This window comes from Dipteris shenzhenensis, chromosome 14, assembly GCF_047967505.1.
Source record: "Dipteris shenzhenensis isolate YYH24624 ecotype China chromosome 14, Dip_SZ_1.0, whole genome shotgun sequence".
Taxonomy (NCBI): Eukaryota; Viridiplantae; Streptophyta; class Polypodiopsida; order Gleicheniales; family Dipteridaceae; genus Dipteris; species Dipteris shenzhenensis.
Window position 1 is genome coordinate 29,851,712 of NC_141609.1, and position 144,179 is coordinate 29,995,890.

At 42.3% G+C, this 144,179-nt stretch overlaps 2 protein-coding genes and 1 pseudogene across 2 annotated transcripts; all 3 read left to right on the plus strand.

Annotated features, from left to right (window-relative positions):
- The first annotated feature begins 18,651 nt into the window (after nt 1–18,651).
- On the plus strand, nt 18,652–19,793 carry LOC147894449 (uncharacterized). The gene has a single exon (XM_087384950.1). The coding sequence runs from the start codon at nt 18,652–18,654 to the stop codon at nt 19,630–19,632; it is 981 nt and encodes a 326-aa protein (XP_087241076.1). The 3' UTR covers nt 19,633–19,793.
- Nucleotides 19,794–25,368: 5,575 nt separating this feature from the next.
- Nucleotides 25,369–35,299, plus strand: LOC147894450 (uncharacterized; annotated as a pseudogene).
- Nucleotides 35,300–47,976: 12,677 nt separating this feature from the next.
- Nucleotides 47,977–112,281, plus strand: NFXL2 (NF-X1-type zinc finger protein NFXL2). Its single transcript, XM_087384539.1, has 13 exons — nt 47,977–49,307; nt 76,222–76,335; nt 82,745–82,800; nt 104,488–104,554; nt 104,788–104,880; nt 104,968–105,053; nt 107,117–107,282; nt 107,398–107,595; nt 107,709–107,899; nt 108,137–108,218; nt 108,428–108,640; nt 108,800–108,880; nt 111,961–112,281. The coding sequence occupies exons 1-13, from the start codon at nt 48,114–48,116 to the stop codon at nt 112,126–112,128; spliced, it is 2,709 nt and encodes a 902-aa protein (XP_087240665.1). The 5' UTR covers nt 47,977–48,113; the 3' UTR covers nt 112,129–112,281.
- The last annotated feature ends 31,898 nt before the right edge of the window (nt 112,282–144,179 follow it).

The following is a 144,179-nucleotide window of genomic DNA, read 5'->3' on the forward strand; positions in this document are numbered from 1 at the left end:
TAGCTGGGCAGACAAAGTTAATTGGAAGTTTTTCAAGAAGCAGGGACCATCCCGAACTGTTCAAGGGTCAAAGGAGGGCTACAAAGAGAGGAGCAAAAAGAGGTGGAAGAGGTGTGTATCTCTGTGTGGTGGATGGACCAATAAAATAAAAGTGGGGACATGGCCTAGATTCACCCTAAAATGGAAGAAGTTGGAAAAGTGCAATTTGTGCATGTGCAAAGATATTTTAATAAATCCAATACTATTCACAATTTTGAATTATTTCTTTTTCCATGCAATTGCTTGCTATATGGCTCATTAGCATGCCAAAGGTCATTGCATTTAATAATACACAGCATCAAACCCGCTAGCATGCCCTTTGGCCTATTTGTGTTTTGAAGCATTTTAGGCCACATTGCACTTGTTTGGGATATCCAATTCTGCTGATGTGTATCGTCGGAGGGTGAAAAACTGACAGTTAAAATTTTCCTAGTCCCACGAATTTTGAATTTTCACACCTCCCGCCCATCAAATCTTGAAAGATTAAGTACCTGCAACTTGCCTGCACCCTGCAAATGCCCTTTAACCCACATGCACCTCGACATGACCTTGCGCAAATTTTGGCTTGCCATTGTCTTCTTTTGGGTAAGTTGTCTTCTATTCTTTGCTTGCCTCACTAGCTAGCTTCTCTGGGTGTATTCTAGACTGATCGTGGCCATGGTGTCAATGGAAACATGTAGCTCGCCATGGCTTGCAAGAGAAGTAGATAGAGGCTGCGAGATAGGAAAGCTAAAACCTAGGTCAAGGCACAAGGAACAGAGTGCGGTTAAGGAAAACGCTGGTGCGGTATCAAATCAGCAACGAAAGACACTTTTGTAACATCTGCGAAGGGAGAAACAACGAGAAGAAAGAAGACTCCTAGCAGAGCAACAGTAAGAAGCAGTTGCAAATGCACACATTCGATCACTACCATCAGAGCAAAGAACACGAGCTGTGGTATCACGACTGGTGGGAGCATTCGAGGCAACCACATCAAGCCATTTAGGAGATTACTAGTCTCAAGTCTTCACAAGCTTTAGCCTGCACCCTAAAGTTCGTAGAGTAACAACCCTACCAACACCTCAAGAGATGCATGCCCAAGAGGCAATGCTCTCTAACCTAAGAAATGACCTACATAAAGTGAAAGGGGTGTATAGCTTAGATTAACTAGTTGTAAAGAGGGCGACATTAGCTATGTTGGTGTCCCCTGAAACAAAGGAGAAATGGCTTGGGTGGACAATGTTGAAGATGTTGTCAATCAGAAGGGCCAATGTGGCTCTAGTGGTTGAACATAGAGCAGAAGCAATGTACAATCATCCCGATCTGAGAAGTCTGTGGGCTTCAATAAAACACAAGAAAAGGAGAGACAGCCTAAGTGTGGAAGTCATTGCTATAGTGACAATGTTTTGGCACGAAAATACGAGAGTTTCTTCAAATAGAAAGGACATCTGTAAGAAGCGGATGGGATCAAAGGTGTTTGAGGAGCACATCATACACATGCTAGATACAATGCAGGTTAGTGGTGCCTAAACCATCCCGGTGTTTGTTTGTGATTGAGCTTTGGGATAGTTACTTGTTTCTTTTCTTAAACTAGGCTTGGGCTAAATGTGATTGTCCTAAACCATCCCGATGGTTGGAACATCATTCAACCATATGCTGGTTCAGCTCAATCACCAGTGATGTGATTGTCCTAAACCAACATGGTTGAACAAACATTAGTTGTCCAACCCGATGGCATGGTTGAGCAGAAATTAACAGCAATATATTTCACAATATATTGTTATTTTACTAAACTAGCCTAGTGGTTGGAACATCATGCAACCGTGGCTGCTTCAGCTCAATCACCAGTTATGCGATTGTCCTGAACTAGCATGGTTGAACAAAAATGAGTTATTGACTAGCCCGGTGGTTGAAATTATTGTGTTTCTTAGTACTTAAATTCGTTAATTTTAATTTTCTGCTATTCGGGTCATATACCATTGTTAAATTAGGGAATTCAGAAATGAAAAGCAATATATTTTTATTTTCTAATGGTGAAATTCAGAAATGAAAAGCAATATACTTGTTATTGTCTAATATGTGAAGTTGAGACTATCAGGCTAGACCATCCCGATGGTTGAAATTTTGACTATCCTAAATGTGTCCTAAACCAGCTCGGTGATTGAAATTGTGATTGTCCTAAACCAGCACAGTGGTTGAAATTTTTTTTGCTTCATTATATACTTTAATTAAACTATGTTTTGTATTCTTTTAGTAGTAGCAAAAAGGGGGCTCATTGTTCTGTTGTTCCCGCATGGTGGGTCAATAGATGGAGTTGTATCTCAAGTTTGTGGATCAGAATTCGGGCATTTCAATTGGGCAAAGGAGCTTTGAGCATTGTAAGCCCTTATACATCAAGAAACTCAAAGACATGAATGTTTCTTGTTGCAAAACACACATAGTTTGGCCCAGCAAGCTATGAATGACTTGAGATCTGGTTGTGTTGGAGCATTGGGGATCGATGCCCATGCCTCCCCAATGAATGCACAGTCTATAGGCCACGTGGATCATGTTGCAAGGGAGGGTAGATTTCGTGGCTGAGGTGTCTATGGGAGCCAATGGTTTGTCCAAAGGGAGACCGTGAGTAGCATAGGATTGAATGCATTCATGGCACATGCAAGCATTATACTTTGAAGCTGAAGAAGAAAACATTCAATGTTTGTCCAAATGAGATGAGGAAAGACAACCGCGTTGCTCTAAAATGGAGGGGATTTGAAAATGTCAATGTTGAAGGATCGGATAAAAAGAGATGGCTACTATCATATAAGAGCACCCAGCCAAGGGAGCTTGTAGGTCATGTGGTTCAATCCATCCCAAAATATGTGCTTCACAATTTCACGGCCAGCTGGTAGGATAAGCAGTTCAGGATGTGCCTTGCCAATTTCCCTCGTGGCACTATTATATCTGTCATAGATTTTGCAAAAAATTATTCTTTTCAAGAACAAGATGAGATACAAAGTGCTCACTGGTACAACAAGCACATAACAATTCTTGTGCATATCATGTACAGTCATTTGCTTAATTCTTCCATGCCTGATGCCAATCTGCTTGTTGACTCACACGAGTCCAGGTCAGGGAACATGACACCCTATTTGTGTAGGATGCTTTTCTACTGCATTGGGAATGGCTAAAAAAGGAAAATCCCCATGCATTTTAAAAAAAACATTGGGTGTGGTCAGATAGTGTTGCCTCTCAATTTAAATCATCCCGGGGATTCTACTTTGTCTCAAGGTTCAAATCCGTAAACGGTCTAGACATGATATGAAATTTCTTTGGGTCTAGCCATAGCAAGGGTGAACATGATGGATGCAGTGTTGTTATTAAGCAAGCTCTATTTAACACCAATTAGCATGCCCTCAAGAAAAACTCAATGATGCCCATGACGTTGTAACATGGCTTATAGCCAGCCTCTCTACAAGTGTGCATTCAACATACAGTAAACAAAGCCTTAAGAATACTGGAGTATGCAGTGTTCCATGAAGTGAAAGTGGATGAAGTGCAAAGGAGAAGCCATCACGATTGCGAGAAAATTAAAGGAGTTTGTGGTCTGCATAGCATATGGGGCTTTTCAAACAACCAACTGATAAATCGAGAAAACTTTCTTGTTTCTGGAGTGCATGCATCATAGGGGATCATGATGATAGTGAGAACATTGCAACTATGAAGACATGGAAGCGAGTTCAAGATTTTCCTCTACATTCAGATGGAGTCACAAACAATGGAGAGACAAATGACTCGCCATAGTTTGGGGAGAGTTTCAATGACCTCACTGACTGACTAGAAGAGGGGGATAACTTTGCAATTGTCGCAGATTCTGCAGAGAACGAGGAAGATGACCCATACTTTCTGTTGCAGTGCACAAAACCTAAGTACAAGGTTGAGGAAACATTTAAGGATAATTGGGGAACAACCTGTGATGTAGTAGTCGGAGCTTTTTCGTACAAAAAAACATCCAAGAGAGGCTACAATTATGAACTGCTACATAAGAGTCCACAAACATGTGTGTACTCTCATCTAGTAAGAGCTATTAAGTTCCAAATGCAACCTGTGCCACAACGAAAGCAGGGCAAGAGTGTCTTTAAATTGGATCTAGACACGCATGAGCACATCTTGGGGTGTCTTGGAGCGGTGGACGAGGATGACTGAGATAGTACTAAGAAAATGTATGTAGTCTCATTACAAGGAAATATTATGTCCACTTGTCCTACAAAATGAAATTTGTAATGAGACTACTTTTTAGTATATCCCAAACAACCACCATGTTGGTTTTATTAAATTGTTTTTGTAAATCCCAAACGGTAAAACCCATGCTTGTTTTTAGTATATCCCAACAACCACCGCGCTGGTTTCCCATAACAAATCCACACATCCTACAACGAATTCATCTTGTAATAATAGAACCAAACCACCGCGTTGATGGCTGTTCATATCCTAGTGCAAACCAGCCACCGCACTGGTGATAACTTATCCTGCATTACTACCGTGCTATCCCTACACTACTGCCATGCTATCCTAAAATTTATTGCACAGTGCTATACTTAAACAGTGCCCTTTAGACTGTTTATTGTTTTGTCAACCGCTGTCAGATTTCATCCCATGCTTGCTTTTAGTATATCTCAACAACCGTGCTATCGCTACACTACTACCATGCTATCCCTACACTACTGCTATGCTATCCTAAAATTTGTTGCATAGTGCTATACTAAAACAGTGCCCTTTAGACTGTTTATTGTTTTGTTAACTGTCAGATTTCATCCCATGCTTTCTTTTAGTATATCCCAACAACCACCGTGCTAGTTTCCCATAATGAATCCATTCATCTTGTAATAATAGAAGCAAACCACCACGCTAGTGGCTGTCCATATTCTAGTGCAACTAACCACCATGTTGGAGATAACTTATCCTGCACTAATCCTGCACTACTACCATGCCATCCCTACACTATTGCCGTGCTATCCTAAAATTTGTTACACAGTGCTAGTGCCCTTTAGATTGGGTATAGTTAAGTGTCAAATTTCAACCACCAGGCTACTTAAAACATTTAAGTACTAACATGGAAGCCAGTCGATACAAAATCAAGTATCACAAGCACAATGAGTATATCCACAAGTTCAAGAAATGTCTGCAAGATTTTTATTATTTCAAGGAAATTTTAGACTCCCAATTATCTTATCAACCTCTCTATAGTAAGCATCTCCTAGCTCTGGAGGCCAGTTTGTTGCACTATGATAGACCTCTTCACATACTCAGATCACACATTGCTTGCTTGACTCTATCGACTTATACACCCATAGTAACTCCTCCTTTCTCTTGGGGTCCTCTTCATCCTACTCTTTGCACTCTATACATCTTTGAGCCTCTATTATGTCCCGCTAAAAGAAACCTACATCATGAGCTTGATAAGTACCTTAAAGGAGCAAAAAAAACAATAGCCAGGGAAATTAATCATCACCGTTTGTGCCAACTCCAAGTAATACACCCACCACCAAAGTATGTTCTCCTTGTAGCTATTTTCCTCCTTCTCCGGGTCTGTTTCTGTGAGGATGCCATCCAACATCGTTTTTAGATAAAACAAAAGCATTCCAAAGTCTTTTGGGTATGCCATAGATTCACAGTAGATGGATCGGTGTACAGAGTTTGAATCGGTGTACAGAGTTTTGGGGCTAGATTTCATAATGGGCTCTTAGTTGTGTCTACATTACACTTAAATAGGGAGAGAGTTCATTGAGCCTGACCTTCTCATTCTTCAGTCTCATGTTAGTTGTATAATCTAAATCTTTCATCTCACATTAGTTGTCTAATCAAAATCTTTCGTGGTATAATAGTTCACTAATCAAAATCTTTCAATCTCACATTAGTGATCTAAACAAAATCTTTTGTCTCACATTATGTGTTAGATCAAAATCTTTCATCTCATTAATATCACCGCGCTAGCATGGATTAAAGGACACTATCTAGTCACTTAGCTGAGAAAACATTGCCCAAGTAAACTCTGGAGAAGATTAACAATTCAATAGATTACACACAGATTACAATCTCAAATACTCCTTTTCTTCAGATTACATCTCAAGGACTCCTTGTTGAGCTCCCTAATTATAGGCTCGGCCCTCCTTGCCCTTCCCTTCATATTTTGGCTTGGCCCTTCCCTTCATGCCGCTTCCTCTTTCCTTGATTTGAGTTTCCTGGTTGCAGGCTCGGCCCTTCTCGCTCCTTTGTTGAAGGGTGTTGGTTTCTCCCTTCAGGCTCCTTTTCCTCGCAGTTAGGTTCGGTCTTGGCCTTCTTCAATTTGAGCTTCTTGTCTTTAAGATCTTTTACCCAAATGCCGAATTGAGTTGCAGCATCTACTTTCTTGTTGTAGATAGCTGTAGCAGGCAGGCACATTTGATCTATCCATGATTTGGGCAATGGCAAATGGCATTCTCTACATAACGATTAATTAGCCTACCATTGAGCAAGTAGATACAAACTTCTATAACTTTAATTCAAAGAATGCAAGAGTCAGTAAATGCTTGCTTAATGTCAGGCTATAGGATTCTAAGATTTCTCAATGTCCTATAGGTATTCTAAGCTGTGGGATTAGTATATCGATAATTGTGATGCATTAGTGTAACTATGATAATGTTATATTATTGACATGACTTCTTTGTTGCTTTGAAAGAGGGGAAAAGAGAAAGAAAAGGGGAAAAGAAAGAATCATCATGTATGTTTGAGAATCATCATTATTCGAAGCCTATGTATGTTTGAATTGTGATAGGTTGCTCCAGAAGATGTTGCCTGCACCAAATACCATGCCCGCATCAAGAGATGAAGCAAAGAAGATGCTAATAATGGTGGGTATGGATTATGATACCATCCATGCTTGTCGTAATGACTATATTCTCTTTCATCATGAGCATGGAGATTTGGCTAGTTGTTCGAAGTGTGGGGAACAATGATATAGAGATGACTTGCAAGGTGAGCAGATACTGGTAAAGATCTTGAGACACTTTTCCATCATTGCAAGAAAATAGCACATGTTCCGATGCAAATCCATAGCTAAGTTGATGACTTGGTATGCATCTCATCAGTCAACTGATGACACACTGAGGATTCCCGCAGATTGTGCAGCTTGGAAGCAGATAGACAATTAGTGGTCGAACTTTGCGAGGGAGCCACGCAACTTACATCTCGGGCTCGCCATCGACGGTGTGAATCCTCTCGGCTTATGCTTGACATCTTGGTCGACATGGCCCATAGTCTTGGTGAATTACAATGTCCAACCATGGCTAACAATAAAGAAGGGACACCTCATGCTTGCACTACTTGTGCCAGGGAAGTACAAGGCCAAAAATATGGATGTGTACATGGCACCTTTGATAGAGGAGTTACATATCTTATGGAGAGGAGTGTGGGTCTTTGATATTTTTAGAGCTCCTAGACATACCAATGATATTTTGGTCAGGGGTATCTTGATATCGACCATGCATGACTACCCAGGATATGGAGAGTGTGCATGTATGTGGTTGTGTCTTTACATGTATAATATAGAATTATGCTTTTATGACTCTCTTTTGCACGCATGTCTTATACTAACACATTCATGCGTGCGTGCAGGACTTGTTACAAGTGGGTACCATGCTTGTCCTATTTGTGGACCGGGTTTGAAATTGCTTGCACAATACTCCAAACATATGGGGAAAAATGTTTATGAAGGTAATGCTTCATACCTTTTGCTAGACCATCTCGCGCGTGGAGGTCAACTTGATCCACCACCACCATATTTGAAGGCAAGTGACTGGATTCAGGCTTGGAGTGTGAATGGAGAGGAACCTCCTCGTGGTATGAAGAGATTATCGATCTTTCACAAGCTTCCTTATTGGGGTCAGTTACAAATCAATCATCTCTTGGACCCCATGCATATCTTCAAGAATGTGGGGGCTACTATTTGGGCACACTTGGTTGGTTCCAAAGACTTGAGAGGAGTGTGAGAAGACTTGTGTACTATGGATAGGATGTCTCATTTGTGGCCCCAAGTGCGTGCTTCGGGAAAAGTTGTCCTCCCGAAAGCAACATGGATCCTCTCCACGAGAGAGGAGGCAGCGGTCAAGGCAGACATTACCTCTTTTCAAACACCCACAGGGTATATGCATTGCTTGAAAGGAGCATTTTCAAAGGACAATAAGCTTAGTGGGCTCAAGTCCCATGATTGGCACAAGGTCTTACAGGTATTCTAAGTTGTAGCATTAGTGTACCGATAATCGTGATGCGTTAGTGTAATTATGATTATGTTATATTATTGACATGACTTCTTTGTTGCTTTGATAGTTCATCCTCCCAATTACAATAAAAGGGTGCTTACAAGAAGATGTTAGAAATGCTATATTCAAGATCAGTGGTATTGTGAGGTATGCTTACTATCAAATCGCATTGCTTGCATTTTCTTCAAATTAAGCTGAATAATCTGTAGACTGATTGTGAATATATCTTACATGGGCATGTGAAATAGGTGGATATCTCAAAAAGAGATCTCCATATTGAGCATCGAGAAGGCTAGGGTGGAATCCATCAAAGCCATATGCTTGCTTGAGAAGCACTTTCCCTCGAGCATTATGGCAACTCAAGTGCACTTGCTTGTGCACATACTTGATGAGGTGGCCATTGCAGGTACCGTTCATAGTCGGTGGATGTTTTTTCTTGAGCGGTTTATGAAAACTTTAAAGGGATTTGTAGGACAAATAGCAAGACTAGAAGCAAGCATGGCAGAGGGATGGCTTGTGCAAGAGTCATTAGTATATATCACGGAGTTTCTTGCATCCACGGATCCCGATATGCTGCAAACTTGGCATAACAAGGATGATGATCGCATCATTGGCGAGGTTCCCCAAGGAAAATGGATTGAAAGAAAGATGAGCGAAGAGCAAATGGAGAAATTCAATAAGTTTTGTATCCTCAATAGCAAGGAGATGCAGAAGTGGATTGAGAGATATGAAGCGGCCAAAGAAGAAACAATAAATGCAAGGACGAGATTCAGAGTAATGTACAGGCGATCGCAACCATATTTATGGGATCTCACCCTTCTCCCCACTCACATGTCACTTGATTGGCTACAATTGGCTCTACGTAAAGCCGAATGCGATCGAGAGAAAATAAACGAGTGCAAGCGAGAGTTATCATCTAGATGTATAATGCATGTAAGTTTCTTACCTCTTGACATAATTAAGTAATTATTTGTGGCAATATATGCTATAAAATAGATGCATCTTCATTGTTTTAATGATGCTCTTTTGCAATACAAAAAGTACAGTGCATTATGGTCATATGGACATCATTTTCACATGGAACGCATCAATTCAAAGAGAGTCATGTATGATTGTGAAGTCATGGCTAACTCCACACAAGATAGCCAAGCAAGTGCTTCGAATACCAATCTTCTCTCCTCACAGTTAAATTATTGTGGAACCATATGCAAAATCTATGAAATTGATTTCAAATGATTTAAAATTTTCATTCTTGATGTAAAATGGTTTAGAACTATGCAACAATGGTCCCCATGCAACAATGAGAAAAGACAGTAGTGGTTTCTTTGCAATAGACTCCACCAAACTTTAGACCAATGAAAGTGATACTTTTGTTCTTCTCAAGCATTGTGAGCAGGTGCATACTAATGATTTAATTAATTGAAGCTTTTGTTTTTAAAGATCCATTGATACATGTACTTAAGCATAATTCATATATATAATTGATGGCATTTGGCACCCACCTTCAATATAGGTGGTTTTTCATCCGAATTGTTCTGATCCGTCATATGCCAAGGTGACCGTTGTGCATTTATGTCACCAACTTGTTAGCTGCAGATGCGATTGGTACACCGCCCATGAACAATAGCTGGATGACAGAGCTATCTTTATGTACTCTAGTGAGTGGCTCAGTTAGTATGCCACCTTAGTTAGCTGAGTTTGGTTTGAGACCCACATATAGGGTTCACCTATTCTTTTGTACTTAGAGTTCTTTTGGCTTTCACAACTAAGAAGAAGAAAACTATTTTCAGCCTCCACCTTTGTGTATATTCCCCCATTGTGTATGTGAGAAAGCTACAATTGAGACTTCTTCCTTCTCTCCCACTCTCTTCACATGATATTAGAGCTCGGTTCATGATAAGGAGCTCAAGAAAGCAAACCTAGCTCATGGTGTCCTAGTAAGAGGATCAGTGTTGCTTTCCTTTTTTTTTGAGTTGGGGAGCAAATCTCTACAGGGGTAGCACAGCCGGAAAGTGCAAGAGTGCACTATCTCAGATTGGGATGCCCTTCATGGTGTGGCGAGAGGGCAATATATGCTATGGGCATAGGCAAAGCCCTAGTGAAATTATTTTTTTTATTCGAGGCCATTTCGGGGCCTGTTTTAGTGGCGGAAGTTTTTCGCAGGCACTCAAGAAAGTGCGTTGTTTTTGCTATGCGACCACTGTTCTGTAGGCCGATGAAAAGTTATCATAGAAATTAAATCGTATGCCTGTGCATAGAGATATTGGGAGTGAAAAATCATTCTTATTGCCTATTGATGCATAATCGTCACTAGGAAGTGACTGGGTGGTCAAATACCACTCTCGTCAATTTTACAGATTTGCCCTTGTGAGGCAAAAGTTGTGTTTTTTTGCAATGACATAATATTTTTGCAGTGTTCTGTAATGGCGTCTAATGCTCTTTCACAGATTGTCATTGAAAAGCTTGACAAGAACAACTTCCAAGCATGGAAGTTTAGAATGATGAATTTCCTTAAGGGAAAAGGCTATTGGGAGTTCATTACTATAGTTGAATAAGAACCAGTTATTCCTAATGTTCCCAATCAACAGGAGTTACAGGAATTGAAAGGCTAGCATGAGAGAGTCATAAAAGTTATGTACTGGCTATCTATCAGTATTATAGATTCTATGATTGTGCATATTCAGGATGTAAGCACGCCGAAGAATGCATCGGATACTTTGACAAAAATGTAAAGCACAAATATGCAAGCCAGGAAAATGTAGCTCAAGCAGGAGTTGCATAATGTGCAGAGAGAAAATATGAGCATCAATGACTACCACATGAAGGTGAAGAAGATTGCAAATGCACTTGCTTCTATTGGGTCACCAGTGGAAGATGATGATTTAGTTTCTGTGCCAAAATGCAAACAATAATGTTGAATGCTACTACTATGGTAAAATGGGTCATATGGTTAAAGACTGCTATAAAAAGCAGAATGACATCATGACTGGAAAATTGCAGCAAGGCATCTATGCATCCTTTAGTAGACAAGGTGATGACAGAAATGAGCATCTGTTTATGGTGCAGCACATGACCAATGCTGTGACAAGTGTAAAAGAAAGCAATGATGTGTGGTATGTTGACTCAGGTGCATCAAACCACATGACAGGTCATGCAGAATGGATGCAGGATGCAAGGAAAATGAAAAGACCAGGATTTGTGGAGACTGGTGATGATACTGCACATCCTATTGTGCAGATTGGTAAAATTCCTTTGTCTATGCAGGTTGGAAAAAAGAAATACATGTCTGATGTATTTCATGTCCCGAATATCACCAAGAACCTGGTTTTTGTTGGTCAAATGATTGAGCAAGGCTTGCAGGTCAGATTTAATTCTCATGAATGCTTTGTTGAGGATATGAAAAATAAAGATTGCTTGATAGCAAAAGGGAAGAAGAAGGGCAGGATGTTTATGTTGGATGTGGACATGCCTGAATTGAGTGTAACAATGTTTGCACATGGGACTCGTGTAGTTGCAGATATTGATATCTGGCATAAACGCATTGGTCATGTTAATGTACAACGACTTAAATTAATGCAGGCCTAAAATATTGTTGTAGGATTGCCTAAGTTCAAGGTTGCAGAAATGCATAAGGTATGTGAAGCCTGTCAATTTGGAAAACAGGCAAGGAAACCATTTCCTAGACATGTTCAAGAGAGTAAGATGCCATTGGAATTAATCCACTCTGATGTGTGGACTACTAAAGCCGCATCTATTGGAGGTTGTCATTATTTTGTCACTTTTATTGATGACTACAGAAGAAAAGTTTGGGTGTATTTTATGAAAAAGAAAAGTGAAGTGTTTGGACATTTCAAAGCTTTTAAAGCTATTGTTGAAAAAGAAACAGGCCTGCAAATAAAATGCCTAAGGTTAGATGGAGGGGGAGAGTACCTCTCAAATGAGTTTGCAAGTTTCCTGCAGGAGCATGGCATAAAGCAGCAATATTCATGCAGTCATACCCCATAGCAAAATGGACTTGCAGAAAAGGAAAAACAGGCATATTGGAGAGGTATCTCGTGCCATGCTTAATGAAAAAGACCTGCCAGATTATTATTGGGCTGAAGCAATTGCTACAGTAGTCTACATAATGAGTAGGACTCCCACTGCAGCAATACATGGCATGATGCCAGAGGAGAGGTATATTGGTAGGAAACCAGATATTTCTCATTTGAAAGTTTTTGGTTGCATTGCCTATGTTCATTTGCCAAATGAGTTGAGATCCAAGTTGGATCCAAAATCTGAGAAGTGCATCTTTATTGGTTATTCTCTATAGCAGAAAGCGTATAGATGCTATAACCCTTCTACTCGTAAGTTTACAATGAGCAGAGATGTTTTTTTATGAGATGAGCAGCTGGTATAAACCAATAAATGTGATTAATGATGTAGATGCACAAAATGGTAATGCTACATAGAATTCACAGCCGCAATCACAAAATATTAGTGGACCTGTAGTGTCCTCTAGCAATGGTTCACATACTTTGCCATGGATAGGCAGATTGAGATCAGGAGGATCTCCTCAAAGCAATGCAGATAGTGGTATGCAAGTATCACGAAAAGAAAAAGAGAAAGTAGATCAGCCCATGGTTGATGTGAATGCAGGTCACTCTTATGTGGATGGCAAATCCAGTGGCTCAGAACAGAGCCTTGATGATGAGTTGGGTATTCCTTCTGTTGTTACACCTAGAGTAAGGAAGACAAGGGATGTTTTGAGAGCACCTAGTAGTGAGGCTATTTTGCGCAGGTCTACCAGAGCTAGGTATCCTGTGGATAGGCTGAAATATGATGGATTACAGCCATTCACTATGTCTATATGGTCAAAGTGATACATGAACCAGAACCCACTTCTTTTGAGCAAGCCATGGGAAAAGAAAAATGGGAGAAAGCCATGGATGAAGAAATGGATGCCTTGGAAGCAAATGCTACATGGGAATTGGTGCCTTTACCTAAAGACAAGAATGCAATTGGCTGCAAGTGGGTTTATAAGGTGAAAGACAATGCAAATGGTTCTGTGAACAGATATCTACAAGGCAAGATTAGTTGTCAAGGGCTATGCACAGACATATGGCATTGATTATGAAGAAACATTCAGCTCGGTTGCAAGGATGGCAACCGTAAGAGAAATCATTGCTATGGCTACATCAAAGGGATGGTCTTTACATCAGATGGATGTAAAGAATGCTTTCTTGCATGATGATTTGCAAGAAGAGGTCTATATGGAGCAGCCACCAGGTTATGTTCATGCTGTTCATCCTGAGTTTGTTTGCAGGTTGAAGAAAGCCTTGTATGGCTTGAAGCAAGCACCCAGAGCATGGTCTGACAAGATAGGACAGTATCTTGTCACTATTGGCTTTCAGATTTCCAAAGCAAATTTCTCACTTTATGTGAGAAAAACAGAGAAAGGCATTATGCTACTTGTCATTTATGTTGATGATTTGATCATCACAGGTGATAGTGATGAAGATATCTTTCATGTGAAAATGCTATTAAAGCAAAAGTTTGAGATGAAGGATTTAGGAGAGCTACATTACTTCTTGGGCATTGATGTGATTAGATCCACAAGTGGGATATGGCTCTTGCAAAGGCAGTATGGATTGGACATGCTGTCCAAATATGGGATGAGAGGCTGTAAGCCTAATTCAGTTCCCTTGGAGTAGAATGTGAAGTTGAGCACAGATGCAGGTGAGCTTCTGAAAGACCCTACTATATACAGACGCATAGTAGGAAGTTTGATTTATACAACTATTACCAGGCCAGATTTGAGCTATGATGTTGTGTTGGTAAGTCAGTTTATGCAGGCTCCAAGGAAACCGCATTTGGATGCGGCTAGATGCATACTGAGGTATGTGAAGTCCACATTATAGTATGGACTATTTTATGAGACTGGGGTTCAGATACAGTTGCTCACGTTGAAGCCGTTGATGTAAATGCTCTTTATTGATTTTTTTCATCTCAAACTTGGACATGAATATATGAGCTTCAAAGGTTGATGTACATGCTCTTATACTTTTATCCTCTCAAAGGATCAAACATGTATGAAAAGGAAAAAAAATTATCATTGGAAAAAACTATCTTTTAAAGTCGGTATGGGAAAAAACTCTCTATAAAACATCGCTATAGGAAACTGTCTCAATGTCGCTATATAGCGACCATTCACAAGTCTAAGTGTCGCTATATAGTGACGCTCTTTAAACCTCGCAATATAGCAACACTTAACAAATCTGGTTACCGACGATTAGCGCCCCGCACATGCTAAACATCGGTGCTTAAGCATCGAAGTAGGGCCCGTGTGTAGTAGTGTCCATCTCTAGAGAGAAATATCCAATAAAAGAAAAGCATTTAAAACTCCACAAGAGGGCAAAAACTGGAGCCTAACAACACATTGGGAGCAGATTATTGGGAGCAGATTAGAAAGCCTTAAACAACCACTAAACCAAAATTTAAAGTAGTTAACTTGACCAAATGAATTGAAAGAAGTGGGATGGTCTTAATTAGCGAAAAACTAATCTGTCCATCCCTTAGGACCCTTGTAGGGCCAAAAAATGAGAAACAAACTGAGAGAACAGGAACAAAGGATGAGACAGAGAGAGCGTGCACAAATACTACTCTAATCGAGGGTCTTTTTGAGAAGAAGGGGTGGGTAGAAGAAAGAGTTTTCTATCAAGTTGGCCTCCTTAGAAAAGGATAAGAGTTGGTCATCGAGTGGCGGTGAGGGATTCTGTGTGTGTGTGTGTGTGTGTGTGTGTGTGTGTGTGTGTGTGTGTGTGTGTGTGTGTGTGTGTGTGAGAGAGAGAGAGAGAGAGAGAGAGAGATGCATAGTTGCCTGAACAGATAGGGATGAAGTAGACTACATCAGAGGTTTGCTATTGAACTAGCATCTTTCTTAGCAAGAATCTAGCCCTCCCCAAACTAACCAACCACCAATCAAAAGATACCAAGTTCCTTAGAAAGAATGTGGCCCTCCTCAAATTAAGCAATAGCCAATCGAAAGATGTCATGGATTTGATCAATTTACTTATACATTGTGAAAAGTCCATGCTTGTAGCCTTCCATCATTATCATAATTTAATCATCTATTGTGGAAAGTCAGCAATCCTATGGGCAAAGACTTTTTCCACAATTTCTTTGCGAGAGAGAACATGTGTGGAGCCTTGGTCTAAGTTTCTTTTGTCACGGAGTGCGTGAAGAGTGAATCTAGGCCAACCGAGTGTAGTAGGATTTCTTTAAGACTTCATTGTCTTAGAGGTTATACGCGTGTGTGGAAGGGATAAGGAGGATGAGATCAACGAGAAAAAAAGCGAGAGAGGAGGAACTCGCTCTTGTCAAAGATGACCTCCAAATTTAATCCATTACTATTTAGTAGAATCTTGTCAAAAAGGGTAGATAGCTCGCAAAAGAATGCTTCACCTACCATAGATGCTTTCAATCATCACTAAAAATCACTTGATCATTGATTTGTTTCCTTGTTTTAACTTTGAACATAAACAGTCACCCTATTACTTAAGCATGGTCTATGCAATTTTGTTTTTGTTGGTAAATGTTCCCATTATTATACTTGATCCTATATTCAAACATCAATATGGGATTCCACTTGATTACTTATTATATTTTAGATGCTACCTAGATGCTAAAAGTGTCTAAGAGATGAGACTATCCACCTTTTCTAAGTGGGTAAAATCGTGTATCTATAAATTATGTATAGAAGTATACATTTACATACACGTGTATGTTTCATGAATGTGTGCATTTATGTAAGGACCAAGGATTTGAAAAGTCAACATTTAATGTTTCTAGATGCAAAGATTCCACCTTGCCTCTTTTTAAAGCCAATACTCGAGACGCAACATGTCTATTTTGATTTATTTGTGATGATAGAAAACATGTTTTTTGTAGCATGGTGGGAACATAATACTACCATGTTGGACTAGCTCAAGTTATCTTGATTCTTATCTCCAAAAGTCCTTGTGATGAGTTTCTTGATTGACTACCTTTGCTTATCTCACAATATACAAAAATAAGTATATGTGTCTTGAGTTTGGAACTTGTTATACATGTCAAAGAATTTGCAAAAGATCAAATTTTGCCTCGCTGTCAACATTCTCTAAAATTACAATTGAGGCCATAAATCATCATAAGCATGATTATCTAGCTCCAAAGCAATCTAAACATATGTGTTATACTTATCCTTAAACTCTAGAACTTACAAAATCTAAAGAAACTCATTCTAATGAAGAAGTATGACCATTTTATCTTAAACCTAAGAAAACAGCTTGAGATTCTGGTGTTAGGTTCACCTTAAGACTTTCGGTAGAGTTCAAAGGAATAGGTGCAAGCTCCACTCCATAATAATTCCAAGTTTTTTTCAGCATATAAGCTATTATGGTAGATAATAAAATCCCTAAAATAGCTTATGGATGGTTTTGAATAATTGTAGGAAGTGGCTAAATTAACAGGATATAAAAGTGTCCTCATACTTTTTTATGTCCTTCTACTAAACTAGTGTTAAGCAAGAAGATCTTGTAGCTTATGCTCTCAAATACAACAAGTCGATTGACCTTAGAAATTTGTCTTTTCACAAGATGATTAAGAAATAGAAATCTAACTTCTTGAAATGTATAAATAATACTTACAAACTCGCGTAAGTTTAGGAAAATATATTTAATGCATAGATAAAAATTTAGTGGAAAATATAAGAGAAAATATATATTTAGAAGGAAATATAAGAGAGATTTGAGAATTGAAGTTTGCAAGGTGTGTGACCCACCAAGCATATATGAAAGGTGGCCCACTATACATACATCTCTAGAATGAAAAATTCACAAATGATTTTGCTCTTTTTTAATATGACGAATTTTAAAAATTCCCTCTTAAAAAAATAGCAATCCAACTACTTGAAGTATATTACAATACTACATGGGTTTAGGCAATGTCTTAGGTTCTGCATAATTATTTTTCATTAAGAATATTACCCATAGCACACATGGCAATATCTGACCCACTTGCATGCATGAAAGTATGTGACTTATGGAATGTGAAATCGACAAAGGAAGTCCTGTGAGGCGACAAAAATTCAAATGGTTGGCTTTGATGTATAGGATTAATGCATTCATGGCATAAAAGCAAAAGGGTGCATAAGGTGCCCCTAAGGTGCCTCGGTGTCTTGTTTTCTTGTCTTTTTCTCTTTAAGTGGGATAGGAAGCCAAAGGCAATGTAACAACCAATTAAAATTACCAACTTGCAACAACAACCAAGGCGCTAATGTGACATTTAGTACATCATCACTTTAAACTTAACTATGGAGTAAATGGAACTCCATCCCTAAGGATGACCTGAAGGGAAGTAAAAACGTTTCTAAAGGACTCTCCTCTATGGCAGTGCAAGCAATAAACGATTGCTAAAAAAGTGCAGTGCCCTTTCATATTCTTATTTGCCATGTCAAGGGAAGTTATTTTTTCACCTTGGGTAAGACGTATATTTGATGTAGAACTCTCACATAAGGGATACATAAAAGTATAAGGTCAATTGAGAGTAATCCTAACCATTCGATCAAGCATCTTTCTTAGAAAGAATCTGGCCCTCCCCCAACTAACCAACCACCAATGAAAAGATACCAAGTTCCTTAGAAAGAATGTGGCCCTCCTCAAATTAACCAATAGCCAATCGAAAGATGTCGTGGATTTCATCAATTTACTTATATATTGTGGAAAATCCATGCTTGTGGAAAATCCATGCTTGTAGCCTTAAGTCGTTAGCATAATTTAATCATCTATTGTGGAAAGTCAAGTAGTCCTCCCTATGGGCGAAGACTTTTTCCACAATTTCTTTGGGAGAGAGAACATGAAGTTTCTTTTGACACGGAGTTCGTGAAGAGTGCATCTAGGCCGGCCGAATGTAGTGTGTGTGGAAGGGATAAAGGAGGATGAGATCAACGATAAAAAAAGCGAGAGAGGTGGAACTCGCTCGTGTGTGAGAGAGTGTGTACGAGTTGAAAAAAATGAGAAACAAACGGAGAGAAGAGAGACAAAGGATGAGACAGAGAGAGCGCGCACAAATACAACTCTAATCGAGGGTTCTTCTGAGAAGAAGGGGTGAGTAGAAGAAAGAGTTTTCAATCGAGTTGGCCTCCTTAGAAAAGGATAAGAGACATAGTGTGTGTGTGTGCGCGCGCGGCTGTGTGAGAGAGAGAGAGAGAGAGAGATGCGTAGTTGCCCGAACACATAGTATCCAATGCGTTGTGGATTTTGAGACACAGCTTGAGAGAGAGAGAGAGAGAGATTTGCCAGCATACCACGCTTGCAGGTGCGCCATAGCTGCAACATCCATGGAGCCCCTTGGCTTCTTCGGCATCTTCAAAGTCACCACGCGAGCCTTCCTCAACAACTTGAAGCACTACCTCTACCTCTCAGCAATTGTGCTTCTCCCCATCATCACACTTTTCTTCGCCGTCGCCCCCAAGCCCGACCATGCCCAAGATTTCAGCGCCCTCTACTCACAGATCTCTGGCCTCTTCAACTCCACCGTAAACCACACTCAAACGGTACCATTTGATCCTGGATTACAACCCCAGCAGCCTGCCTCAGCCCGTCTCCTCACAGTAGTGAGCCTCATCTATGCGCTCTTTCTCACTTTCGTATCTTTTCCTCCGTTGACCGTCAGCCTGTGCAGAAGCTACCTCAACCACCAGCTCAACCTCCGAGACTCGCTGAACGCGATGCTCAAATCATTCAGAGGTCTCGTCCTCACTTCTGTTTGTATCTTTGGCGCCATCGTCGCTGTGATCGTGGTAATCCTCATCTTGTGTGTCGTTATCGGTCTTCTGCTCGCCGTTCTCAACGTCAACGTGATCATTCCATTGATACTTGTTGTGGTCACGGGAGTTGCGGGAATCGTCTACTTGGATATTGTATGGAGCCTGGCTTTGACGGTGACAATCCTGGAGGAGAAGTGGGGCTGGGACGCTATGCAGAGAAGCGCTTATCTACTGAAGGGGCGCAAGGGATTGGCGTTCTTTCTCAACCTTTTCTTCTCTCTCAGCGTAAGTTTTGCTCAGATCTATGTCTCCAAAGGGACTTCGCTACCTGGGAGGCTGGGCATCGCTGCGGTCGATGGAGTGTTGGGCACATTTTTGCATATGTACAGCTTCGCCACGACCGTTGTTTTGTATATGTCGTGCAAGAAATATCACAAGGAGCCCGTGGACTATCTACCAGGAGCGATGCAAAGCGGGAATGAGCACGGTGCTTCCAAGTACGTGGGTCTCGAAGCCATCAGCGAGGATGCTGCGAGCTTGAGCTTCGTCTGAAAGCAGATCTATGGGCCTCGTGTGTTGTTGGTTAGTGTTAGATTACGTTTGAAAGGTTGCCTTTCTTAGTACTACCTCAAGCACTCTAAATGGGTTTTGCCACCTTGTTTTCCTAGTAAAACACTACAATCTTGTTATTGATAAAATACACACAAAGATCTAAATAAGCTCTCTCTTCTTTTTGCACTCACTCATCCAAATGCACACACACAAGGAAAGGGTAGACATAGCCCTATACACAGTGATCCCAACACTATCAATAATTCAAAATTGTTGTTATGGAGTAAGATGATTCACTTCATTATGCCCTTGAAGTTATTCTCGTCCGCTTGTTGTGGTTTAGCCACCTCCTTAGATCTCTTCATCTATACATTGAGTTGTTTTTTACTCCACATGTTGCAAATATATGCATAATAGTACAACCAGCTTATCTTTCACATACACATATGCCTAATCTAAATTGTAATAAATAACCTACAAGGTTGTAAGGTCGTTGTAAGTTGTGGAGAAACAAACTCCACACATAGTATTCATTGGTAATTTATAGACTCCACACATAGTATTCATTGGTAATTTAAGAGAGCAGATTACATACAACATCCCCACACTACAAAGTGGCAAACCCAATTGTTTCACGCTTGCCTAGGTAAGCACAAGATAGAATCATGGTAGTCCTTCTTTGATCCAATGACATTCTCTCTTGCATTCTTCTTTCATAAGTGTATATTTTATTTGTATCACCCTTATAATTGTTCTTTATTTTAGCACATTGCCTCTAAGGTTGCTATTTTGATGTGCATTAGTTACCATTTTGTATAGACTTCGTTAAATGGTGTAGTTATTGTAGTCCTTCTTTGATCTAGTGACATTCTCTCTTGCATTCTTCTTTCATAAGTGTTAATTGTATTACCCCTATTGTTCTTTAGTACCATTAATGTATCTATGATTATTAACGACTATGTTTCTATTCTAGATGCACATTCTGTGCAACACTACACCCTATACTCATACATTTCTCTCACACATCCTCTCAACGACTTCCTTACTCTCACTCCCTGACCCTCAACTTCCTACCCTCTCCCTATCTCAAGCCGTCTCCACCTCTCTCTCTCTCTCTCTCTCTCTCTCTCTCTCTCTCTCTCGTGCGCGCACACTCTCATTGCCTACCACTATAAATCACCGAGAAATCACCCCATTTTTTTGTTGAGAGAGAAGAAGAAGAGACGATAGACACACCAAATAGACTCCCAAAGACTGATTCATATTGAGCACTAGTTACACATATATAGGTGAGACCTAGTTCAAGTTAGGGCAAGCTATATATATAGCTCTAACACCCCCACTCAAACAAAGGTCTCTAGCTACGGATGAAAAAACCCTTGGGGAGCACAAGGGAAAAACCCGAGCTCCTATATACAAGTATACAAGTTGATCATTTGTACAATTATTTACAAGTATGTAATGCAGATGTGCATTTATATACAAAAGGTCACCCATAGGTGTGTTAATATTGGAAGAGAGAAGCTATAAGAACTCCAAGTTCTGATCGTAGCACTGTGAAGCATGCCTCAGTAAGTCCTTTAGTGAGAATATCTACAATCATCTGAGAAGTGAGACAATGTTCAATCATTATCATCCCTTTCTTCACTTCATGTCTTACGTAATGGTAATGAACAACAATATTCTTGGATTTGTTATGATGAACATAGTCTTTAGCCAGACTTATGGCACTTTGATTATCGAATCTGAGAGGAGTACTGGATAATGGAGGATGACCAATAGCTGCAAGAAATTATTGCATCCAAACCAATTCTCGAGCTTCTAGAGAAGCCGCTACATACTCAAATTCTGTGGTAGAAACAGCAACACAACATTGCTTCTTAATTGCCCAAGAGACTAAGCAACCATTGATAAAGAAGCAATTACCGCTTGTAGACTGCATAGAGAAGTGAGAGCTTGCCTAATCTACATCTGTATATCCCAAAAGATCAAGAGACATCACAGAAGATGATTCTGTATGACATTGATAAACTAATCCAAAATCAAAAGTGCCTTTCAAATACTTTAGAACACGTTTTACTACAAACCAACGTAACATTGAGGGAGCAGCCAGATATTAACCTAAAAATTTGGCAGTAAAAAGAATGTCTGGTCGAGTGTTCAAACCAACAAACTGTAGGCAACCAAAAAGATTGGCATAGGGTTGATGTGAAACCTCAACATCATGAGTCAATCGAGTCTTTTTGACAGAGCTCATAAGACAAGGAGTGGTCGCAGAGTGAGCATTCGTCAAGCCAAACTTTTGAACTGCATCTTGAATGAATTTTGTTTGTCGAAGTAGCAGAATTCCCTTGTGACGAAATCGCTGAACTTGAATACCAAGACATGAATGAATGTCACCAAGATCAACCATATCAAATGCTGAGGATAAGATTTTCTTGACGTGTTGCAAGAAATCGAGATTGTTGGAAAAAGGTATGGGGTCATCCACATAAAGGGCAAGAATGACAAAAAGAGCACCATCACGTTTGGCATATAAGTTGGGGTTAGAGAAATAAGAGTTGAAACCTTGAGATGTTAGAAACTGATCAATTTTCATGTACCAAGAACGGGAAGCTTGTTTTAGACCATAAAGAGCACGATGAAGGCGACAAACAAGATGGTCCTGACTGAGAAGTATGAACCCTTTTGGTTGCTCCATATAAATCTCCTCTTTAAGATCTCCATTAAGAAAAGTAGTTTTCACATCCATTTGATGAATCTCCAAATCAAATTGAGTAGCAAAAGCCAAGAGTACCCGAATACTTGTGCTACGAACAACGGGTGAAAAATATCATGATAATTAACTACTACAATTTGTGAGTATCCTTTTGCAACCAGACGAGCTTTAAATTTGTCAAAAGAACCATCAGCTTTGGTTTTGATTTTATAAACCCACTTAGATTTGATAGGAGTGCGACCAGGAGGTAGTTCAGTAAGAACCCATGTACCTTTAGAGATCAAAGATTCATATTCAGCTTCCATTGCCTCTTGCCATTGACTCTTTGTGCAGAAGAGATAGCTTCTACAGGTATAAGTAGTAGGGTCTTCATGAGCAATCATTGCATGATCAATGATTTCAAAGTCATCAACACAATCATGAGTAGAACCATGTTCAAAATCAATAGGCAGATCAACATAAATATCAATACTATCATCGGAGGCCTGTGTATGTGCAAGATGCAGATCAAGATTGTCAACACATTGCTCTGTAGATGGAGTAGCAGTGATGCCATCAGATGAACGAGTAGTAATGACATCAGAAATGGAATCATTATCAAATAGAAAAGGAAAGGCAGAAAGTAAGGACTCAATGTCCTCTACATCCTTGGTAGACCATGTCCCTCCCATTAACTGCTCATTGAATATGGCATCACGATTGATTATCACCTTCTTAGAAGAGGGATCATAGAATTTATAACCTTTAGAATTCGGAGAATATCCAATGAATATGACCTTTTTGCTAGGAAGATCTAGCTTTTTCTGTGTCTCTTTTGGTACATGAATATAAGTAATGCAACCAAAAGTTTGAAAATGTGATACAAAAGGAGTCTCCCCCGTCCAAGCTGTGATTGGTATCTGACCAAAAGGTGCAGTTGATTTTGCACAAAGATGGCTGTCAGAAGTGCTTCTCCCCAAAAGCTTCAAGATAATCTAGAATGAAGGAGCATACATCGCATAGCATCAAGAGAAGTGCAGTTCTTACGCTCTCCATGAGCATTTTGTTGAGGAGAGTATGGAACAGTATATTCACGATGAATGCCACACTCAATGCAATAATCATTAAAAAGATTAGAAATATATTCTCCACCGTTGTCACTACGAAGGGTCTTGATCCAAAAACCAGTATGAAGTTCTGCAGCAGCTTTATATTGCTTGAATACTGATAAGGCCTCTGACTTATGTCGCAAGAGAAATGCACTTGTATATCTTGACCAATCGTCAATGAAAGTGATGAAATACCTGTAGAAAGACTTGGATGGAGGAAAAGGTCCACATATATCAGTGTGAACAAGATCTAATAAAGCATATGAATGAGTTGAAGTAGATGCATGAAAGGGTTTTTGATGATGCTTGCCAAGAGTGCAATATTCACAGAGGCCCATGTGAGGACGAGCTGGGAGATTCATACCATCCACAAGATCATGACGATTTATAGCAAGTAGCTTGGCAAAATCCGAATATGAACAAAACAATAATGCCATAGCTTGCAGTCTAGATCATCAGGGGCTGTAACCACATTAGCAATATCATCATTCAAGGAAAGTTGAAATAGGTTACCATTCCGTGGAGCAACTGCTATGGTATGTCCATCTTTTTCAATTTGACACTGTGTGTGGTCAAAGCCAATAAAGAGACCAAGATCAACAAGTTGTGCAATAGAAAGAAGATTTCTCTGAAGATCTGGAACATGGAGAACGCCTCGCAAGACTCTTGTTGAAGAAAAAGTGCCAAGATATAAATCACCAACACCCATGACTTGACAAGTATTATCATCAGCAAGATAAACCAATTTCTTGTGAGGAAGAACATGATAATTATGTAACCATTGAGATTGATATGTCATATTACTAGTAGCACCAGAATCAACAATAAAAGTGGAACCATCTCAAACATGAAGTATCCTTTCTGGAGAGACATCAGAACATATATGATTTGCCTCTTGATGAGTATGCGCATCTTGTTGTTGAGCAGCATATGCTTGAGTACGTTCGCGATCATAACGCCTCTTGTAACACCGAAAGGATGGATAATTTCTGCCACAATATTCGCAAGGAGAATTATTTCAAAAAACAAAAAAAACATGCTTTTGGGAAAACCTAAACCCCCCCCCCCCCCCCCCCCCCGCGGCCTATATAAACCCCTACCTCCCCCCCCTTGTTACTCACTTTGTGAGTGAGCTAACAAGGTACCTCTCTCTCTCTCTCTCTCTCTCTCTCTCTCTCTCTCTCTCTCTCTCTCTCTCTCTCTCTCTCTCACTCCCTCCCTCCCTCCCTCCCCCCTCTCTCTCTCTCTCTCTCTCTCTCTCTCTCTCTCTCTCTCTCTCTCTCTCTCTCTCTCTCTCTCTCTCTCTCTCCGTGCCTCAGAAAGGCCTCTATCTTCCCCCCCTATCTTTCTCTTTTTTGTCTTGTAAAGAGGGTTTTTGTGCTATGAATGTATGTCTTGCAAACCCTAACTTTGTACCGTATCCTCAATCCACATCCTAGCAAGAATGGCATCACTTGTATTCAAGTGACATGTCATCATCATCTTGTATGATGACAAATATGATCTCGTGGCTTAGGCATGCATCCATCAGACACATGAGTCGAAAGGCATTCGATATAGCGACATTGGTGTCATCATTTCGTGCATGTATGATAAGGCCCCATTGAAAGGAATCAACAAGGATGGGGCTTAAGTGGACCTCAAAGAGAACGCACTACTCGTGTGGCCCGTTAAACAAGTGGTGAGCTCTTCTATCATGTCCTTCTTCCTTTGCATCAACTTAGAGTCGGCTTTGTTGGATTTTCCTGAACCCATTTTACCAATTTTTGTGAGTAGAGACTTGATGATATAGCCCAGCCCGATGATGAGGACATGCCTCTGACGAGGGGTGCAACTTCTGCAAGAGGAAGTTTGCGTGGTCCCACGGGTGCTACTTCAATGCAAGGGGGAGGTAGATGAAGAAGGACAATTCGGCTTGATACCTTGGACATGCAGACTCTTATTGGTGCATCATCGATGGGAGGCTTGTCCTCGAAACTCCATGGAGCCTTGGCAACATCTGCTGGGGCTACCGCCGGCACTTCTAAGTGGGATTCCAAAGGAAAGAGGAAACTTGTGATGCGAGAGAGTTCAATCGAAGAAGAGGAGAAGGAGGAAAATGAGGATAGTTCATCCAGCGAGCGTAGTGAAAGTGTGAGCACACCCTCTTCTCGGGGGCGACGGGGCACAGGCAGAGGTCGACGTGCACCAAAGCGACTAGCCAGAGAGGAGTTCGAGGACGATGACGAGGAGCGTGTCTTTGGAGAGACAGAATTGAGCACCTCCTGTGACAAGACAATCGTGTAGGAGTGCATCAAGGACCAGTTATAATCATTCACTATGAGTAGTTCGGCCTTTTGAAGGTGTATAATCTCAAGGCACAGAGTGAGAACGAATGTTTGGGCTAAATTTTAAAAAATCCTTTGTAGGTGGAAAAAAATATCCCTCTGCCCCCAATCCCCTTGTGTCGATTGCTCCCAATGCCCACTATCCGCCAGATCACATCTCGCACCCAAGAGATGTAGGAAGCATTCTTCTCAAGTGGGTACTTGCTAGGTTTGGGTGTCTTCATCATGTCCACTACCACACCAAAGATGCAAAAGAGAGACGTGGACGAGGATGTGAAAAGGGAGTGGAATGCACACTGGTGGCTCCGAAAGCACGAAGAATTTGAGGAAGAAATTAGGAACACAAAGTGGGCATTCTTGTCGAATTCCTTATTTTATATTTGGGATGGGAATCATTGCCACACAGGGTGGATGATCGGGATAAGGACATGTAAGTATTGTAGTCCATTGATTTGGGTGATTTAACATTAGTAGCCACATTTCATTTGTTTTCAACTCATGAATTATTTTTTTTCTTTTGAGTGCCAGCCTTTCCTAATGACGAGCGCCGGCATATACGCATCTAATGCCGTTTAGTGGAGGTGCCCTCAGAAGATGAAGGAGAGTTGTTGTCTATGTTATCAAGGACAAACAAGTGAGTTCAATGATTTCTTGATAAACACACTATGTCTTTATTTGCCTCGCCCTTACTGAAGGAACATTTAATATGTTGCTTTCAACTCCGGGATAGCACAGAAGAGGCACAGAAGGGGATTGTCACCACCACTTTTTTGGACCTCCTTTGCGAGGCCAGAGCATTGGGTGCTATATCAAATGTGGCAATCCACCGAAGATTGTCAAACACAACTGAACAGAAATAGTGGCTGGACGCCCATAGGAAGAAGGTAGGTACGAAAGTGCATTGGTACAAAAACCCTCTTCCAATCATCGCACAGGTGATGTGGAAGGTAAGGATCAATAATGGGACACTTTTCCCTTTCCTTCTCTAGTTTTCGTAATATGTTTGATGACAAGGCAATGAATGCATGTGCACGACACGTATGACAAACACTTGCATCCAATCATGCACAGCCATAGCGAGTTGTCGGATGCTGACTTTTGAAACAAATGGAGCGAATCGTACTACAGTGTCAACGACAAGATCTTGAAGCATACGCGTGGACTCTTGAAGTTGACTAACCCTATACTAGGGGCAAGATGGTACAAGTAAGTAAATTGTGGGGATTACATGTGGAATGACAACGATTAGATGTCAATCTTATGTATGAAGTGATTGTTTCTTGAAACCACTTTCGGTTTGTAGGACTATCACCACTCTGGACTGGGGGATGAATCCCCCAGGGACAATCAATGAGGAGAGGTTGTATAGCCTCACAACATCGGGGTTGATCGAGGACGATAAAGTAAGGTCTATGGAAGCTCTCCAAGCAACGACAAGGAAATGCATGTCATGATGGGCATTCCTGAGCGTATGCTCCAGCACACCCTAAACCCACGATGAATAGGCTACTTTGCTTTTGAATCGTGCTATCATTGCTCAATTGATGAACACTTGTTTTGGGTGCTTTTTTGCAAATGGAAGTGTGGTTTTCAGGACCTAGCTAAGATGGGAGACACTGTGGTCCAAAATGCATGAAGCTGGACTCTGATGAGAATAGGTTCTTCAGACACACACAAGAAACCAAGCGCAAAAACACGGAGTGCCTCTTCATGCACGCCCATAAAAATTTCAAGCCCGGTACTACCTTGATAGCCCAGGAAGTCGCAAAGCTCGCAAGCTGGAGGCATGTGTATTGGTATGCTTTCATGACACACGTTTTTTTGTGAGATGTATTTGTGTTTCATAGCAGAGAGACTAACCTAGTGGGCTCGCCCTTTTGGATGTGCCAGTTTCATGTCTACAGAAGTGGCAAACCTAGCCGTGAGCCATTTGCCAGGCGAGTGTGAGGATGGGGCCCTGATACATGATCTACATGCATCAATGTATAAGGAGTTCCAGTTGGATCAGAAGTGGCTAGAGGAAGTGTACAAGAAGTGCCCGCCATTCTTAGATTACCCTGAAGGGGAGCACCTCTTCCAGGTTATTTTATGTACTTACAAAGGACTCTACGCTACAGGAAAGTGAAGCAAGCAAGGCGGGGGCACCTCCATCTACTAGAGCGGGCAAGAAAGCGGCTGAAAGAACAAGGGGGCAAAAAAAAAGATTGAAAGGCCAGATAAACCCGATAGACTTGGACAATCCCACACCTAAAGGTACGAGACAAGATTGTGACAAAAATTGAGTTGGATTAAGAGTCGTGTGGACATTGTTTTTTATTTTTTTAGAGGGCCTCAAATAATTGGCAATGTATTAGCTTCTGCAAAAATGGAGCCACTGGCTGCACAAGTTGGAAGCACCCAAATAGGAGCTGCAGGGGAAAAATCTCAATGCAGATATCAAGGTGAGGAGGAGCTTCATGTGGCAGAATTCCTAGATGCAGCAAGGCAGGCACTTGATGAATTACCGACACAAAGTAGTCAAGTGGGACCACTGCCAGTTGGGCCTCAATCCACTAGTGCAGGTGGGGGTACAACTTCGTCCAGACACCAACCCAAACACAGAAGTAGATGTGCTCCTTTGTTTTTTAATTATTGTCCTAAATAGGATTCTAAAACATAATTTTCATTAGCTGCTATAGCCATAATTGATGTGGCCACAACTGCAAACATACAAGCATCAAGTGGATGCAAAGAGAATGAGAAGGACCTGCCAAGAGAGCACGAACAATGAGCGAACAATCCACTTGTAAGTAGGGTCTAGAAGCAAGAAGATCCTATTGAGGCACTTGTAACTGTGAGTTTCTTGAACACAACTAGGAGCGACGAAGTCCGAGAGAGGCATCTTGATGTTGCGTGTGAGATTTCTATGCATAGGGAGACATCCATCAAGCACATTCCACCAAAATGGCAGGTTATTATATGCAATCCATTCCAGGCAGGAAGTTCGCTACAGAACAAGTTGAATTACGAGAACTTCAACTAGTTATTGGAGTCTCTAGAGGAGCTGAACCACAAGAAGTGTTTAGAGGTAGATGATCAAGGCACAGATAGCTCATGCAAAATCATGGTGGTTTGCCTCCCTAATGCATCACCAATATTTGGACTAGGGGATGTCATTCAGTGGTGGAACAGTTTTGGACAGAATGCTTGCAGCGCATTTGATCTTGCAGATTGAGTGCTTGTAGACAATGGCATCCTTATATTCAAGGGGTTTCCATTTTCTGAGCAAAAACCCCCGAGCGACGAGCGAACAAAAAGTGGGAGGGGTCAAAATATATAGGCTCAAGTCATTTTTTGGGGAGCACAAAATTCTAAATTATTTCAAGGAATATGTAAGTAAATATGAAATATTGATGAGCAAAGATAGATATAAATATACCTTTATATAATATACATATATAATGTCCAAATGGTGACTTATTTTATGACTTTCAAATATCCTTTCTTTTCCTTTCACCATTGGTTGGATCATGAAATTTTGAGCAAATATCCTCTTTACAAATCCTCAGGATGAGCTAAGAAAAATATATAGCATCTTTTTAATAGACCCTCTGAGTGTATTCTACTAGAGGAATATGGTCTTAAGAGCTTGCCCTAACACTATTTTGCCAGCGGAATACCCTTGGAGAGCCTACAAAGAATGGGTCATAACTTTTGCTCCTTAGCTCAGATTGAGGAGCTGTAAAAAGGAAAAATATTCAAATTTTCATGATTTATGCAATGGTAGGCTTAAAATTATAATTCTTATAAATATAAAATATATAAATTGTAAATTCCAAGATGTATATGAGAGTTACAACTTTTTCCTAATTCATATTATGTAGGAAGGAGTTCAGTAGGGACCACATTTCCTTAAAAGTACTTAGGTTTGGAGAATTGGGAATAATTTGAAAATTCCTCCCTTGCCTTCCCATATTTGATAATGTATTAGAGATTAATTTATCATCAATAATAATGGCTTCAATTATGAGATTTTCAATATCCTTTTCCTACTCATCCAAGGAATATAGTATACATTGTTACATGAGAGCTTCTCAATACTTCAAATACGAGATTGCTAAAGCTAAGGGAAACCCTTTTAAATCAATTGAATTACCATAGTCCTCAAAAGAGGGTATGGTAGGGAGGGATTTATAGGATTTTCTAAAGTATTCACTATTTGTTCATATATAGATGATGTTCTCTAAAATGAAGGTTATAATTATAAATAATGATGTTCACATCCCTTATATTCATAGGGACAATAAAAGGATTGGAGGTCCTTCTCGTAAAGATCGGGGAGGATAGGCATCTGTGTGAAGAAATAGGATGCCAGAAGTGGATTTTTTTTTGCTTGCAAGTGGTGCACTCAGAAACCACAATATGTGTGTAGGGAAAGAGAGGTATGTGATGTAATCATGAAAGGGTTTTTCAAGACATGATCACATGATGCATATGTTACACATATTTTGATTTATTCATGTATGTTTATATGTAGATCCACATGATGTAAGTAATGGTGTATGTGTGCCAAGGTAAGGAGCATAGGGCCACCCCATTGGATGACTTCATGGAGGATGATATCAACACCGTGGAATGGGTGTGCGATACGAATGATATCCCCGTGCGAGGTACTGCTTAGTAATTGTGTAATAGCTTTGGCAAAGTTCGAAACACAAGTTGGGCTTGCCTTGACTTTTAGTGTTATGGTAGGTGGCATGCAATGCAGACGATTGTTTGGGATGAGGTTGTTGTAGGCCTTCTCAAAACATGGAGATACACTCCTCGATTGCAATGTCGGTGCAGAGATTTGGTAGAACCCGCAGTGCAAGAGGGGCAGAGAGTCTTGTGCCTCACCACAAAGGGAAGGCAAGCACAATTTCTAAGAGGCAGAGTATGGATTCAAGTTTGACATCTGCATGAATGTTTGTTGTTTCTCATGGTATCAGAGCGTAGGTTTAAGCGCCTAGGTTCATGAGAGGTCCATTCCTTATGAGAAAGTTTCCCATCCATTCATTTCTATTGTGAGAGGTTATTCTCCAGTGAGAGATCTTCAAGAGAGAAAGAGAGAGCTTAATGCTCTTAGTGGTGGCTAAAACCACCAACTAAGTCTTGTGATCATCAACTTTAAGTAAAGACCTTCAGCAGCCAAGCAGCTTCCTAGTCTTCAACAACCAACTCAGAGGCGCAATCAACAACATGGAAGGCAGAGACTCTGTTGGGAATAAGTTTGCTATGACTCCATTGAGAGTCCGAACAAGAAGATGCTTCCCAAGCCACGAGACTACTTTTATCCCTGAAACTAGCGAGGTTCAAGTAATTTCGGCCCCCCCCTTGCTGGGTAAAAGCTAAGCTGGTCCCAAAATATGAAACTACTACTTTGAAGACCGTTGTGAATCAGTGTAAGGCATTTCAAGATCACAGCCCCTTGTTTAATCTATCCATAAGCAGACGGATCAATACAACATGTGCAGTCGGGAGCTTGTGCTTGCTCTCAATACAGATTGCACATACTTTGGCTCGACGGGGCCTCTTCATGGCTCCTTGCGCAAATCAAGGCCACATGCAAGTTAGTGAAGCGGCTCCTTGCTTGAGCCCCCCCCAATGACCTTGACTCTCCACTGCAATAAGCACCGAGCAATGGAGCAACCTCACACAGCATGCTTTGAGTGCTCACCGGCATCTTTAATAGCCTACTCTATCTATAGCTAGCCCATCAACATCCTCTGTACCTCGAACCCATCTGCAGGTCCTAATTGCACCAACGCCTTCTTACGGGACAGTGCAGCCCCACACAACACCAAGGTCTGATGCTATTCTGCCCCTCCAACTACAGCAATAGCCTTCCACTCCAATGGCTGACAACCCTCCTGCTAGCCACGAGCTTCTACACCTAAAGCCTCACATCTCCAATGAGCTTCTAACACAGCTAGCGCCATATGTGACTTCAATAGAGCAATGCTTCAAGCAAGCCTCAAAGCTCCATCTGCATACTGCCAACCAGCATAGTCAATCAGCCAGCAACTCCAGTTACTCCACTCGATTGTTGGAACTTGGCCATCGTTTCGCAACACATCTACAACAAGGTCACCTCCAACTGAGATAGAGTGCAGTGCCTTCACGGCAGATTATTAACTTGCCTCCACAACAAAGCTCAAGTAGGCTCCTACGTGATTCCAAATGACGTCTCAATAGACCCTTCGCATCAGCTCCATAGCCGTTGCCTCCATCACCATGGCCGAGTCCTCAGAGGCTTTGTCTTGCTAAGGTTTGCTCTGCATGACACATGGTAATATTGACGCCAAACCTAAGAGATAGGGTTGGTTCAGCTACCTTGGTCAAGTTAAGCTACTTTAAGCCAACATTAGTTAGACAAGGTTTAGTCAGTGGTTAATATTAAACAATGGTTAATAGTGCCTAGAGTTAGGCAAGTTTGGTCATTTTTAACTCGAGTGGAGTTTACTCTAGGTTAGCCTTCAAGACAAGGCTGGTTAACTAAGCTGGGTTAAAAGAACACCACAGTGCCACCCAAGCACAGACCCTTTCTAAGCACAATCCTGCAAGCAGCATATAAACCCCTATGCCACATCATCAAAAGCCCTCTTCTTTAAAAAAACTTCGACAAGGCGTAACTTGTAATCCAGGAAGAATTTGGACACGCTCCAAAAAAGAAAAGTGATCGCCTTTTTGAGCTCTACACGCCTATCAAATCAAAATCATTGTTAGCAATTAGACACTGCCATTGAAGCAAAAACGCTCATGGTAAGATCTTTGCAACAAATGGAAAAGCGACACATGAATGAAATAAGCATGCCAAAAGCGCAAGTGCATGAGATGACCATAGCACAGAGCATGGCATCCACACATAAAGAATTAAGGCACATGGAAGAACAAAGTGTCATGCATCAAGCTACATCGAGTAAAGATACAAATGCCATCAACATCAAGCATTGAGAAGTAAAAACCTTGCCACCTTCAGCCCATACGTTTGTAAATCAAACTTGACCACCTGAGAGTAGCTATGAAAGCACCCAGGGGAGGTATTGACATATAGAAACCACACTTGACCACCTTAAGTAGCAATGCATGCACTAAGGGGAGGTGATGGAATGTAACTCACATCTAACCACCTTGCAGTAGCCAAAGGATCATGGCACCAAGGGGAGGTGTTGAGAGTTGTGGTGCCATGAGCACATGAATTAGAGGCTAAGGTATGGTATAGGAAAGAATTAAAGTAGCCACCCTAGGATGTGGACTACATGATGTGGAGATGTGGATTGAGGATATCCACAAGGAGAGATGTAGATAAGAGGATCCCACATGTGTTAACTATTCAAAGGGCACTCTCTATATAAGAGGTCTATCATGTATTGTTGAGTACAAGAGAGGAATGCACATTCACTCAAGATTTTGTTTATGAGTCCAAGCTAATCTATCTTGGAACCTAATTGACTTGAGGTACATGTCATGAGCATTCTCTTCATCATGTTTCCACACCGGTTCCATCCACCTTAGAGTGCTCCATAGATCCTAAGGCACACGTGTTTTCTCAGTGCACACCTGACTGTGTATCATTCACTACGCCCTTCAAGCATCAATAGAAACAAGTTCGCTTCATATTGTATTCAATGGTAGGTCTCCTTCCCTTTACTGTTTGTGAGAGCCGCATCCGATCCATAGCTCCCTTGCCTTTCTTAGGATCTCGAAAAGAGTTGAGTTTTTCCTCCTAGTCAATGGAACTAGATTCAACCTTTTAGATTCAAGAATATATTTTGAGTCATCATTAAATAAGCATATGTAATAGATGACCCATTGAAACTTTTGTAGATACTTAGTGTGATTCAAGTTTCCTTTTCAACCCTCTTCAAGAGAGGTTCTACAAAAGCTTCACAAAAGTGTTGCCCATCAATAGGCTCAAACCTGCATCTATCAAGGAACCTGTTCTTTGCAAGCATATATCTCTTCTCGATGTCATTCCCATATCTACTCTGCTAGAGATCAACTTCACGAGCAAAGTCACTATCTTTAGACTCTTCGAAGGCTTTGAGAATATCTCCATCTTTTGAAATGTGACTTCCTTCAACTGAGGATCATCTTCTGAAAGTCTCACAAGCTTCATTGGACGGAGAGTGACATTGCATGCAAATGGTGTTTTAGCATTCATGGTATCTTCATACAACTGCAAAATGCACATCCAGATTCTGTTGATTTGTGAATAAGGAAGCTCGATCAATGAGTGGTGTGATGATGAGAAATTGTACCAATCCCCAAATATATCCCTCGTCTTCAGGAAGGTGTAAATTTTCCACACTTACAGAAAAATAAGCAAATGCATCTTCTTCCTCTTGAACTCTATAGCCTCACTGTCACTATCCAACTGCTCATCTGGTGCTAAATAACTTGCACTCACTCGGTCTGCTCGTGGAGCTGTTCTTTTTTCTCTCTTTCTTGGAATAGCTCTGGTTGGAACTTGATCCTATCCCAGGGGCCGGGACGACTCACTCACTCTCTTGTAATTTTAGCTGGAGATGGAGTACCAGTACTTAACACCATGGTGCTTGCAGTGTGTACAACCTCAGAATGAGATGCTACTAGTGGCGCACTTGCTATTGGTGGCACACTTACTATAGATATTACTGTTGCCACACTTACTATAAGTACTACTACTAGCACACTAACTGTAGGTACTACTACTGGCACACTCTGCAGACCATCCCAATTTTCCTAAATAATCTCAAGGCATCAAGTAGTTATGCAGATTCTTCCACTGAATCTGGTACCGCCTTCATGTACTTCTTGTCCATTTCCCATAACTTATATACCACATCTTTAGTCCTACTTCTGTATGCAACCTCAACCGAACCATTGTCTTTAATACTTATCATTGAAACTACTCCACCATTTCTTATTGCCTCATGACTGTAATTGGAGCTTCGTTAGTGATCACTAAGAAACACTTTGAAATACGCTCCATGAAATACCAACCATGTTCAAGGTATTTCTCAATCATCTTGGGAGCCTTGGAAGCAAATTTGGGAGCCATGATTCTCTGCAATTAAACAAATAAAATTTTTTAAGTACCCAAATAATTTAATTAGATATTTAAAAATTATTTAGTTTAAAATAAAATTAAGTAACTTTAGCTAAATTTTAATTCAAGAATTAAATAATAAGAACATAAAATTTCAATTATTTAATTAATTATAAATTTTAATTAGAGCCTATCTGCCACGTGGCCTAATGCTAGAACCTTAGGAGAAATTGAAGGTTTGCTGTGCAAGAACGTCGACGACGGAGATGCGTTGGCAACAGACGAGGCACGAGAGGTTGTCGTGAAGGCAATGCAGATTGCTCTGGATCCGGAAGCCCGTTGGCTTATTGCTGTTTGTGCGTGGCTCAGCAGTTGTCGCTGCTCTTCGTTGGAGACGTTCGGTGTTGGCCCAAGAGAGTCGACGAGCTGCTGGGTCTCATTGGAGCATGGGCACTTGTTGACGCTGCTGGAGATCGCTTGTTGAAGGTGTGCCGTGTGCAAGGCCTATCGTCCTCGTTGTCAGTGCAGAAGATGTTGGAGCATTGGCTTTGTATCCATACTTATCTGCTGTTGATACGAAGAGATAGATGGGCTGCCGTGAGCTTTAGAGCCCGTGAAACGTGGAGTTTCAAGGTCATTGGAGTGTCGTTCATTGGTGGTCGTCAGACTGTAGAAGCTAGGATTCACAACTGAGCCCTCTGTTGCGTAGCTTCAAGCAGGTGGATTCCAAATTGTAGCTCAGGCACTGAGTCTCCTATCAATTGCAGGAGCCCGTGAGCATTGCTGTAGTTGTTAATGTTGAGGCTATGGAGGATAGGCGTAGAAGGAGATGGTTGGCTAAGGTCATAGAAGGCAAGGGGCCATTGAAGTCCATTAGCCCGTTCAATGGAGCTGCGTCAAGCAACTCCTACTCGCCGAACACTACAGCAAAAGTTACTAGCAGGCTCAGGCTAGCCAAGCCATTCAGCGCTCCAAGACTAGACTGTGTGTTCGAGAAACAAAACTCAAGACAGCAGAGCATGCAACTACCTTAGTAAATGGCATCTTCACCTTGCATTGTGCAAAGTAGAACTGTCTTTAGATGGAAACTCTCCAAGAAGAACTCTCAAATCTCTCAGCAAGAAACACTCAAACTCACAATGAACTCAACTCTCTAAATGAAGAACTCTCAAGATCTAAAACTAATCTTACATTCTAAAACTAATCTAGGAATGGAAGCAATCCTAGTGAACTACTAATGAGCTAAACTAGGAGAGCTAAACCTATGCTCTGATACCATGACAAAACATGTGTGCCTCAGGATCTATGGAGCACTCTAAGGTGGATGAAACCTATCTGAAGACATGATGAAGAGAGTGCTCATGACATGTACCTCAAGTCAATTAGGTTCCAAGATAGATTAGCTTGGACTCATAAAGAGAATCTTGAGATAGTGCAAAAGTGCTTGATTGATATTACTTCAAATGAACCTCCCTTTTATAGGTGAGGGTACTTACATCCATTTGCTTGCTCACATGTGGGATATCTCCTCCATGCCATGTGGCAGCTTACCCTTTACTCATACCTTTGCTCTACATGTGCTCATGGCACCACAACTCTCAACACCCACTGCCATTGGAGGGTAAACGTGGACTAAAAACACATTTGTGTGGAGTATTAGCGCATGGATTTTGACTCTTTAGTGATGTATGGATTGATTTCTTGCATGAACATGATAGTAACCAAGTAGCAACATCCATGTGAAAGCAATATGGAAGGTCAGAGATGCACGTGGATGTTTACCTTGAACCTTGCATGTACAGGTTGATAACTGCCAGAGAGAAAACAAGAATAGATATATATTTTGTTTATGCTCTATGCTGGTTGGTTTGAAAATATTTGAAGAAGTGGAAGTTGGTTTTCTTCTTGTCAATCATACACAGGAATAGATAGATCAAATATTTAGTGTTATCTCTGGTGAGTTAAAGTCAAGGGATGTTTTGACATTGGAGGATATGATGTCTCCAATTGGGAAAAATTTTGGAGGCTCTCAAAAGGAGGAATCAGAAGTGGCTATCTTGGAGAGAATGGTAGATTGGAGGGCATTCATAGAGCCACATTTAAAAGGGGGAGACGATGCATTAATAGGGCACACAAATCCACACTATTTTCAATTTAGCATGCATAAGGATATTCCATTGATGCAATGGAAGCACTACTCAGTGAGAATAGAATAACTTCATTGGAGGAAACTAGATTTGTTCTTGCAAAGAACAAAGCACTTGACATAGATGAAATGAAAGGCTTGGATGCCTTTGTTAAACATCTTCAAAGTATGACACAAAAATATCCTAAGCAGGAAATAGAGAATGGGGAGATAATCAAGTCAATTGAGGCACTTGTCAAATCTTTATAGAAACAAGACATTGAATACTCTGAATACTTTTTGCCAAAAGAAGCTATGGCACCGAGATCCACATTGGATACAAATACGGCAATAGATGAGGAAGAAGTTGAGCAATGCCTTTTACCTAAGAAATATTGTGGTAGGAAGGGGGATAAACCCTTACCAAAGTTTGTACCATCTGATGAGATTGAAGAGGGTATGTTTGCTACAATTTGGGCATATGATGCAAATTCAGAGTTGGATGAACAAGGTGGCCCAATTTGGGTGGCAAAGGTTGCTCATATAGCAAGGGATCAGAAGGAAATGCCTACAAAATTCACAGCTTTATGGTATGAACCAAAGCCTTTGAAAAGTCTCCCCAAAAAATACACACTGAAACAACCATATGAGGGTTGCTTGCAAAAGAAATGTGAATGGATTCCAAATAAAGAGGGCTTGATAGAGGTGGAAGTGAGTAGCATTATTCATTGTTGGAAATCAAGGACTCAAAGTTACAAAAAGAAGCATGGCTATGATGTTGAAAAATGTATCACAATTTCTGATCCTAGCCTTGCACATATTAAACATCACTTGGCTAGGTTTAACCCATCAAGTGAAAATGCAATACCAGAATCTGATGACTCTGAATGAGATTCAGAAGCATAGGATAATATATTGTATGCCTTGTTCTTGAAAAATGGTATATCTATACAAATGGTATTCAATCAAATGGTGTATCTATACAACCCCTATATATTGAATTTGACAAACTCTTTTCCATACAATCAAATGGTGTATCTGACACCCCCTATATATTTAATTCAACCAACTCTTTCCATATATTGCATATTAAGTGGAGGTGCTCAACATTTTAAGCTTTATCAGACCATATTTGTGAGGGGGTGATCCATTTTTATGCAAATTTGGTCATGATGTATCGAGTAGAGGTCACCACTTACAACCTTGGGGAATTTTTAGGTTTATTATGTGGAACTTACACATCTAGTGTTCTTTATATGAGAATGTGATCACCCGATTCAAATGCGCCATTGAAATTGTGTCGGATAGAGGCACGCATTTTGTCAATGAGGTAATCAGATGAAAGTGTACATGAACAAGTGAAGTTGTTTTTAGCATTGAAGTGGGGGGCACAATGGGGAGGTTCAACACCTCTCCTACAAGCACTAGCTATGAAACTTTTAGCTCAAACTAATTCTAATTCTTCAAGTGAGAAGAATTTGAGTCATTATAAATATGTGTAGAGTGTGACTCACAATAGGCTCCTATCAGCACATGCATAAAATCTAGTATATATTTATGCCAATAGTAGTTGCTTGATCAAATAATTGGAGAACTACAAAGAGGCTATCCCAAAATGGACAAATCAAGAAGATTCAGACTCTGAGAAACTAACAAGAGGAAAAAAAGAAGAAGAGGAAGATGATGGTGATGAAGAAGTATAGAATGTAGTTTAAGTAGTTGAAGAAGTGGAAGAAAATTCAGATGATGAAATTAGTTCACTGCTGGGAAATGCTGTTTAAATTTTGTAATGCTTTTTTAAAAAAATATTAAGATGTAATTTTATATATTGGAGTGAATTTAAATTTCTATTTTTTAACTAAGAGAATAAACTTAGTGATGTTGTATATGATTGGCTCTTTCTATGTGATTGTGTGCTTGTAGTATAGGATGTCATCATTTATTTGGTTCTTAAACCATGAGTTATTTCTTACTTCTTATGCAGATTTAGTTTGAAGAATCGCTCCACCTTATTTAACATTGTAAGAGTCAGAGTACCCCAAGGTATGTTGAATTGAACATGCGAGTCTTTGATGACATGATACTTTCACGCATCTCATTTGCACCCACCTTAAGGCCTCTACAAAGTATCATGCCCATCTGATATAGTCTACATGGTCAAGGATGTATTATACCATGTTTTTCATGAGCCGTCATGCACAAGAGTAAAAAACATGCTTTGATGTGGCTTATTTAAATGTGTGACTCTTTGATGGACCTGATACTTTGCAGGTGCCTCCATGTCACCTACCTTGATGCACATAAAAATTATCATGCCCATCCAATGTGGTTGCATGGTAGGGGAAATAACATGTTTTTAACCAAGTATCATGCACAAGGGTCAAAATACATGCTTTGAGGTCACTTATTCGAAGATGAAAGTATTTGATGGACATGATACTCTACACGACTCCATGTCATCTACCATAAGGCCCTTGCATAATATCATGTACATCATATATGGTTTACATGGTTCGTGATGCATGATACCATGTTTTTCAGCACCCGTCTGCACAACAGTCAAAAAACACGTGTCAGGGTGCCTTATTTAAACATGCGAGTCACTAGTGGATAAAATACTTTGAAAATGTCTCAATTTCACCCACATTAGGACACTTTAAAAGTATTGTTTCCCACTATATATGGTTTGCATGGTTGTGGATACATTATACCATGTTTTTCACCACCCGTCATGCACAAGGGTTAGAAAACATGCTTCGAGGTGTCTTATTAGAACATGCAATTCTGTGATGGGCATGATACTTTGTATTAACCTCCATGCCATTGAACTTGAGTGCTGTACACAATTTCACGCCCATCAAATATGTTTTGCATGGTCGAGGGACACATTATACCATGTTTCCCACCACCCATCATGCACAAGGATTAAAAAACACACTTCGGGGTGCAATATTCGAACATATGATTCATTGATGGACATGATCACTTTAAGTCCATTGCAACGTATCATGCCCATCAAATATCATTTGCACGGTCAAGGCTGCATTAAACCATGTTTTTCCCTCTCGTCATGCACAAGAGTCAAAAAACACGCTTTAGAGTGCCTTATTCAAATGTGAAAATATTTGATAAGCGTGAGTTGATGTCATAGAACTTAAGGCCCATGAAAGCATCATGCCCATCAAAAATGGTTTACATGGCCGGGGATGTATTAGACCATGCTTTTCACCACCCGTCATGCACAATAGTAAAAAAACACGGTTCAGGGTTTCTTATTTTAATTTGAAAGTCTTTGATGAGAAATATAATTTGCACACATCTCCATGTCACCTATCCTAAGATTCATGCAAAGTATGGAGACCATCAGATATGGTTTGCATGGTCGGTAACGCATTATGTGATGTTTTCCACCACCCATCATGCACAAGGGCAAAAAATATGCTTTTGGGTGCATTATTCAAATGTGTGAGTCTTTGATGGGAATTATACTTTGCACACACCTCCATGTCACATAATTTAATATGTGTGCAAAGTATCATGCCCATTGGATATGGTTTGCATGGTCGGGGATGCAATATACTATGTTTTTTACCACCCATCATGCACAAGGGTCGAAAAACATACTTTGGGGTGCCTTATTTGAAGAACTGAGTCTCCAATGGGCAAGATCTTTTCATAAAACTTATGGTATCAAAAAGATCCCATTGTGGTACCCTAAAAGATCTCGTTGGTAACCCAAAATGCTCCTTGTGGGATACCAAAAGTCTCCTATGATATCCCAAAAAGTCCCTTGTAGTACCCCCAAAAGTTCCTTATGGTACCTCAATAATTCCTTATGGTATCTCAAAAATTCCCTTGTGGTACCCTAGAGACTCCCTTACGGTACCCCAAAAAGTCCCTTGTGGTACCCAAAAGTTCCCTTCTGGTAGCCCAAAAAGTCCCTTGTGGTAATCTGCAAATAGCCTCTTGGTACCTCTTCAAGGTACTAGATTGTACCTTTTGAAGTACCTTATAGAATCAAAGTACTCCAACATAACATCTAAATTACATTGCAAAATTCAAAGTACCCCAAGGCATGTTTAACTGAAAGTGCCATATTGTACCTTTTGAAGTTCCCGATGAAACTCAAAGAACCCCAAGGTACTATCCAAACTACCCTCGGATATAGCATTAATCGGTCCGAATTCTCAAATTTTAGAGAGGATTTTATTCAAAAATAGTTTTTAATTCTTGAATTAATTTCCTCCGATTTAATTCCATGGCCAATCCCTGCCTACAGATGATGAGGACTCCTGAGTAAAATTACCCTCTTTTTGTCGATGGCATGTCTTGCAGGGAGTGCAACCATTGCAAGTGCGCCTACATGTGCAATGTTACAAAGGAGAAAAAGGAGCCATAAAAGTGGACTCTCAGTTCCAAAGGGATGGGAGTGAGAATTTCGGCTCTCTTCATTGAAGTGTTGTACTTTGAACGTTAAACTACTAAGAGTGAGCATTCTGGCTCTCTTTCAACACTTAGCATATCTTCCAACAAGAAGGAGATGCCTATGTGGGTCCAGGTCTCTTCACCAAATGCATGGCTTTCAAGTCCACTTTGAGAAATGAAGATTCCACACCACTGTGGCGCTGTTCATTTTACGTCTCATATCACTAGTGCTTTTGGCTAGTACTGGAGGATCAAGGCCGACAAGTTAGGACATAGAACCTGCCACCCCACCAGTTGCATCACCTTTCTCCATCACTACTATACATCTCGGGTGCCTTTGCATCCATCCAAATGATGAACCATCCTTTTCATTTTTAATTTAGTACTAATATAACCTTACCATTTTCATGATTAATTTAGTACTAATTTAGTACTGATATATGATTCAGTAAGAATATATTTGTACTAAATTAGTACTTATTTAATACTAAATGAACACTGATATATCAATATTAAATTAGTATATGCATTAGTACTAATCAGCATATTAGTGTTGATTTAGCACTTCAGTAGTTTTACAATTAGTATTGAGCTAGTACTAAATTAATACTGATATATTAGAACTAAATTAGTACTAAATCAACATATCAACATAAGTACTAATCAACATCTCAGCATTAGTACTAATTAACATTTTAGTGTTGATTTAGCACTTTGTTAGTCTTACAATAGTACTAAATTAGTACTAAGTCAGCATATCAACATTAGTACTAGTTTACATATCAGCATTAGTACTAAATCAACATATCAGCATTAGTACTAATCAACATATCAACAATCAATACTATGTCAGTATCAATACTATATCAACATATTGTGTTTGTCAATATGGTACTTGAGGGGTCCCCTTTAAGGGTAAGGGTCATATTGATAAATGCATGATAAATGTTTGTCAAAGTGTTTATCAATATGGCCCTTGTCCCTAAAGGGGACCCCTCAAGGGCCGGCCATATTGACAAACACATTGACAATCATTGCAGAGTTTTTATCTTTGTTTTTTGTGAAAATGGCTTTGTGTAAGACAAAAAGGCTTTGTGCCTCAGTTAAGTTGAAGGCTTTGACAAGTTCTTGGGTGCTTGCATTTTTGCTTGGATTGTTAACTTATGAGAAGCACTGTATTAATTTTTTTTAGACTTTCTCGCTTCGTTTGGACTTTTTTTTTGAACTGGTTACCTCCACTCAAGATCACTTGGTAGACTCATAAATTGGGTAAGGCATCTGTCTTTCTGACTGCTTTAGCTTCAACCCATTTGGTAAAGTAATCAGTCGCCACAATGATGTAGCATGCCTATTTTTCCTTTGCTGCTAGATGGATGGGACCTACATAATCAATCCCCCATTTTTCAAATGGTTTTTGTGCAACAACTGTTGTTAGGGAATTGAAGTCTTTGTGTTGGGGTTTAGTGGTCCGTCGGCATACATCACAACCTTTGACATATTCATAGGCATCTTCCCAAAGTGTTGGCCACCAATAGCCTGCGAGGAGGAGTTTTCTTGATGTGGCTTCCCCTTGGAAGTGTCGTCCTGCAATGCCTTCATGGACTTCACTCAGGATTGGTATGATCTCATGAGGCATTACACGTCTTCTTAAAACCTGGTCCTTTCCCATCTTATATAGTTGTCCAACAGCAATGAGTTGATAGGGTGCAACTTTAAAAATTAGTTTTCTGGCATCCGCTGCTTTCATTTTAGGGGGTGGTATTCCTGCCATTAAGTACCCAATGATATCTCCACACCAATCTGGAACAACATCTATTTGAAATAGTGGTGCATCTGGCAGTCATCTTCTACTCCAGTGGCTTCTTCTCCCGACTTGACACGAGACATGTGATCGACAATGTAGTGTTGGGTACCTTTGTGGACCACTATTTTGAAGTTGAATTCTTGAAGCAAGAGGAGCCATCTGGTTATTCTTCCTATTGTACACGGACGGTTCACAAGATAAAGCAATGCTTGATGGTCAGTGTAGAAGACAAAATCATTTGCCAATAGATAGTGCCAAAATTTCTTAACACTATACACTATTGTTAGGGCTTCTCTTTCTGTGGTGGTATAGTTGATCTCCGCATCATTGAGTTGTCGACTAGAAAAGTAGAATGGGTAGTCTTTCTTATGTTTACCAAGTTGACAAAGCACACTCCCAATTTCATACTTGGATCCATCAGTATGAACATGAAAATCGATATCCCAATCGAGAGATATAAGGATGGGTGTTGTGATTAGGTGCCACTTTAAAAGCTCAAAGGCTTGGTCGCACTCTTCTGTCCATAAGAGTTCCACTAATAATTTGTAAAGTGGTCTGGCTATCATGGCATACCACAAGATAAATCTTTAATAATAGCCGACATGTCCCATAAAGACCTGTACGCCTTTGGAATTTGTAGGAGGAGGCAATTCCATGATGATTTTGATTTTATCCATGTCAGTTGCAATCCCATGTTGAGAAACAATGTGTCCCAAAACAACTCCATGGGTGACCATGAACTGGCATTCTGTTGGATTTAGGGAGATCCCATACTCCCTACATTTGATTAGTACTGCTTCAAGACATTTGAAGTGGTCTTTTTTGTTCGAGTGGATGCACAAATCATCCAAGAACACTTGCAAAAACTTATTCAAAAATGACTTGAAAGCTATGAACATGACTCGCTAGAATGTGGCCGGGGCATTACAAAGGCCGAATGGCATGACTCTATAGGCAAAAATACCCCATTCTATAGCAAATGATGTTTTTGATTGGTCTACAGGAGCAATTTGCACTCAGTTATAGCCACTGAAGCTATACAAGAAGCTATATATCTCGAAACCTGCCACCTTTTCCAACATTGTTTTTGTTAAGGGTAGGGGATAGTGATCCCTAATTGTGGCGACATCCACATTCTTTAAGTTTACGCATATTCTGAGCTTCTTGTTGCATTTACGCACGATGATGATGGGTGAAACCCAATCAGTGTGCTCTATTTCATAGATGAATCCGGCATCTAAGAGTTTTTCTAGTTCGTCATAAACCATGGCGCCATACTTTGGATTTGTTCGATAAGGTCCACATACCTTAGGGTGGGCACCTTCCCTTATAGGTATCATGTGTACTGCCATGTCTGATGAAATTTCTTTCATCTCCTTGTATGACCATGCTAGGCAGTCTTGGTATTCCATTAGGAGCGCTTTGAGCTTTGTTTCATCTTCCTGTCGATGTTGTTTCCCAATGAAACCTAATTTTTCTTCCTCCCCTTTAAGGGTGAGGTTTATTGTTCGAGTCTTTACCGGTCCCTCATAGATTGGAGTCTCTCCAATGCTATCAATTTGTTGAACTTCAGATTCTCTTAGTGGTCTTGGCATTGCTATGGGGACACTTCCACTTGTGTAGTTCTTGAAGTACTCGACACTTCTCGAAGATTAGCCTCTGATGGTGTTGAACTAGTCTAACATGTGCTATGTGTACTAGGTGGCATAGTATCATTAACCAATTTGTTAGGCTATTGGTGACTTTCTTTTTTTGAAGTCTCTTGATCGAGCTTCATCCGCACATGTGGCTTGTACTTTCAAAACTTCTTACGTTGGGAACTGTGGGGTATCTTTTCCACTGGTAAGGTGTTCCCAATTAAGGGTTCATTTGCTGTGCATAGTCCTTCCAGTCCCTCAGGGGACCATTCAAGAGGAGGTGGCTCAGATTTTGAGGGAGCTGGCTTTGCAAGATACAATTGGATGATCCTTGTTTGGACTTGTTCGAATTCATTGAAGTGTTCGGACTTGGCTTTTTGACGATTTCATCCTTCAGTTTTCTTGCGGGATCTTCTGCTGTGATTCAACTTTGGAGGTTCAACTTTGGGAATCTCAACCGCCATTAGGGCATGCAGAATGGCTAATTCATTGTCAAAGACTTGATCTTCAATTTGAGCATTCACAGCCCCAATTTCAAGGTCCCAAGGAAAATCTCATTCATTATGGGTATCTTCTTCATGTTCATTATTCCATCGAGGTCAACCATAAAGAATGGCACCTCTGGATCGATTAGTTCTTCATGTGTGAGTGGAGGATCTACCTGCATGATTCTAGCATCTATCTGTGAGAAGATGGGGTCTAATGAATGGCAGTTGTCAATGGTTGCCAATGTTTGTATCCAATTATTGACATTGCTTTGTGTATCGCCTGCTATGGCATGCTGTTGCAGGGGAGCTGATTTGCTTGAGATCGTCATTGAAGAGGTTTCATCCAATGCTCTAGGCACAATTCATTTTATTGCTCTTGTCCCCACATTCACCCTGACTGTGGTGTCGCGATTTTGGATTGTCAATCTATCAGTTCCCCAATCATGGAGGACTAATGCTTCACGCAACCAAGGATGTCCCAACAAGATTTGATAGGATATCTTGGGGAGATCCAAGATTGTGAATTGAAAAGCAGATTCCTGCGACTTTTGTTGACGTGCCATTCACTATTCCCAAGGGTTTCGCCTGTGAATCATCGGCAATGTGTATGTTAAAATTAGCCTTTTGCATTGGTGGGAGACCCCATTCATCGTAGAGCTCCTTGGATAGGACATTTACACCTGCTCCACCATTCACTATGGCTTGGACTTCATCATATGCCTTGTGGATCAAAGGCACAGTGATGTTACGTATGTCATCTCTCTCACCCATCCGCACAGAGATATCTTCTATCTTTTCGATAGGTGGAGGGAGATTTGCAAGTTCAATCCAGCCTTTGAAACTCTCCCAGAGATTGGGACAATTCCATAATAGGATTCCAATGGGAATTGACACAGGACAACTTAGAATGTTAGAAAGCGTGGCTCCTTCAAGTTGGCGGGACAATACATTATGTTGCGGATTTTGTTGTTGGAACAGAGGCTCAAGTACAATATCAATACTCGGTGGGGCTAAGTCAAGGATTGGATCTTGTGCTTGCTTCTCAGCCTCAAATTGAGCTTGTTCCTTGTGTACCCATTGTTGAAGTGCCTGAAATTGAGCCTTCTCCACTTTTGCATTTGGGTATGGATCTTTTTTTATTTGAGGCTCGGGTGTTGATGTGGATGAGCTTGGTTGCTCATTGCTTAGCGGAGGTAGAGGCACTTGTGCTTTCTTTTGAAGAAGTCGTCTTGATTGAATTGGAATATTAGGATCCTTGGTGGCCTCTTTTTGTTGGCGTGTAATTACATTCACAGGTTGTGATATTATGCTTGCCGACCCCAGCCCCAAACTTTGATAGTCCACCCCAATAATGCCGATTGGGACATCAGGCTTAGCCTCAATTTGTTGTGGGACCTTATTTTTCATGTGACAATCCATACAGGCATGGCCTATGCCATAATCTTTGTAGAGTGGTTGGAAAGTAGCGGGGCTACCACGATGAGGGCTCTCTACAATCTGGTGATTCTCTCCACAACCGTAGCACTTGATTGGTGCTCAATATATGTTGGGTCGAACTTGATTCGCATAGACTGGTATTAAACCTTCTGCGCCTTCCACATAGTATACTGGGTATTCAGCTTCATACTCGAATGGCGAATCCACTTCCCCGGCTTGAAGTTGTTGTATTGGAACCGCGGGAGGAGTTGGATTTGACGCTCTTGGATATGGTCATGGATTTGGATTCTTGAGTAATTGCGAGACTTGTGTCCAGACGCAAGATTCAGCCTCGGAGTTGGGGGTGCTTGTGCAAGTGCCGGTTGCTTGTACACTAGTATGGGTGCTGGTTGGTACTGTTGAGGTCGAGGCGGGTTGTTGTGCATGTTGAAGATGCAATTATTTTCATCATGGCGACCGACTGCGCAGATATGACACCACCACCTTGGTGGTGGATTTGCTTGTGCAGTGATCTTAGCTCTTAGGATCGAGCATTCATTTGCTGTATGATTGGCCATGCAATGTGGGCACCATACATTTTCTTGCTAGGGATAAGTCTGAGGTGGCGGCTGAGACAAGTGAAGCTTTTGTTCTATGGCTTGCATCATTTCTTCTTTTAGCTTCATGGTCATGGACTCTAGGCGATCTTCATTAGATATTTCGGCAGTGGACTTTGATTTTTCCTTTTTAGAGCGCTTATCTCGTGCACTGGATCTTCCACCATCACTGCTAGTGTCAGAGTCAGTCATGCCATCCTCGATGTCAATGGCTGTCGCATGAGCAGCACTGAATGTTTCGTAATTGCTAATCCTTTTCATGTCTTTGTGGATTTTCTTCCTTAGTCCTGCAATGAACCAGGCCGTGAGGTACTTAGCATCGGGGCGTGGATTACATTTGGCAATTAATCATTTCATCTTGCCCAGGTACATGCGTACATCTTCTCGGCGACCTTGTTTGAGCTTGCTTAGTTGGAGAGCGGGATCATCTTGTAGTCTCTCCGTTTGAGGATATATAGCTGCAGAAGCTTCTCGAAGAAGCTTCTTGCGGAAGCTTATGGAGCCTTAATTCGTTGCCTCGCCCCCCCTACATTAATTCGTTGCCCCCAATTAATGAATTTTTTTTTTTGGAGCATTAGGGGCCCCTATTATTATTAATCCCTTGGGGAAGGTCCAAAAATCATGGAGAAGTAAAGATTGTATATTTTTGTAAAATGCATGTATGATTCTCCCTTCTTCAGTTTCTGTTGAGTGTTAAGTGCTGTTAGAGCAGCCATAGCCAAGCTCCTTTATGAATTCTTGAGGCCAACAATCCATCGATCAGAATTCAAACTCCCTCCTCTCGCCATGAATCACAATCTCCGTAGCACTTCTCCTGGATTTGAACATTGGCCCCTTCCTTCCTGCAAATTCTCCAGCGACGACGACGACGAATCCTGTTGCAGTGACGACGTTAACGATGGTCCTTTCAGCTTGGACAATCTCGAATCCAGCATCTTTCAAGGCTATTCAGCAACGCAGCCTGCAGAAATGCCTCACGAAGGGTTTCCCTCTCCTCATCCCGCTCTCTCTAAGATCCGTGATCTCCTCGTTGCTTCCAAAATTGGAGCCATTTCTTGCCTCATCTGCTTGGAGAAAGTGCGGATTTCGGATCCCATTTGGGATTGCAAAGGTAGTTGTCATGCTGTCTACCATTTGATCTGCATTCAGGCCTGGGCTGCTGAAGCTTGCAATGCCGCTGCAGAAAGGTCTAGGATTAGATTGTCACAGGAACATTTCCCGATCGCTGCCGCGCAAGCAGCAGCTTGGCATTGCCCGAAGTGTAGAACTGAGTACCCTCGAGATCAAATTCCTCGTGAATCCAGATGTTTTTGTGGCAAAGTGGTTGATCCTCCGGTTGACCCGTGGCTTACCCCTCATTCGTGCGGTCAAATATGTGAGCGGCTCCTGCCAGAAGGTTGTGGGCATGACTGTAAGCTGCTTTGTCATCCAGGTGCATGTCCCCCTTGTCCACAGTTAGTAAAAGCGGAATGCTTCTGTGGAGCAAGAACTGACGTGCGGCGCTGTGGTCATAAACACTTCTCCTGTGGCAAAACGTGTGGCAAAGGCCTTTCGTGTGGACTGCACAAATGCCAGGATGTTTGCCATGCAGGAGCTTGTTCTCCGTGTAAAAGCCGTGGCCTGCATCGTTGTAGATGTGGTCGAGTAAAGGAGGTCCGTACATGTGCAGAGTGTGATTTCCTGTGTGACCACCCTTGTGACAAGCCGCTTCGATGTAAGAAACACTGGTGCAAGGAAGTTTGCCACTCAGGGCCATGTGGAGAGTGCGAGCTTCAAGGAAAACAGAGGTGCCCTTGTGGGAAAGTTGAATATAAGGGAATGGCATGCGATGTCACTGCACCAACTTGTGGATCGACTTGTGAGAAATGGCTGCCATGCTCACTTCACCGCTGTCAAGAGAGATGCCACTTTGGCAGCTGCAAAAGCATATGTCGAGTCGTGACTCTCAAAATTTGCCGGTGTGGGAGCTTGAAAAAAGAGGTAGTTCCTGTATTTCATAAATGCTAGCAGCTTTACTGCAAAGTATGGCTTTTTGACTTCAGGTCATACCTTCATAATAATGCCCCTTGTACATATTTGTATGATAAGTGTGCTGCTTAAAACAGCTCTTGCCAACTGTGAGCTGATCCTGGTACTAGATTCTGCTTAGGAGAGTTCATGGAATGAATTGTTCAAGCACTAAATTTCTCAACTACAGCATGCATGCTAGTGGCTTACGACTGTATTCACGCCACTAGCATACTGAATGCAATTATAACGCTGGAGTTTAGCCTGCTAATGAGTACAGGAAAGAGATGGGGATTGTGTGACAAGACAAGAACGATGTATGTGTATAAAATATGAAGCTATATGGTAGCCAGTAGTCATGCTTCCATGAAAACTCCACAAGCTAAAGGCTAATATCCAGAAGCTAAAATGGATACAACGGATTTCCTTTATATAGCCTAGTGGTGGGCTGACCTGGGTTCTATTGGGGCCAACCTGTCAAACAGGAGGTCCAGTAGATGTTCTGTTGAGATCTCCAACGCTGGAAGATGCTCTAGCTCTTTGTGCTCTGCTAAACGACCTTAGGAGACCTTCAAGGTTGGAAATCATCACTTTGGGAGGCCCTGTCAAACAGCTCGTCCAATAGACAATGATCTACCTCTCTTTGATCGTCGCAATAGTGAGGTCTCCAAAACTGGAAGATGCTCTAACTCTTTGTGCTTTGCCAAATGGCCTCCAAGGCATTACTTTGGGACGCCCTAAATAGCCTATAGGTACCTTCAACCGGCCTAGAGACTGCTAATCTGTCTAGTTCTGCTTTCAATGTCCGTTGAGTGCAGCATGTATGGAGCAAAATGTGAAGATAGTGGGAGAGAAGGAAGGAGTATCACTTGCGGCTTTCTCACATACACAATGGGGGAATACACATAAAGGTGGAGACTGAAAACAGTTTTCCTCTTCTTAGTTGTGTAAGCCAAAAAAACTCTAGTACAAAGAAATAGAAGAACCTTATATGTGGGTCTCAAACCAAACTCAGCTAACTAAGGTGGCATACTAACTGAGCCACGAACTAGAGTAGCACATAAGGATAGCTGTCATTCAGCTATTATTCATGGGCGGTGTACCAACCGCATCTGCAGCTAACAAGTCGGTGACATAAATGCACAACAGTCACCCTGGCATATCACGAGTGGAGCTCGATATCTCAACACTCTCCCTCGAGCTCAATCCCAAGTGTATCCATGCAAGTGTATCTGAACCCCAGCCTCATAAAATAGTCAATACTGCAATGTGGACTTCACATATCTGAGTATGCGTCTAGCCGCATCCAAATGCGGTTTCCTTGGAGCCTGCATAAACTGACTTACCAATCCAACAGCATAGCTCAAATCTGGCCTGGTAATAGTCATATAAATTAAACTTCTTACTATGCGTCTATACATAGTAGGGTCTTCTAGAAGCTCCCCTGCATCTGCGCTCAGCTTCACATTCTGCTCCAAAGGAACTGAAATAGGCTTATAACCTGTCATTCCATATTTGGACAGCATGTCCAATTCATACTGCCTCTGCAAGAGCTGTATCCCACTTGGTGATCTAATCATCTCAATGTCCAAGAAATAACGCAGCTCTCCTAAATCCTTCATCTCAAACTTCTGCTTCAATAGCATTTTCACATGAAGGATATCTTCATCACTATCACCTGTGATGATCAAATCATCAACATAAATGACAAGCAGCATAATACCTTTCTCTGTTTTTCTCACATAAAGTGAGAAATCTGCCTTGGAAATCTGAAAGCCAATAGTGACAAGATACTGTCCTATCTTGTCAGACCATGCTGTAGGTGCTTGCTTCAAGCCATATAAGGCTTTCTTCAACCTACAAACCAACTCAGGATGAACATCATGAACATAATCTGGTGGTTGCTCCATAAAGACCTCTTCTTGCAAATCACCATGCAAGAAGGCATTCTTTACATCCATCTGATGTAAAGACCATCCGTTTGATGCAGCCATAGCAATGATTGCTCTTACGGTTGCCATCCTTGTAACCGGACTGAATGTTTCTTCATAATCAATGTCAAATGTTTGTGCATATCCCTTGACAACTAACCTTGCCTTGTATCTGTTCACAGAACCATCTGCATTGTGCTTCACCTTATAAACCCACTTACAGCCAATTGCATTCTTGTCTTTAGGCAAAGGCACCAATTCCCATGTAGCATTTGCTTCCAAGGCATCCATTTCTTCATCCATGGCTTTCTCCCATTTTTCTTTTCCCATGGCTTGCTCAAAAGAAGTGGGTTCTGGTTCCTGTATCACTTTGACCATATAGGCATAGTGAATGGCTGTAAATCCATCATATTTTAGTCTATCCACAGGATACCTAGCTCTAGTAGACTTGCGCAAAATAGGCTCACTTCCAGGTGCTCTCAAAACATTCCTGGTCTTCCTTACTCCAGGTGTAACAACAGAAGAAATACCCAACTCATCATCAATGCTCTGTTCTGAGTCACTGGATTCACCATCCACATAAGAGTGATCTGCATTCACATCAAACATGGGCTGATCTATCTTCTCTTTTCCTTTTCGTGATACCTGCATACCACTATCTGCATTGCTTTGAGGAGATTCTCCTGATCTCAATCTGCCTGTTCATGGCGAAGTATGTGAACCACTGCTAGAGGACACTGCAGGTCCACTAATATTTTGTGATTGCTGCTGTGAATTCTGTGCAGCATTACCATTTTGTGCATTTACATCATCAATCACATTTACTGGTTTATACCAGCTGCTCATCTCATAAAAAACAACATCTTTGCTCACTGTAAACTTACGAGTAGAAGGGTTATAGCATCTATACCCTTTCTGCTGTAGAGAATAACCAATAAAGATGCACTTCTCAGCTTTTGGATCCAACTTGGACCTCAACTCATCTGGCACATGAACATAGGCAATGCAACAAAAAATTTTCAAATGAGAAATATCTGGTTTCCTACCAGTATACATCTTCTCTGGCGTCATGCCATGTATTGCTGTAGTGGGAGTCCTGTTCATTATGTAAACTGCTGTAGCAACTGCTTCAGCCCAATAATAATCTGGGAGGTCTTTTTCATTTAGCATGGCCCGAGATACCTCTCCAATATGCTTGTTTTTCCTTTCTGCAAGTCCATTTTGTTGTGGGATATGACTGCATGAATATTGTTGCTTTATGCCATGCTCCTGTAGGAACCTTGCAAACTCATTTGAGAGGTACTCTCTCCCTCCATCTGACCTTAGGCATTTTATTTGCAGGCCTGTTTCTTTTTCAGCCATAGCTTTAAAAGCTTTGAAATGCCCAAACACTTCACTTTTCTTTTTCATAAAATGTACCCAAACTTTTCTGCTGTAGTCATCAATAAAAGTGACAAAATAATGACAGCCTCCAATAGATGCAGCTTTAGTAGTCCACACATCAGAGTGGATTAATTCCAATGGCTTCTTACTCTCTTGAACATGTCTAGGAAATGGTTTCCTTGCCTGTTTTCCAAATTGACAGGCTTCACATACCTTATGCATTTCTGCAACCTTGAATTTAGGCAATCCTGCAACAATATTTTGGGCCTGCATTGATTTAAGTCGTTGTACATTAACATGACCAATGCGTTTATGCCAGATATCAATATCTGCAACTACACCGGTCCCATGTGCAAACATTGCTGCACTCAATTCAGGCATGTCTGCATCCAATGTAAACATCTTGTCCTTCTTCTTTTCTTTTGCTATCAAGCGACCATTATTTTTCATATCCTCAACAAAGCATCCATGAGGATTAAATCTGACCTGCAAGCCCTGCTCAATCATTTGACCAACAGAAACCAGGTGCTTGGTGATATTTGGGACATGAAATACATCAGACAGGTATTTCTTTTTTCCATCATGCATAGACAAAGGAATTTTACCAATCTGCACAATAGGATGTGCAGTATCATCACCAGTCTTCACAAATCCTGGTCTTTCCATTTTCCTTGCATTCTGCATCCATTCTGCATGACCTGTCATGTGGTTTGACGCACCTGAGTCAACATACCACACATCATTACTTTCTTCTGTACTTGTCACAGAATTGGTCATGTGCTGCATCATAAACAAATGCTCATTTCTGTCATCACCCTGTCTACTAGAGGATGCATAATTGCCTTGCTGCAATTTTCCATTCATAATGTCATTCTGCTTTTTGTAGTAGTCTTTAGTCATATGACCCATTTTACCACAATAGTAGCATTCAACATTGCTGTTTGCATTTTGGCCTCTCTGCCATCCACCACGACCTCTTTGGCTCCCCCTACCTCTAGAGTTACCACATCCTCCTCCAAAGGACTGGTTTTCTTGAGTTTGCTGCATATTCTGATTTCTACCACGGCCTCCTGATCGGCCTCCTCTTCCTCGGCCTCTTCCTCTGCCTCTACCTCTTCCAGCATTTGAGTAGAAGACAGTTTCTTTTGAAGTTCCTCCTGAAGAAGATGCACCACCATTTCTCTGCTCTTCAGAAATTAGGAGAGCAAACAACTCCTCAAAATCAGGAAATTTTTCACGGACGGCAATGGATGTCCAGAATTGTGCATAATCCTTTCCTAGACCATTCAAGGTTACAGAAAGTAGATCATCATCTTCCACTGGCGACCCAATGGAAGCAAGTGCATCTGCAGTTTTCTTCACCTTCATGTGGTAGTCATTGATGCTCATATTTTCTCTCTGCACATTGTGCAACTCCTGCTTGAGCTGCATTTTCCAGGCTTGTGTATTTGTGCTGTACATTTTTGTCAAAGTATCCCATGCCTCCTTTGGCGTACTTGCATCCTGAATATGCACAATCATAGAATCCGAAATACTGATAGACAGCCAGTACATGACTTTTCTGGCCCTCTCATGCCATCCTTTAAATGCCTGCATTTCCTGTTGATTGGGAACATTCGGAAGAACTGGTTCTTCTTCGTTTCCTGTAATGAACTCCCAATAGCCTTTTCCCATAAGGAAATTCGTCATTCTAAACTTCCATGCTTGGAAGTTGTTCTTGTCAAGCTTTTCAGTGACAATCTGTGAAAGAGAATCAGACGCCATTACAGAACACTGCAAAATATTCTGTCACTGCAAAAAACACAGCTTCTGCCTCACAAGGGCAAATCTGCAAAACTGACGAAAGTGGTATCTGACCACACAGTCACTTCCTAGTGACGATTTTGCATCAACAGGCAATAAGGATGATTCTGCAACTCCCAGTATCTCTGCGCACAGGCATACGATGTAATCTCTGCGGCAACTTTTTACCGACCTGCGGAGCAGTGGTCGCACAGCAAAAACAGGGCCTTTTTCTCAGTGCTTGCGGAGAACTTCCGCCTCCAAAACGGGCCCCGAAATGGCCTCGAATCAAAAAAATAAAGTCACCCGAGCTTTGCCCTTTCCCGTGGCATATATTGTCCTCTCGCCACATCGCGAAGGGCGTCTCAATCTGAGACAATGCGCTCTTGCACTTTTTGGCTATGCTACCTGCAGAGATTTGCTCCCAAACTCGAAAAAGGAAAGCAGCACTAGTCCTCTTATCAGGACACCGCGAACTTGGTTTGCTTTCTTGAGCTCCTTACCACAAACCAGGCTCTGATACCATGTGAAGATAGTGGGAGAGAAGGAAGGAGTCTCACTTGCGGCTTTCTCACATACACAATGGGGGAATACACACAAAGGTGGAGGCTGAAAACAGTTTTCCTTTTCTTAGTTATGTAAGCAAAAAAAACTCTAGTACAAAGAAATAGAAGAACCCTATATGTGGGTCTCAAACCAAACTCAGCTAACTAAGGTGGCATACTAATTGAGCCACGAACTAGAGTACATAAGGATAGCTGTCATCCAGCTATTATTCATGGGCATTATTGATGGGCGGTGTACCAATCGCATCTGCAGCTAACAAGTCGGTGACATAAATGCACAACGGTCACCCTGGCATATCACGAGTGGAGATCGATATCTCAACACAAAATTAGCCAGTGGTCATGCGAGTACTGAGTGACATGATCCATTGCTTCTACTCTGCCACAAATACATACCATTGACCGTAGAAACAAGTGTAGATATGAATCCTATCTTCGTATGCATGCTTACGTTGTCGGGGTGTTAGGGTCAATGCCCCCTTCGCTTCTTGCTCTGCCTCCTCCTCACCCCTTCTGCCTCTCCATCGCCTTCTCTCCCGCCCCCTCCTCTGTCTCTCCCCCTTCTCCGCTTCCGCCTCCTCCATCGCGACCCCCCTCCCTGGCTGTGTGGGAACCTCCCCCGCTCCCCTTGGCTGTTTGCGCAGCTCTAGGGCGGTGCCTAGGCTGCGCCTACTGCATGCCTAGCTGGGCAGCCCGCGCTTCCCAGGCTTGGCCTTGTGGGCTGGGCTGGGTGCCAAGAGAACCCGGGCTCCAAAGGCAGCTGCCTCGGCCTCCTAACCGGCCCTAGCTCTCCTTGGGTGGTGTGCGGCACCTTTGAGGCTTCCCCTCCCCCTTGAAGTTGCTGTGAGAACAGTCCCGGGCTGGTTGCTCCCCATCCAAAGTTTCTGTTCTTCAGAAGTACGCTTTAGATGCCCTCCTGCTGTTTGGAAAAGCCTTCAGCCTCTTGGTGGTTCTCCGACGCGGCTCTTCCACCCTCTTTCTTGTTGGAATGGTCACCTCCCCATCTGTAAGCCCCCAAATGAGGAGAGCGTGGGGGAGGGAGACCTAGGGTAGGATGTGCCCAAGAGGAAAAGAAGAGAGGGGGCTGCCACATGGGAAGCACCTCACAGCAAAGTACATGGGCAGGTCTATGGCCTGCAAGCAGGGCTGGCAGGTGGCAGGACAGCAGCAGCAAAGGGGCTGGACCCTGCATGGAACAAAGGGCCAGCAAAGGGCCCTAAATAGGGCTGGATAGGCAGCCAACTAGCCAACCAACTGGTCGGTTGGTTAGGGCTGCTACAGACCAGCCAGTCGGCCCATTTAGGGCTGGCTGGTCGGTTGGTTCAAGGGGGCCTTGAGTCCTATAAAAGAGGCCTTAGGCCTCATTTCATCATCCAACATCCAGCAGGAAAGGAGCAGACAGGAGCAGCCAGAGCCACTCCCTTGGGCCTCACACTGGGGGTGAAGGAGAGTGGAAGGTGAGCTGCAGATTGAGCTCCCTAGAGGCTGGACCTTGGCTGTCTTCTAGGGCAGCAAGGGGTTGTGATCATCATCATCTTCTGGAGCAGCCATTCACAAGCAGGTTGGAGCAGTGGAACAGTTATCTTGGAGCCTACATTCAGGAGGACCAAGGGGACTTGTGTGCTGCAGACAAAGCTTGGCAGGGGCTGCCCACCTAGGCTGATTCTCAGGCAGTAAGGTGGAGAAGAACACACTGGACGGAAAGTCTACAGATGCTCGAGGTGGAGCACGTGGGCTCGAGTCTAGAGATAGCCGGCAGATAGGAGAAGGACCTTGTGGTTAGATCAGAGGACCACACCATTGGTGGGACTCTGGATCTCTCTCTTTTGTATTGTGTCCATAGTTTTGGACGGAAATATATAAGTTTTGGTGTCTTCTATATCTGGCTGGTTCATTGTCTATTGATGAGTCTGCACACCTATTTTATGAACATTAAGTAAAGAAGTTTGTAATTCCACACCCCACACCACACCGTGTGAGCTCCTGGGCATTACTATAAGTCTTCCGTTGTGTGTACCCTCTGTTGTGTCATTTCTAACATTTCTTTCCCCTTCCTTTCTTGCAACAGGTGGTTTTATTGCATAATCTTGGAGTAGAAGTTCCTTGGTGGTGACCTTGGTCTGGCCAGAGGGCTCTTATGTCAGCACCCTCGAATCCCACAATTGTCAAAGTCCTTCTCTCTCCGGAAGATAAGCAACAGGTTGAAAAAGCAATTCAATCACTGCAGGAAAAAGCAGTGGTAGGCAAGATTGTGGGCCTTACTCCTACGAGGGTCGTGACTGGATCTAGAGCTTAGCACTGAAAGGTGACCATGTCCAAGAGGTCACCATCTATGGTAGGGGAGTCTTTCGCCTACAGCTACGCTCACTGGAGACTAGCCTGACCTTGTGGAGCAAAGCCTGATCTTCCTTGGCCTGCACTTAGTATATCTTTTCCCTTGGTACCATGGATTTACGGTGGAGGATACGGGCATGACACACCGTGTACCCCGCTTTCCGGCGATGCTCCGCTTTTCGAGGATCGTGAGAGAGTACAGAGCCATTCTCCCGTCCATTGGTTGAGCTTTTGGCGTGTTGGAGTCCCCAATCGGACGCAGCAGCCACGGTTGTGGCGGACACAACAGCTGCGGTAGTGGCGGATGACGGGGTGCTCAGACTCCGGCTAGTGGTGGAGTGCTCTGAGTCGCTCCTAGAGGAGATCTACCTCAAGACACTATACGGGGGGAGCTATGCCAGAGGGTAGAGATCTCAGGGCTTCCGGGGCCAGTGTCGTCGATGCCGAATGATGGGGCACGTGGCACGGGATTGCCCTAGAGAGCCCTGGAGATTGGGACTGTGGAACTATCTTGAGGTCCCCAATGCATACCCTCTGTCCCTGGAGATGACTGGGCTGATTCTACAGCCTTTCAAAGGGAGCTCTATTGGCTCCCATCCCCATCCGTTTTTGGGGCTTCACTTCGCATCCACTGGAGAGGAGCAGTGGACTCCGTCTTTATTTGACTGCATGATGAGTAAGCAGATGTATCACACGATGGAGTAGTGGCTCGCTTCAGTTGGTTAGAAGGTAGACTCGAGTCAGCTGGCATTGCTGACACTTCACAGGTTATGTAGGAGTTTCAAGGGCTTTGTGATGACAGTCACTGCGGGGCATGTTAAATTACACGGCGCATGGGAACAAAAACTGAACAAAGAATAGAGAGTACACAGCAAACTGGAGAGGAACAAACTTTTCCTTCAATACTGATGTAGTACAAATGATGGCTCCGTCCACCCGTGCGCTCCCAGAGTGGAGCTTAGATGGCAATCTAGACAGATACTAGGTGAAGAGCTACTAGCTGGAAGATCTGATCTGATCTGAACTGATCTGATACAATGGACTGGGGAGGTCGCCTCTTTATAGCTATGAGGGCAGTAGTTGGATCAACGTAGTCGGTGGAGCCGACCAGTCGTCCATGGAATATTCCCTATACCGTCGCCTCAGGGGCTCCTGCCCCCGAACCCCCTCCAGGGGGGCCAATGGCCCCTTGGGACCCCCAGGCCCTAGCAAGAATAAGGGGCTCCCACACAATCACCTTTCTACCATCAATAGTCTCATTGATAGACCTCATCTGACATGCAAGTCAGGATCCATCTAGTGTCCCGGGCTCACACATGGCTTCTCCTCATATGGGGGTCTTACAACTTGAGCACCTTGGACCACTGGTGGTTACCAAGAGGGTGGGGCATTGAGCATATCTAACAGGATAGAGAACCAAGCATTTCACGTTCAAAGAACTTGGCCCTTTACTGTTGCAGGAGGAGGCTCGAGAGAAACCGTTTAACCAATCGGACGAGAAAGACCTTGTGGTGAGGGACAAGCCTTGCAAAGGCAAGTACAAGGATTCCATGACCAACGAGACCGAGGACACAAAGAAGATGAAATGTTTCCCCCCCTCAATGTCCACTCGTAGGTGAACTACCTTCTCGGCCCAATGTCACGTCTCTGAAGATGACCCTGAAGGTGATCCTTCTCGAGTGCCTTGGTGAAGATATCTACTCCATTTTGCTCTGTTGGATAGTAGACCAATTCCACTATCCTGTCCTCGATCAAATCACGCACATAGTGATACTGAATCTCTATATGTTTTGTGCGCGCATGAAACACTGGATTTTTAGCAATGGCCATGCAACTTTGATTGTCGCACCTCAGCACAGTTACCTCATCCTCTTGCACTCCCATGTGCCATAAGATCCTCCTCAGCCACACTGCTTCACATGCAGCAAAACATGCTGCCTTGTACTTAGCCTCGGTAGAAGACAATGCCACTGTTGGTTGTTTCTTATTGATCCAAGAGAAGATACCTGAACCTAAAGAGAAACAATATCCAGACACTGATTTCCTGGAATCAACATCTCTAGTCCAATCTGAGTCACAATGACTAGCCAAGGAAGTGCCCGTACCATAGGTGATGCCATAATCAAGAGTGCCCTTCACATACCTGAGCACCCGCATCCCTGCATTCCAATGATTCTCCTGGGGCTTATTGGAGAACTTTCTCTTGGGATGCATTAAATTCTTTGCCCCTAGGCACAATGTGTGCACTAGGCCCTTGGCCTTAGACCTACCTAGTCTGGTGCTATCATCCCTCACCTAGGACCTTGACATTAAATCCCTCCCGATCATTTACATGAAGCGCAAACACATATATTACAGAGATAGATCCTTTAAGGGAAATGTCGACTGATTCTTCCGAGGTCATGCTACCTCGGCTAGAGCGTAACAATCCTTCCCTCTTCAGACATTAGCGTCCTCGATGATAAAATCTGGGAACACTCTCCGCAACTGATATACGGATTCCCAGGTAGCTTCGGATAGAGGCTGACCATGCCATGCAACCAACACTGTGGGTATCTTCCGATTTCGTATTTGCATTGTTCCTCGGTCCAGGATTCTTGTTGCTTTGCGCCTTGCAATATCCTCTATCTCCTGAAACAAAACCACACCTTCGATTAGTGAGTCACCAGTATGCAAAATTTTTTTTAAGCGCGAAACATGAAAAACCGGGTGCACCTTACACCCCTGTGGCAATTCTAATTTATCGGCTACACTGCCTATTCTCTTTAGAATTAACCACGGCCCACAGTATCGAGGTGATAACTTAGCACACTCTCCTGAAGTCAGCGACTTCGAGTGCGAAGGAACTCTGAGAAAAACTTTTTCTCCTTCCTTAAATACTCTTATAGACCGGTTTTCATCCGCATACACCTTGGCTCTATCCATAGCCTGGCGGATATTAGCTCTCGCAAGTGCTAGCATCTCCCGCATATGAACTACAAAGTTCGCGGCACTAGGCACTTTCTGAGGTACTCCAACTATAGTTGGATTGGCTGGTCTATAACCATAGTTCAGTTCAAACGGACTGAACCCAGTAGAGAAATGTTTTCTATCATTGTAAGCAAACTCCAACAATGGCAACCACTTTCCATTTTTATTCGATCATTCAATCCAAATATGAAATCTTTCACTTGGATTGATTGAGGCAGGGGTTCGTCAACCTTCATTACACTCTCTCGAAACTTATCAGTGTATTCTGCCACTGATAAATTTCTCTGACGAAGGTTCCTATATTGATCCCAAGCTCGGGATGCTTCGTCAGGAGGTAAGAAGTGTTTCCTGAACTCTCTTTTAAACCCCTCCCAGGTAGTGGATGCTATACCATCTTTTTGTTGTTTAATCCACCACCGATCCGCTGCCTCACTAAACATGTGGGTGGCCTCACGGATCTTCTTGATGTCATTTCTGATTTCACAAATGGCGAACGCCTCGTCCCATTTGTGTAACTAGGTCTCAATGACATCGGAGCTACGGTCGTTCATCCGACCAGAATACTTTTCCGGTCTGTAATTTGCAATATTTGGCACTTTAGCCTTCCTAGGCTCGACCGTATGAACGCTAGACTCCGGTTCCATTGGAGCCTTTCCCTTCTCCTCTCGAGAAGGTTTGGCAGACATACTATGTATCGCTCTCCTAAGCTCGGACTGCCTTGCATTGGCCTGTAATTGCTGTGCTAACAACTGTTGCAAGGCATCCTCCAGCAATGCAATCCTGCCAGATAAAGTGTGAGCCACTGGGCGCGATCCCTGCTGGGTCGGCCGGACTCCCGATTCACCAGGGTCCCTCCTGGAAGCCCCTTCTTCTGCTTCCATTCTGTTCAATGGGTGTTTTGTTCTGTTTGATTTTTTTTTTTTTAATTTTTTAATTTTATAAACACCACTAGAAAGCTGTATTTACTAACTGACACAATTCAGTGTACTAACAGTCTGACACAATTCCCTATACTAGGGAATCCCTGCAATCCCACATTCACACCGATCAGGCATTTAACACAGGCATATATCTCAGATGGCGCTTTTCCCTATACTAGGGAATTTCCTGCAAACTGACTCTGATCGAAGCACACAGGCATATGCACAGGCATAATCTGTCCCTGCTACAACATTAACGCCTCATGCAAGCTGATTACTCTTAAGATCCTGTCTATGAACGTAAAGCATCACCCCACTAAATCGAGGAGAAAAAAAAACAACACGAAAATAATGGAGGTCGAAGAGAGCTCCTTGGTCGTTAACGAAACACGAAAATAATGGAGGTCGAAGAGAGCTCCCTGGTCGTTAACGAACAGCCACACTCCCCTTTTGTTCCATGCAATTCCAGTCAACAACCTGTCGTACTCCTGCAATCAGTCTTCAGTTACAGTTGATGTACAGGCTGCGGGCCACCAGCCTGTTCTGCCACGCCGTTCGACCAATTTGTCCGTTGAATTAGTTGGACCAATTGGTCTCCCGCTCACAAACTGCTGCAATCCGTTCCACTCCTTCCCTTGGGCTTTCTATTGATCTACTCACCCACAAAATCCCGACGTCGAAAGACCATCGAGGAACCTTCCGCTCCAACAACAGCTTCAACGCCTGCGCATGTCACCGCTCCTACGTTCGACGACCCGTTTGCGTAGGCCACCGTTGAACGACTAGCGCACTTCTGTCTGATTTCGTTGTAGCTGCGGGACCGCCACCAATCCTTCGTTTCCTAATTCGTGGACGTCGCCGATTACCAGCCGTTCCACCCAGGCTCCAGACCCGCTGTCCGCCACTAACTTACGGGACCCCCAAACTCCAGCCACAATTCAGAAGCCTCCGTCAGCAAGCCTCCGTTCGTCACGTCGCAGCATCACCCGGTCAGTCCGTCGATTGGCGCTCAGATCGTTCGACGATTCAGCTCTCTATCGTTCACGTGAAGGTCACCGTTGGGCGACTCGCCACCAACGCTCCACGCCTTTCCACTGCGTTGCAATTCTACAATACATTTGACGAAACGCACGAAGCCATCTCCCTCCACTTCGTAGCCTTTGCTCTGATACCAATTGTCAAACACATTGATCTAATTCTCTACTTCATATCACGGGAGTAGCACCATGTATATCCTCCCAGCCATATCTCGCTGAAGCTAACAAGCAGACAGAGATCTTCATTCAAAATTTCACGTGAATAATTCCCTTCTCTTGCCTCTCTAGCCTCAGCAAGCCCCAATTCCCTAGATAGATCTAGATGCCACATGTCATCCATATAGGGCCTTCCTAATGCAATATTTCACCCCTCTCTTGGGATGCATTAAATTCTTTGCCCCTAGGCACAATGTGTGCACTAGGCCCTTGGCCTTAGACCTACCTAGTCTGGTGCTATCATCCCTCACCTAGGACCTTGACATTAAATCCGTCCCGATCATTTACATGAAGCGTAAACACATATATTACAGAGATAGATCCTTTAAGGGAAATGTCGACTGATTCTTCCGAGGTCATGCTACCTCGGCTAGAGCGTAACAACCAACTTCCTGTACCTCCCAATGTCTCCTGGTGGTGAGGCATCCTCCATAGACAATCTCGCATTTACCTCCATAGTTGTAGCTATCTCCTTGCACTCGGACATACCAAATGCCTTCAAGATCTCCCTTGCATATTTTTGCTGAGATGAAGATCTTGCCTGGCTCTTGCCAGATCTCAATCCCCAAACAGTAGTGCATCAAGCCTAAGTCTGTCATCTCAAACTCCGTGCTCAACGCCTTTCTAGTCTGCTGGATCATGTCTTCATAGTCACCTGTAATAAGGAGATAATCCACATATAGAACAATAATAGCAAATTTTTCACCTTTCCTGTACACATATAAGTTAGCATCTAAGGCACATCTTTTGAAGTTTAATTTATGAAAGAATTTGTCTATCCGTTGGTACCATGCTCTTGGGGCCTGTTTCAGCCCGTACAGAGCCTTCTTCAGCTTACATACCTTGTTCTCAGAATGGGGGGCCTCAAACCCAGGTGGCTGAGCCACGTACACCTCCTCGAGGTCACCATTCAAGAATGCTGATTTAACATCCATTTGATAAACTGGCCACTTTTTATGAGCAGCCACCGATAGTACTATGCGAATAGTGGTCATTCTGGCAGTTGGAGCGAAAGATTCCTGAAAATCAAACCCTTCAACCTGCAAAAATCCTTGTGCAACCAATCTGGCTTTGTACGTTTCCAAAGTCCCATCGGCCTTGTACTTTACCTTCCAAACCCACTTGGTGCCAATAACCTTTTTGTTAGGTGGTCGATCTACGAGCTCCCAAGTTTCATTCTTCATGATGCTGTCATATTCTACTTGCATAGCATTTTTCCAATCTCGGTCTGCAAGTGCTTCCTCCAAACTCGCAGGCTCCTTTACTTCTACAATAATCTCAGCCATCAAGGCCATATTGACTATGTGAGCAGAAGCCCTTCTTTGCTCCTCGATTCTCTGAGACCGCCTTGGTCCATCTGCATACTGCTCAACAGACGTAGGCATCTGGTTATCATGGTCGTAGAGCTGCCTTACCCATCGCGGCAATGGCTTTTCCGGTGGTGTAACAACAGGTTGGTGACTTATACCTTCATCATCTGATATTTCCTCCTCCTTTATAGCTCTTGGGACAGATCCATAGTGAATTACCTCTTCGCTTGATGATAAAGTGGAAGAGCTTTTCTCTGCCTCCACTGCATGTGGCTGCTCCGTGAACACCACATCGCGGCTTGCTATGATCTTCTTTGCCTCTTGGTCATACAACTTATAGGCTTTCTTCTCATCACAATAGCCTAAGAAGATACATTTGGTGCTTTTTGGTTGTAGCTTGTTTCTCTCTTTGTCTGGTACATGCGCATAGCATTCACACCCAAACATTCTGAAGTGGGAGATAGATGGCTTCTTACCACTGTAAGCCTCATGTGGTGTTTTACCTTTGAGTGCCTTTGTATAGCTGCGATTAAGGATGTAAACCGCAGTATTGACAGCCTCAGCCCAAAAGTGGTTTGGCAGTCCAGCACCTTTCAACATACACCTCCGTGGTCCGCATTTGGCGTTCAACAACCGAATTTTGCTGAGGTTCAATAACTTAATTTTGCTGAGGCGTATGTGGTGTCGTCGTTTGTCGCTTGATCCCTTTGCTCTTGCAAAAATCTCCAAACTCTGTAGAAACAAACTCACCACCACCATCCGATCTAATTTTCTTCACTTTTCTCCTTGTTTCATTTTCAACAAGTTGTAGCCATTCTTTAAATTTACCAAAAGCTTGAGCGTTTTCGTGAAGAAAGTACACCCACATCTTCCTACTATAGTCGTCGACAATCAATAAAAAATAGGAAGATCCCCCCAAGGCCTGTGTAGGCATCTTACCACACAAGTCAACATGCACTAACTCTAGAGGAGCGTTTGCTCTATTCTTGCTTTCTTGTGGGAATGCCTTTCTCTGTTGCTTGCCCATCATGCAAGCTTCACACGGTTCTTTGATTTCTGTGACTGCAGGTAAGTGAGCAACCATACCTTGCTTCTGCATCTCCTTCAGCATTGCAAATCTGATGTGGCCGAATCTTTCATGCCAAAGTCTACTTGTACCCACTCCAGCGGTGGCTGTAAGAGCACTTAGCTCATACAGGTTGTTCCTCCTTACTCCTGTGCCAACAAGATTGCCTGCACTATCCAGAATTTTTGCTCCTGTTGTTATGCTCTAGCCGAGATAGCATGACCTCGGAAAGATCAGTGGGCATTTTCCCTTAGATGACCGACTTTTGTAATATTTTATGTGCGTAAATAAAATGGTCAAGGGAAGTAACTGCCAAGGTCCTAGGTGAGGGTGTATTGGCATCGACTAGGTGGTTCGGAGTGCTCAGGCCTAGGTGCACCTAAATGTGTAAGAATGCCAAGGGGCAAATGTTTTAATTGTGCCCCAAGAGAGGGGTAAATGGTGTACCAAGCTAAAGGTCTAAAATGATGACATGTGGCAGGAGGGAACCATCTAGGGAGTTGTGGGCTTGTGGATATGCATGAAACGAAATTGAATTACGTATCTTTGTGTGCATGCAATCCATGAGAGTGGCTGGGAGGAAATACGGATGTCAGCGCCTGTGAATTAGCCCGTGAATCGACGGAAAGAGTGAGACCAGGAAAGTGAATGTATCATTTGGTATCAGAGCATGCAGGCTGAACGAGGGGATTGCGTATGAAGAGAGTCAGAGGTAGCGTGGATGATGAGCTGTCTACGTGAACCTGTTGGTTTACGGTTAGCTTAGAGCCAGGGAACGGTGGCGCATGAGACTGAAGTTACGGGCAAGCCCTTCGACGCGATAAGCGGTGCTGGGTGAAACACCTGTGAAATCAGCGGGGTAGGATGGCGATGGACATTGACGGGCTCTGACGGGCTCTTGGCGACGACAACCTCTTGGCTGTTTTAGGTGGATCTGTCGTGCGGGCTTGCGTTTGGAGATTTGGTTCATCTGTATATGGATGGCTCATTGACTCCACGAAATTGAGCGGATTTGGTTCGGTCGACGGGCTATCTAGCAGTTGTGGTCACGCAAATAGCCCGTGAGCGTAGGTACGGTTACGTGCACAGCTCTAGTTGGAGAAACACATATCTGACGAGGTTCCTGGGATATGATTACCTGCAGAACAGATATGAAGCCAATTCTCTCCAAGGTTCCATGCGTTGATTGTGATATCTATAGTTCTGAGCTGTTACTTTAAGTGTTCTTTGCAATTCAAATCGGAGTGGGACTACGTTTGAGAAAGAAGGGCGTCCGAACTCAAATTACGTGGAGCTTCCAGGGAGCAGTTCTTTTCCCTTCTATACAAATTTTCAATTTGCAGTTTATTATTCCTGTACAGCAAAGGGGAATTTAAAGTGAATTTTTTTTTTCTATTTTCCCTTTTGAAAGAATGGAGGCAGAGGGACAAGATTCCAGGGTAAATCCTGGTGAATCTAGAGCACGATCTACGCAAGAAATGTCCCATCACACAACACCTACTCTGGTGGGTAGGATTTCTATATTAGAAGATGCCTTACAACAGATCATGAACCAGCAGCTTCAAGTGAACGCTGGTCAAAATGAAATTAGAGAGATGGTGCATGCCTTGTCGGCTAGACCATCTAGAAATGAAAAGGGCAAAGCTCCAGCAGAGCCAGAGCCCAGTATAGACTCATCAGAACGTGCGAAGGTCAAGGTACCTAATATTGCCAACTATAGACCGGAAAAGTACGCTGGTCGGATGACCGAGCGCAGTTCTGATGTGATCGAGATTTGGTTACACAAGTGGGAAGAAGCCTTCGCCATTTGTGAAATCAGATCTGATCTAAAGAAAATCCGCGAGACCACTCACCTGTTTATTGAGGCAGCAGATAGGTGGTGGATAAAACAACAGAAAGATCAAGTTGCCCCTACCACCTGGGAAGGGTTTAAGGCTGAATTTAAGAAACACTTTCTTCCACCTGACGAAGAGTCCCGAGCTTGGGATGCTTACAGAAACCTTCGCCAGAGGAATTTGTCGGTGGCAGAGTATACTGACAAGTTCAGGGAATGTGTTATGAAAATAACAGACCCTCTCCCTATGTCGGTTCAGTTGAAAGACTATATCTATGGACTGAACGACAAGATTAAGATGGAAGTTCGGTTCAGTTGAAAGATTATATCTATGGACTGAACGACAAGATTAAGATGGAAGTTCGGGCTAAATATGTGACTACATTAGATGAATCTATTGCAGTAGCCCTGAACTATGAGGATGCCAGAGGCAGACCTAGTGGGTTTGTGGAGGCAGGGACTCAGCATGAGTACCCGAGAAAAGGGGGATTTCAGAGGAAATGGACTTCAAAGACAAGTGTCTCGTAGCCAAGTGGCCAAACCAAGCAGGTGAAGCCGGTTGAGGAACAAGCAAAGACAAGTACCACCGTTGGGGTGAAAAGAAAAGTAACTCCAGCCCGGGCTTGGTCAAAGTCCTCGTTGACCCCTGAGCAAAAAGAAAAAGCTAGAAAAGAAGGATTGTGCTTCGGCTGCCTTCAGCGACATCAGTGGAAAGATTGTCCACTAAACAAAGGCCGTCGCACGGCCCATATGATAATATCTGAATGCGACGCGGAAATGCAGGAGAGTCCCAATGCGGAACATATGCAGATGCAATTGGCGGGACCTTCTCAGAGGTTAGTACCTGTGTTGTTAAGTGTGTCTGTTACTAAGTTAGTAAGTGGTGCACCTGATAACATCCTTTCAAAGCCCGCATCAACGGGGTATACGATTTTCGATGAGCCCGAGTTGATTAAAATGAAAGGACAAGTAGCCAATCATGATGTGATTGTGTTGTTTGACTCAGTGTCAACGCACAATGTAATTAACTCGAAGCTTATTAAGAGGCTCAAGTTGAAAACTAGTCCGTCTGACTATGCTTATATGGTCAGGATGGCGGACGGAAATTCAACTGAAGTATGGGACCAGAGGGTTATCCAGTTGGAACTTCGAATTCAGGACTATGTTGAGAAGCTGGACTTTCAGTTGACCAGGCTTGCTCACGCAGATATAGCCCTAGGCATGGCTTGGCATTTTTGGAAAAATCCAGCCATTGATTGGAAAAAGCATATTTACCAGTTCAAGATGAACGGGGTAGAATATGTTTTGCGAGGTGAAAAGGATTTACCTCGAGGACCATTGATTTCAGCCATGGAAATTCGGAAGACTTCGAAAGAGTTTCTGTGTCTGAGTATAGCATCGGTAGAGTCGATTGATGATGCATCGGCTAGCACTGAGGCTACCCAAGATGGAAAAATGACCGAGTTAGCTAAAGAGATATCAGAGAAGTTCTCTGATTGTTTTAGGGATGAGTTACCTTATGGGTTACCTCCAGAGCGGAATGTTCAGCATAAAATTGAGCTTATCCCGGGGGCAGAACCTTTAAATAGACTTCCCTATAGATTAAGCTTTACAGAAGAAGCTGAGGTCCGAAGACAACTGGAGCTGGGGCAGATTCAACTGAGTTTTTTACCTTTTGCTTCGCCAGTGATATTAAAGAGGAAGAAAGATGATACTTTTCGTCTCTGTATAGATTACAAAGCATTGAATAATATCACTATTAAGCACAGGTATCCGATTTGCTAGATGCATTACATGGGGCCGTAATTTTCAGTAAGATAGATCTTAAGTGTGGCTACCATCAAATCCGTATTAGAGCCGAGGATGTGCATAAAACCGCTTTTAGAAGCAAGTTTGGTCATTATGAGTTTTTGGTAATGCCCTTTGGACTTACCAATGCTCCAGCTACATTCATCATGCTTATGAACGATTTACTACGTCTGTATATCGAAAAGTTTGTAGTACATTTTATTGACGATATTCTTGTATTCAATAAAAGTGTTACCGAGCATCATGAACACTTAAGAATAGTGTTTAGTACTTTGAGGAAAGCCAATCTTTATGTAAATAAAAAGAAAACTATACTGTGTATGGTAAGACTTGAATATTTAGGATTCATAATTACTCCAGAGGGGGTAGAAATGGATCCAAAGAAAGTGGCTGCGATACTAATCCCTCGGAGTTTGACCGCTTTGCGATCATTCTTGGGATTTGTCCAATTTTATCGAAGGCATATCAAAGGATATTCCGAAATAGTATCGCCATTGATTGATCTGACCTCAGATAAAGTACCTTTTATATGGGGACAGAATCAACAGGAAAGTTTTAACACCATAAAACAAGCTGTGGTCACAGGACCGGTGTTAAAAATAGTTGATCCCCAGAAACCGTTGTTCCTTGAAACCGATGCAAGTGGCATTGCGGTAGGAGCAGTTCTCCTCCAAGAGGGAAGGCCAGTATCCTTTGAAAGCAAGAAGCTTTCTCCCTCTCAACGAAATTGGCCAACTCATGAATTAGAGTTGTATGCTGTTGTCTATTCTTTGAAAACATGGAGACATTATTTGTATGGATCAGAGTTTTATGTGGATGTTGATCATGATACTCTGAAACATTTTTGTAAACAACCTGACTTGAGAGGCCGCCAAGCTAGGTGGGCAGAACTCATGCAGGAGTTTAACTTGACGATTCGGTACCGAAGAGGAAAGGATAATAAAGTTGCTGATGTGCGTTGTCACGCATTATGCATAACATGAGTTTCACGGTGTTAGAGAGTGCTCTAATGGCCGAGATTAGAGAAACTCAAAAGGTGGACGAGTTCGTTCAGAGCCTGTGGCCTAAGGCTCATATGTTAAAACCCGGGGAAAAGGATGACCTGGCATCCAGAAAAGGCCAAACTTATGCAAGATATGCCATAAGGGATGGTATGCTGAAAAGAAATGGCAAGATAGTAGTACCTAATTAGAATGATCTCAGGCAGAGAGTCATTCAATAATGCCATGATAGCCCATGTGCGGGACATCCAGGAGTTGAGAAGACATATGATCTCGTGAAGCGAGATTTCTTTTGGCCAAAGATGAAAAAGCATATTCATGAATATGTGACACGTTTTTTGTGTCAGGTAAGTAAGGCAGAGCGGGTGAAGCCACCCGGACTTTTACAGCCCTTGGAGATACCACTAAGTAAGTGGGAGAGCGTTTCCATGGACTTTATTGTAGGGCTGCCTACGACACAAGGTGGATATGATTCTATCCTTGTGGTGGTTGATCGTCTTACTAAGATGGCTCACTTCATTCCAACTAGAGAATCTGTTAGTGCCCCGCAAGTGGCGAATTTGTTTATTAGACATATATTTCGTCTGCATGGATTACCCAAATCCATAGTGTCAGACAGAGATGTCAAATTTACCGGTCATTTTTGGACTGCGGTATTTGAAACACTAAGGACTGAGTTGGGAATGAGTAGTGGGGATCATCCAGAAACGGATGGTCAGACAGAAAGAATCAACCAAATTTTAGAGGATATGCTTAGAGCATATGTGTCATTAAGGCAACATACATGGGACAAGTGGTTGCCATTGTTAGAGTTTGCCTACAATGATAGAAAACATTTCTCTACAGGGTTTAGTCCGTTTGAGCTGAACTATGGTTATAGACCAGCGAATCCAACTATAGTTGGAATACCTCAGAAAGTGCCTAGTGCCGCGAACTTTGTGGTTCAGATGCGGGAGATGCTAGCACTTGCGAGAGCTAACATCCGCCAAGCTATGGATAGAGCTAAGGCGTATGCGGATGAAAACTGATCCGCTAGAGAATTTAAGAAAGGAGAAAAAGTTTTTCTCAGAGTTCCTTCGCACTCTATGTCTTTGACTGCAGGAGAGTGTGCTAAGTTATCACCTCGATATTGTGGGCCATGGTTAATTCTAAAAAGAATAGGCAAGTTAGCCTATAAATTAGAATTACCACAAGGGTGTAAGATGCACCCAGTGTTTCATGTTTCTCATTTAAAGAAATTTTTGCATACAAGTGACTCACTAATCGAAGGTGTTGTTTTATTTCAGGAGATAGAGGATAATGCAAGACGCAAACCAACAGAAATCCTGGACCGAGGAACAATGCAAGTGCGCAATCGGAAGATACCCACGGTGTTGGTTGCATGGCATGGTCTACCTCTATCGGAAGCTACCTGGGAATCCGTATACCAGTTACGGAGAGTATTCCCAGATTTCATCATCGAGGACGCTGATGCTTGAAGAGGGAAGGAATGTTATGCTCTAGCCGAGATAGCATGACCTCAGAAAGATCGGTGGGCATTTTCCCTTAGATGACCGACTTTTGTAATATTTTATGTGCGTAAATAAAATGGTCAAGGGAAGTAACTGCCAAGGTCCTAGGTGAGGGTGTATTGGCATCGACTAGGTGGTTCGGAGTGCTCAGGCCTAGGTGCACCTAAATGTGTAAGAATGCCAAGGGGCAAATGTTTTAATTGTGTCCCAAGAGAGGGGTAAATGGTGTACCAAGCTAAAGGTCTAAAATGATGACATGTGGCAGGAGGGAACCATCTAGGGAGTTGTGGGCTTGTGGATATGCATGAAACGAAATTGAATTACGTATCTTTGTGTGCATGCAATCCATGAGAGTGGCTGGGAGGAAATACGGATGCCAGCGCCTGTGAATTAGCCCGTGAATCGACGGAAAGAGTGAGAGCAGGAAAGTGAATGTATCACTTGTCTTGTTGAACCTCACCTCATGGTCAAGGTCAGTTATGGAAGCAACTGATAGCAAATTTCTCTTGATTTATGAAACATACAGCACATTAGATAGTTTCTTAACATCTCCATTTACAGAAACAAATGAAACCGTACTTGTACCCTCAACATGGCATTTTGTGTTATTACCAACCGTCACGGTGATGGGTTCCTGTAGAGGCTGCATGGAACAATATAGACCCTTCTTGCAGGTCATGTGACGGGAGGCACCACTATCCAACACCCATGAATCAGTGGTTGAAGCTTCTTGAACTGAGGAACACTCTTCCTCAATGGCCAGAAATAGATCCAACTCTGTTACCGTTGTGTTAGCTGTCTCTTTCCCCTTATCTGTCTTCTTCAGGATACCATTCTTTTCATCTGCTTTCTTGACCCGGCAATCTGCAATCATATGGCCCTTCTTTTTGCAATAGAAGCATTCTCCCTGAAACTTCCTCTTGCCGCCCTTCTTCTTTTTGTCACCACTAGTAGAGGACTCACCTTTGGTGGAGGAACCACCTTTGCCTTTCGTAGTGGTAGAGAAAGCAACATCCCCATTGTCGCCTCCATCTCGAGCTTTAAGCCTCAATTCCTCCTCCATAAGTAAAGCACAGAACTCCTCAAATGACAATGGTTGGGGTCTCACCTGAGTGTTAAGCGCTGTTACCAGTCCATCAAACCTTGGTGGACATATCCGGAGACACCGCCGAGCTAGCTCTTCGCTAGTCTTTTGTATCCTAGCACCAGCCATTTGGTCACGCATATTTTTGATTCGGGTTATGAACACCTGCGCTGTCTCTCCTTCAGTAAGCTTCTCAGCTGCGAGCTGATTCTCTAGGTTCTGGATCCTTGTCTGATTCCGCGTCTCATACTGACTCTTCAATATGTTCCAGGCCATAGTTGCCTTAGATGTATGCTGAATCAAGGTCAAAACACTACCAGTAGTACTTGTAACCAGGGCACACAGAGCATCTGTGTTCCTGCGTTTCCAAGCTCGTAGAAGGTTGGCATTAGGAGGTATCATACTCCCCGGATTTGTTGGATCGGGGGTTCCTTGTGGTTCTGGGTCAGTCCCCAGTACTGTCTCCAGAAGCTCATATGAATCCAGAATAGCAGTAATTTTAAACTTCCACAGAGTGTAGTTCGTACCATCTAGCTTGCCTTCAGTGAAGGCTGGTGCGCGAATCCTCAATGCCTGGATTGTTGGTGCAGCAGCAGCTACTGAACTCGAGCCGCTTCCTATGGAGCCGCTTCCTGTGCTGTTGAAGCCCTCGCCTCTCTTTTATTCTTCGATCCTTAGAGCCGCATGGGCTCTGATACCATGTTAAATTACACGGCGCAGCGGAACAGAAACTGAACAAAGAATAGAGAGTACACAGTAAACTCGAGAGGAACAAATTTTTCCTTCAATACTGATGTAGTACAAATGATGGCTCCGTCCACCCGTGCGCTCCCACAGTGGAGCTTAGATGGCGATCTAGACAGATACTAGGTGAAGAGCTACTAGCTGGAAGATCTGATCTGATATGAACTGATCCGATACAATGGACTGGGGAGGTCGCCTCTTTATAGCTATGAGGGCAGTGGTCGGATCAACGTAGTCGGTGGAGTCAATCAATCGACCTAGTCGGTGGAGCCGACCAGTCAACCTAGTCGGTGGAACCGACTAGTCGTCCATGGAATATTCCCTATATCGTCGCCTCGGGGGCCCTTGCCACTGAACCCTCACCAGGGGGGCCATTGGCCCTCCTGGAACCCCCAGTTGGGGGCCAGTTGGCCCCCAGGCCCTAGCAAGAATAAGGGGCTCCCACACAATCACCTTTCTACCATCAACAATCTCATTGATAGACCTCATCTGACATGCAAGTCAGGATCCATCCAGTGTCCCGGGCTCACACATGGCTTCTCCTCATATGGGGGTCTTACAACTTGAGCACCTTGGACCACTGGTGGTTACCAGGAGGGTGGGGCATTGAGCATATCTAACAGGATAGAGAACCAAGCATGTCACATTCAAAGAACTTGGCCCTTTACTGTTGCAGGAGGAGGCTCGGGAGAAACTGTACTACCAATCAGACGAGAAAGACCTTGTGGTGAGGGACAAGCCTTGCAAAGGCAAGTACAAGGATTCCATAACCAACGAGACCGAGGACACAAAGAAGATGAAATGTTTCCACTGTGAGAAGCTTGGTCATTCAGCCAAGGAATTTCGAAAGAAGAAGGCAGACCTAAAGCGGAAGAGGCAGTCCAAGACCAAGGAGGAGCCAAAGATGGACTAAGCCAACGTCACTACCCACACAATTTTCTTGATTAGTGAGTATTGCTCAGCCTATGCAGTGAGTGAAGGCAAGGAAGTTTGGTATGTCGACATCTGAGCCTCGAAGCGCATCTCAAACAAGAAAGAATGGTTCAAGACCATGGAAGGTACCCATCTTGACTCCAAGGTAACAGTGGGGGATAAACGGACATGCCTTGTGAAGGGGGTTGGCAAGCATCTTTTGTCTGTCAGCCAGATGGACAAACACAACATGTTGGTGCTGTTTGATAACATCAAAGCCATTGTCACATCCAAGGAGAATGGACAAGTAGTGGCTCATGGTGTCGAATAGCAAGGGCGATACCGGCTCAACGCTTTGTTGGTACATGGGCACCATAGAAGATCCAAATTCTGGCATGAGGGGTTCAGTCACGTCAACTATGGCACTTTGGTCGAGATGCAGAAGTCCAAGATGGTGGATGGACTTTAACTAATTGGAGGCAATGATCGTGTTTGCAGGTCTTGCTTGAAGGGCAAGCAACATAGGGACAAGTTCCCATAGAGGCCTTATCGCGGCCCGAGAAGCTGCTAGAGTTTGTTCACTCCGACATCTGCGGCCCGATGTCAATAAATTCATTTGTAGGTTCACGTTATTCTTTGTTATTTGTGGATAATTTCAGTCGAATGACTTTGATATATTGCCTGGCCAAGAAATCTCAGGCTTATGAGAAATCCAAGGAATGGAAGGCCCAGGTAGAGAAGGAGATCGGGTAGGAAGTCAAAGCCTTTTGCACGGACAGAGGGGGGGAGTTGACGTCTACCGAATTCAATAGTTTCTGCAAGAAGCACGGGATCAAGCGGCAGCTTACTGCAGCTCGCACATCTTATTAAAATGGAGTTGCTGAGTGGAAACACAGGACCGTCACAGAGACAAGTTTAATCATGCTGCGAGGGAGGAGTCTCTCGAAACTTATCGGGGTGAAGCCATGAACACTGCGGTTCACATCCTCAATAGAACCAAGACCAAGGCTGTTGACGATATGACTCTATACCAAGCTTACTATGGTAAGAAACCAACAATATCCCATTTGAGGATTTTTGGTTCTAATGCATTTGTTCATGTGCATAAGGGTGAGAGGGTGAAGCTTGATTCCAGTGGAAGACGTATCTTTGTTAGGTACAGTGAAGAATCCAAGGCTTATCGCCTCTCCGACCCGATGAAGAAGCAGATCCTTATCAGCAAGGAGGTGGTCTTTGAAGAGGCAGAGTCCTAGACTGAAGAATTTTGTTACATACTGTTGCACAACGTGTTCAACATCCACCTCATATAGTGGCACAATATAGGCACACCCTACTCAGTCAATAAACAGGCCAGTGATAGGCAAGAAGTTTCTTTGAACATAAACCTTGCAACAAGTTCAAGACGTGTCAATGAATGCCTTTCATTGTTACTATGGAAAAAAGGTGGTGCTAATTCAAGAATGCCCAAAAGCAGGCTGCCTAAAATAACATCATGCTTATCTATATGACTTGGACTCTGTGACATACATCCGTCCATACATCATGTCCAATAAGCCATCAACTGTAACTTTTAAATTTCTTTATCATCTTTGCAGACTATTTACTCTTTCTTGTAGACATAGTAACTATTTTTTGACACTTGTCACTTGGCATCTCAGATCTTTAATGAATATAACGTATTTTGGGTTTTGCACAATAAAATTAGGAATAAAAATGGATCATGGATGATGGAATCTATGACCTAGTGTCTCGACCAAGATTGTCCATTGGAAATAATGAAAAACTTGACAGCGGCTGTACTTTGGAGTCTGAGTTTTGAAAACTTGATAGCAGAATACTTGTTCAGTACTTTTATGCATTGTCCGAGTCTATAAAATGGAAATGCTGCTTGTTACACCTTTTTGGGATCCAAAAGCCAAAGTTTGTTTTTGAAACTTCTCTGCTTTTTTGAAAAGTTTTAACATTTCAAGGCATTTCATGGTACTATGATTCCTCTTGATAAAACTACCTTTTTCTCCAAAAAAAAGGAGAGGAATATCTATTTGTGGGCTGTGACTGTATCATTCAGACTGAGTTTGTTTTCTAAGTGATAAGCTTCTTAGCTGTTGTAGGAAGGGGTATTTGATATATAGTATAGCCTTTACTTACAGGTGTACACTTACGTTATTGAATTTAATATATCATTTGAAGAGGTTGAATGTGTCTTAGAGTTGAAGTTCTGTATTGAAATTGTAGAGATTTTGTGGAAAGGATCTGGAGCATCGTGTTTGTGACTGCAAATTTGACCCTTAAATTAGCCTCCAGGCACAGCTTTAAAACAGTAGGAAGATTTCTTTGGAAGATTGTCAACTCCTTGGCACAGGCAGTGCATTTTTCATTTTGATTGTATTCCTACTAGTAATGTTGAAATGGAGTTTTCAATTAGACTTACGCTTGAACTCTACTGTCAAGCATCTCATAGCATTTTATGTGCATAGGTCCCTTGCCATCAGGATTTGCAATGTGAAAGGAAATGCCAACGATTGCGTGATTGTAAACGCCATCCTTGTAAGCGTCGTTGCTGCAATGGGGAATGCCCTCCTTGCTCTGAGGTAAGCTAAATGAGTGTGATTTTACTTTACTCTTGGAAGTTGCATTTAAACAATGACATTTTGGCAACAATTCACCTTGGAGCGAGCTTGATTGTGACTTTATAGTCCCTTTGGTGCTCTACATTCTCTCTCTCTCTCTCTCTCTCTCTCTCTCTCTCTCTCCTCCCCCCCCCCCCCACACACACGCATGCACTCACTCACGCCAATTGGCCTTGCGGTCCAGGTCGATTGTGGCTTTGTAAGTCCTCTCCATCTCTATTGCTTTACTCTCTCTCTCTCTCTCTCTCTCTCTCCGAGGATGACACCATGTGGCAGAGAACATCCGAGGACCATCAACACTCAAGGCAGAGCACTCAGATGCATGATTAATGGGCTGCACATGCTAGTCTTGAATGGAATGCAATTATTCCCCAACACCCACAAGATGACGTGTATCTCAGCTAGCGGAGGACAGAGTGCGCTAGATTATGCCTTGGTACATGTGGACACTATACGTGTTATCAAAAGCTTCAACATGGGATGAAATATCTGGAATTGGACCATCTCCCAATATGGTTGGATCTTGACATACACATTGAACATAGGGAGCATAAATTTTCAGCACATGCAGGAGGTTTCAAAGTAGAACAAACACCAAGATTATGCAGACACTTTGGATGCAAAGCTGAGAACAATGACCAACCCTAGATGGACAGTCCTGCAGGAAGCAATACTTGCCTCAGCCACAAACATTTGGAGCAGCATCTACAAGAAAAAAGAAACAGGTCAAAGGGTTACCACACAAGAAATGGTATGACGAGGAATGTAAACAACTGCGCAAAGACCTGAAATACATACTGGATGCAGACATGCATAAACAATTGGAGAAGACATACAATGCCCTCACAAGGAAAAAGAAAATATATTTTAGAAAGAGAGAAATCTGATTTGATTACTTTCATAAAAAATCTAAGAAAGGGCTGGAAACAAGTGAAAGGCAGACGGAAACAGGTAACAGGGGATATATCAGATGCAACCATGCTTGATTATGTTACCAAGTTGTACAATCACGCACATGCCACTGAAATAGGGAAGGAGGATTTGCCAGTCACATGTACTAGTCCTTTTACCTTTGAAGACATTGAAGCTGGACTAAAGAAGATGACTAATGGCAAAGCCTCAGATCACATGAAGATACAGGCTGAATTTGTGAAATGGACAGGAGACCGAGCAAGAACATGGCTCTCACAATCCTAACACATGCTCTACACCATGGTTTTCCTTAGGAATGGCAAGAAAATTGGGTCCAGCCTTTACACAAGGGTGGAGACAAAAATTCAGTCACAAATTACAGAACTATAATGGTCAGCTCTACATTGGCCAAGCTCTTCAGTACGGTGCTTGAAATGAAAATCAGCTCATGGGCTGAAGAGGCCCAGAAAAGGGCCACTGGACAAGCAGGCTTTCACAAGGAGCACATGACAGCCAACCACCTTATTACCTTGAGAGTCCTCATGGATGAGTGCAGATACGCACTTTATTTTGTTGCTTTGTGGATTTCAAGAAAGCATTTGACACAGTTTCAAGAGGAGGACTATGGAAGAGAATGCAAGCAATAGGAGTCCCATCGGCCTTGAGAGTAGGCATCTCTCGTATCTATGAAAAGGTATTATGCCGACTCAAACAAGCATAGAGTATGTCAGATGTGTTTGAGAGTAATATGGGAGTGAAGCAAGGCTGCCCTCTATCACCTACCTTGTTTGGAATATGCATTGATGAACTGGAGGAACTCATCAATGAATTTGCAATAGAGGAAGGGTTGCAAGGACCGCAATTGGGACTATGGACAGTGCTATTGTTGTTATACGCAGATGATGTAGTTCTTTCACTTGGATGCCGCGCCATTTGCATTGTAATTCGCGCCATCTGTTGCAGCCTTCTTCTCTTGTGAGGTGCTGCCCATGTGGCAGCCCCCTCTCTCTCTCTTTTTCTCTTGGGCACATCCTGCTCTAGGTCTCCCTCCCCCACGCCCTCCTCATATGGGGGCTTACAGATGGGGAGGAGACCTTTCCAACACCCCCTCTCACCAGACTGTTGTACTGCCTGTGTGTGTGCTCTGAAAGCAAACCCTGTACCTCGATGAGGCACCCACCAATAGCCTGTGTAATCCTTTACTGTCCCCTTTTGAAGTACAGCATCCATCTGACCATGAGACCCCAGGGCCCTCCATGGAATCCACCCTTGTGTTAGTGTCAACAGCCATGCATCTGGAAGGTACCAAGCGCTCCATGTTGTCCTTCACCTTCACAAAGGCATCTAACTCCTTGTCGACCCACATCTCTATATCAGACATCCTCACTGTGATTTCTGGATCAACATATCTGATCTCGGTAACACTCGGTGATGTCACTAGGAACAACTCTTTGATTACACATTTGCTTTGGCCTCTCCTTCTGAATTTGAGTCGGACTCCTTTTTGTTTTTCTGATCCGTCTTTTTCTTTCTGCAATCCTTTGCAAACTGTCCTGACGTATCATAGTAGAACCACTTCTTCTTCAGCTTCCTCTTCGAACTCTCCTCGTCATTAGAGTTGTCTTTCTTGGACTTGCCACTGTTAAGCTTGCCCTTTCCTTTGCCAGCATCATAGTCGTAACAAAGCTCTTGAGACTCCGAGGTAGTCTCCTCAGTACCATCAAGGCCAAATGGCATGAGTCTGTCTTCTGACCAACTGCTGCTAGCTGATTCCTCACCACCTTGACCTTCGTCAAGTGGCTATGTACCGTATCTCCTTCTTCCATATCAAGATTGTAGAGTTGATGCTGAAGAAGCAAAATCTGGGAGGTGTTATCAGTCTCGTATAGATCCTTCAGAGTGGCCCATGCCTCTACTGACGTCTAGGCCAGCTGGATATGTGGAAGAACAGAGTCCGCCGTAGTCCCTATGATTAATGCCAAGGCATGGGCATCTCTATCTTCCCAAGCTTCGAGCTCCTCTCTGTCTACTGCCATGAATATCTTCCCTTGCCTATCCACTATGTCCTCTGGCTTCGCCTCCATTTCGGTGGTTAGCTTCCACAACTTCCGAGCCACTAAATGACTCCGGATCTTCACTTTCCAGATCGGGTAGTTGGTCCCGTCCAGTTTTCCAGACTCTCCAAAGTTGGGGATAGTGAATGAGAGAAAACTAGGGGAGGAGGAAGGGAGAGCAGGGGCTGAAGAGGCTGTAGAGGTCGACATCTCTGTTGTTTATACCACACAGCAAAGTCAACCAAACTCAATTTTAGTAGACCAGAACTCTGAACGCACCTGACTGAACCTGAGTCACCCTCCTTCTCGCAAGGGCACAATTCTCCAGTCGTGGAAGTCGATTCCCTAGAGCTTCTGAATCAGGGTCATCCTTCAGCAAGGTCCCTGCCTTCAGGCTCCCACACCTGTGAGCCTCCTACTTGGGCTCTGATACCATGTTAGAAATGACCCAACAGAGGGTACGCACAGCGGAAGACTGATAGTAATGCCTAGGAGCTCACACAGTGTGCGTGTGGGGTGTGGAATCACAAACTTCTTAACTTATGTGCATAAAATAGATGTGCAGACTCATCACTAGACAATGAACCAGCCAGTTAGAGAAACCACCAAAATAATATATTTCCGTCCAAAACTATGGACACAATACAAAAGATATAGATCCAGAGTCCCACCAATGGTGTGGTCCTCTGATCTTACCACAAGGTCCTTCTCCTATCTCCCAGTTATCTCTAGACTCGAGCCCGCGTGCTCCACCTCGAGCTTATGTGGACTCTCCGTCCTTTGACCTCAGCTCCTTGCTGGCCTAGAAGACAGCCAAAGTCTCAGCCTTACACTTGAGCTAAGTCTCCCTGCCTTTAAGTGGGGGCCCAGCCCCCCTTGCTTTGTGTGCCAGCCCCCTCCCACTCCCCTCTATGCATGGGGCTGTGGCCTGGCCTATGTGGCCGATCAGTTTCCTGGCCCTATATAAGGGCAGGGTGCTGCCCACTGCAGCCCCTCCCTTCCCTGCAACACTTGTGCTGCTGCCAGGCCCTCTTGCAGGCCCTTTAACCTGCTCATAGCCTCTCTCATCCTAGGCGCTTCTGCTGCTCCAGATCTGCCCTCTTGCAGGCCCGCTCCATCACTTGGATGCCCCGCCATCTGCACTGTAATTCGCGCCATATGTTGCAGCCTTCTTCTCTTGTGAGGTGCTGCCCATGTGGCAGCCCCCTCTCTCTCTCTTTTTCTCTTGGGCACATCCTGCCCTAGGTCTCCCTCCCCCACGCTCTCCTCATATGGGGGCTTACAGATGGGGAGGTGACCTTTCCAACACTACATACATGTCCATAGAGACTCATGCTCAGCCTTATATTAGCACACCTATCGCAGAAACATAGCCAGGTTTCGTACCAGATCTCATACATTTGCAATTGAGAAGGGAGCTTGGATGCATCAGCCCAGACATGCTAGAGTCTGTACCCTTTGTGACATGCAGACAGTTGAGATGGAGGCACATGTGGCTCTACAGTGCCCTCGATATGCACAAATCAGGGAGGACTACCAGCAGATATTGGACGACTCCGCTCAGTTGACATCAGTTCTCTCTACTGTCTCTCCGGCAGCATTGGGATCTTTTGTTACTCGTTTTTTTACTTGGCGTCAGGAACTCATAGACTCCTGACCCCTCTCCTTGAGGAGACTCTATTTTACATTGTATTGAGACGGGTCCCATGGGTCATTTTTGGCCCCTCGAGGATGTTAATAGACTCTACCTCTACCTCTACCTCTCTCTTCCCATAGCTTGATTGTGACTTTATAATCCCTTTGGTGCTGTACATTCTCTCTCTCTCTCTCTCTCTCCCCCGCTCTCCCCCACACACACACGAATGCACTCACTCACGCTAATTGGCCTTGCAGTTCAGGTCGATTGTGGCTTTGTAAGTCCTCTCCATCTCTATTGCTTTATGCTCTCTCTCTCTCTCACACACACACACACACACACACACACACTCTCTCTCTCTCTCTCTCTCTCTCTCTCTCTCTCTCAGCATAGTACTCAGCAAGGGTCTTAGCGCGCCCTTTGCTCCAGCCAATTGAGGCTTGTATGAGTTATTCCCTTATGGTGTACCTTGTACTTTGTCCAATAGACCGGCGAGACCGCCCGCGGACGTTAATACATCTTTCTTTCTTTCTTTCTTTCTCTCTCTCTCTCTCTCTCTCACACACACACACACACACGCACACGCGCTTGCACGCATGCTCGCGTTCACACACACATGCATAGTATCATGATTTATATGTACCTCGAAGTCTCAACCCCATGCATCGTGTTGATCCTATGGGTATTTGTGCATTAACTCCAACTAATGCTTGGCTTTGTTGGGAAATATCAATAAGAAAGGATTACAACTGGCAATTATACATGCAGACAAAGAAAGGTTACGCATGGAGAACTATATTATCATCTAGAAATAGTGTGTTGCTCAGCTGAAAGGAAGAAAGGATTACAACCGGCAGATACATGTGCAGACAAAACGTGTGTGCAAAGAAAGCCCTACTAACATCCAGGTGTAATGAGCATCTATGTGATGGCTAGCCTTTGGCTCTTAACTAGCTCTCCAATTAAAGATATGTTTCCTCTGTTAAAAGTTTGTACAAGATAGCTGCAGGACAGGCCTCTAGGTGTCTTCCCTTTAGCAGTGGGAAACCATTGCTTTGCTCTACTTCCTCACGTGCCTGCAATGATTTTATGTAAGACTAGAATATACCAAATTGTAATATGTTGCAATAGTGTTGATAGCATGCATGATCCTTTGCTGAGTTTCAAAGCTCCACTTGTCATTGAGACCTATATTATCATCTAGATATAATGTGTTGCTGAACTGAAAGGAAGAAAGGATGACAACCTGCAGATACATGTGCAAACAAAAAGCGTGTGTAAAGAAAGCCCTACTAACATCCATCTATCTGATTGCTAGCCTTTGGCTGTTAACTAGCCCTCCAATTAAATATATGTTTCCTCTGTTAAAAGTTTGTACAGGATAGCTGCAGGACAGGCCTCTAGGTGTCTTCCCTTTAGCAGTGGGAAAACCATTGCTTTGTTCTACTTCCTCATGTGCCTGCAATGATTCTACATCATAATATGTTGCAATAGTGTTGATACCATGCATGATACTTTGCTGAGTTTCAAAGCTCCACTTGTCATTGAGTATCTTCAAGATGAGAATGGGCCTATGTACCTTTATACCTACTTCTGATCCCTGCTTTCTTTAAGGTAGTCATTGGTAAGCATGCACTCCAAATGGATGCATTTTTAAGGGTTTCTTATATGTCTGGCACAGTGTACCATGTATTACACTGTCAGAATAATGATGAAATTTGGAAGGTTATGATACATATGAGTAAAGTACATGGCAACTTACATGCAGGTGTGTGGAAGGAAGCTACGGTGTGGTAACCATAAGTGCCCAGCTCTTTGCCACAGGTAATGCACACTTTTTTGAAGATTGAAGAGCTTTATGATGCCATGTTCCATCACATATTAAAAACAGCTAATGGCTTACTTCTTTCTAGAAAGGACAAGGAAAAGTAAGGGAAAACATTGTGATTAATCAAACATACATTTTGTTGAAAATAGAACAGCATTATGATGCCAGTTTCAGCACATATCAAACCCAGGTAATAGCTTGCTTCTTCCACTCAGGAAATAAAACAAAGAAATGTATACCTTCTGATCTGTAATGACAATCATCATTGACCTATTTAGCATCAATCTTTCCTGTTTTACATAGTTCTTTTGTTTTTTTTTTTGGAAAAATATTACTTCATTAAGTATGAATGAAAATTGCAAGAGCAAGCTCTAATGCGGAAGTACATCGTGCCATGCATGAGAAAAAACCAGCTAAAAAAGAGCTAACAAAAATCCAAGGTGGAGGCTGAAAATTCCACTGAAGGAGACTCAGAGAAAAAAGGAGATCCTCTCCAAACTCTGAAGAAAGTATCTCTCCTGGCTGTAGCTGCTCTGGAGGATCCCTGCATGGTCGCTCAGATGGCCATAAGTGTGTGTATAGTATCAGTCCATATATTGGCCGTAGGTTGGGAAGGGTAAACTTGGGAACCCTCCATCGCCTCCGTACATCTGGCCCTCCAAATATGCCACGCTGCAATGCTAGCCAGAATCTCCCATTATGTGTCTAGTTCTTTTGTTTCATCCTCCATGTGCAAACATTTCAAAGCCCATCTCCCAACACTATTTTTTTATATACTAGGGAGAAAATTCCAAAAATTGAAAACAGGTTTCTTAAAATCTTTTGGGCTGGAGGAAATTAATTCTTTATCCATTCTCTTAATGGAGGCAGAAATGATGCACATTTAATAGTGCTGCACCGAATTCATGGTGTTCTGGAAAAAAAAGCAGAACATGCTACAGCATAGACTACTTGAAGTAGCATGGGAGGCCATCTCCAAATTGCGCGAAACAAATAAACTAAAATATTCATACTTTTTGGGCTGTTAAGCCCCTGAAAGGGGTTTTGAACCCATGGTTGGGAGATACTTGCACTGATCCTTGCCAGGGAATTTAACGAAGCCTTATGTAAAGGCTTCTCCACATCTTCGATCATCATCAACACCATTGTCCTGATTCACAAAGCGACGTACCCTATGGAGACTGGTAATTATCAGATGGTCATGGTAGGCCATCTGATGAGTAAAATGTATGGATCAGTACGTGAGACACACATATGCGAGCAGGCTGAGTGGGTAGGTATGTGTGCCAAGGGTCAGGAAGAATTTAGACAGGATCACTCCACCTTGGAGCACATCTTCACTCTTAGAGCTCTCATTGAGGAGGCCAAGCATCCGAGGCAGAAAGTTACTACTGTTTGTTGATTTCTGCAAGGCATTAAACTCCGTACCATGGGCTCACCTCATCTCATAACTCTGAGTGTTGGGGATCGTGGATTATGTCATTTGGGCATCATGGCACTATATGAGAGAGTTATAGGCAAGGTACGCACCACACAGCCCACCTCCAACATGAGGCTTTCATTTTTGCATGAGCACAGGTTGGGATTCCCCATACTTACATGTATTTGGAGTGGATTTTCATAGGACATTGGCTCAACATGAAACCTAGGGCTAGACTGACTAGAGTACATGCTTCCTTGGTGAGATAAGAACAACAATGCTTTCAGACCCACTTTCAGCATGTACATCTCCTCTTTGAGTCTTTAGTTAGATAAGTTGCACTATATGCGGGGGATTTCGAGGGAGGTGGATAACAAAGGATAAGAGTGGGTCAATTTTGAGAGGCTGCAGATCATGATGCTTTCCTATATGATCCGTGTGAAGACATGCCGAGTAACATAATGGGATGGATTTTAAAGAAACCCACATGTAGAGTAGACTTCTCTATGAAAATTCCCTTATGATCCTTCTTACTTATGTAAAATTGAATGAGTGACTATTCTGTATATTTTTATGATGACTATTCTGTATATTTTTATGATAAAGGGATCTTAGAGTTCTAGTGAAAATAAAAGTGTAAAAACCATGTTTTCTAAAGAAATACAATTTTTTAAATCTCTTGAAAACACGCTCGGATAAACCTGCTCATAGGTTTTTGCTCGTAAAATTGACGCATCCCCAAGATCTATTGGTACCAGTTAGTGGGTTTTTAGATAGAGGTAGAGGATTCTCGCCTAGGCTGAATCCATTGGCTTTAGAGAGATACTACATGCTATCTAGGGTGTAGGTGGCTCTAGCTCTTCAGAGTGTTTATTGTAAGCTATGGTACAAGAGCTCAACGAAACAGCCCTTCAGAGCGTTTATTGTAAGCTATGGTACAAGAGCTCAATGAAACTCTCCCTTATAGGGGAGAGTGTTAGTTAATCATGTCTTGTTGGCCACGGATTGGTATATTGCATCTTGCTAGGGCTTCCACCAAGGGTGCATAGGACATATCATGCAACAAGTTCTTACCTTTCTTTGGGTAGGATAAACAGCATGAGGTGCCAAGGATCGAGTGTTTTGATAGACAATCATCCTACCTTATTCCAAGGAAGGATTATCTATCGTTGATTGAGAGATGTAGAGTTGAACCCACTTGGGTAGAGGTCATTGTGTGCGGTCTCACCCCAAGCTCAGAGCTTTGGAACCTCTTTTTTATAGCAAGTTCTACACTTGAATACCCCAAAAATGGGAGCATGGCAGCCCTCTAATAGGTGGATTTTTACAAACCCCCCCTTCATTGGGAAGGGCTGCTCAATGGTGCAGATCTTGATGATCGTATGGAGTCAATTTCATGCCAGAACTACTCAGGTCAGAGCCTACAGTGCCGAGTAGAGATAAGTGATCATTACTCATTTGGCACCCTAAGTTTCAAGATTCGAAGGAATTATCCTTGGGCTAGAAAGCCTAGGAGTTGGACACACTAGGATAGTGCTTGAGCTGAGTCAATGGGACTTGGAGATGGCCAGCTCAGTAGTCAGAGGTGCGCCTCAACGGTTTGATGTACATGTAAGGACAAGTCTAGCATGAGGGGCCGCCCTGGAAGCTTTCTTGTGTCTCTTCTTCTTCTTAGGGAAATCTCTAGCAAAATGCCCAAATGCCCTACAAATCCGACACTGGTCCTGTCGGTTCGCGATCTCAACTGTTTGCTGGAAAAGAGAACCATCAGGTCGCTGGAGCATGGTGTGGTGATCAGAGATGTTAGGGTCAAGGACAATGACCCTAACTCTAGGAACCCCATCTGATGTGATCGCCTTTGCTGCTGAAGAGGGTGAACCAGGGAGGGGGGGATCTCAATGACCACTCCAAAGGCAGCTCCAATCTTTGCAAGGAGGCGATGGTACACCTTGGGCTGATCTGAAAATTTGATGAAAAGAGGTCGTTTGACTTGAGGAAAATCTTCCAGGAACCGAGTACTAAGGTATTAGTAGCCTTAAGCCTTGTGCTTGCAGCTTCAGAGGTGTCAAATGCAGAAACGTCATCCCAAGAGCCAAATGTCTGTAAGATGTCAGGTGAGGTCTGAAGGTGAGGCTGCAAGCATCCAGTCCTTGGTGTGTGATTTGGAAGGCTGCATGCGAAGAGGGTGGTGGAATTCTCAAGCTCCACATCCTTTTGCAACTGCATCAACATTCTTGCGGCCGGTTTAAGTGGACGAGGATTGACTAGATGGGTTGCCATCCGTCAATTGAGGGTGGAAGGCCAATTCAAACCATTGGAAGGTCTGTCCGTCGTTTGGAGAATGTTAAGCGGAAAGGGTACAACTGAAAAATCCTAAGTGAAGAGGAAGGGATTGTTGAGAGGGGGATAGAGGCTGAATGAGAGGGAAGGGCTGGAAAGGGAGGTTGATACGGAGAGGCTGAGCTAAGGGCTGAGAGGGAGAGGTTGATGGAGATTGTCTTCCTTTAATGAAACATTTTTGCTCTGGCAGGATCCATGTGGCCATCTTGTCTTGAATCCGTAGGGCAAGGGCTTTGGCCAAAATCTTGTAGCTGCAATTGAGCATGGTTAGAGGTCTCCAATTCTTTAGCACATCCTTACGACCTCCCTTGGGAATTAACTTGATGATGCTGCAGTTAAGATGTATAGGAATCTGATTTCTTAGAACACTCTCCTTCCATACTTCAAGTAATTTAGGACCTACCACTTCCCATAAAACTTTGTAGAACTCAATAGGACGCGTCCTCACCAGGACTCTTACCGTCCTTCATGTGGTTAACAGCCTCTTACCGTCCTTCATGTGGTTAACAGCCTCTTTCAACTCTTTTAGAGTCAGAGGGGATTCCAAGTAATTAAGGTCAAAGAGTTGACCAATTTCTTTCTAGATGCCCTACAAACTTCTCTAGCTTGCATCACTTTTGTAGTGAGAGTGGGGTTAGGCGATAGGAGATTTTCAAAATGTTGGGAAATACAGTTTTGGTTCTCCCCTCATTAGCGGCCCACAGGTTATCAGCCACTTCCAAGAGTGGTACTTCTTCATTAACTGTTTTACGTCTTATTAGCCTAAAGACTTCCTTGGACGGCCTATCCATTCTGCATGCCCACGAGTCTCTGAAGTAAATTTTGGCATCCTCGTATTTGATACACTCTTGATTCTTCAGTTCTCTTTTGGTGTTAACTAGCTCATCCTGAGCTTGACCGCAGCCACCTCTTGCTAGAGATTCAAGCTTCTCTATGTGTTCCCTTAGAGTGTCATCCTCCTAGCTCTCACCTTGGCCCTGAATTTCGTGGCTTCCTTGAGTGCAATATGGGTTTCTTCCACAGCCTTCTGCTAGAAAGTCGTAGCATCCTCAGTGATAGATTTGTTCCAAATATCTTGAATCTGTCTTTGCATTGTCTTGTATTTAAAAAGATTGGGGTCCGCCTCGAACCACGAGGAGACCCTGTCTCCGTTACCAAAATTGTTGGAGATTGTGTGTAGTACTAGGTGATCTAGTACTAGTTTATATGTGTGAGTCTTGTGTGAGTGTCACGTGTCATCATGGCACTTATCCCATATGCACTAGGTGCTAGAGTGTGTGTGAGTAGCCTACATAAGGCTTGTACTTCACTTGTCTTGTCATACTTGATGAATGAATGAAAGCCTTTGTCATGTCTTCATTTGAGCATTATTTCCTCACACCCTAAGTCTTTCTCTCTATCTCCCTTCACCATGTCTCTGCCCTAACCCTAATTCGTCACCCTTTTCCTAACCCTAATTCGTCACCTTGCCCTAACCCTAATTCTACTTCAGCCCTTCTTCCTGCAGCCGCCTCAGCCCTGCTCCATTTCGCCCTACATAGCTACTCCACCTACGTTTTCTGTCCTTGCAGCCGCCGCCTTCATTCAGGCCCTCTTGGAGCTGTAGCTAGGCCCTTGGCAGCCTCACGGATAGCTGGTTGGCATATTTTCTCCCTCTTTGCTTGCTGGTCGGCACTTCCTGCAACAGGCGCCTGCGTGTGGTTCCTCAAGGTCGTTTTGAAGCCTTCTATGGCCGAATTTAGGGTTTCATGTGCTGCTGCTGCATAGCCGCCTTCAACAGAGCCACTTCCGAGCTATTTCCAGCGCTCCAGCATACAAATACCAGCCGACTTTCAGCTTGGTGATCTGCTGCAGCAATTCGGAGTCCCTTGCTGAGCAGCCTTACAGATTTCGAGACTTACCTTCGCACTTGGAGCATTCTACAGCTACTACTTTGCAGATTTCGGACCTGCTGGTGCGCTTTGGAACACCTACACACATTGACTAGTTGCTGAACGCCCACAAGAGCACTTCAACAGGTCGACTATTCAGAAGATTTTGAAGCATGACAGAGTTTGGGGTTTCAGTTCAGCTGCTCCAACCTGTTTTGAGGACATTTGGAGCTGTCCTAAGCCGTTCTTTCATGGATTACACTGGTTTTTTTGACCTACAACAGAAAACCCTAATTTTTGCAAACCTTAAATTTCAGAAATTAGGGCTTTCCTGGTTTTCATCTTCTCTTGGTACAATTGAAGACAAATCTCTGTACTATCAGGTCTTGGCTGTTTTCAATGCTCGAGAGACCTCAAATCATGGAAAGACAACCATCCTTATTGATGAAAACCATTACAGTCTGCACCATTATGATTGGGATTTTTGGGCTTTCTAGGCCCCTATGCTATGTGTGTTTGTGTTGAGTCCCATAAAGGTTCTCAGCCTTGAGTTGTCCCTCTAAATTGAATGTATTGGGAGTCAATAAGAGGTACTCTGCCTTGGGTTGTCCCCCAAAAAGGAATGCATTGTCTTTTACTTTGGTTGATGGTATTAACCACCCAGTTCAGAGTAAGGGGGGATGACGAGTGATGGTTTGCCCTTGCCGGTAGCAAGCTGACTGAGAAGTCACTATCACACGGGAGGTGTTGGATAGTTGGAGTTGCTCTTTGTAGTATTGTGCTGGAAGGGGGATCGGTCTACTCTTGCGTGTTGGGTCTCACACCTCTTTTCTCTGAAGGGGGGTGTTGGAGATATCATAGTCAAAGAGTGTGTTAGTGTGTAGTACTAGGTGATCTAGTACTAGTTTATATGTGTGAGTCTTGTGTGAGTTCCACGTGTCATCATGGGACTTATCCCATATGCACTAGGTGCTAGAGTGTGTGTGAGTAGGCTACATAAGGCTTGTACTTCACTTGTCTTGTCATACTTGATGAATGAATGAAAGCCTTTGTCATGTCTTCATTTGAGCATTATTTCCTCACACCCTAACTCTCTCTCTATCTCCCTTCACCATGTTTCTAACAAAAATCGCACGAGAGCATAACCGGTTTGTGATCCGAGAGTGCTAACGTGGAGAACGTTTGCGTCTTACGTCTAATAGTCTTGGAGAGCAACTGCATAGAGAGGTAAAACTTGTCACGCCGGGCTCCCTTCTACAGTCACCTACCTGCTGGTTAGACCAAGTGAATAGACTATTTGAGTTAGGGTCCACTAATTGGAGTGAAATCTTGAGATCCTCCCAAGCTTGAGGTTCTGCTCCTCTAATAACTGTCCCCTTGCCTAACCACCTATTCCTTCTGTTCTCTACCATGTTAAAATCTCCCTTATGAGGGAATCCTTGTCCAAAATGTCTAGCTACTGCCAAACCTGTACTCTATCCACACATCTAGTGGGTGCGTATAGAGAGACAAGATATGTAGGCTCAAGGAAGCGGAAGGAGGTATAAACGTGGAACAGAACGCTGAAAGCCGTTACATCAACAACTAACAAATGAAAGTACAAAGTACAAAATAAAGGGGAACCCTAGGACGGTGTCGTAGTGGTACCACTAGTACTAGGTGTCATAAGACACTAAAAGAACTAGGTGACCTAAGTGCCAATTGTAGGCTCACGAAAGCAAAAGGATGCACAAGAGTGGAGCAAGAGGAAGCCGCCACATAAACTAGAAGAATGAAAATGAAAGTACAAAGTACTATAAAAGAGAACCCTAGGACCTAGTGTCCTAGTGGTACCACTAGTACTAGGTGACCTAAGTGCCAATAACTAAAGCTACATGGCACATACCAGGGCCCAGAGGGCATCAATACGACCGGGAGAAGATGGCCTACAAACTCCCCTCCATGGTATGGGCTGAAGATCAAAAGAGCAATGGACAGACCATGCCCAATTATCTTGGAGAGCATGTGCATGTGAGGCATCTGCTGGCTCATGGGATTCAATTGCATGTGAGGCAATTATTGTCAACCCTGCTTTCTTCTTCTCCGAAGCAATGCGCTTCCTGCATTCTGAAATTTCATGCCCTGGCTTGCGATAATAGTTGCATCTTTTCTTCTTTGACTTATCTGTAGTATTTTGAGATACATTGGAGGAATTGCCACTGTTAGGCGCATATTTAGGCTTGTCCATAGGCTTGGAAGCCTTGCCTTTTCCTTTCTGCTGTGAAGCAAAGGCATGATCAAGAATAGTAGCTTGCCTATCCGCACGACTTTGCTCTTCTTGCAAGAGCAAAGTGACTAACTAATCAAATAAGTAGTGATCAGGATTTCCATTGGCTACAAGTCTAAGGGTTATAGCAAACCCTTGATATGTGTCTGGCAGTCCATTCAATGTTGGTGTTGGTGGGGATGTGCTGCATTTTTCCATACCCTCTGCAATAATCTCTTGCTTGTCCTTGCTCTCCATCTCCTTCACTTTTCTCCCAAGAGCTGCAACCATAAGCCTGAGCTCTCTAATTTCATGCTGTAGGTAGTAGATTTGTTCCTGTGGGTCTGATCTGTCCTTCTTTTGAATGTCAATGCATAGGGGCTAGTGTTAGAATTATTATTATAATTTAGCAGTGACCAATGTAATGTAATAAGTAGGTTAGGGGCACTTTTCCCTCTTTTAGAGTTTTCCCCCCCTAACCACAGTTAGTTCACTAACTACGGTTAGTGAAGGATAAGGTTTTGTCACTTAGACAAAACCCATCCCACTTCTTGTATTAGTCACTGTTGGAATTATAGATATAATTCAGCAGTGATCAATGTAATATAATAAGTTAGTTAGGGGCACTTTTCCCTCATTTAGAGGTTTTTCCCCCTAACTACAGTTAGTTCACTAACTATGGTTAGTGACTACTAAGGTTTTGTCACTATGACAAAACCTTATCAACTCTATTTTGTGTTGTACTCTTTTACACTCTATTTTGCAACTACAGCTTCTAAGCTTTCGACTCTCTCACTCTCTCTAGCTCTCACTCTCTCCATCTCCTTCATTTGGTATTAGAGCAGGTCCAAGAGCCTGGTGCTCCTTGCTCCCTCTAGTTCCAACCTCAGCCTCGACTTTCAGCCTCCGCCAATCTGTCCGTACAGTCCGTACGACTGTACGGAATTCTGACGCCGTACGATTTCGCCGTACGTACAGCTCCGAGCTTCCGTACATCGACGTACAAATCCGTACCTGCGCGCCGTACACCGTACATCGACGTACACCGTGGCCGTACACCGTACGCCGTCGTACATACCTGTTCGCCGTACCTGCGCGCCGTACATCGCCATCCGTACCTGTCGCTTCAGTACAGCAGCAGGTATCTCCTTGGTTTTGTACAAGAGAATTGGCAGGTGATCTTTGGCAGGTGATCTTTGGCAGGTGATCTTTGGCAGGCTAAGTTTGCAGACAGCCATTGTTTGGCTAAGTATTCTGCAAGTACATTTGGGGCATTTTGCAGATTGCAGACATTGCAATCATTGGGCAAGTTTGAAGCTATAACAAGAGCAAAATTGCAGATTTGTCTGAAATTTGGGGCTTTTGTATTAAAATTGCAGATTTGGGGCTTTTAGCATTTTTACCCCTTTCTGGCTGCAATTTCTAGCTACAAATTGGGGCTTTTGTGTTTGGAGAGCATTTTTTGGAGTATTCAGTACATACTGCCTTTCTTGGAGTGTTTGGAACACTTTTGGCAGATTTTGGAGAGTGTTTTATGCTTGGACAGATTTCTGACAGCTCAAGTGCAGAAATCTAAGTTGCATATACAGCCCGTGCTTGGGTGTGGTTTTTGGGAGTTGTGCATTTTATTCCCAGTAAGGGAATTCAGCTTTGTATCTGCTTCAATCCCTTTTTCAGATATGGCCCATCAAAATCAGAATGATTTTCAGTTCGGTGGTCTTTCTCAGGAAGACAAATTGGATGGTACCAACTACTCCCTCTGGAGTTTCATGGTACGTAATATTCTGATTTCTCGCAATTTATGGGATTATGTCAATGGGGATGAAATCCGACCAGCAGATATTGTACCTGCTACCCCTCCTCACCAAGGAGGTGGAAGAGGTCGTGCACAAGGTGCAGCTGCAGGACAAGTTGTTGGTGCAGCTACAGTCAATACTCCTGAACAAAAGAGATGGGATTCACGGGATGCCTTAGCCTTGTCTTGCATCTCTCTATCAGTGAAAAGATCAATCATTCCGCATATCCGGTCGTGTAAGACCTCCAGGGCAGCGTGGGATATTTTGGAAAGCATGTATGCAGCACGGAATGATGCCAGGGTATCCTTTTTAAAAAGAGAGTTGAGCAATACACATATGGAGGAGGGTGACTCCATGTCAGCCCACCTCACTAAGCTACAGGATCTCAGAGAGCAGTTGTTAAACATAGATGAAATTATTCCTGATTCAGAGATGATTACAACCACTCTGAATTCTCTTCCTGAGTCTTATCTCAGCTTTCATACTTCGCTGAATTTATCATTGAGGGGGGGTGCAAATCCTCTTTCTTTTCATGAGCTGATAGGACTCCTGCTTCAGGAAGAGCAGACCAGGAAAAATTTGGCTTCACGTGCAGGTGAACAAGCCATGCTCTCAAAATTCAAATAAAAAACAAAGGGACAGGCAAAAACAGCAGCAAATCAGCCTTCCAGTGGGTCAGGACAGTCTTCACAAAAGGCTAAAAGTGATGCAAGCAAGCCCAAAAAGAAGGGTTTTTGTCACTACTGCAAAAAGCCAGGTCATCACATAGCAGAATGTAGGAAAAGGATTGCAAAGGAAAAGAAAAACAGCTCAGGAATGGCTGTTTCAGATTCAGCCCCTTGTGCATCTGACAGTGGGGATGCTGCAGCCAACTTTGTTGGTCAAGATTATGCCTTTTTATCTTGCATTTCTGATTCTAGGTTGGCTGTTCCAGATGCTCGGGATAGTACAGCTTCTTGCAGTGATGATACATATGCATTTTTGACTTGCAGTTTTGACTCTCCCTCAGATGCATCTGCTTTCAGTGTTGATGAAACACTGAACACATGGTATTTTGACAGCGGTGCATCCAAGCACATCACTTCGAGGAAGTGTCTTTTTACTTCCTTGCATCCACCCCCTGTTGGTAAGAAAGTCACTTGTGCCAACAACTCCTCATATTCAGTACGTGGCACAGGAGAAGTTGAGCTCACTGCAATTGATGGCTCAATTTTCAGACTTTCTGATGTCTTATATGTGCCTGGCATAACCAAAAATCTCCTTTCAGTGTCCACTCTTAACAGAGAAGGATTTCAGGTCATCTTTGAGGATGACAAATGTGCTGTCCGGGACAGGGAAGCTAACTATGCCTTAATGTTATCTGGTACTCTGCTGCGTGGGCTTTTTCAGCTTGATATTTTTCAGAAAAGAGCAACTCATGCTTTGGCAATTTCTACCCCTACAGTTGCCATGCAAAATGCAGAATTATGGCATGCCAGATATGGCCACATGCATTACAACAGCTTAATGACACTTCAGAAATTTTCAATGGTTGATGCATTGCCACCTCTTGAGATACTTCCTCCACATGCCTGTGAAGGGTGCATTTTAGGTAAAATGCATAGATTTCCCTTCAAGAAGGATGGTTCAGTTAAAGCTGTTCGCAAATTGCAGCTTATACACAGTGATGTCTGTGGTCCCATGAGGACTCCTTCATTGGGTGGTCATCTCTACTTTGTCACATTTATTGATGACTACTCCAATTTTACTTGGGTTTATGGGCTGAAAAAGAAATCTGAAGTGTTCACAGTGTTTAAACACTTTTCAGCCATGGTTGAAAATGAAACCGGACTCAAGATACAGACATTACGCACGGATAGAGGTGGGGAATACCTATCTGCAGAATTTGATGCTTTTCTCAAACAAAAGGGTATTGTGCATCAGCTCACAGTCAAGCTGACCCCTCAGCAAAATGGCAAAGCTGAGAGGAAAAATAGAACCCTCATGGAGATGGACAGATGTATGCTGAAAAGCAAACACATGCCTCATAAATTCTGGTTAGAGGGTTTGATGTGTGCCAATTACATTTTGAACAGGGCTCCCACTAAGGCTTTAAAAACAAAAACTCCTTTTGAGGTCTGGAATGACAGGAAGCCTTCAGTGGATCACTTCCGAGTCTTTGGATGCCTTGCCTATGCACATGTGCCAGTTGAATTTAGGCACAAATTGTCAGATAAAGCCATCAAATGCATATTTGTTGGATACAGTGCAGAAAGCAAGGGGTATCGTCTCTACAATCCTGCTACACGCAAAATCATTGTAAGTAGAGATGTGATATTTTCTGAAAATTCAGCTTACACTCAGGCTGATTTTCAAATGCCTTCACCTTCAGAAGATGTCTTTCAAGAGTTGCTACCCATTGCTTTGGGTTCCCCTGCTGATTTTTCTGATCCAAATCAGAATTTACAGCAACCTTCAAATGCTTCAGTTCCGCCAAGGGATGTCATGCCTCCTCCACAGGAAGTGGAACAAGTGGTACAGCAAGAAATTGCAGACATACATGCAGCAAAAACAGTCCCAAACTGGCTGTTACAGACTCTCCGGGAGAGTAAACTTGATGCTCCGTTACCTGGCAGGACTCGCAGTGCAGCAAGGCACATGGAAGGTGCTAATTCAGTGGAATCAGCATATGCAGGTACTCTCCTTGATGAAGAGGAGCCTGCCACATTTGAAGAGGCACAAGGTAATGTGCATTGGATGAATGCCATGCACGATGAGTTGCAGTCCATTGCAAAAAATCAGACTTGGGATGTTGTGGACTTGCCACAGGGTAAACATGCTATTGGCACACGATGGGTATTTAAAGTCAAACGGAAGCCAGATGGCTCCATTGACAGATATAAAGCCAGGCTGGTTGCTAAAGGCTATGCTCAGAAAAAGGGCATAGATTATGAGGAGACTTTTGCTCCTACATCCCGGATGACTACCATCCGATCAGTAATTGCAATGGCTGCACATTTTGAGTGGAATGTTCATCAGTTGGACATCAAAACAGCCTTCTTAAATGGGGACTTGCTGGAAGAGGTGTATGTCAAACCACCTCCGGGTTTTGATATTACAGCAAATGCACTTCAAGTCTGCAAGCTTAATAAAGCTTTATATGGGCTGAAACAGGCCCCTCGTGCATGGTATGCCAAGATACATGCCTTTTTGACCAGCAAGGGGCTGCACAATAGTCCTACTGAGAGCACCCTCTACATCAAGATGGATGGGGGGGAAATATTAGTCATCCTTCTTTATGTTGATGACTTACTGCTCACAGGGTCCAATGACGACAAAATTGCAGATTTCAAAACTGATTTGCAGACCCACTTTGATATGTCAGATTTGGGGCTGCTTCATTTTTATTTGGGGATCCAGTTCTCTCATGAGAGACGTGGCACTGTCATGTCTCAGTCCAAGTATGTTCAGAAACTCTTGGACAGATTTAACATGCAAGAGTGTAAGCCCATATCTACTCCTATGGAACCGGGGCTGAAACTCACAATGCATGATGCAGGAGAATCAGTTGATGCCACACTTTACAGTCAAGCTGTTGGATGCCTCATATATCTCTGCAATACTAGGCCTGATATTCAGTTTGCAGTATCTCAGGTGAGCAGGTACATGCACAGCCCCAAAACTATGCATTGGCAGGCAGTTAAGCGCATCTTCCGTTATTTGCAAGGCACCAAGTCTTTTGGCTTACTATTTCCCAGGGGGGGTGACTTGCAGATGCATGCCTACAGTGATTCAGATTGGGCTGGTGATTATGACACTAGGCAGTCCACTAGTGGCAATTGTTTCTTTTTGGGAAAATCTTGCATTTCATGGCTGAGCAAGAAACAATCTACAGTGGCTACCTCATCATGTGAAGCTGAGTACAGGGCAGCTTTCACAGCAACAGTTGAATGTGTCTGGCTGAGACGTTTATTTGCTGATCTTCATCTGTCTTTGGAGGGTCCTTCTCCAATTCTCACTGATAGTCAGAGTGCCATTGTAGTGGCAAAGAATCCAGTGTTTCATGCTCGCACGAAGCACATTGAGGTTCACTATCACTACGTCAGAGAGAAGTTGCATGCAGGAGAGATCAGTATGATCTTTGTGTCCACACATGACAACGTTGCAGATATTTTCACCAAGGCACTACCACGTGAGAAGTTCGAGGCATTTCGCAGTGCCCTGAACTTATATCCGTTTGGTGATTGATCAGCCTTGTACATGACATTGGCACTGCAGGGGGGTGTTGGAATTATAGATATAATTCAGCAGTGATCAATGTAATATAATAAGTTAGTTAGGGGCACTTTTCCCTCATTTAGAGGTTTTTCCCCCTAACTACAGTTAGTTCACTAACTATGGTTAGTGACTACTAAGGTTTTGTCACTATGACAAAACCTTATCAACTCTATTTTGTGTTGTACTCTTTTACACTCTATTTTGCAACTACAGCTTCTAAGCTTTCGACTCTCTCACTCTCTCCATCTCCTTCAGTCACTTCTTCTATTACAAGCACTACGTTCAGCTCTCTTGCTCTCACACTCTCTTTTCTAACATTTGGTATCAGAGCAGCAAGACCCTGCTCCTAGTTCCCTGCCCTGCTTCCTGCTCCTTGCCCGCAAGCTCTCCCTGCTCGCAGATCCCGTCCGTACAGTCGTACTACCGTGCGTCGTACAACGTACGGACTTCCGTACTGCAGCTCATTGTTTGCACACTGCTCTTGCGTTGCTGTCCGTACAAGCCGTACGGACTATTCCGTACAGTCGTACATTTGCAGCTAGTCCGTACACCCATCGTACTACATGTTTCGTATGCCGATTGTCCGTAAAAGAAGGAGGACCATACGTCCGTACACAGGAATCCGTACAACAGTGCACAGGAATCCGTACACAGTCATCCGTACACTGTCGATCGTACAGCTTTTCGTGCAGTTGTCTGTATACTTTTGTTCCCGACTTCAAGGTGCTTCTTTGATCTATTTCATTCGTTACTCGCTCAACGTCATCGTCATGTAACCATAGCATAATGTGCGCATGGAGCGATCCACGACTTTGCACTTCATATTTGACTAAGTAATGCTTTACTCTTCCCAATAAGCCATTGCCACTTAAGATGTATTGCTGTAAATACTTTTGAAGTCTCAGGTGGAAAATCATTGCAGCAGCTTTGTACTATAAGTACGTTTTGGGGCTCTTTTGTTTGCATATGCACACAGGTGCATTTTTGCAGTGAGCCATTGTTTTGGATGCAATTTTTGGCAAGAAATTGGGGCTTTTGCAATTACACTGCAATTTTGTAGTGAAATTTGGGGCTTTTGCAAATAGAGCTCAATTTGTGCAACATTTGGGGCTGTCAGATCATTTGCCCTCTTTTGTATGCAATTTCCCACAAGAAATTGGGGCTTTTGCATTTGGGTTGCAATTTTGCAGGTAAAAGGGCATGGAACCGGATTCAGAGATGATCTCCACCACTCTGAACTCTCTTCCTAAGTCCTATCTCGGTTTCCACACCTCGCTGAATTTGTCATTGAGGGGGGGCAGCAATCCTCTCCCCTTTCACGAGTTGGTAGGACTTCTGTTGCAGGAGAAACAAACATGCAGAAATATGGCAACTCGGGCTGGCGAGCATGCTATGCTCTCTAAGTTCAAGCCCAAGGGTAAAGGGCAGCAAAAGCCACATGCCCATCAGCCCACACATAAGCATAAAGATGATTCTGGACCATGGTTGTTAAGACACTCGTGTCTTATGATAAGACACGTAAGACACTTAAGACACGTGTCTTACCTTAAGACACCTTTAGACACTCTTGCGTTTTTTTTTTTTTTTGGTGGGTGGGGAGTAACAACACACATTGAGTTTGACTTAGCCATGCTATCATTGATGGTGACTTTGGATCTAGCAGTGGCAGTGACCTCATAGATTCAGATTAGGATGAATCTTCAGAGATTTGAGTCTTGAGAGTCGAAAGCTTCCTTTCAATTATATGTATCGAGATGCAGTTTTCATTCATGTCACATGTGAAAAGATTCAATTGTCAGTTTAAACCCTTAAGTACTCAAAACTTGTGAGCTCTTCAGTCGTGAGTCTTAACTTTAACTTTTAAGTCTTGAGTGATGAGTCTTGACTCTTAACTACATTGTACAAGTGCATTGTTTCTTCTTGCATTATTTAAGTGTAGCTTATTGTACTTCTAGAATCTAGCAGCTAGCTATGCTAGCAAGTTGTACATTTGCATACTTATACATATATTAATTAAATATTTATTATTATAACCACAATGGTGTGTCTTACGTGTCTTATCTTTAAGACACTTTAGACACTCGTGTCTGAAGCGTGTCTAACGTGTCGTGTCTTAACGTGTCTTACAACCATGTTCTGGACAGCCTTCTTATAAGGCACAGGGTGATACAAACAAGCAGAAAAAGAAGGGCATCTGTCATTATTGCAAGAAGCCAGGTCATTATATTGGAGAGTGCAAGAAGCGCATAGCCAAAGAAAAGAAAAGGGATTCCGGTATGGTTGTATCAGATGCATCAGGTCCACATTGCCATGATGGAGGAGATGTTGCAGCCAACTTGGTTGAAGAGCACTATGCCTTTTTGTCTTGCACTCCAGATTTTTCAGTGGGTAGTTCAGATACTACAGCCACTAATCATGATGACCCATATGCTTTTTTGACTTGCAGTTACGATCCTTCAAAGGATGAATGCTCTTTTAGTGTTGATGAGACAATACATACTTGGTATTTTGATAGTGGTGCTTCAAAGCACATCACTTCCAAGAAAAATCTGTTTGTAACTCTGCATTCTTTACTCACCAAGAAGAAGGTAACTTGTGCAAATAATTCTTCTTATTCAGTGTGTGGAGTGGGAGACATTATTCTCACATCCACTGATGGCACAGATTTCAGAATTTCAGATGTACTCTATGTGCTAGGTATAAAGAAGAATTTTCTTTCAGTGTCCTCACTCAATAGAGGAGGATTTCAGGTTGTTTTTGATGATGACAAGTGTGCAATCAGAGACAAAGAAAATGAATATGCTTTGAGCTTGTCTGGCACTTTGTATCGGGGTCTTTTTTTGTTTGATCTATATGAAAAAAGATCCCATCTTGCATTATCAGCTCTAGCACTCCCACTGTTGCGATGCAGAATGCAGAGTTATGGCATGCCAGGTATGGGCACATGAGCTATGGCAGCTTAATGACACTTCAGAGGCATGATATGGTTGATGCATTACCTCCTTTGGAGTCGCCTCCTTCTCATGCATGTGAAGGTTGCATTCTTGGCAAAATGCATAGGCTTCCCTTCAAGAAGGATGGTGCAGTGAAAGCTACAAGAAATTTGCAGCTTATTCACAGTGATGTCTGCGGTCCCATGAGGACACCTGCTTTTGGGAGTTATCTCTATTTTGTTACATTCATAGATGACTTTACCAACTACACTTGGGTCTATGGTCTCAAGGCAAAATCAGAAGTGTTTATGCATTTCAAACACTTTGTGGCTATGGTTGAGAATGAGACAGGACTCAAGGTGCAGACACTTCGCACAGATCGAGGGGGGGAATATATGTCTCATGAATTTGAGACATTTCTGAAAGAAAAAGGCATTATGCATCAGCTTATAGTGAGGCTTACACCTCAACAGAATGGCAAGCTGAGCGGAAGAATCACACCGCCATGGAAATGGATAGATGCATGCTCACAAGTAAGAAGTTGCCTCACAGGTTTTGGTTGGAAGGCCTCATGTGTGCCAATTGTATTTTAAATCGGGCTCCTACAAAGGCTTTGAAGACAATCACTCCCTATGAGGCATGGCATGGGAGAAAGCCTTCAGTGGACCATTTCAGAGTTTTTGGTTGTGTAGCATATGCCCACGTGCCTGTGGAGTTCAGACACAAGTTATCAGATAAGGCACTAAAATGCATTTTTGTGGGATATAGCTCACAAAGCAAAGGCTATCGACTCTACAATCCTGCTACGCAAGATACGCAAGATTTTTGTTAGTAGAGATGTCATATTCTCTGAAAATTCTGCACATCAAATGCTGAATTTCAGATTCCGGCCTCTTTAGATGATGTGTTTGAGGGGATGCTTCCTATAGCATTTGGTTCCCCCGCTGAAACTCAGAATTTACAGCAACCTCCGCCAGCTCCACAAGTACAGCTTCAGCCCCCAGCTGAATTGGTACAACCTTAGGGTGTGGATGAAGTTGTCAGGCAAGAAATTCAAGAGATAAACGCAGCCAAAACAGTCCCGCATTGGTTGCTTCAGACTCTCAGGGAGAGTAGGCTTGAAGCTCCATTGCCTGGCAGAACTCGTAGTGCAGTAAGGCACATGGGGGGAGCTCATTCAGTTGAATCAGCTTATGCAGGTACTCTTCTTGATGAGGAGGAGCCTAAGACATTTGAAGAAGCAAAAGATAATGTTCATTGGATGAATGCCATGCACGATGAGTTGCAGTCCATTCATACAAATCAGACTTGGGATGTTGTGGATTTGCCACCAAGTAAGAATGCCATAGGTACACGGTGGGTTTTCAAAGTCAAAAGAAAGCCAGATGGCTCCATTGATCGGTACAAGGCAAGGCTGGTTGCAAAAGGATATGCTCAGAAAAAAGGCATAGATTATGAGGAGACTTTTGCTCCTATATCCAGGATGACTACCATCAGGTCAGTTATAGCCATGGCTGTAAATTTTGAATGGAATGTTCATCAGTTGGACATTAAAACAACTTTCCTTAATGGAGACTAGTTGGAAGAGGTTTATGTCAAACAACCTCCGGGCTTTGAAATTTCAGGAAATGCACTTCAGGTATGCAAGCTGAATAAAGCTTTGTATGGGCTGAAACAAGCCCCACGTGCATGGTATGCCAAAATTGATGCCTTTCTGACCAGCAAGGGGTTGCACAATAGTCCAACTGAGAGCACCCTCTACATCAAGAAAGATGAGGGGGATATTTTGGTCATCATTCTTTATGTAGATGACATGCTGCTCACCGGATCAAATGAGGAAGTCATTGCAGATTTCAAGGCCCAATTGAAAGCTACATTTGATATGTCAGACTTGGGCTTGTGACATTTCTTTTTGGGGATCTAGTTTATTCAAGAGAAACGTGGCATTGTTATGTCTCAGTCCAAGTATGTTCAAAAGCTCTTGGACAGATTCAACATGCATGATTGCAAGCCTATGTCCACTCCCATGGAGCCGGGGCTGAAGCCTACAATGCGTATTTTGGTCATCATTCTTTATGTAGATGACATGCTGCTCACCGGATCAAATGAGGAAGTAATTGCAGATTTCAAGGTCCAATTGAAAGCTACATTTGATATGTCAGACTTGGGCTTGTTACATTTCTTTTTGGGGATCCAGTTTATTCAAGAGAAACGTGGCATTGTTATGTCTCAGTCGAAGTATGTTCAAAAGCTCTTGGACAAATTCAACGTGCATGATTGCAAGCCTATGTCCACTCCCATGGAGCCGGGGTTGAAGCCTACAATGCATGATGCGGGTGAATCAATTGATGTCACAATCTATAGTCAGGTGCCTCATTTGGCAGGCTGTAAAACGCATCTTCCGTTACTTGCAAGCTACAAAGTCTTTTGGCTTGATGTTTCCCGGGGGGGGGGGGGTGACTTGCAGATGCATGCTTACAGTGACTCAGATTGGGTTGGAGACTATGATAATAGGCAGTCCACCAGTGGGAATTGTTTCTTTCTAGGACATGCTTGCATTTCTTGGTTGAGCAAGAAACAATCTACAGTGGCTACCTCCTCATGTGAAGCTGAGTACAGGGCAGCTTTCACAGCGACAGTTGAATGTGTTTGGCTGCGTCGTTTATTTGATCTTCATCTTTCATTGGAGGGTCCTTCTCTGATTCTCACTGATAGTCAGAGTGCTATAGCAGTGGCAAAGAATCTTGTGTTTCATGCTCGAACGAAGCACATTGAGGTTCACTATCACTATGTCAGAGAGAAGTTGCATGCAGGAGAGATCAGTATGATCTATGTGTCAACACATGACAATGTTGCAGACATCTTCACCAAAGCACTTCCACGTGAAAAGTTTGAGGCATTTCGCAGTGCCCTGAACTTATCTCCTTTTGGTGATTGATCATTTCCTTGTACATGACATTGGCACTGCAAGGGGTGTTAGAATTATTATTATAATTTAGTAGTGACCAATGTAATGTAATAAGTAGGTTAGGGGCACTTTTTTCTCTTTTAGAGGTTTTTCCCCCTAACCACAGTTAGTTCACTAACTACGGTTAGTGAAGGATAAGGTTTTGTCACTTAGACAAAACCCATCGCACTTCTTGTATTAGTCACTTCTTCTATTGCAAGCACTACGTTCAGCTCTCTTGCTCTCACACTCTCTTTTCTAACAGCTACGTGTTGCTCCAACGGAGGAGTACGAAGGCTTGCTGGTCGGGGTAGAGACGAACAGCTTCATGTTGGGAAACTCCATATTGGCCTGCATCAATCTGAGAAAACCCCTTTGTTGGAGCTAACCCCTAAGCTGGGCTAGGTTCAGCCCAGCCTGGGGTTGTGTGAAAAGAAGGCGAGCTGCTCCCCGAAGCGATGCTGCTGCTACGAAAGAGGACGAGCGAGGGTGGAGCGGAGGCTGACGGAGGGCTAGGGCAAGGCTAGCGGAGGGCTAGCGGGGGCTGACGGGGGGCTAACGGAGCGGGGAGCTAGCGGGGGCTGACGGAGGGCTAACGGAGGAAACCATGGTACCATTGTCGTCAACTATGAAACCATGGTACTATGGGATGAAGTAAACAAGGTGTGGGTGTAGGAAGATAGGACCTGCTCCACCAGTGCCAGGGTAGCATCGGGGGAGCTTAACTAGAGGAGAAAAACTCCTCTCCCATAGATGGTGGCTCCCTAGATTTGGTCAGCCTCTAGCACTAAACTCGCCTAGATCCAATTCTGCACGTGACTCCTCATGAGATTGAGTCCAATGATCCTGACCACCAAAGTCTGCTGCATTGTGCACCTGTTGTTTACCTTTTGGAGAAAGTAGAACTTTAACGGCTATGGGTGAGGCTACAGCACCAGCAGACTCCAGGTCCAGGGCAAGTCCCAGGTGGCCAAAAATGGGCATTTGGCAAAGCAAGAAAAGGGGAGAGGTGGCAGAAAATGGCAAAACAGAGAGGGGAGTGGCGTGAGAAGAGAGAGGAAAGAAGAGGTGGAAGCAGGGTGAAAGGAGGCAAAGGCGGAGGGGGCAGTGCAGCATGTGGAAGGAGCAGGGAGCTGCAGCACAACAGCTTGGTCTTCCATTGTCGATTGATTTTAAACACGTGAATATTTTATCTACAAGGCTTGAGTAATAACAAAATCAATTCTGGATTTTAGGGTATGACAGGTCTTCATTCAAAATTACTGAGTTTTGTTTGAAGGTCACATCCCCCCAGGTTAGCTTATTGCTAAAGGAAGTCCCAACTGTCTGTAATCATGCATCTTGTTTGGGATGGAAGAACATAAAGATAGGAGTCAAAGGAGGATCAGGGTCACAGTTTGGGGTTTATATCCATGTACATGCTTTAGCTTTTTTCAGATCTTGAGTATAGTGTAACTCTCGAGTAAAATTATTTGTTGGATATCCTACTGTTTGGTTCTGCAAAATCTCTTAAAGCTATTCAAATGCCATATAGAGCTCAGATTAGTTCAAAAATCAAATACAACATGCCCATTTGACATCCCTCGGTGATCTAATGGATGGAAGTAATCAAATGAAGAAACTGTACATAATACCGAAAGGTTTGAAAAAAAGCTAATCACAAAGCTGGCTCACAGATGGTTGCAAAGTTGGAATAGAATAAGGCAGTTAAATCAGTATGATGCTCATAGATTTTGAATGATTTGAGGGAACTTTTAACATCAATCAAGAAGTTTTTTTAAAATAAAAAGAATTAGCATTGGAAAATGTGCAGTACATGCTGTCAACAAAGGATTTAACTGATGTGGAAGAGATTCATCACTTTGCTGTTTCAGAGGCCCGTGTGCACCATGTCCTGTGTCAGTGAGGATCTCTTGCGCTTGCGGTTCTACGGCATATGAAGTCAGTTCATCCTTTTTTTTTTGGGTGTCAAGTTAGCTTCATGGAGAGTGTGTTTGGTTTGAAGTATATGAGGTCAATAGTCAAGAACATTTTGTCACTCTATAGACGGTCAGCTTTTCATGCAAGCAGGAAGATGCTTTGATTTTTGGTGTACAGGATGTAATATGTCAATGCAAGTGCATAAATTTCAGTAGTTTCATTACCTTTATGTCTCACCTTGATTCCTTTACTAGGTACCTTGTGGTGCAGAGAGAGATAAAAGGCCTCCTCGGTGTTCGAAAGCATGTCTCACTGTGCCCTGTTGCCGACATGGGCTAAATTGCAAGGTGTGAAATAAATGCTTTTTATGTCATCTTGTTGTGTTAGCAACTTTATAAAAAATATATCTGACTTTGTACCTTGCAATTATGCAGCCACACAGATGCCATTACGGTGCCTGCCCACCATGTGAGCTGGTATGCAACGAAGAACTGCCTTGTGGCCACACATGCAAACAAAGGTAAGGGAAAAAAATTAGCTGAATTACATACCCTATTGATCATGCTTTTTGTTTCCCCCATCCCCTGGCCAGATCTAAGAAGGGTTATTGGTTTAGATCTACCTGCTCATTCTGTAGCAGATTCTGCATGAAGTCTGTGACTTCAGCTCCCCAAGCCCCTAAGAGTTTTACATACTCCTTAACAAATTTTCTGCTTTGGGAATAACTCCTCCTACCTGCTATAAATCCACCTTTATCCACATGTCATTATAACCTTGCTCCGGGTTTGCTGTGGCGATGCTTCACATGATAAATCTTTAATGCTGAGCTTAATCTGTCATCCCATGTATGTCATCACTCGGCCAGTACATGCTGCCATGTGCCCTGATCATTGTTCCAATACATTGTAGAAGGATTGTAATTGTTTCGATACATAGGATCCCTGTCCTTTTTTTTTTTCCAAACAAAAGGACTTCTATTAGGTATGAAAGAGACTCCCAGAGCAAAACTCAAGGAAAAGTACAGCATGCAAAGCATGAGAAAACAAATACCCTAACAGGGAAAAATCAAGAAGCTGGAGAAAATCCAAGGCACTTTCAAGAGCTTATTTGTGTAGGGACTTTTGTCCTGCTGTCTCTTGCAATGTCACTAATAGACCTTGGCCATCAGGATCAAAGATTGAAATTGTTCCAATACGTTGTAGAAGGATTGTAATTGTTTTGATACATAGGGTCACTGTACTTGTTTTTTTCCAAACAAAAGGACTTCTATTAGTTATGAAAGAGACTCCCATAGCAAAACTCAAGGGAAAAGTACATCATGCAAAGCATGAGAAAACACATACCCTAACAGGGAAAAATCAAACTCCCTTAAGAAGCTAGAGAAAATCCAAGGTTGATGCTGAAAGTGCCACTTTAACCTTGTGTGAAGGATGGTGAGTGGCTCCACTCCCAGAAGAAAACAGTGCTCCTGGTAGAGGCTGCATATAGTGGAATTCCAGAGCCTTTGTGAGCTCTTTTAACTAGTCCTTAAGAAGATGATTACCCTGCATTGGCATAATGCTATTATGGGGCTTGTCCAATATATCAATGATGACCTTTTATTAGAAGTTGTGGGAACATCTTGCTATGCTAGATGATAAGCTACTTCCATCACTCCTCTCTGCAAACTAGACACTCAAAGCACAAAGCTCATCTTGAATCCCTATTCAGCATTCTGGTTCTTGTTTATGTGACCTTGCAAGTGTTCTAGACACTCCTTTCCAATTAGAGAGCACATTTTGGACCATTGCTTTGTTGGAGTAAAGGTGACAGGTTCACTTGAAAGGTAACGCTATGAAGAATAACTCAAGAGTGGAGAAGAGAATCAACCTGTGTAGTAGCTGACCTATGATTCTGGTCTCCATGTTTGTGTTACTCCACATGCCCATACACTTTGTGTGATCCTTGCACTTTGATTCTAACGCTTGGAATGACAGCCATCTTTGCTGAGGCTTGTGAGGGGTCGGAGGGAAAATCTTGTGTTAAGCTTCCAAAGACTTATGGAGAGCCACTCACAGATGTCTATGGGTGACATTAAGGTCCTCCAAGAAGAACCTGTCTCCTCTTGCACCTCTACGTCACTCTAATTTCTAAATAAGCTGGCAAGAGAGCCCATAAGGATCAGCCAGTATGATGGACAGACACTTTTGACATAATTATTGAAATTGTTTGCCATTGAATGAAGATAATTTCTTTATTATTCCACCTACAACAATTGTTAACAAGTAACTTGCCCTGGATCTCATGTGCTTTGCTCATGATTTCTTGATTATTCTTCTTTTCATTTGGAAAGATGAAGTAGTTACTGTTATTGAATTTGGATGCTATTTTCAATCTGATGTCTTAGAACTTTAACTTTCAGTTCTAAATAGTTGGAATTTTTGTAACAATCAGTCCATAGAGAAGTGTGCAACGTAATGCCATGAATGTCAAACCTACGCCGACTATTTGTTTTGAGTTTCAAACCGTGTATTTGTGTCTTTTGAGATTTATTATGGTCTTTTTTGGACTTACATTGTGATGTTCTGCAATGTGAAATGATAGGTGCCACGGTCCTCGACCACCCCTAAACCCGGAATTTACTTTGAAACAGAAGAGGAAACGGAAGGAGGTGGAGCAGAATGGACAGAGTTTGGGATTGCCTTGTCCACCATGCCCTGAGCGCATTCTGAGACAGTGCTTTGGTCGTCACTTGGGACGGGAGCAAACAGTAAGGTTCATTGCTTCAACCTATCGTGTAATTTTCAGTTGCAACCTTTCCTTCTTCTTTCAAGATTGTGGCTGACCACCAAAATTTTCACTGGAGCTTAAGTGGGTGGTCGCAGATGGTTTGCTCTGCAAGCTATGGATTTGTCTGTGGAATGCCCTGTGGCAACCCTCTTGCTTGTGGTAATCATGTATGCCAGAGGCCTTGCCATGAAGTTACAGTACTCCGGAAGGCGTCTGAAGTTCATCAACCAACACCTTTGATGGATGAGGATGTACCTTTTACATGTGAAGAATGCAATCTCATGTGCCAGAAGGTCAGCTGAGCATAACATGACTATAAAGTTTCACATTCGTGAATTGATTTTCTTTCAAACTATGTTTAGGTCAGGACATACCAAGGCTATATAGATTACTTTTCTGCTTGCAGGAACGTGTGCCTCCTTGCCCCCATCCGTGCATGCAACCATGCCATCCAGGGGATTGCTCTCCTTGCAAAGCTCTTATAAAACGGTCCTGCTATTGTGGCACCCTCATGCATGTATTTGATTGCCGCTATTTCAACACTATGTCTGATGAAGATCGGAAGAAAAAGCTCTCGTGTGGTGGTCCTTGTCACAGGTTTGATAGATGCTAAACTTTGTATTGGCTTCACCTGCAATATACTAATTGGGGGAGTCTATAATTCACAATATTTTCCTTTCTGAAAATTCTCCCCTGCAGTTTTTCAAGACTGCTATTGTCATAGCCATGGTCTACTTCAATACTTGCACATTTTTTCAGGGCCTTGTGGAAGCATGAAGAAGAAACCGGCCATTAAATATGGTAAACTGCTAAGCGGATGTGTGTCATTTGCAGAAAGCTGCCAAATTGTACACATTTGTGCCCAGAAATATGTCATCCAGGTCCTTGCATGGAGGCTGCAAACTGCCGAAAGAAGGTAAGTGACTCAATTCCTTTGTTCTTCAAGGCAGTAACCACCATAAACTCTAAGGGTGTTGTGTCTCAGTCTTGTAAAGGAGTAGAAGAGAAGTCCAGGAAGTAGCTTCCTTCAAAGGTGCGAAGAAAGTATACACACTCGTTTTCCTTTTTGAATTAGGCCACCTCCATGTTTTGTCAGTGATGCAGAAATGTTTGTTTGCTTTGTAGGTAACTGTACGGTGTCTATGCCAACGGTTGAAGAAAGAGTGGATTTGTTTGGATGTTCAAGCTGCTTACAGTAATGGAAAGTTTCAAGGTCAACGGGGGTCTATGGGGATAGGGTTGCTTGTTTGTGATGAAGAATGCAGAAAAGTGGCTCAAGAGCAGAAACTGAAGGAGGAGATGGACCAAGTCCGTCAAAGAAAATTAACGGTCATTGAGGTGACATGTTTTTTTAATGTGCAATTGTGTCCATTGCTCACAGAGTTTGAATGACTGATTTAAGCTCCCACCTCACATTTTGGAAAGAGAAAGGATCAGCATATGACTATTGAAATGCAGTTTCACACAAAATTGCTTGTCTATGTTCCAATCTTGCAGGACCTGTCCACGAAGAAGATGACGAAGCGACGCCGACGATATGTTTCAAATGATTTACAAAAAAAGCCTTCAAGGTTCAAGGTATGTCTGTGCCACCCCCCTCTCCCTCCCCTTTCTGGTTTCCATATGCTCCACAGAATTCAAGACAAATTGACCTATAGCTGAAATGGAGGAAAACATGTTGAGGGAATATGTTTGCAGTATAAAACTCATGGAAGCAAGCACATTCAACTAGAGCTGAAACTCATGGGTATACATACCAAATCCTTGTATGAAAACACTGACTTTATCTTGCTGATACCAACACATCCTTCTTGAATGAGATTATATTAGTGTCTTTTAATCCCATAAACTTATTATCTCTTTGGTAAACCCTTCGGTGAAGCTATTGGATCCACTATCCTCAGTGAGGCAATAAACACACAGTATCTTGTCATGGACTGGCATTTCATGGATGGATGACAGCTTGCTTTGTGCGTGAAAACCTTATTCATGGCCACAGCTATCGCCTATTATATGGATGGACTAGAAATATCAAGCCAATCGTTTTTCTGAGTAGGTGTAATGAAGGGGAAATTTATACTAAGCTGTGGGCTAGTTCTGCTGTATTGATTTGACTTCTAATCCTCTGATCTACTTTGATCATTGTATCGGATTTCTTTTAGTCTCATACCCTTTGGGTTCCAAAGACTTTTAATAAACTTTCTTTCTCCTTCGCTCAGCCACAGCCGCCCTGTCCCCCGTCGCTCAGCCCCCTCAACCGTCGCTTGGCCCAGACCCCTTGCCCTCTGTCCTGCAGCCTCGATGCCCCTGCTCTGCCCCCTCCCTCCCCGCCCTGCAGGCAGATAGCATTGCTACATAATGTGACAGCTCTACATTTTGTGTAGATGTGCAAAGCAATTTAAAAAAAAAAGAAAATGTTTATGCCTAGAAAGGACCATTCAGTGTAACAGAGATCCTCACCTAAGGTGCGGTGTTGGTGAGAGAACTTGATGGAGAATCTAAAGGACTTATCAATTGATCCTGCTTGAAGGAGTATCGTACATGATGGGTACAGGGAAGCACGCCTTGTCCTCCTAGGTGCGTTTCCGTCCTTATTCGTCCTATCATCAAGCACATTGAATCTATGGTATGTTGGACCTCTTCCTGAAACAGTGCATCTGGAATCTCACCCTTTTCCGGGGAAGCTCGGCTAATTCGAATGTAATATAATGGGGGAGTGATTCGATATCATCAGCTAATGGATCTCTTCCTATGCATGGTCGAGTCACCACTGTAGAATTTGCACGATTTTTGCAAGAACCCATTGCGTTGGTATCGTCCAAAGGAGTGCCTAAGACTCCCCGACATGCCCACATATCATTCTCAAAAGGAAGGGAAGGTCTTTACATGGGTACTTGAGTAGTATAGAGCCCTCGCCTAGCATACATGTTGGTGATCCACTTTTGATCTCATTGTGCAAGGCTGCTCGCCCTCTAAAAGCCTTGTTACTATACGCCAAGTCACTTCTTAGGGACCTCTGAAATGTCATGCAAAAATCCCGAGCGTGAGTTTCCTCATTTTCTTCGACATTTGGCAATACTTAAGGCAGTGTTGAATGGTTTCTTGGAGCTTTTCTGAGCAACTTGGTATCTCACATCTGCCCTAGCCAAGGACTAATGTGTAACCCTATGCAAAAGCAATAAGATCTGGTTGGAAATGTGCTGCTGTAGCCAATGTTTTGGTCTCTCATAGAGCACTTGCAGAGGAAGCTGCAAATCCATGTGATCTATACAAGAAAAGGCAAGGACCATGACCATGAGTTCAAGCCAATCAATGCCACTCCTTTGGATACCGCTAAACCTCACAATTGGTTGTCCCCTCCCAAATCCATAAAGGCCATTGGTCAGATCCAACATATTGCCAAGCTCAAAGGCAAAGAACTTTGTCCCACAAGAGCTCCTCTAAGGACGCATCAGCTCTGAAGTAGGTGGGGCTCCAACTCTAGCCTTTACCCATTAGTGACTCTACAAAGTTAGGGCCAATTGTGTCTCACTCCATCAACCCCCGAGGGAACTCTTGTCTAGGAGAAATGACCTTGCCATCTCTGCAAAATTCTATGGGAGCTCCTCCCACTGTTCATTGGAAGGGCCATGCCAATCCCAACCACCCTCGTATAAGCTGTGTGCAAGAGGGAGAGGCTTTGTATATGCATGCATTAACATCTCCCATTTTGGATCTTGGACCTATGGATGATATTGGAGCGGCTGATTTTGTTTCCTTTGCATTGCAAGCATGGCATGAGGTGGGCTTGAGCATAGACATTCTCAGATCCTCAACAACTTTTGATCAAGAGTGATCCCGAGGTGGGGGTATGTGAAGATCGCCATGGATGCAACATCAATCATGTGTGACAATGAAAGTTGCAGTGTGATTGCAAAAAACTTGGTGTTCCATGCACGGACCAAGCACTGAGATTCAATATCATTTTACGTGGAATATGGAGTTCAATATTATTTTATCTAGGACACGACAAATCTATGAAACTCATTTATTACCCCTCTTCAACGAAGATCTCCAATGTGTTCACCAAGGTTCTTCAATGTTTTGGAGGAGACAATGGTATGCCCAAAAAAAGTAAGTTGCCCTATAGGGTGATACTTTGCGTCTAAAGCCCATTTCCTCCCCAACTATCCCATGTATTCCTTGTGGAAGCATCAAAGCAGTCACGTATCAAGTTGTAGCTTAGAGGACCTAGTTCGCCACTAAAGTTCTACCTACTAGGGGGGATAGTGGCAGTGTGTGAATAGAGAAGTTTATGATTGTTACTCCGGCGATGTATTGTGTTGAACTGTGGGTCCCCACCTGACACCCAAGAAACCGTATAGTTTGATCCATAAGAATCTAGTGAAAGTGCAAGGTGTCGCCTTATGTCAAGGACCCTTTGAGGGCAAAGCGAAAAACTTCTATTAATTAGTCTAGAATCGTGGTCGCTCCAAATGATATACCATTGAATAAATTTTATGTGGATTGCCTATTGTGTAGGTTTCATGTTAGAAAACTTCATATTGCATTATGCATGTGGGATTATATGTGTGGTCTATTTTTAGCTTTAAAAAAAATTACTTTTTGCAACATCGTAAATTGAACTTGTTGCTGAGTATTTGCATTTTGACATGCAGGGAATCCTTTTAAAAGCACTTAAATTGATGCTCGTGGTGATATTGATTTTTTTAGTCGTGATAGGAATCTACTTTGGAATTCAAGGGCTGGGAGCCCTTTCAGATTGGATGAATAAGATTGATGCTAAACGGCCACGGAAAAAGCTTGGTGGGAGCACCATCATGTAAGAAGCTTGTTTTTTTTATGATTTCAATCAACATATTTGGGAGTAAAATAAGTTTGTTGTCCAAGTTGCTTAACAAGGCCCAATGTGACTTACATTATGCTCCCCATCCATCCCAATCCCATCATCCCCCCCCTCCCCCCTGCCCCAAATCCCACATCCCCCGTCTTGGGGGTTTGTTGAAGTAGTCTTGTTATTGCATACATTGCCTATAGTACATAAGAATGGTTTGGATATATTAGCATGGAGTTCAACTCACAGTCCCTTCTTTTCTTGTCCAAGTTTGTCTTTTGATGTATATTGCCATCTATGTTGAACTTAGTTTCCTTGTTGAGGGGCTAAGCAAGCAAACAAGTACGCATGCGAAAACTAGATGCATGCTTGCTAGATTTTATTTGCTTTGTATTCTTTTTGCTACCTTGTTTTCCTTGTCCTTTTGGTCTTTCTATCTTCTTTCTTTCGTGATTATTCTTCAGCATCTTCTTCCCGGTATCCTCCAACTTGGGTTTGATTATGATCAAATAGTGTAGAAGCCATCGATGAAGTAGCAGGTCATCTACATTATGACGATCTCTTTGCTTCACACCGTTGGATTACACCATTGTGGAAACATTGAAATGTTATGCGGACTCTATGCATAAACTACTTGTCTTGTAATAGTTTGCACCTTCAATGACCATGCGATGCCTTGAATGATGTTGCAGCGTGTGAGGTAACCACTTTTGTAAATAATTGTGTGGGCCCTCCATCACTATGTTTATAGATCTATAAGCGATTGGCTTAGCTGAAACAATCACGTAATTGAACTTTGAACGGACAACTTGTCTTTTATCAATGAATCCATTTTTTTGGTTCTATCTCTATTATAGGTGCCACAAGACTTACATCTCATTGCATGCAATTGTACTTAGTGTACTTCGGTTCTGTTGTCTTCTCTCTGATCTTGTACTGAATTATTGCATTATACAAGATGTGATAATACATCGTACATTGCATTTCAAAATGCATGTTCTATGAATTGATAAGGTCTTTTATTGTCCTTATTCCTATCTACCCTAAATAACATTTTGTTTCATCTGCAGGATGCATTTGGTTTTGTTTTAGTTGTTGATGGCAATGTGATTGAGAATCTTGTATAGCGCAAGGGTTTATTTGTCAGTTTTAGTTGAGACATTGCTTGTGGGATATGCAGACATGCAATATTGGAATTCTTTTTGAACTAGCTTTAAAACAAGCTCACTCAATACATGGTCATGCTCTTTGTTGAATAGTAGCCTTTGCAATAATATTACAATCCTCACTCTATCAAACCAATTGTTGTTTAATTGGTAAGTTCATCAAAGTGAAAACTCTTTAGCTCTTTTCCCAAACTCCTTGATGTCCTTCTTCCCTACACAGTGTTTTAATGTACCTCCCATGTATACATCAAATGCGAAATGATAATTTTTAACCCTATTCTTCTAAGTGTGGTAATTGGAAGCTCCTTTGAAGTTATTGGCATTATTGATGGTCTATATATAACTGCATTTACCTCTCTAAAGTACAATGGGAAAACATTGAGATTGTTTGCATAAAAGTAAAACCCCAATATTTTGACTTTTTTTTTTTGGCGACTTTCTAAAGTTTGACAGTTGCACATATCTTAATGCAACAAAATGTTGTATTAAGCGTTACCTTCTGTTGTAACAATAATTTGCATCTGTACTATTTCAGCTTGGCATGCAACCCAATACAATAAAATTTGTTAATTTCCAACACATTTTGCCTAAATTTATGGACACCATTGCAGTTTTAGATGTACGAATGCATTTGGAACACTCCCATCTATTCAAATTTAACACACCAGAAATCAAAATTTGTATTTTGTATGCAAGATTTATAATTTTTGTAAATTTCTTACACAATATGCAACCCACAAGCAAGTTTCATTGGTAAAATTGATGCAATTGCAAAAAACATTTGCAAATAGAAGTTAAAATATGTAAACATGTCAGCCAAAAGTGCTAGAAAATTTAAAGTTCTTGCAAAAATCCACCCAAAGTTCATAAGCATGAGTCTCATCAATATTTTCTAGTGCTTGGGCAATTTTGAATCTCCAAAGTTTGCATGCATAAATTTCACTTGCATCAGGTGTCTTTTTAGTCCTATAGGTAGCTCAAATCTTTTGGAAAGTGAAATTTTATTGTCCAGATTTCACATATGAAATTCCCCTATTCTTGTTAAATGATTTTTACCTAGACATTTGCATATGCTTTGACTTTTGTAAAGCTACATAAACATATTGAGGAATCAACGAGAAACTAAATAAAAGAATTGTGACAAGTCTTCTAGAAGGATATGCAAGATTGATGTATGCACTTGTAGATGCCTTGATTTTGGTGAAGTTGTTATCTACTTCACTCCAACAGTAAATAAGATCTCCAATGTTGTGATTTCTTCACAATCCCTACGTAAATATGCTCTTAGAATGCTCTGATGCCATCTTGGGATAATGTGAAGTAGGTGGAAATGAGCAAGTAGCCGGATTGTATTGATAGAAGTCTCACAATAAGAGGCGCAACATACAAACATGAAATACTCACTTGCAAAAGGCGCACTAGCTTGGGCTCCACAAATCATAATTTTAATGTTTTGAACTCATAGAATTCTACATGTGCATGCGTGCGTGCATGTGTGCACACTCAATAGTAGGTAATGGAAGTGGATTTTTAAATTTGGGGGACTTATGGGGTTGTTTATAGACAAGAGGGGTTTACAAAAATATTTATACAATTTAGTTATGGTATTTAGTTATGGTACGTACATGTTACATACCATACTAGCATGTGTATGTGTGTTGTGTGTGCGTGCACGCATGCTTGTGTGTGTGTGTGCATGCGCTTCTAAGTGGCCACTTTGTATAATACATAAAATATTGGGTTCATAAATGGAAGGGGAGTTTTATAAATTGGGTTCATAAAATATTGGACAAAATGTATGGAGGGAACTTTTAAAATTAAAATTGCAACATGTATATTATGGAAGAGGATGTATATGTACGAAAGAGGAAAAATAAGTTATACATAAAAATGTAAAACTTTAAATATAGGGTATATTGAATTTGTGCTTATTCGCACGCATTACATGGTTTTTTGTAGAGTAACCACCTATGGGTGTGTGTGTGTGTGTGTGTGTGTGTATGTGATGTGCGTGTATGAGTGGTCATTGCAGTATTGAGATCGGTGTGTTGTTAGAAAATGCATATTGAATCCAACAAACCCTTGAATGTGGAGCAAAAGCTATGTAGCTTGGGGCCTTGTCCCCTCGCATCCTATACTTGATTAATACCACAAATAGACACTTAAACATGATGCACACACATAAATCAATGTCCAATTCCAAAAAAAAAACCTCACACCAAATAGGGTCCTTGATTATACAAAGATTTCGAAGAGCTTCTATTCTTTCAAACTTGTTGGAATTTAGAACAACACTCGACCTACAACCATGAAGGGATGCTGAGGATCTTGTGTGCCTCCTTAGAGGGATTCAATGGATCTTCTGTGCTGCTCACCTGCAACTCAGAGGTCTTTTGTGGGATCCTATGTGTTGCTCAGGCTCACCTCCAGCTCATCTTTCGAAGGGCTCTCACTGTGCGATTTCTAGCACACTGCTGCAATCCTTGGCCTCTCGCTAGTTTAGTGTGACTTCTAACACATTGCTCTTGCTCTGTGGCTATTGACCTCATAACTGCATTATGTTGCTTAGCCTATCTCTTTTGTAACTCCCCAGTAGCCATTTTTTAAAACAGCTCTAGCCACCTTTAACGACTTGTTTGATGGCCGATTGAGCTTTCCTTATGAGTTAAACTCTGCTCCTACTTGCCATCATGTAAATGGTGCTGGTGTTAATCCATGATTGGAACCTCGAATCAACCAAGCAATCATGGAGATTAGCTCTTGATTTTCTTTCGATTAAGTCAACCTCCAAACCAATGCTATGATTACCTATCCTCCCTGGGACACTTTCCTTCTAGACCATGCCTAAGTTACCTAAGAATGAAGTTTGGGTTTCCCATCTTGATCTCATATGGGTTACACATTTAAAATTTAGTCCGAGTCTCCTTTCAAATCCAATATGGATAAACTCCAAAATCCATAGCTAAGTCTAGGTATCTACTCAAATCTTAGTTTGAGTCTAACATCCAAAATATGTCTTCCTTTTGACAAGATCTGGCATGTCCAATCACTTTCCTCGTTCTCTTCATACGGGCCCTCATAATGAGGTAGTGATCTCTAACATCCCCTCTCATGAAAATGTGATCCTTCCCTCATCACACGAGGTGCTCCATCTACTCATGAGACAGAGACGTGGCGAGAATGTTGACGCCTTTGTGATTGTAATGCAACTCTCATTGTTTTGCAATGGATCTCCACAACTTCATCACCATGGAAGCCCTCATGCCTTAAAGATCCAGTTGAACCATCAAGACTTGTATGATGCCATACATGCTAGTCAATACTCTATTTTGTTGAGGATAGAGCCACTATTTCTTGGAGGTTGCAAGAGCTTAAGGAAGCCGGGGGCAATGTGCAGGCTCTACAAATTCTCACATTTATCTTGGCATTCCTATTTGCATTGATGAACAACTTGATGCAATGCCGGGTACCTTGTCAATAATTTTTTTAGATTCACCTTTCCCTTTTCTTTCAATCTTTCTTTTTTGCAATTTGGCGGACATCCTAGTGTTTTGTGGTCGGATGGATGAAAAACCAAGTGAATTCTCATGGCATTTAAGCATCATTGCATTTGCCCCAATTTTCTAATAGAAAACCATTGGCGTCTAGTTCTCCCCACATTTTTAGGAGGAGTAGCCTAGGTGTGGTACGAGAAGCAACCAAAGGCAGTTTGTCAGAGTTGGCCAAGGTTGACAGGGGCTATGATTGGGTATTTTGGCAAGGACAAAGACCTAGAGAATGTGCATCTCTAGGTGGTGAATCTAAAGCAATTGTTGGAAGGTGAGACGGCATGCCGATATGTTGATCGAGTGGTCGTGCTTCTTGATTGTTTGGTTGCCATGTAGGAAGATACTGCCAGATTCCAAACTAGAGTGGCCTGACATGGGTTAAGTTACCCAAAATCTCCTTATGGTACCTCAATAATTCCTTATGGTATCTCAAAAATTCCCTTGTGGTACCCTAGAGACTCCCTTACGGTACCCCAAAAAGTCTCTTATGGTAATCTGCAAATAGCCTCTTGGTACCTGTTCAAGGTACTAGATTATACCTTTTGAAGTACCATATAATCAAAGTACTCCAACATAACATCTAAAGTACATTGCAAAATTCAAAGTACCCCAAGGCATGTTGAATTAAAAGTACTACATTGTACCTTTTGAAGTACCTGATAAAACTCAAAGAACCCCAAGGTACTATCCAAAGTACCCTTGGATATGACATTTGAATTAAATTCCCAAATTTTACAGAGACTTTTATTAAAAAATAGTTATTAATTCTTGAATTAATTTCCTTTGATTTAATTCCCTAGCCAATACCTGCCTACAGATGATGAGGACTCTTGAGTAAAATTACCCTCTTTTTGTCGATGGCATGTCTTGTAGGGAGTGCAACCATTGCAAGTGCGCCTACAACATGTGCAATGTTACAAAGGAGCAAAAGACTCTCAGTTCCGAAGGGATGGGAGTGAGAATTTTTGCTCTCTTCATTGAAGTGTTGTACTTTGAACGTACTAAGAGTGAGCATTCTGGCTCTCTTTCAACACTTAGCATATCTTCCAACAAGAAGGAGATCCGTATGTGGGTCTAGGTCTCTTCACCAAATGGATGGCTTTCAAGTCCACTTTGAGAAATGAAGATTCCATGACATTGTGCCGCTGCTCATTTTACGTCTCACATCACTAGTGGCTTTGGCTAGTACTTGAGGATAAAGCCTGACAAGTTAGAACATAGAACCTACCACCCCACCAGTTGCATCACCTTTCTCCATCAGTACTATACATCTTGGGTGCCTTTGTATCCATCCAACTGATGAACCATCCTTTTCATTATTAATTTAGTACTAATATATCCTTACCATTTTCATGATTAATTTAGTACTAATTTAGTACTCATATATTAGTGTTGATTTATTGATAATTTGGGAAAAATGCAATTCCCAGAATGGCAGTTTTGGAAGAAATTGTAGCCTTTCTCCATGAAAAAACATGAGAAATATGTGAAAATAGACTATATTGCCATTCATGAAGTATGAAATATCAACTACTTTCTCAAATAATAAATAGAATATCATTGTCTAAACTACGTTATCATCAACAAAAAAATAATGGAAACCCATTTGAGTGAGATTCATCTCGTGAGCCATAGTGATGTTCAAAAACACCTTCATAATAGATCTCTAGAATTTCCATTAATATTGAGACTCGCTTTGTTGTGAGCATTCGGGAAAACGCAATTCCCAAACTGGAAGTTTTGGAAGAAATTGTAGCCATGTGAAAATAGACTAGATTGCCATTCATGAAGTATGAAGTATCAACTACATTCTCAAATAATAAATAGAATATCAGTTTCTAAACTACGTTATCATCAACAAAATAATAAACTTCAAAACCCATTTGAGTGAGATTCATCTCGTGGGCCATAGAGGTGTTCAAAAAAGCCTTCATAATAGCTCTTTGGAATTTCCATTGATATTGAGACTCACTTTGTTGTGAGCATTCGGGAAAAACGCAATTCTTAGACTAGCAGTTTTGAAAGAAATTATAGCCTTTCTCCATGAAAAAACAGGAGAAATATGTGAAAATAGACTAGATTGCCAATCATGAAGTATGAATTATCAACTACATTCTCAAATAATAAATAGAATATCAATGTCTAAACTACGTTATCATCAACAAAATAATAAACTTCAAAACCCATTTGAGTGAGATCATCTCGTGAGCCATAGTGGTGTTCAAAAACACCTTCATAATAGCTCTCTAGAATTTCTAGTGATATTGAGACTCACTTTGTTGTGAGCGTTCTCATTTGAAAATCTCCAAAACACCATTTAAAAAATGCAGAGTGTAATTAATAACCATGATTATTGCAATGACAACATACATGCTCTTTAGCTTGACCAAGTTTTTTTAGAGGAGAATGAATGCAAGATATGTAGTTGATGTAAAATCAATGGGAAATGACAAGCATTTGATGTAAAATTAGGTGGCAATGACAATCATTTATCGTGAACTTCAATGTTTAGGCTGACTAACATTATTGTAAAAGGATAACTTTACATGCATGTTGATTACTAATTGCGAAGTAAAAAATTACACTTTAGGATGAAAACATAATAGCTTGTTGATGCACCATTGAAATCCTTGAAATAAATCATGATTCCAAAGAAACTCTCAATTTATAGCCCCGACGGGGAGAATGGCACCAGTGCCAGGTCTCCACAACCTATTGGAAAGAATGGCATGAGGGACACTCCTTCAAAATCCATTATGAATGTAGTTATGAACATGTTTGCATATTATTCACACACAACAATTACGCACCAATTTACACATATGGCAAGAAAGTAGTAATTCCCATAAGTAATGATTGCATAAAGAAATACAATGTTGTTATTAAAAACTCATAGTCTGTAAATAGCTCCTCTCCTGCATGTATATCATCTATGGATTCAATACAAATGTGACCATATTATGCAATATCTATGTTCATAATGGGGTCATACCAAGGTGGAACGTTGGGGGAAAATACATAACAAACGTTTGGCTTTGCATTGGTATTTCTATTACTGTTAATAAACCCTGCCACATTGCCATATTGAACATCACCAACAATATGAACCATATCCTTCATAGGGATAGTAGGGTCCTCTTGGATGGAGTACTTCTTTAGCCTTGGATGAAGTCTACATAATTCCTTCCAGTCTCTATAGGAGTACTTGTCACCTCCATAATGAAGAATAGTAGTCCCTCTCTTGATAAAGTCATGCACAAACAAACCCAATCCAGCACTTGTAATGGTTGACTCATGCACCTCTAAAGCCACTTTTTAGACGATATAAAATCAAAAAACACTTTGACATTTGTACCTTTATGGAAAATACGCATTCTGTAGTCGGTTTATGTAGGCCTTAGCAACGTGTTTCTTGATAGAGTGACCTTTGTACCCTAGGTCTATAGCCAATTGAGAAACTTGCATATAGCATTCATGCTAGAGAGTTGTGGAGCATTCCTTAAAAGTCTTATTTGGGATGCATTGAGTTTAGGCACCTGGCCATCACCACCATGGGTTGCCCTAGGGTGTACACCCTTTGGTTATGTATTACCACCTATAGCCCTCTCTCTTAGTTGATCTGCAAGAGGAAGATTTCTTGTTTTATATTCCATTCTTGACCATGCATGATTTTCCTCCCTCCATGGATGTTTTTATCGAAGGTATACATACATATCAATATAAAATCATGGCAAAAGTTCATCGAGATATATTTTTTAGTTTCACAATATTGATAGCATATAGCACATTTTTGTATAGTTTCTTTTGAATTTATAAGTAAAATAGGTAAATCCTTGCGAAACTTCAAAAATTTTCACATAAAAGTTTAAAATCCTGGCGAATGTTTCAAACATTTATTTTTAATTGGGCATACAAATTTTTGATACCAATATAAAAGTTTCGCTTCTTAACGAAAGTAACATGAAAAATTCATTTCTGCCTCCCTCCATTCATCAATTACTTTCTAGATGGGTTGAAATCCTTATGCCCCTCCATCACATGTAATTGTCCATACCGATTTGTCTCGATCATGCTGCACACATCTTTAGCTTCATTAAGTTGTAGTAAGTAAGGCATCAACTCTCCTAGTAGAATATTATCATCCTTGTCTTGTACATCAAATGTTGAAGGAAATATGCAATTTGACGGAGGGTTAATGCGAACCTAGAAAGTCATCAACAAGGATTGTCCTTCTAGCATCACATCCAAATGCCTTTGAGATTTTTGCTAAGGGTTTGAACATTGCCTCAATACCAACCTTGTCGGGCCTATTTATCCTTGTCTTACTATAAATGTAGCATCCTTGATGAGACCATATAACAAAGAAAGGGAGGCTCTCGTTTGCATAATTTTGCAGCTTTCCAACCATATTAAGTACGTTATGCTCCATCGCGGTTGACCAGATACCTACATTAAATCTTTGTAGCAAGATTTTAAGGAATTCTATGCATCCAGGACGAACAACAATAAAACTATTTTTGCCATGCATAATAGATGGATGTATTGGCAAATTGAATAGGCAACGACTCAATAGCAAGACATTCAAGTCTAATATGATTGTTATTCATGGCATATCCAAAGAAATTGTATGTGGGTGTAGATCCGAATTCTCCTTGAAGTTGCTAGCTTCTGACTCATCCAAATTGTCAGGTGCTACATTTTCATACATGTTTGCAACAATAATAAGACTATCTAGTCTTGTCCCCAATGTTGAGACATTATTTTCATCCATGTTCGCTTCTAAAAGTATATGATTAATGATATTCCTTGTGCAATTATCTCCACTTTTAGTGTTATGTTTTCTTCTATACCTCCTGTATCCATTGCATCAATGATAGTCCCCGTTTTGGGGGAGGAGGAGGAGGAGGAGGAGGAGGAGGAGGAGGGAGGAGGAGGAGAAGGGAGGAGGAGGAGGAGGAGAAGGAGGGAGGAAGGAGGAGGAGGAGGAGGGAGGAGGAGGAGAAGGGAGGAGGAGGAGGAGGAGGAGAAGGGAGGAGGAGGAGGAGGGGAGAGGAAGGAGGAGGAAGGAGAAGAATATGGGAGGAGGAGGAGGAAGAAAGAGGAGGAAAAGGGAGGAGGAGGAGGAGGAGGGAGTACAAGGTAGAGAGTGCAAGGGTAAGGGCATGCTAGAACACGATAGTGTAAGAGAGAATGGACACAATGGAGATCAATCGCATGAACACAATAGTCAGCTTGACCACTGAACCCTAAAGAGTGGGAGCTTCATTCCATTGGGAGATATTTATACATTTTGGTCTGTACACAATCTGTAGGTACCTTTGTGGTGGGACCTCTTTTGTAGGACACCTTTTGGATAGGAGTCCCTCCACTTTTGGGGGGGGCCTTTTGGGTCTCTACACAAAGTGGGGGATCTTTTTGAGTTTGTACACAAAGTGGGGGGACCTTTTGGCTCTCTACACAAAGTGGAGGGATGTCCGAAAGTGTAGGCTTTTAGTCTTTCTCTCTCTAGATTTAGTCTTTCTCTCTCTAGATCCTGATTTTGCAAGTATGATTGGATCTTTTCTAGAGAGGATTTTGGCTATCCTCATCCTTTAAGATTTATAATACCATCTTTCAGGCTCAAGATATTACAAGCGGAGCTTTGCCACTACTCTACACACACAATGCTCTCATAGTTGTTGTCCTAGATTGCACTTCTGGCCCTTGTTGCCATATGGTTAACAACTCCCTTGGACCAATTTGATTACCCATCCTCGGATTATGGTTGGGTCTGCAGACAATGTTGTGATGTGGTTGTCTTTACCCAATGAGTATGCTAAAGATGGCGGCGGTGATAGATGGAGTGAGCTTGTTGTCTTTCTTTTTCGGGAAGAGAGGATACACATTCTTCAAACTTTGGATTTGGCAAATTCTTCAAAGTGGTTGTCAATGCACTATACTCTGTAGGCATGCTTTTAAGGAGAATTGTAAGTGCATCTTTCTCTCCTACTTTTGCATTTATGCCCTCTAGTTGAGTCATAATGCTTTTGATTTTGTTGACAAATTGTGCCATGGATTCATTGAAGCCCATGTGCATACCATAGAATTCAATCTTAAGATGGATTTCTTGGTTTTTGGCTTTTGCACCAAACACTGTGTTCAACTCATCCCATGCATCCTTGGCATGATCCTTAGAGTCTATATGATGAATTATGTTTGGACCCAAGTGCAATCCAATGAGTGATAATGCTGCTTCATCTTTTTCCTTCCAAGCATCATTTTATGCAGTGGGTATGTCTTCTTTTACAGTATTCCAAAGCTTTTGGTGCATCAGGAGATATCTCATTTTTGTAGACCATGTGTGAAATCCTTCCCCGGTGAACTTCTCAACAGTTGGTGTGCGGATTACCATTGCAAAGGTCTTACCAGTTGATGATACTTTCAAATCTGGTAGTGTCTAATTGCATACAATGATTCTGATCTAACAGGTGCGTAGAGCTCAAAAAAACGATCACTTTTTCTTTTTGGAGCGTGTGCAAATTCTTCCTGGATTGCAAGTTATGGCTTGTTGAAGCTTTTGTGAAGAAGAGGGGCCTTTGATGATGTGGCACCGGGATTCACATGCTGAATTCCATACTGTGCTTAACAAGAGGCTGTGTGCTTAGAAGGCACTGCTGACTGTGCATGTTGATGTGGCTGAACTAACCCTATCTACTTGCTGACCAAGGTTAATTCTACCCAAGTTAAGTTAAGCAGTAGTCAATGACCACACCCAACTAACCAAGGTTAACTGTGGTTGGATTAACTTAACCATAGTTAAGCCTTATCCTACCGTGTGGCTTTTTGTGGGAACCTTAGCAAAGAAATGGAAGCTTTGAAGCTTTTCTGCTGCAGAGACGACGACGGCGTGTGACGATGAAGATGCTACAGAGCTAGTCGGTCGAGGCGGAGCTATCGTGAGTCACTGGTGGATTTTTGTCGATTGAGTCTCGTGGAGCTCGTTAAGCTTGAGTCGACTGTGAGCCATCTCGAAAGGCTTCGCTAGAGAGGTCGCCTCATTGGAGGTTACGCTTGATTGCAGGGACGAGTGAGTTGTTCGAGGCGTGGAATGTTGCAGCACCGTCAAGGCTTGGAGACGAGAGCACAGGCTATGGCTTTAGCCTTAGTTGGAGCTGCAGCCTTGGAGAGTAGAGGTTGTAGAAGCTTTGTTGCTGGTTGCGGTTGGCTAGGCCGTCAGGCTGGAGTCACCACTATTGTTGGAGTCGGGGTAGCCAAGAGCTTTAGAAGCCATTGTATTTGAATGTGCTTGCTCGCTGGTCGCTGCTGCAGGTAGAAGGTGTTGAAGCTTTGACTATTGCATGCCACTTGTGGGAGATTGCAAGAGCCATGGAGCTCGTTCGTTGTACAGGCTTGTTGATAGAGTCGGCAGCCACACTCAGAGAAGGGAGAGCCAAGCTCTCCGATAACTCTCAATACTCACAACAGAATGCTCACGAGCCACTCACATTCTCTCATACTTCACCAAAATTAAACAAGGATAATCTCTCTCTCTCTCAAACACCCAATGGACGGAATTCTTTCACAAGAAGAATGAATCTAGATCTCTCTCACAACTAAGAAACACTCTAAAGAACTCTCTAGATCTAAAACTAATCTTACATTCTGAAACTAATCTAAGAATGGTGAACTACTAATGAGCTAAACTAGGAGAGCTAAACCTATGCTCTGATACCATGTGAAAACATGTGTGCCTCAGGATCTATGGAGCGCTCTAAGGTGGATGGAACGTATGTGGAAACATGATGAAGAGAGTGCTCATGACATGTATCTCAAGTCAATTAGGTTCCAAGATAGATTAGCTTGGACTCATAAAGAGAATCTTGAGATAGTGCAAAGTGCTTTATTGATATTACTTCAAATGAACCTCCCTTTTATAGGTGAGGCTACTTACATCCATTTGCTTGCTCACATTTGGGATATGTCCTCCATGCCATGTGGCAGCTTGCCCTTTGCTCATACCTTTGCTCTACATGTGCTCATGGCACCACAACTCTCAACAGACTTGTAGGAACTTGTTGAGAAATTCTTTGAAGGCGGTGTACATTACCCTTTAAAAAGTAGATGGGGCATTGCATAAGCCAAATGGCATGACCCTGTATGCAAAAATGCCCCATTCTATGGAAAACACTATCTTTGCTTGATCTTGAGGTGCAATTTGTACTTGGTTGTACCCGTTGAACCCATCCAAGAAGTTGTACACTTTAGATCCCACTACCCTTTCTAAAATTGTTTCTGTCAATGGTAGGGGGGGATAATGATATCTGGTTATTGCTGCATTGATGTTTTTGAGATTCACACATATTATGAGCTTCTTGTTTTTTTGAGGAACAATCACAATTGGTGACACCCAATTGGTATGCTTGATCTCATAAATGAAATCAGCATCTAGTAATTTTTCTAGTTCTTCATAAACATGGGTACCAGATTTGGGATTTGTCCTGTAAGGTCCACATACCTTTGGTTTGGATCCTTCCCTTATTGGTATGGTATGTACTGCAACTTTTGGGGAAATCCCTTTCTTTTCTTTGTAGGACCAAGCCATGCAATCTCTATATTCCATTAGCAATGATTTCAATTCTTTTTCTTCTTCTAGAGTGAGCTGTTCACCAATGTATACAGGCTTTTCTTCTTCTCCGTCCAAGGCAAGATTCAGTTTCCTTGTCTGTCATAAACTGGGGTATCCTCAATATTCTCTGTTTCTTTGAGCTCTGATTGCCTGACTAGCCTAGGCGTTGCTATTGTTGCTTCTCCTCTAGTGTAGTTTTTGAAGTAATCGGTAACTTCCCTTAGGCCTTCGTGGCACTTTGAGGTGCTTGCTTGGCTACTAGCTCCACTGGAAGATATTTTCACTTGTGTTCCCTTGTTCTTCTTTTTTGTTACTATTCACGATTTCACTCTTCATTCTCATATTAGGTTTGAACTTTCTAAGCTTTTTGCTTTGTGAGACCAGTGATGGATTTTCAATAGGAGTCGCACTCCCAAGGAGTGGTTCTTCGGCCATACAAATACCTTCAAGCCCTTTAGGATCCCATTTAAAATTTGGGGACTCGGTTGCTTTTTTGGGCTTAGTTAAGTAAAATTCTACCACTCTGGTCTGCATTCTTTTCAATTCGTTGAAGTGCTCTATCTTGGCCTTTTGGCACTATACACCCTCCTTCTTTTTCTTGGACCGGTTGCTATTGGATAGTGCAAGAGGGTCGATCTTGTGGTATTCAATGGCCATCAGTGCCTGTAGGATGGCCAAGTCATTGTCAAATACTTGGCCTTCCAAAGCTGCATTATTAGCTTCTGTTTCCATATCCCAATTTATGTCGGCACTGTAGCCTTCTATTATGGATTTTTTAGGGTCACTGTCCCATTTGATGCCTGTCATGAAGACTGCATTTCCACTACTTCTGATTCATCATCCTAGATTGGTGCTTCTAGTTGTATCATTTCGGCATCCACATCTGGCAGCATTAGATGTGTTGTTTTACAATTATCTATTGTAGCCAATTATTGATGTCACTTTGTGTATCCCCCTTTATGGGCTTTAGTGCATTGGTAGGTACAAGGGATGCATGAATGGTGGCTGTAGTGGAAGAAGTGTCTTCAACATTTCTAGGAATAGTGATTTTGATTTCCCCTGTTCCCAAATTTATCTTGACAACGGTTTCTCTATTTTGGATAGTGATCCTATCGGTGCCCCAATCATGGATTACCGATGCTTCTCGAAGACATGTCTTCCCAACAATATCTGGTATGCTGTGGCACCCTTGGGAAGATCCAAGATAGTAAAATGGAGCGTGAATCTTACTCCATCAATTTTTGTTGACACATTGTACGATACCCAATGGGTTCATTTTCATGTGGCCAACTAGGCGGATGTTAAATGTGGCCTTTTGCATTGGAGGTAGGCCCCATTCTTCATATAGCTCTCTTGCTAGAATGTTTACTCTAGCTCTACCGTCCTCTATTTTTGGGTATTGAACAAAGGATTTATGCTCCAATGGGATGTTTACATTTTTTATGTCATCCCTTGCACTGAATTTTACTGAAATTACCTTTTCCTCTTCTTTAGGTGGGGGGAAGTATTCTGAAGATTCGATCCATCCTTTGAAACTCTCCCACATTGTAGGGCGATTTCTTAGTAAGGTTGCAATTAGCATTATGACAGGGCAACTTATCAAGCTTGCTAGTGCGGTGCCATCCAATTGGGGATGTTTTGCATGTTGCTCTAAATTTACCTATTGGAGGTTGTTGGGATCAATCACGGTGTCAATGCTGGGTGTTGATGGTGCTCTGACCTCTGTTGCTGCCATCCTGTCTGCCTCAAATTTTTCTTGCTATTGTTGTACCCATTGCTTCAAGGCTTGGTAACGCACCTTTTCAGTTTCAACATTGGGGTATGCTTCCTTGGCACTTTCGGTGGATGTGCTAGGCATGGTCTCACTGTGTTGTGGGATTGGCATGGCTTGTTTTGCCAGAGGACTCTTTGCTTTTTGATTGGAAAGGAGTTTTTGCCATGCTACTTCTTTCAATTGTCTTGTTATGATCAAGACTGGCTATGATGCCACACTTTGTGCTGCCACATTGTGATTTTCCACACTTATCATCACGAAGGGTACATCAGGTTTTACTTCCGTGGTTGGTTGAGGCTTTGTTCTTAGTGGGCAATCCATGCAAGCATGCCCAACTTGACATTCCCTGCACACAGGTTGGAATGTAATGGGGTTACCCTTGTGTGGGCATTTTGCTATGCGGTGGTTTTCTCCGCAGCCAAAACACTTGATGGGTGTTTGATATGTGGTGGGTCTTACTTGATTTGCATACACTGGGATGAGTCCTTCGGCACCATCCATGTAGTACATAGGGTATTCTGTTTCATACTCATAGTGAGGTTCCAGCTCTTTAGTTTGGAGTTGTTGCACTGGAACTACTGGAGCAAGATTGGGAGATCGTGGATATTGCGGAGGATTGGGATTCCTCATCAGTTGAGGCACTTGTGTTCTCACCAGGATTGGGTTGAGACGTGGCACTTATGCATTAGGTGCCAGTGCCGGTTGTCTATAAACTGGGATTGGCGGCTGTTGGTAATGTTGGGGCCGAGGTTGTGCTACCCTCATATTGTAGAAACAAGTATTTACATCATGCCGTGCAACATTGCAAACGGGACACCATAACCATGGGGGCTGAGCCACTTCTGGTGGGTTTAGTCTTTTTCTCAAGATTGTGCATTCATTGGCTGTATGATTGGCCATACAGTGTGGGCACCAAACATTTTCTCTCCATGGGTACTGTGGTGGTTGAGAGACACGCAGCTTTTGCTTGATGGCCTGCATCATTTCATCTTTTACTCTTAGGGCCATGGCTTCCACTCTGTCCTCGGTGGTGCGATCTTTGTGGGAAGTGCTTCCCTTATTTGAAGATTCCTTGTCGTGTTGACTTCATTTATAGGCATCACTATCGCTATCAGAATCTGTCATGCCGTCATCAATGTTAATTGCAGCTTCATGAGTGTCGCTGAAATGTGCATAGCTACTAACTTTTTTCATGTCCTTGCGAATGGATTTTTTAAGGCTAGAGATGAACCATGCTATGAGGTACTTGTCATCGAGATGGGGATCACAATTTGCTATTAATCTTTTCATTCTTCCTAAGTATGTTCTGATCTTTTCTTTCTTGCGCATATCTATATTTCCTAGTTGTAATGCGGGGTCACCTTGCAGCCTTTCTATTTGGAATCTTCTTCTAAATTGGTCAGATAGCAGTGCCCATGTGTCTCTTTACTCTACGAGAAGGTCGAGGTACCATTCAGAAGCCTCATCGGTCAGGGCCATTGGGAATCGGGCGACTTTGGTTTCATTTGACTGGTCGCCTCCAGCACAACATGCTACATCGAAGAGTTGAAGGAACCTGGTGGGGTCCCCTCATCCATTGTACTTTGGCATTTCCAATTTACTAAAGTGTCATATGCCATTGTTGTTGTAGTTGCGGTTGCATTGTTCTCCAAGGGGATTTGTAGGATGCAGATTATTGTTCCCTATTTCTTCTTCAACTGTTAGGTCCTCCATGCTGCTTGTCGATGATGAGAGGTTGAATTCTTGAAGAGCGTGGAGGGCCGAAGAAAGCTCACAAAAGTATGTAGGGGCTAGTCTGTCGTTATTGTATATATCTAAAAACCATCCTCTTCCAAAACTAACTCCATCATAAACTGACACCTCTCGAACCTCTCTTTTCCTTGCTAGCCATTCTTGCAATCTTCTATTAACAAAAGAATCAAGGGAAACTACACTAAGGAAATGAACAATCCAAATGAATAGAACCACAATGAAATGTACAACCACAATGCAAATTCTATTAACAAAATAACAAAGAAATATTCATATGATGTTGTGGAGAATGGCACCAGTGCCATTCTTCAAACTTCAACTCATATACAATTCAAATTATTCCTGTATGTCAATGTTGTCATAGATGATGGTTAGAGAATGGCACTGGTGCCATTGTCCACAACACCATATGTTTATATTGATCCACTAACATAGGAATCAATGTCGTACCTCATAGGGGGTTGTGTAGATTTAACCGTGTTATTCTCTATATATTCACATGGATATTGGCACCATGTGAGTTTGTGGAGAATGGCACTAGTGCCATTCTCCATGTGAGTTTGTGGGCATTGTCACATGTGGCAATTCCATGTGGGTTTCATGAAGAATGTTTAATCCATAGTCCAAGTCTTCACCCTCAATGGTTTGTGGCCATCTGATCCCAACTTGACGATTGGATCGCTCTCAATTTGTATGCGCAACCTTGAGAGGATGGATATGCATGAACTTGGAGACCTTGCTACTAATGGAATTCTAAGAAGCAGTGCTCACCTTTTAAATGCTCTATGCTCAAGAAATGATTTGGACTCCCATTACAGTTCTGAAGGTGCACATCTTTCCACAAGTGGAGCTAGCTTGTCTGAAAATGTAGATGTCATGATCACAAATGCAAATCTAGAAACTGTATCAGACAGTGGCCCAAATTTTGTCATGGATGCCATGACAACTTCCATTACAAGGGTTGTAGACACATGTATGAATTTTTTGGCATCAAATACAAGAGAAAACCCACCCTCTTCAAAGGGAAATGTTGCTGTTGAGCCACCATTCCAAAATTTGCAAAAGAACTTGCTAATCCAACTAGATAATTGTGGGTCTGAGAACAAAAATAGATACTTGTTTGCATACCTTTCTCTTCTTATAGCAAGGGGCATTTTCAAGATAGTTCAATTGGGCTTCTTGATGGTAGGGCACACACATGAGGACTTTGATGCAATGTTCAACAGGTCCTCTGAGAGCTTGCGAGTGGGACAAACATTCACTTTCCCGCATTTGATGGATACATTTAAAAAGTGTACATCATCTTCACCATCACCATTTCTTCTTACACGGGTTCCTAACTTCAAGGATTATGTGGATGGCCACCTATGTGATGGGCAAGAAATGCTAGTTGATCATGCAAAGCCATTACAATTTTGTTTTTACATGCAAGGTGATAGACCTATGATGCAGTACAAGATGCATCCAAAATCACCGAATTGGATGCCCATTGAAGGGGGAATTGAGCTATGGAAGAAAGATAGTGAGGGTCGACCATTGTTGCCAACAGGTTGTCCAGATATACTGCCAATGGCTACATTTGTGAGAGATCACTTGCAAGTAATATCAGGGATAAAGGATTACATTAAGTTTTGGGAGAGATGTGCAAGTGGAAAGAATGCATCATATGAGTCCTACATTAGGCCAGTGATAGACTATATGGAATGATCACTATTGCGGGCCTCTAAAAGGTAAGCCAAGGGAAGAGTTTAGACCAATGGTGGATGTTAAGCAAGGTGACTTCGTCTTGGTGAGGCCATCAGACCCTATATACCCCATATGGCTTGGGGTTACCATATCAAGTGCCGAGATGGATGCTGCATCTCCTAACTTCAAGAAATTATTAATTCAGTATTGGGTACCATCAGTTAAGAGAAAAGGGCTCAATGATGCAGATGCCTATGTTGATTGCTAGAACAAGTATTGGGCAGAGAATAGGTTCGATCCACAGCTATGGGAGTGTATTGATGTGGTCATCTGGTCATGGACATCAAAATCCATAAATAGACCCAAGAAGATTAAGATTGCACAGAGTATGTATCAAAGCACAGGAGAGCTTGCTTGGTATTAGAGCATAGAAAATAGTGTCGATTTCCTCCCTCTTAATCTCCCAAACTTCCATTGTAATGTGTGTTCTCATGTGATGTTTCTCAGTTGTTTTTCTCTTGTCAATGGATATTTACATATTATTTATATGACAATTTTCAGAAGCTGTCCTTCACCAACAACGACTTTGTTTCTAGTGGTTCACTATGCACGATGTTTGTTAACACCACCAACTTGTGTTTATTAACACCTCAAGTAAAATATACATGTTGTCCCCAAACGGTGTTTATTAACACCACCAAATACATGATTTTCAAACTTTGCCACAAATGCTTTTTTCTGGTTGTTATACGCAATGAAATGTTTCACAACCAATAAAGTTTTTCATAATCATTGGAATTTACCCAGTGCCCACTGACACCAAAAGAAATGTATTTGCTAATGTAAGTGGAAAGAGCCCTCTACATAAATAAAATCATACTCTCATATAACTCTGACATCATACCTTATCAAAGCACTCCATTTATTGATGGAATTTTTTACATCTTTAGTTAAATAGCCTCATAAAAAATTGGGAGTACATACTATTGTACATGAATACTATAGTCAATATCAATAATTATGAGCCTAATATAAATTTAAATTTAAGCAAAAGGTTGAAATCATGTGACATCCATTTGTTTAGGTTGAGTAGCATGTAGCTACAATGGTGGACTCCTCTCTAGTCTCTCCATATGCTTTGTGATGTAATGTCTCCAGTAAAGTTCACCCCCCCGCCCCCCTCCTCTCTCTCTCTCTCTCTACACACACACACACACACATTTAGCGAGAGAGAGAGAAAGAGAGAGAGAGAGAGAGAGAGAGAGAGAGAGAGAGAGAGAGAGAGAGAGAGAGAGAGAGAGAGAGAGAGAGAATGTATGCATGTATGTATGTACATACATACACACGTACGTACGCATGCATGTATGTATGTATGCATGTAGACACACACACGTGTGTGTGTGTGTGTGTGTGTATAAAACATATGTGCATATGTACTATACATATAGATAGATAAAAATGAACAAAAGGCTGGGTTAGGTCTTGGCCATGTCATACTCCACCCTAAAAAAACATTCCTAGAAACTAAAGAATCAAGATAGGATTTGTAAATATGTCGTCTTAAAAGCATCCATAAAGCATCAAATTTACATAATAATCCATAAATAGTACCCAAATAGTGATGTTGATTTGAACGTTTATTGTGACACTATTTCCAACTATATCAATACTTTTTTGTGATCATTATTTTGATGATACTCAAAAATTCAAAAAAAACATTAAAAGAAACATGAAAAATGGGGTGATTTATAGTGGTGGACAATGAAAGTGCACGCGCAAGAGAGAGAGAGAGAGAGAGAGAGAGAGAGAGAGAGAGAGAGGTGGAGACGGCTTGAGATAGGGAGAGGGTAGGAAGTTGAGGGGTAGGGAGTGAGACTAAGGAAGTCGTTGAGAGGATGTGTGAGAGAATTGTATAAGTATAGGGTGTAGTGTTGCACAAAATGTGCATCATTAGAATAAAAACATAGTCGTTAATAATCATAGATGCATTAATGGTACTAAAGAACAATAAGGGTAATACAAATAAAATATACACTTATGAAAGAAGAATGCAAGAGAGAATGTCACTAGATCAAAGAAGGAATAAAATAACTACACCATTTAATGAAGTCTATACAAAATGGTAACTAATGCGCACCAAAATAGCAACCTTAGAGGCAATGTGGTAAAAGAAAGAACAATTATAGGGGTGATACACATAAAATATACACTTATGAAAGAAGAATGCAAGAGAGAATGTCACTAGGTCAAAGAAGGACTACTATGACTGTATCTTGTGCTTACCTAGGCAAGTGTGAAACAATTGGGTTTGCCACTTTGTAGTGTGGGGATGCTATATGTAATCTACTCTCTTAAATTACCAATGAATACTATGTGTGGAGTCTATAAATTACCAATGAATACTACGTGTGGAGTCTATTTCTCCACAACTTACAACCTTGTAGGTTATTTATTACAATTTAGATTAGGCATATGTGTATGTGAAAGATAAGGTGGTTATACTATTATGCATATATTTGCAACATGTGGAGTAAACAAGAACTCAATGTACAGATGAAGAGATCTAAGTAGGTGGCTAAACCACAACAAGCGGACAAGATGAACTTCAAGGGCACAATGAAGTGAATCATGTTACTCCATAACAACAATTTTGAATTATTGATAGTGTTAGGATCACTTGAGTGATATTGGGACTTGTGCATGTCATAGGAGGTGCCTTGAGTGGTAAGGAGCTCTTATGGGGAAGTCTTTTCATGCCATAGGAGGTGTCTCGAGGTTTAGAAAGGTCTAGATTTGAGTGTCTCGAGTAAATTCCAATGCCCTAGATTTGAAATTTCTAGCTAGAATCCAGGAACTCTCAAAGTTGTAAGAGCTTGCACACAAAAGTAGACATCCAACCTTGCAATAGCAACACTGAAATGGTGAGGACATCAGCACATGCAAGTGTTTGATTCCCCATGGGGATGTTCCAACTTTGTTGTGTATAGGGCTATGTCTACACCTTTCCTTCTGTGTGTGCATTTGGATGAGTGAGTGCAAAAAGAAGAGAGAGCTTATTTAGATCTTTGTGTGTATTTTATCAATAACAAGATACATATATTGTAGTGTTTTACTAGGAAAACAAGGTGGCAAAACCCATTTAGAGTGGTTGAGGTAGTACTAAGAAAGGCAACCTTTCAAACGTAATCTAACACTAACCCAACACACTAGGCCCATAGGCCCATAGATCTGCTTTCAGACGAAGGTCAAGCTCGCAGCATCCTCGCTGATGGCTTCGAGACCCACGTACCTGGAAGCACCGTGCTCATTCCCGCTTTGCATCGCTCCTGGTAGATAGTCCACGGACTCCTTGTGATATTCCTTGCACGACATATACAAAACAACGGTCGTCGCGAAGCTGTACAGCTGCAGAAATGTGCCCAACACTCCATCGACCGCAGCGATGCCCATCCTCCCAGGTAGCGAAGTCCCTTTGGAGACATAGATCTGAGCAAAACTTACGTTGAGAGAGAAGAAAAGGTTGAGAAAGAACGCCAATCCCTTGCGCCCCTTCAGTAGATAAGCGCTTCTCTGCATAGCGTCCCAGCCCCACTTCTCCTCCAGGATTGTCACCGTCAAAGCCAGGCTCCATACAATCTCCAAGTAGACGATTCCCGCAACTCCCGTGACCCCAACAAGTATCAATGGAATGATCACGTTGACCTTGAGAACGGCGAGCAGAAGGACGATAACGATACACAAGAGGATTACCACGATCACAGCGACGATGGCGCCAACGAGACAAACAGAAGTGACGACGAGACCTCTGAATGATTTGAGCATCGCGTTCAGCGAGTCTCGGAGGTTGAGCTGGTGGTTGAGGTAGCTTCTGCACAGGCTGACGGTCAACGGAGGAATAGATACGAAAGTGAGAAAGAGCGCACAGATGAGGTTCACTACTGTGAGGAGATGGGCTGAGGCAGGCTGCTGGAGTTGTAATCCAGGATCAAATGGTACCGTTTGAGTGTGGTTTACGGTGGAGTTGAAGAGGCCAGAGATCTGTGAGTAGAGGGCGCTGAAATCTTGGGCATGGTCGGGCTCGGGGGCGACGGCGAAACAAAGTGTGATGATGGGGAGAAGCACAATTGCTGAGAGGTAGAGGTAGTGCTTCAAGTTGTTGAGGAAGGCTAGCGTGGTGACTTTGAAGATGCCGAAGAAGCCAAGCGGCTCCATGGATGTCGTGGTGGTATGCTGGCAAATCTCTCTCTCTCTCTCAAGCTGTGTCTCAAAATCCACAACGCATTGGATACTAGTTCAATAGCAAACCTCTGATGAGTTTGTTTCTCATTTTTTCCAACTCCTACACACTCTCTCACACACGAGCGAGTTCTTCCTCTCTCGCTTTTTTTCTCGTTGATCTCATCCTCCTTATCCCTTCCACACACGGGTATAACCTCTAAAACAACGAAGTCTTAAAGAAATCCTACTACATTCGGCCGGCCTAGATTCACTCTTCACGAACTCCGTGACGAAAGAAACTTGGACAAGGCTCCACGCATGTTCTCTCTCCAAAGAAATTGTGGAAAAAGTCTTCGCCCATAGGGAGGACTACTTGACTTTCCACAATAGATGATTAAATTATGATAACGACAAGAAGGCTACAAGCATGGATTTTCCACAATATATAAGTAGATTGATGAAATCCATGACATCTTTCGATTGGCTATTGGTTAATTTGAGGAGGGCCACATTCTTTCTAAGGAACTTGGTATCTTTTCATTGGTGGTTGGTTAGTTGGGGGAGGGCTAGATTCTTTCTAATCGAATGGTTCGAATTACTCTCGATTGACCTTATACGTTTATGTATCCCTTATGTGAGAGTTCTACATCAAATATACTACGTTTATGTATCCCTTATGTGAGAGTTCTACATCAAATATACGTCTTACCCAAGGTGAAAAAATAACTTGCCTTGACATGGCAAATAAGAATATGAAAGGGCACTGCACTTTTTTAGCAATCGTTTATTGCTTGCACTGCCATAGAGGAGAGTCCTTTAGAAACGTTTTTACTTCCCTTCAGGTCATCCTTAGGGATGGAGTTCCATTTACTCCATAGTTAAGTTTAAAGTGATGATGTACTAAATGTCACATTAGCGCCTTGGTTGTTGTTGCAAGTTGGTAATTTTAATTGGTTGTTACATTGCCTTTGGCTTCCTATCCTACTTAAAGAGAAAAAGACAAGAAAACAAGACACCGAGGCACCTTAGGGGCACCTTGTGCACCCTTTTGCTTTTATGCCATGAATGCATTAATCCTATACTGTATCAAAGCCAACCATTTGAATTTTTGTCGCCTCACAGATTCTTTAGGACTTCCTTTGTCGATTTCACATTCCATAAGTCACCTACTTTCATGCATGCAAGTGGGTTAGATATTGCCATGTGTGCTATGGGTCATATTCTTAATGAAAAATAATTATGCAGAACCTAAGACATTGCCTAAACCAAGCAAAAATTGCTTTCATATGGTAGATAACCTTTTGTCCAAGTGATTTTCTCAATCAACTTTCGAGTTAGGGCGAGCTATATATAGCTCTAACATATGTAAATTCACATCAACTAATTATAATAAAGATTCAAACTCAACATAAATAAAAAATTGTGCTTACCTCAACTGCACCTACCCACCATATGCTTCTCTGATTGTACACTAAAATTCTTTGGGTCTACTTTTGTTATTGATGTATCAAGTGCCCTATTCATAAGCATGATAGTCACCCTTTAATCTTCCTCTCCTTAACAATTTCACATTCATCAAACTTAAGAACAAATATGAGCCGTCCCTGACACTCTTGAAATGTGATCCCATAGAATTCAACCATTTGTCTTTGTAATTGCTCAAGAAAAAAACTATGGAAAATTGTCGTTGTAAATACTCTCTATGAAATAACATACTATGGATGAAGTAACATAATTACAGTTGCTAAATATGGAGAATTGCCGTTGCTAAAGTAACATATCCTCGATGATGCATAAACATGAGGTTTAGGCACACAATTTACTCTTACTTTTGCCTTTCAACTTTTGACTCTAATGTCCTAATCTAGCTAAAAGCCAATAAGAGCTCTCACTCTCACAAATCCTAGCAATATTACCATTTTCAAATTGTTCATATGGAGGAACTTTATTCACATATGCCCTTAACTCCTTCTCAACATTCTACCTTCATGTTTTGGTTGTGCCCCTCCTCAGATTTCTTCCTCTATGAAAGTCACTTTTTACTCCAATTGTTACTCTTCTATGCAAGTTCTATGCCCATTCTATGAATATATATGCATTAAAATCATAGTGTCTTACACCACTTATGTACTATTCTTAACACAATGGTCTTGCAACACCAACAAGGAATAATTTCTTAATCACATAGTGTCATACAAGGTAATTGCTCAAATGATTCACACAAGAGAAAATTCCGTGAGCATACCGCACAGTTTATAATCTTACCACACGGTATAATATCTGATTACCGCACGGTATCGAGCCATACCAAGCGGCATGATCTACCTCGCACGATCCCACATCAATACCGTGCGGTTTCTTTTAGGGCACCACGAGATATCGCACGGTAACCTTCCTATACCGTGCAGTAGATGTCATATCAACACGTGTGACATCGTGGATCATCCGATACGGAAGGATATGCAATCTCAAATGTTGACATACTGTGCGGTGTAGTGGCAAAATCGTATAAAAGGACCCCACCTCGCCACTACCGCCTTGCTAATTACCTGTCACTTTCTGCCGCAGTCTCTCTTAAGTATTTGGGTGAGTTTCTTTAGCCTTTAGTGTCGGTTAGTGGGGGCAAGTGATGACCCGCCTTGGCTAGTCGGATTCATCTCGCCCTGGTTGAGTATCAGTAGGTTATTTGAGAGAGAGAGAGAGAGAGAGAGAGAGAGAGAGAGAGAGAGGAAAGAGAGGGAGGGAGGGTAAAAGAGAGAGAGGGAAATAGAGAGTGGGAGAGTAAAAGAGAGAGAGGGAAAGAGAGAGAGGGAGAGTAAAAGAGAGAGAGGGAGAGATGTCTATTTATGTCTCAGTCAGGACAGGAGATGATCCACTTTGGCCAATCAGATTCGCCTTGCCTCGATTGATGTTTGTAATAGTAAAGATCAAAGCCGGGTGATGGCTCGCATCTTCTAGTAAGAAGACACTCCTCATAGCGTAAGGCCTAAACAACCTTGTCTTCCTAGGAAAATGTTTATGTTGAACCACTTCTTTACCCCTTAAGTACTTATTTACTTTTGGTATTGCTTGTCTCTGTCCAAATCAAGCTGGCCTTCTTATTTAGGGATTTTATATGGGGAGGGGACGAAGATCACAAAAATCTAGCTAGTCAACCTTGCATAACCATAAGCCATAGACTTTGGAAGGGTCAGACTCACCTTTTGCATGTTCCTATTTTTTAAAATTAGATGAGAATTAGAGAATTGTTAAATCAAAGGTGGTTAAGAAGGGATGGGATGAACATTTGGAGAGGTAGGTTTGAAAAGATATAGGAAAAAACTTGGCCAAAAAGACAACCCTACCCTTTTATGATTGATTTTCCATAAAGCAGTCTTGATCAGGTCTAGATCTACCAATGCTAGAAAAGGTCCCTAATATGTCAATGGTGTCACAAGGATCCTAAAGATACTACTCATTTTTTTAAAATTATAGGTTCTCTCACTGGATTTGGTTGAAGTTTGGTTAGATTAGTGGATGTTTGCCTCTTGCCTACAAAATGGTTCTACTAGGGGATAAACCCTTTAGATGGTAGGGTGTAGGGAGTCAAGTCCTATTCCTTACTTGGGTTCAAATAAATGATATGACCTATTTAGCTCATTTCTTAATGTATATGCCACTCATTTTGAAATGGTGGATAACCACAAGAATGCTAGAAGATAATTAACGATTGCAATGATTTCATTAACCAAGTTGTAGAGAAGCTTAAGCTTTATTTGGCCTTGTCTTATGTTCACTTTCTTGTTATTCATGGATATTCATGAGCCTTTTCATAAATAGCATAAACATTTAGATACCATTTTCAAATCTCTTCGAAATGAATAGTGAAGTTCTGTTTGGCTTAACCTTTAGTTACCAGTTGAGATTCAACAATGTGCCCATATGCCCTTCTTCTTCTTAGTTTATGTTAATTCCTTGTGGTCTCTTTGATAGTTACGAGTTGAGCTTCAGCTATGTGCCCATGTGCCCTTCTTCTTCTTATTTTATGTTCATTCCATGTTGTCTCTCTGACAGTTACTAGTTGAGCTTTAGTTGTGTGCCATGTGCCTTTCTTCTTCTCAATTTATGTTCAACTATGGTGCTTTAGTCAAAAGTTTTATGATGGGAAATGTATGATGTTTTGCCTTGGGACTATGTGTTTGTTGATGTATGATCCTTTTGGAAACATGGGCCTAAGTACAAATGTAATGACCTATTGGGGATTCTTCATAACTTATAAATACAAATAATTCCTTTCTTGGAAAAAAAAGATAACTCCTCCATCGACGTCTAAATGGAATCCATAGAAAACAACTAAATACATGCTGTCTTCATGCATCTGGAATAAGTTGAAAATCTTGATATCTCTCAAGAATTGTTGTAGAACATGAAGCATAAGCCCATCACATGATGGCATTACAATATTTTTTGATGCAATATGACCATCTTGTAGGAGGAAGGAGATAGAGGAGGGATGCACAATAAACCACTGAGCAATGAGAAAGTAGTGATGGACATTGTACAAAAAGAGTCCTATATGGAGAACAGGGGAGCTAATAAAAAGTGGAAAATAGGTGATTAGTAGCAGTAGTGGAAAAAAAGTGTTCTATATGGATACGAGGGTGCTCTTTTATAAGCCTTCATCTAAATATAACCAATTTGCAATTCCTAGTGAAACCTGCGCCATTTGATCAATGAGTGTTTTCAAATCATCATGAGTAGCCTTCATTCAATCAAAATCAATGTGGGCTAGTATTCTCTATAGGGGCAAGGGACATGTTGACCAACCATTTGTGTCTTGTGGCATCAGTCACCTACAAAACCATGGTGATAGGTAATTCCATGTAAGCCATCATGGTGGGTGAATCAAAATTCAATTTGTCTTTGTGATGCATCCAAATGATCATGAGTTGCCTTCAATTAATCAACCAATTAGAAGTCAAGCCATCTATTGCGTCCAAGGCATGCACATTAGGTGGATTCATTCATGATGGATGGGCCAACAAATTGAGAGTGCTCTCAATGGAAGCAAGAACGGAAGAGGGAGAGAGAGAAACAGAGAGCCACACAAGTTTTGGTGGGTGCAGAACCCCCTAATCTTCTTTTTCATTCATTTATATATGTATTTGAGTATTGTACATAACCGGGGTAAAGGCACAGTGACCTTTAACCCCCACAACCTCCCACTTAAAGGACAATGTGCCTTTAAGGGAGAACAACCAGTGAGCATACTATCCAATGCCCATCAATACACGACAATACTCAAACCGCTGACTAGGTAGACTCTTCGTCAGCATATCTGCAGGGTTATCATCTGTATGGACCTTGACAAGCTCTATGTGCTTGTCCTCAAGTACCTCCCTGATGAAATGGTACCTGACCTCAATGTGTTTGGTCTTTGCATGAAAGACTGGATTCTGTGCTAGCTGAATAGCACTCATGGAATCACTATGCAATGTCGGTACACCTGTATGAATCCCCAAATCTCCCACTAGCCGATCAAGCCATATAGCCTCCTTGCAACCCTCTGTGGCTGTAACATACTCAGCCTCTATGGTAGACAAAGCAACGCACTTCTGTGTGCGAGACATCCACGACACTGCACCACCTACAAAGGTGAACACATAACCAGAAGTGGATCTCCTACTATCCACATGCCCTGCATAGTCTGAATCTGTGTACCCAAGTACACGCATGTCTCCTCTACCAAAGCAGATGCACATCTCCTTGGTACCCTTCATGTACCTCATGATGCACTTAACTGCCTCCCAATGCCTGTTTCCTGGATTAGCCATATACCGGCTAACAAATCCCACTGCAAATGCAATGTCTGGACTAGTAGCTATCATAGCATACATAAGACTCCCAACCGTTGATGCATAAGGAACCTTGGCCATCATGGCCCTCTCCTCATATGATTTGGGACTATCTGTATGACTCAGTTTCACATATGGAGGCAATGGAGTACTCACTGCCTTCCCCCCCTCCATATTGAAACGCTGCAATACTTTTGTAACATACTCCTTCTGTGAAAGCCAAAGGAGTTTCCTACTCCGATCACGCGTGATGCGCATACCAAGAATATGACCTGCAAGTCCCAAATCCTTCATATCAAAGGCCTCATGCAACTTGGCCTTTAATGCATCTAGCTCATAAGTATTCTTGCTAGCCAATAGCATATCATCCACATATAGTGCCAGGATTATCAGGCTATTATCCTTAGCCCTTTTAGTGTAGAGGCAGTGATCAATTTCACTCCTTCTAAAACCCTGGGACCGAATGAAAGCATCAAACTTCTGATACCATTCTCTAGGCACTTGCTTAAGAACATAGACACTCTTCTTCAGCTTGCAAACTAAATGCTCTTTGCCCTTTTCTTCAAAGCCTTCTGCTGCACCATGTAAATTTCCTCATGCAGATCCCTGTGCAAGAAAGCTGTCTTGACATCCATCTGCATAAGCTCCATATCTTCTGCTACCACTAGTCCAAGCATGCATCTAAGTGTGGTCATCTTCACAAACGGAGAGAATATCTCATCAAAGTCCACACCCTTCTCTTGGTTGAACCCTTTAGCGACCAAACGGGCCTTGTACCTAGGCACATCATCACCTGTGACCTTCATCTTGTAGACCCATTTACATGGCAATGCTTTCTTTCCACATGGCAAAGAAACCAAGTCCCAAGTCTTATTCTTCATAAATGAGCTCATCTCTGATTGCATAGCATACTCCCACTTGCATTGATCCTTGTGCATCATAGCCTCTCTGTAGCAAGAAGGCTCCCTGCAATCAGTAAGCATCACATAGTCTACCCCTGGAACAAACCTATCAGGCAGTCTAGACACTCTAGATGATCTTCTCAAGGGCATTTCAGCTTGCTGTCCCACCTGCATATCAGCCACATTTGGCTCATCATTTCCACCAATAGATGATCCATCATCTACCCTTGATTGTATCCTGTGGGAGTATTTGGTGGTACCATTTCTTGCACATTTGGTGCATGGACAGCTTGCTGTCTATTAACATATGTAGGTGGACTCACATCCTGGAAAGTGATTCTCCTCATTTCCACATCCCTCATGGGTGCCTTATGCATCTTCTTCTCATTGAAGACTACATCATGGCTACATATGATCTTCTTTGCTTCTGGATCCTAGAGACGATAGCCCATCTCTCCACTTTCACCATAACCCAGAAAGATGCATTTCCTAGACTTAGGATCTAGCTTCTTTCGAAGCTCTTTCGGCACATGTGCATATGCCTCACATCCAAATATATGCAAATGAGAGTAAGAGGGCTTCTTGCCACTCCATGCCTCTTCAGGAATACCACCATCCAAACTCTTACTAGGTGATCTATTGATCACATGCAATGCAGTCTTCATTGCCTCAGCCCAAAAACCACCAGAAAGACTTGCATTGGAAAGCATGCATTGCAACCTTTCTTGAATGGTACGATTCATCTTTTCTGCAACTGGATTTTTCTCTGGAGTACGAGGGGATGTGAGCTCCCTCTTAATCCCACGTGTATCATAGAAATGCTGAAAGTCATGAGAGAGATACTCTCCACCATTGTCAGTCCGTAGGCATTTAAGCATTCTACCTGACTGATTCTCAACCAAGGCCAGCCATTTTTGAAATACCTGGAGCACATCACTCTTCCGAGCTATAGCATAAGCCCACACTTTCCTAGTTGCATCATCAATGAATGTCACATAGTATTCAGCCCCGCCTAATGACCGTGTAGGCATGGGACCACATACGTCTGAATGCACCAAATCAAGCTTTTCAAACTCTTTCTTTCCCCTTCTTTTATGGGCTGATTTAGTCTGCTTCCCATAGAGACAGTGCTCACAAAATTTAAAATAAGAGAAACTCAAATGCGGTACATAACCCAAATGGCATAAGAGTTTCATCCCATTTTGGCTCATATGGCCCAATCGGCAATGCCATAAAGAAGTGCTTGGCTGCTCGGTTATTGCAACAACATGATCAAATACCCATGATACATGTAAGGGATACAAAGTCCCACACTTGGCACCCCTGGCCAAAAGCATAGAGCCCTTCTGAATTTTCCAACTCTGAAAGCCAAAAGTGGTGTGAAAACCAGCATCATCTAGCTGACCCACTGAAATAAAACTCTTGGTCAACTTAGGCACATGTCTCACATGTTTCAAAACAAATGCAGACCCATTTGCAAAAGAAAACTTTATGTCACACCTTCTCCCACTATGTCACATGCATAGTCATTTCCAAGATGCACACAACCTGTCTTTCCAATGTCATAAGTGGAGAACCATTCCCTATGGGGAGTAACATGGAATGAAGCACCAAAATCCAAAATCCAATCCTGGGATATGCATCATTTGAAGTGATAAGCAACTCTGCAGATAAACTAGACATGAAGAGAACGTCATTGTCACTATCATGTGTGACTGCATTGATCTCCTCGATCTTCACTTTTCCTTTGTCCTCCCTTGGACTCTCTTCCTTCTTATTTGCACCCCAATTTGCATTCTTTTTCTTATCCTTTTGCTCTCTTTTCAGCTTGTAGCAATCCTTTTTCATATGGCCCTTCTTGCCACAATGGTAACACTCAATGTTCTGTGCCCTGGATTTGCTACGAGACTTCCCTCTTTCTTGGGACTTCCCCCTAAACTGTGATCTACCCCTTTGCACATTTAAGGCTGCATCCTTCTTGTTGCCGTCCATAGACTTCCGTCTAATCTCCTCGGCCAACAAGCTACCCACAACATCATCAAATTTCAGTACTCCACCAGATGCAGAGTTACTGACAGCTGTACGGAAAGTATCCCATGAGGATGGCAATGAACATAAGAGAAATATTGCCTTAGTCTCCGTATCAAAATTCATCTTCTGAGCTTGAAGCTGGCTGAAAATAATATTGAATTCATTCAAGTGAGATGCAATGGAGACCCCTTCCTTCATTTGTAGCTCAAACAACCTCTTCATGAGGTAAACTTTATTAGAGGCAGTTTCCTTCTCATAAGTGGCACATAGTTTCTTCCACAAATCTTCTGTAGTCTGCTCATTTACTACTGTGAAATAAACTAACTCTGCAAGATGAAGTCTAATAGTAGACTTTGCTAATGCATCCAACTCATTCCAATCATCCTGAGACATATTTGCAGGCTTAGCTTCAATCCCTGCCAAGGGTTTAATCTGCTTCTTTTGAATAAGCACATCCCTTATCTGTTCTTTCCACAAAGAAAAGTTTGTCCCATCAAAATTTTTAATGTTGAAAAACTCCTTTTTAG

Excerpts from the sequence above, each read along its gene's own strand:
- LOC147894449 (XM_087384950.1), top strand. The coding sequence starts at position 18,652 with ATGGAGCCCCTTGGCTTCTTCGGCATCTTCAAAGTCACCACGCGAGCC.
- NFXL2 (XM_087384539.1), top strand. The coding sequence starts at position 48,114 with ATGAATCACAATCTCCGTAGCACTTCTCCTGGATTTGAACATTGGCCC. Across the intron at positions 49,308-76,221 it reads GTGGGAGCTTGAAAAAAGAG|GTCCCTTGCCATCAGGATTT; the intron begins GTAGTTCCTGTA and ends TTATGTGCATAG. Across the intron at positions 107,283-107,397 it reads ACTTGGGACGGGAGCAAACA|ATGGTTTGCTCTGCAAGCTA; the intron begins GTAAGGTTCATT and ends GGGTGGTCGCAG.